At 46.3% G+C, this 144,179-nt stretch overlaps 1 protein-coding gene and 1 long non-coding RNA gene across 2 annotated transcripts; one reads left to right on the top strand and one right to left on the bottom strand.

The window, feature by feature from the left end:
- The first annotated feature begins 20,783 nt into the window (after nt 1-20,783).
- Nucleotides 20,784-21,440, top strand: LOC138667412 (uncharacterized). Its single transcript, XR_011318748.1, has 3 exons — nt 20,784-20,894; nt 21,148-21,234; nt 21,317-21,440. It is a non-coding gene; the product is annotated as an uncharacterized lncRNA (long non-coding RNA).
- Nucleotides 21,441-55,474: 34,034 nt separating this feature from the next.
- On the bottom strand, nt 55,475-96,896 carry LOC138663455 (oocyte zinc finger protein XlCOF22-like). The gene is made up of 7 exons (XM_069749665.1): nt 96,821-96,896; nt 91,680-91,829; nt 91,371-91,550; nt 91,167-91,290; nt 90,990-91,087; nt 74,145-74,235; nt 55,475-57,557 (listed from the first exon to the last, which is right to left on the bottom strand). The coding sequence occupies exons 1-7, from the start codon at nt 96,845-96,847 to the stop codon at nt 56,284-56,286; spliced, it is 1,944 nt and encodes a 647-aa protein (XP_069605766.1). The 5' UTR covers nt 96,848-96,896; the 3' UTR covers nt 55,475-56,283.
- Nucleotides 96,897-144,179: the final 47,283 nt, after the last annotated feature.

Raw genomic sequence — 144,179 nt, 5'->3', positions numbered from 1 at the left:
GTAGACTTGATCCTCTTGGTTTCTGTGAATGTAGAGTTCTTTTGAAAGGTTCATTCACTTCACTAGTGTTGGTTCCACGATGCAAATTATCTTCTGCATAGATCACAGTTGAAATAGTACATAGCAGCAGAAATGTGATTCCCATCAGATAGTAGCTTTTCCTGGGAAATGCTATCTTCTCCTGAAGGATTGGTGTTGATTCCCTTCCATCAAGGCCATGGTATTTCATATTCCAGCTCTTATTGGAATCCATTTCTTCCTAAAAGAAATGCAGTATCATTATTTTGCAATATACAGTTTGCATTGATCGACATGTACCCACACTCTCTGTTGTCTGCGGGTATTTTTAACCACATTAGATGCTCGTTGCATAAGAATCATAACTTGTCCCATGGTTTCAATAATCTCAAAGGGACCTTCCCAGTTACTTTCCCAAGGTCCATTCTTCCTGAAAGTTTTGATCATCACCTGAGCCCCTTTTTTGAATTTGGATTCATATGGTGGCTCCATTCTCTGCATTCTTGATGCAGCATGTGGAAGAATCATTTTTAAATTTTCCTGCAACAATTGCAACCATTTGGACCTTGCAACAGCATCTTTTTGAGGTGTGGACAAAAATGGTTCATGTGGAAAAACCAATGGCATTTTTCTTCCAGTCATTAGTTCAAAAGGAGTAAACTGAGTTGTGGAAGAAGTTGTTCCTCTCACACTCAACAATACAAAAGGTACGGCATCAACCCAAGTATTGCCTTTGTCCAATAGCATCTTGGCAATTCTGGATTTTATTGTTCTATTCATCCTTTCCACAATACCAGCAGACTGTGGATGGTAGGGTACATGGAACTGTTGTTGTACCCCTAGAATAGTACAAACGGCTTGCATGATTTTTCCTGTAAAGTGACTTACTCTATCGGAGGAGATCATCCTTGGGATCCCCCAAGTACAAAAGACATGGTTATCTAATGCTCTAGCTGTAGACAAAGCATCATCTTTTCTGACATGTAAAATTTCAACCCATTTAGAAAAAACATCTACTACCACCAATGCATACCTGTTATGAACTGGTGGTTTAGGAGCAACATAGGACAAGCTCTGAAGGAGGTGGTACCTGTACTGACCGCAGTTCCTAAGCTCAACACAACACCAGAAGTAGCCGTGGGATGTTCCTGTCACTCCCTAGACACCTCGTCACAGCCTGAGAACTAACTACCCCTAAAGATAGAAACAGGAAAGCTATCTTGCCTCAGAGAAAATCCCCAAAGGATAGATAGCCCCCCACAAGTAATGACGGTGAGTGGAGAGGGAAAAGACATACATAGAATGAAACCAAGATGTAGCATAGGAGGCCAGTCTAGCTAGATAGATAGGACAGGACGGAATACTGTGCGGTCAGTATTAAAAACTAAAAAAATCCACACAGAGTTTACAAAAATCTCCACACCTGACTAAAGGTGTGGAGGGTAAATCTGCTTCCCAGAGCTTCCAGCTTAATTGAATAAATCCATACTGACAAGCTGGACAAAACATAGAATGTACAGAAAAATAAAGTCCACAACATGTGGACCGAGAGAGCAAAGCAAGGACTTATCTTTGCTGAACTGGTCAGGATATCAGGGAAATCCAAGCTGAGATGTGAATCCAACCAGGAACCATTGACAAGTGGCAGTGGCTGAAGGGAAGAGCCAGGCATAAAAGCCGAGCAGAAAGACAATCAGTGGAAGCAGCTGCAGACTGCTAAATCCAAGGAGCAGCCATTCCACTTAAAACCACCGGAGGGTGCCCAAGAGCAGAACTCACAAAAGTGCCACTTACAACCACCGGAGGGAGCCCAAGAGCGGAATTCACAACAGTACCCCCCCTTGAGGAGGGGTCACCGAACCCTCACCAGAGCCCCCAGGCTGATCAGGACGAGCCAAGTGAAAAGCACGAACCAAATCGGCGGCATGGACATCGGAGGCAACAACCCAAGAGTTATCCTCCTGGCCATAACCCTTCCACTTGACAAGATACTGAAGCCTCCGCCTCGAAAAATGAGAATCCAAAATTTTCTCAACCTCATATTCCAACTCTCCTTCAGCCAACACCGGGGCAGGAGGATCAACCGAGGGAACAACGGGCACCACATATCTCCGCAACAAAGATCTATGGAAAACATTATGAATGGCAAAAGAGGCCGGAAGAGCCAAACGAAAAGACACCGAATTGATAATTTCAGAAATCTTATAAGGACCAATAAACCGAGGCTTAAACGTAGGGGAAGAAACCTTCATAGGAACATGACGAGAAGACAACCAAACCAAATCCCCCACACGAAGCCGGGGACCAACACACCGACGGCGGTTAGCAAAACGTTGAGCCTTTTCCTGAGACAACGTCAAATTGTCCACCACATGAGTCCAAATCTGCTGCAGCCTGTCCACCACAGAATCCACACCAGGACAATCAGAAGGCTCAACCTGCCCCAAAGAAAAACGAGGATGAAAACCAAAATTACAAAAGAAAGGTGAAACCAAAGTAGCCGAACTAGCCCTATTATTAAGGGCAAACTCAGCCAATGGCAAGAAAGCCACCCAATCATCCCGATCAGCAGACACAAAGCATCTCAAATAGGTTTCCAAGGTCTGATTAGTTCGCTCAGTTTGGCCATTTGTCTGAGGATGAAACGCCGAAGAAAAAAACAAATCAATGCCCATCCTAGCACAACAGGCCCGCCAAAACCTAGAGACAAACTGAGAACCTCTGTCAGACACAATATTCTCCGGAATGCCATGCAAACGAACCACATGCTGAAAAAACAATGGAACCAAATCTGAGGAGGAAGGCAACTTAGGCAAAGGTACCAGATGGACCATTTTAGAGAATCGGTCACAAACCACCCAGATAACAGACATCTTCTGGGAAACAGTTTCAAAACAAAAACCGACACTAAGGACGTAGCTAGAAGTGAAGAGATCCCTTCTATAGGACGTGCCCATTGCACTCCAGCAGGGATTAACAGGGGCAACACTCCCCAATACTATAAACCTACAAATTCAAGAGAGCATATTGCCCCATAGCAAATGAATATAATACACAAAATTACAATAAAAAATCAATAAGCTTTATTAGACAAAAAATTATATAACAAAAAAATACATATATGAGGATAAGGTGTATGATAAAAAACAGAACACACACATAGGAATGTGCACATACAGAAAAACAGGCGCAAAAATAAGCGCCGTATAGAATAATATATGCAAAGTGCAAATCTAGGGCTAAATAACACACACGTGTGTGCACCTATACTAGACAGTATTGTGAGGTAGCAGGGGAACCACAAAAGTGTGGCCCAATACAGAGGGGAGGCCCTGTAAATACAGATGCCTATCCACCATGCAAAACAGAATACATATATACACGTACTAAAAAAAGGTGCCAAGCAGCAGGGTAAATGTAACATAAATCCCTATCATGGGAATGAAACCCTAACCATATCGGCACCCATCTGTATTGCAACCTGCCCAGGTAAATGTACCGCAGTAAGAATGAACACGCAGTCTATCTAGTGCTTACCCATGTTGTGCAAATTCCCAATGTGGGGTGTCCTTCCGATAGCCCCGACGCGCGTTTCGCGTATTTGGTGCTTCCTCGGGGGCTGTGTGGTCACTACAGAGTTCCCGGTTTTTATATTGTTTGTGCAGCTGAAGCCGATTACCCGCAGCGATGTGCGGCGCATGTGGGCGGGTATAACAGCAAGCGCCACGCCACTTCCGGCTTTCCCAGCGGCGCCCAGAGCAGAGGGAAATCCCTCGTGACGTCAGTGTATCTCAGCGTCGCTGTACGGAAGCCTTCAGAAGCGCGGCGCTGCTAGAATTCCACCGCGCATGCGCACCACTGCGGTGGTCATTTTAGAAATGGCCAAAGCTCACTAGAACCAAGACGTTTACAGGTAACAAGCAGAAGATATCATAGTAGCAGATAACATACGGCATAACCTTACACCCAAACTGGGTGAAAGTATCGCTGTACCAATAACCGAACATTCGGAGGTTTAATGGAGTGTTCCAAATGCTGTTTTTTCAGCGTCCACATCTCATCATGTCGGGAGGTGTTATGTTAATGCAGTGCGCTCCATATCTTCCAGATGTTACATTCTGCAGGCCAATAACTCGGACAACAGCCACTTGTTCCAGACTCGTATAAATATAGGTGACAACAGTATGGACAAAATGTAAAAATAAAAAAACTGAAAAAAACAAAGAAAGAACAAAACAATTAAAAACAATCAGAATAAAAATATAGGAACAGAGGAAATAGCCCCTACGCCTATAGAAAAGGGACAAAGGACAACTGCTCGTTTAGACCATTAGGGACCATGGTACCCAGTGCAACAATCCAAAGGCATTCCATTTGTGCCAGGATACGTTTAAGGCCTCCTCCTCTACTCCCAGCGTGTACCCTATCGATCCCGCGCACCTTAAAAGATGCCGGGTTGCAAGCATGGTGAAGCCTGAAGTGCCTTGGAATGGTATTAAGTTCCGAGACCTCAGGCGCATCTTTTGCCGCTATAATGCCCCTCACATGTTCCCGGACCCTGACACGGGGCTCACGGGATGTAAGGCCAACATAAATTAAATTACACGCACAGGTAGCGTAATACACTACAAAAGTGGTGCTGCAGGATATATAGCTCGTAATGCGATAGTCCCTACCTCCCCCTGCCGCCGAAAAGCTCGTAGCTCTAATGATATTATTACAAGCCTTGCACGACCCACAAGGGTAGCAACCCCATCTCTGAGGTCCTGATCCGAAAATACCGGGAGTAACAGGGGCATAATGACTCCTTACCAACTGGTCTTTAAGGCTCTTCCCCCTTCTTGCAGTAAGGAGGGGGCGATCAGGCAAAATTTTATTCAGAGTTGGTTCCGTTTTTAATACCGACCAATGTCTCTGTAAGATCTCCCTAATATCCTCCCACCTATTGTTATAGGTGGAGATAAATCTCAACGGCTGAGTTCTTTTAGATAAGGTAGATCTAGACGGTCTGCAGAGCAGCTGATTCCTGGACGACCCTCTGGCCCTTAGATATCCCTTCTTGATGACTCTATTACTATAGCCCCGATCCTGGAACCGTCCGGCAAGGTCCCGAGCCTGCCTCTCGAAGATCTCATCCGCGGAACAGATCCTTTTCATTCTAAGGAACTGACCCACCGGTATAGCTCGTATAGTGGACCTTGTATGTGCCGAGGTAGAGTGTAGGAGAGCATTGACCGACGTCTCCTTTCGGAAAACGTCGGTCTGTATCTCCCCATCCTCACACCTCATGATTTTAACCCCTTCCCGACCTTTGACGCATACGCTGCGTCATGAAAGTCGGTGCCATTCCGACCCATGACGCAGCATATGCGTCATGGAAAGATCGCGTCCCTGCAGGCCGGGTGAAAGGGTTAACTCCCATTTCACCCGATCTGCAGGGACAGGGGGAGTGGTAGTTTAGCCCAGGGGGGGTGGCTTCACCCCCTCGTGGCTACGATCGCTCTGATTGGCTGTTGAAAGTGAAACTGCCAATCAGAGCGATTTGTAATATTTCACCTAAAAAACTGGTGAAATATTACAATCCAGCCATGGCCGATGCTGCAATATCATCGGCCATGGCTGGAAACACTTATGTGCACCCACCCCACCCCTCCGATCGCCCCCCCAGCCCCCCGATCTGTGGTCCGCTCCCCTCCGTCCTGTGCTCCGCTCCCCCGTCCTCCTGTCCGCTTCCCCGTGCACCAATCACACCCCCCGTGCTCCAATCAAACCCCCCCGCACTCCGATCCCCCCCCCGCACACAGCGACCCCCCCCGTGCTCCGATCCACCCCCCCGCACAGCGATCCCTCACCCCGTGCTCCAATCCTCCCCCGTGCTCCAATCCTCCCTCCCGTGTTCCGATCCACCCCCCCCATGCTCCGATCCACCCCCCAGTGCTCCGACGCCCCCCCGTGCCCTGATCTCCCCCCCCTTATACTTACCTGGCCGCCCGAGGTCCGTCCGTCTTCTTTCCTGGGCGCCGCCATCTTCCAAAATGGCGGGCGCATGTGCAGTGCGCCCGCCGAATCTGCCGGCCGGCAGATTCGTTCCAGAGTGAATTTTGATCACTGAGATATAACCTATCTCAGTGATCAAAATAAAAAAAATAGTAAATGACCCCCCCCCTTTGTCACCCCCATAGATAAGGCCAATAAAAAAAATAAAGAATTTTTTTTTTTCACTAAGGTTGGGGTAAGAACTAGGGTTAGGGTTAGGGGTAGGGTTAGGGTTAGGGGTAGGGTTAGGGTTAGGGGTAGGGTTAGGGGTAGGGTTAGGGCTAGGGTTAGGGCTAGGGTTAGGGCTAGGGTTAGGGGTAGGGGTAGGGTTAGGGCTAGGGTTAGGGCTAGGGTTAGGGGTAGGGTTAGGGGTAGGGTTAGGGCTAGGGTTAGGGTTTCGGTATGTGCACACGTATTCTGGTCCTATGCGGATTTTTCCCCAGCGGATTTGAAAAATCCACAGTGCTAAACCGCTGCCGATTTATCGTGGATTTACCGCGGTTTTTCTGCGCATTTCACTGCGGTTTTACAACTGCGATTTTCTATTGGAGCAGTTGTAAAACCGCTGCGGAATCCGCAGAAAGAAGTGACATGCTGCGGAATGTAAACCGCTGCGTTTCCGTGCAGTTTTTCCGCAGCATGTGTACAGCGATTTTTGGTTCCCATAGGTTCACATTGAACTGTAAACTCATGGGAAACTGCTGCGGATCCGCAGCATTTTCTGCAGCATGTGCACATACCTTTAGAATTAGGCTATGTGCACACGGTGCGGATTTGGCTGAGGATCCGCAGCAGTGTTCCATCAGGTTTACAGTACCATGTAAACATATGGAAAACCAAATCCGCTGTGCCCATGGTGCAGAAAATACCGCGCGGGAACGCTGCGTTGTATTTTCCGCAGCATGCCAATTCTTTGTGCGGATTCCGCAGCGTTTTACACTTGTTCCTCAATAGGAATCCACAGGTGAAATCCGCACAAAAAACACTGGAAATCCACGGTAAATCCACAGGTAAAACGCAGTGCCTTTTACCCGCGGATTTTTCAAAAATGGTGCTGAAAAATCTCATACGAATCCGCAACGTTGGCACATAGCCTTAGGGTTGGGTTGGAATTAGGGTTGTGGTTAGGGTTAGGGGTGTGTTGGGGTTAGGGTTGTGGTTAGGGGTGTGTTGGGGTTAGGGTTGTGATTAGGGTTACGGCTACAGTTGGGATAAGGGTTAGGGGTGTGTTGGAGGTAGAATTGAGGGGTTTCCACTGTTTAGGCACTTCAGGGGGTCTCCAAACGCAACATGGCGCCACCATTGATTCCAGCCAATCTTGTATTCAAAAATTCAAATGGTGCTCCCTCACTTCCGAACCCCGACGTGTGCCCAAACAGTGGTTTACCCCCACATATGGGGTACCAGCATACTCAGGACAAACTGCGCAACAATTACTGGGGTCCAATTTCTCCTGTTACCCTTGAGAAAATAAAAAATTGCTTGCTAAAACATCATTTTTGAGAAAAGAAAAATGATTTTTTATTTTCACGGCTCTGCGTTGTAAACGTCTGTGAAGCACTTGGGGGTTCAAAGTGCTCACCACATATCTAGATAAGTTCCTTGGGGGGTCTAGTTTCCAAAATGGGGTCACTTGTGGGGGGTTTCTACTGTTTAGGCACACCAGGGGCTCTGCAAACGCAACGTGACGCCCGCAGACCATTCCATCAAAGTCTGCATTTCAAAAGTCACTACTTCCCTTCTGAGCCCCCACGTGTGCCCAAACAGTGGTTTACCCCCACACATGGGGCATCAGCGTACTCAGGAGAAACTGGACAACAACTTTTGTGGTCAAATTTCTCCTGTAACCCTTGGGAAAATAAAAAATTCTGGGCTAAAAAATTATTTTTGAGGAAAGAAAACGTATTTATTATTTTCACTGCTCTGCGTTATAAACTTCTGTAAAGCACTTGGGGGTTGAAAGTGCTCACCACACATCTAGATAAGTTCCATTGGGGGTCTAGTTTCCAAAATGGGGTCACTTGTGGGGGGTTTCTACTGTTTAGGCACACCAGGGGCTCTGCAAACGCAATGTGACGCCCGCAGACCATTCCATCAAAGTCTGCATTTCAAAAGTCACTACTTCCCTTCTGAGCCCCCACGTGTGCCCAAACAGTGGTTTACCCCCACACATGGGGTATCAGCGTACTCAGGAGAAACTGGACAACAACTTTTGTGGTCCAATTTCTCCTGTAACCCTTGGGAAAATAAAAAATTCTGGGCTAAAAAATTATTTTTGAGGAAAGAAAACGTATTTATTATTTTCACTGCTCTGTGTTATGAACTTCTGTGAAGCACTTGGGGGTTCAAAGTGCTCACCTCACATCTAGATAAGTTCCTTTCGGGGTCTAGTTTCCAAAATGGGGTCACTTGTGGGGGGTTTCTACTGTTTAGCCACATCAGGGGCTCTGCAAACGCAACGTGACGCCCACAGAGCATTCCATCAAAGTCTGCATTTCAAAACGTCACTACTTCACTTCCGAGCCCCAGCATGTGCCTAAACAGTGGTTTACCCCCACATATGGGGTATCAGCGTACTCAGGAGAAACTGGACAACAACTTTTGGGGTCAAATTTCTCCTGTTACCCTTGGGAAAATAAAAAATTGCGGGCTAAAATTCATTTTTGAGAAAATAATTTTTTTTTTTTTTTCATGGCTCTGCGTTATAAACTTCTGTGAAGCACTTGAGGGTTCAAAGTGCTCACTACACATCTAGATTAGTTCCTTTGGGGGTCTAGTTTCCAAAATGGGGTAATTTGTGGGGGATCTCCAATGTTTAGGCACACAGGGGCTCTCCAAACGCGACATGGTGTCCGCTAATGATTGGAGATAATTTTCCATTTAAAAAGCCAAATGGCGTGCCTTCCCTTCTGAGCCCTGCCGTGCGCCCAAACAGTGGTTTACCCCCACATATGGGGTATCTGCATACTCAGGACAAACTGGACAACAACATTTGTGGTCCAATTTCTCCTATTACCATTGGCAAAATAGGAAATTCCAGGCTAAAAAATCATTTTTGAGAAAAGAAAAAATATTTTTTATTTTCATGGCTCTGCATTATAAACTTCTGTGAAGCACCTGGGGGTTTAAAGTGCTCAGTATGCATCTAGATAAGTTTCTTGGGGGGTCTAGTTTCCAAAATGGGGTCACTTGTGGGGGAGCTCCATTGCATAGGCACACAGCGGCTCTCCAAATGCGACATGGTGTCCGCTAACAATTGGAGCTAATTTTCCATTCAAAAAGTTAAAAGGCGCGCCTTCCCTTCCGAGCCCTGCCGTGTGCCCAAACAGTGGTTTACCCCCACATATGAGGTATCGGCGTACTCGGGAGAAATTGCTCAACAAATTTTAGGATCCATTTTATCCTATTGCCCATGTGAAAATGAAAAAATTGAGGCGAAAATAAATTTTTTGTGAAAAAAAAAGTACTTTTTCATTTTTACGGATCAATTTGTGAAGCACCTGAGGGTTTAAAGTGCTCACTAGGCATCTAGATAAGTTCCTTGGGGGGTCCAGTTTCCAAAATGGGGTCACTTGTGGGGGAGCTCCAATGTTTAAGCACACAGGGTCTCTCCAAACGCGACATGGTGTCCGCTAACGATGGAGATAATTTTTCATTCAAAAAGTCAAATGGCGCTCCTTCCCTTCCGAGCCTTACCATGTGCCCAAACAGTGGTTTACCCCCACATGTGAAGTATCGGTGTACTCAGGAGAAATTGCCAAACAAATTTTAGGATCCATTTTATCCTGTTGTCCATGTGAAAATGAAAAAATTGAGGCTAAAAGAATTTTTTTGTGAAAAAAAGTACTTTTTCATTTTTACGGATCAATTTGTGAAGCACCTGGGGGTTTAAAGGGCTCACTCTGCATCTAGATAAGTTCCTTGGGGCGTCTAGTTTCCAAAATGGGGTCACTTGTGGGGGAGCTCCAATTTTTAGGCACACGGGGGCTCTCCAAATGTGACATGGTGTCCGCTAAAGAGTGCAGCCAATTTTTCATTCAAAAAGTCAAATGGCGCTCCTTCCCTTCCAAGCCCTGCCTTGCGCCCAAACAGTGGTTTACCCCCACATATGAGGTATCAGCGTACTCAGGACAAATTGGACAACAACTTTCGTGGTTCAGTTTCTCCTTTTACCATTGGGAAAATAAAAAAATTGTTGCTGAAAAATCATTTTTGTGACTAAAAAGTTAAATGTTCATTTTTTCCTTCCATGTTGCTTCTGCTGCTGTGAAGCACCTGAAGGGTTAATAAACTTCTTGAATGTGGTTTTGTGCACCTTGAGGGGTGCAGTTTTTAGAATGGTGTCACTTTTGGGTATTTTCAGCCATATAGACCCCTCAAACTGACTTCAAATGTGAGGTGGTCCCTAAAAAAAATGGTTTTGTAAATTTCGTTGTAAAAATGAGAAATCGCTGGTCAAATTTTAACCCTTATAACTTCCTAGCAAAAAAAAATTTTGTTTCCAAAATTGTGCTGATGTAAAGTAGACGTCTGGGAAATGTTATTTATTAACTATTTTGTGTCACATAACTCTCTGGTTTAACAGAATAAAAATTCAAAATGTGAAAATTGCGAAATTTTCAAAATTTTCGCCAAATTTCCGTTTTTATCACAAATAAACACAGAATTTATTGACCTAAATTTACCACTAACATGAAGCCCAATATGTCACGAAAAAACAATCTCAGAACCGCTAGGATCCATTGAAGCGTTCCTGAGTTATTACCTCATGAAGGGACACTGGTCAGAATTGCAAAAAACGGCAAGGTCTTTAAGGTCAAAATAGGCTGGGTCATGAAGGGGTTAATGTCCAGGAAGTCAATAACACCTCTCGCTATCCTGTGGGTCAGCCTGATATTACGATTATTCTGATTAAGGCCGCGGATGAAATCCACGAGTGCCGCCTCGGGCTCTGCCAGATCATCAACACATCATCAATATAACGGTACCAGCACTGCACATGGGAAGCGGCGCACGCGCCCCCGCCAAAAACCTCCCTCTCCCACAATCCGAGAGAGAGGTTAGCGTACGAGGGCGCACACGCCGCGCCCATGGCAGTGCCGCGTTTCTGTAAAAAAAAACGATCTTTGAATAGAAAAAAATTATGTGTTAAAACAAACTGTAATAGTTCCAGGATCAGGGCTTGCATCGAGGGGTCCAGGTTGCTCATACCCAGAAATAATTCAGCTGCCTCCAGACCGTCTTCATGTTGGATGCTGGTGTAAAGAGACTCTACATCGATAGTGGCAAAAACCATATCTGGTTCCAAAATAAGGCCGTCCATTTTCCCCAGGACGTCCGTCGTGTCCCGGACATAGGAGGGGAGCGACTCCACCAAAGGTAGCAGATAGTATTCGATAAATTTACAGACAGGGTCGCACAATCCCCCTATGCCCGAGACAATCGGACGCCCCGGGGGTGTAACTGGATCTTTATGAACCTGCGGCAGGAGGTAGAAGGTAGGGACTATCGGATGTTCTACAAACAAACCCTCAAATACCTTTTTTGGTATGATACCCCATGTCAGGGCCCGGTCCAGAATCTCAAATAACTCACCCGAGAATCTGGATAATGGATTACACGACAAAGGGGAATAGGCTTCACGATCTCTCAGCTGACGAAAGGCCTCCCTTTCATACTTCGCCGTCGGCCAGATGACCACGTTCCCCCCCTTATCCGCTGGTTTTATAACTACATCATGCATAGCCTTCAGTTCTTTTATAGCCTTACATTGTGCGGGCGTTAAGTTGTTACCCCTCTTGTCACTTGAGACTTTCTTCAAGTCTTCTAATACCAATCTATTAAAGATGTCAATTTGGGGACAGAGTGAAAAGGGGGGAAACGTGGTACATCTACGTGTGACAGAAGCAGGAAAGGTACCTGTAACTGCTGGATCCGCCTCCTCCGCCAGTTCCTCAAGTGTGGTCAATGCCTCCTGTTCCAACGTTGTGTCAGGATTAAAGTCGTCCTGAGATTTAAAATGTAATTTCCGTAGGATGACCTTCCTGAGGAACAGTTGTGTGTCCTTCATGGCTGTGAAATAATTAAAACAATTAGTAGGGACGAAAGTCAGGAAAACAGGAAGATCCTAAATAAAATCCATGGAAATATGCATCCAGGGCCTCTCAGGGACCAGCAAAGGCAAAAGCAACCCACTAGCGCGGGAACAGCAAGGCTTGGCCCGGGCGCAAGTCCCACAGGACTGCACAAAAGCACGCACATCCCGCGACAAGGAAGGCCACCAAAAGGACCTAGCAACCAAAGCTCTGGTACCAAAAATCCCAGGATGACCAGCCAACACTGAACAATGAACCTCAGAAATTACCCTACTTGTCCATCTATCAGGAACAAACAGCTTCCCCACTGGACAGCGGTCAGGCTTATCAGCCTGAAATTCCTGAAGCACCCGTCGCAAATCAGGGGAGATGGCAGAATCGCCCCTTCCTTAAGAATGCCAACCGGCTCAAGGACTCCAGGAGAATCAGGCAAAAAACTCCTAGAGAGGGCATCAGCCTTAACATTCTTAGATCCCGGAAGATACGAGACCACAAAATCAAAACGGGAGAAAAACAGGGACCATCGAGCCTGTCTAGGGTTCAGCCGCTTGGCCGACTCGACGTAAATCAGATTCTTATGATCAGTCAAGACCACAATGCGGTGCTTGGCTCCCTCAAGCCAATGTCGCCACTCCTCAAATGCCCACTTCATAGCCAACAACTCACGATTGCCGACGTCATAAATGTGCTCCGCAGGCAAAAACTTTCTGGAAAAAAAAGCACACGGTTTTATCAAAGAACCATCAGAATTCTTCTGAGACAAAACGGCCCCTGCCCCAATCTCAGAAGCGTCAACCTCAACCTGAAAAGGAAGAGAAACATCCGGCTGACGCAACACAGGGGCAGAAGTAAATCGGCGTTTAAGGTCCCGAAAGGCTTCAACAGCCGCAGAGGAACAATTCGTCACATCAGCGCCTTTCTTCGTCAAATCAGTAAGGGGCTTAACCACACTGGAAAAGTTGGCAATGAAACGGCGATAGAAATTAGCAAAGCCCAAAAATTTCTGAAGGCTCTTCACAGATGTGGGTTGAATCCAGTCATGAATGGCTTGGACCTTAACAGGATCCATTTTCATAGACGAGGGAGAAAAAATAAAACCCAAAAAAGAGACCTTCTGAACTCCGAATAGGCACTTAGACCCGTTCACAAATAAAGCATTATCACGAAGGATCTGGAATACCATCCTGACCTGCTTCACATGAGACTCCCAATCATCGGAAAAAATCAAAATATCATCCAAATATACAACCATGAATTTATCAAGATAATTGCGGAAAATATCATGCATGAAAGATTGGAACACAGATGGAGCATTAGAGAGCCCGAATGGCATCACAAGGTATTCAAAATGGCCTTCGGACGTATTAAATGCAGTTTTCCATTCGTCACCCTGTTTAATAGGAACAAGATGATATGCCCCTCGAAGGTCAATCTTAGTAAACCAACTAGCCCCCTTAATCCGAGCAAATAAATCAGAAATCAAAGGCAAGGGGTATTGGAATTTGACCGTGATCTTATTAAGGGTCCCGTCACACAGTGCAATTTAGATCGCTACGACGGCACGATTTGTGACGTTACATCGTCGCTTAATTATCGCTCCAACATCGTAGACTGCGGTCACACTTCACGATGCACGGCGCTGGAGCGATAATTTCATGACGTATTTGCGATGAAGAAATCGTATAGGACAGTCGTACGGTCGTGTCACACAAGACGATTCAGATCAAATTTTGCATAATCTATGCGTGACGTTGTTCACTAGGGGCGTGTTGTGCTGCTAGCTAGTGTGCTGATAGGCCAAAGGTTCTGTGCACACAATTGGTTGGAAAATTTGTCACCTGAGCGCTATTGTTCCCAATGCCACCTCACTGCGTTCAAAATTTCCTTTCTTCACTTCGTACTTGGACACTTGGTGGACCTGGACATCGGATTTTTGTACTTCTCAGAATATACCACGCTTTGCACCGCAGCTTCGAGGTATGTAAACCGCTTGGGCGTGGTGGATGTAACGCTGTATGGTCAGCATGAGTGCTTCGTTTTGCCGCTGAAGCGTAGCGGATGGTACGCTGTTGTGACTGGAGGGCTACAGCGTGACAGATGGTACGCTGTATGGTCGGCAGGAGCACTTCGTTCCGCCGCTGAAGCGAAGCGGATGGTACGCTGTTGTGACTGGAGGGCTACAGCGTGGCAGATGGTACGCTGTATGGTCGACGGGAGCACTTCGTGGTACGCTGTTGTGACTGGTGGGCTAGAGCATGGCAAATGGAAAAATGCTTGGTCAGCATGAGCGCTTTGTGCTGCTGCTTGTATGTATGTGGTGGTTCGCTGTTGTGGGTTATGGTGGGCTAGAGCATGGCAAATGGAACAATGTGTGGTCAGCAAGAGCGCTTTGTGCAGCTGCTTGTATGTATGTGGTGGTTCGCTGTTGTGGGTTATGGTGGCCTAGGGCGTGGCAGATGGAACAATGTATGGTCGGCATGAGTGCTTTGTGTGACTGCTGTAGTGAAGCGGGTGGTGGCATAGGGCGTGGCATATGGGAAAATGAATGCTTTTTTTCAAAGTGGCGTTTGCACCACTGTGAGGTTTTTTTTATTTTTTGTCCACCTTTCGCTGTGGCTGTTTTAATGTACTATTTGTCAAACGCCTAACTTTATTTGTTGTTATTTTTACAGATGTCAAATCGTGTAGAATTTATACGCGAGTTCCTGGAGATCTACCAGTCTTTCCCATGCCTTTGGAAAATAAAATCGCCTGAGTATTCTAACAGGGAAAAGCGTAAGGCAGGATATTCCAAGCTCATCGAATTATACAATCTCCATGCACCGGAAGAGCAAGCCACAGAAACTGTAGTAAAGAAGAAAATTCAGGCGCTGCGCACGGTCTGGAGGAAGGAGCTCAATAAGGTCCTTCACAGTTCCAAGTCTGGCTCTTCAACAGAAGAGGTTTATGTCCCGAAGCTATGGTATTTTGATTACCTGAATTTTCTTCGGGACCAAGAGGTGCCACGGTCATCAACTTGTTTGCGGTTGTTGGCACCCGTGGAACCGACAGTACCTCTGAACCACGTCGAGCTGGACTCACAAGGGCAACCAGTAAGTACATCTTTGCAGCACTGTTTCACCAATGTGGCCTATAATTCGATATTATTTTTCAGCTTTTTCTCCATCTGATTATACCATGAATTCGAAGTTTTATCTTTTTTATGTACAGACCATAACTCTGTCGCAGAAAAGTATTAAATGGCGACATTCTTAACCCATACCATCTATATATACAGTTAGGGCCAGAAATATTTGGACAGTGACACAATTTTCGCGAGTTGAGCTCTGCATGCCACCACATTGGATTTGAAATGAAACCTCTACAACAGAATTCAAGTGCAGATTGTAACGTTTAATTTGAAGGGTTGAACAAAAATATCTGATAGAAAATGTAGGAATTGTACACATTTCTTTACAAACACTCCACATTTTAGGAGGTCAAAAGTAATTGGACAAATAAACATAACCCAAACAAAATATTTTTATTTTCAATGTTTTGTTGCAAATCCTTTGGAGGCAATCACTGCCTTAAGTCTGGAACCCATGGACATCACCAAACGCTGGGTTTCCTCCTTCTTAATGCTTTGCCAGGTCTTTACAGCCGCAGCCTTCAGGTCTTGCTTGTTTGTGGGTCTTTCCGTCTTAAGTCTGGATTTGAGCAAGTGAAATGCATGCTCAATTGGGTTTAGATCTGGAGATTGACTTGGTCATTGCAGAATGTTCCACTTTTTGGCACTCATGAACTCCTGGGTAGCTTTGGCTGTATGCTTGGGGTCATTGTCCATCTGTACTATGATGCGCCGTCCAATCAACTTTGCAGCATTTGGCTGAATCTGGGCTGAAAGTATATCCCGGTACACTTCAGAATTCATCCGGCTACTCTTGTCTGCTCTTATGTCATCAATAAACACAAGTGACCCAGTGCCATTGAAAGCCATGCATGCCCATGCCATCACGTTGCCTCCATCATGTTTTACAGAGGATGTGGTGTGCCTTGGATCATGTGCCGTTCCCTTTCTTCTCCAAACTTTTTTCTTCCCATCATTCTGGTACAGGTTGATCTTTGTCTCATCTGTCCATAGAATACTTTTCCAGAACTGAGCTGGCTTCTTGAGGTGTTTTTCTGCAAATTTAACTCTGGCCTGTCTATTTTTGGTATTGATGAATGGTTTGCATCTAGATGTGAACCCTTTGTATTTACTGTCATGGAGTCTTCTCTTTACTGTTGACTTAGAGACAGATACACCTACTTCACTGAGAGTGTTCTGGACTTCAGTTGATGTTGTGAACGGGTTCTTCTTCACCAAATTAAGTATGCGGCGATCATCCACCACTGTTGTCATCCGTGGACGCCCAGGCCTTTTTGAGTTCCCAAGCTCACCAGTCAATTCCTTTTTTCTCAGAATGTACCCAACTGTTGATTTTGCTACTCCAAGCATGTCTGCTATCTCTCTGATGGATTTTTTCTTTTTTTTCAGCCTCAGGATGTTCTGCTTCACCTCAATTGAGAGTTCCTTTGACCGCATGTTGTCTGCTCACAGCAACAGCTTCCAAATGAAAACCACACACCTGGAATCCACCCCTGACCTTTTAACTACTTCATTGATTACAGGTTAACGAGGGAGACGCCTTCAGAGTTAATTGCAGCCCTTAGAGTCCATTGTCCAATTACTTTTGGTCCCTTGAAAAAGAGGACGCTATGCATTACAGAGCTATGATTCCTAAACCCTTTCTCCGATTTGGATGTGGAAACTATCATATTGCAGCTGGGAGTGTGCACTTTCAGCCCATATTATATATATAATTGTATTTCGGAACATGTTTTTGTAAACAGCTAAAATAACAAAACTTGTGTCACTGTCCAAATATTTCTGGCCCTAACTGTAGCTACTTTTCACATGTATACGAATATATATTTTTTATGCGGTTAGGCTGGTGTACCTCGTTTCTTTTTTGTTTTTAATAATTTCCTTTTTTATTTTCTCCCTAGGAGGAGAGTGCACAGGACAGTGGACAGGACAGTGCACAAGACAATGCACAGGACTGCTCCACAAGTGAAATAGTGGAGGCTGCACCTGCACGGAGTCAATGGAGGCAGGGTTCGAGGAAGCGGAAAGCCACCTCGGACGTCTCCCATGAACTGTTGAGCATGGCCAAAAAGGTGTTGACGCGCAAAACCAGCCCTGCTTTGGAGGGTTTTGGACTGTACATCGCTGATAAACTTTCTACAATGGAAGCAAGGCAGCGAACTTTAACCGAGCGTCTTATTTTTGAGGCTGTTAGTAAGGGATTGGATGGCAGTTTGGATGAAAACACACGGTTGGTTTCTTCCCGTCCAATCGAGCGGCCAGAGTCCGCATATTGTCCACCCTATTGACCACAAACTCCAGTACGGCCCAATTTCCCCGTGTCCCACTTTGGCCCGTCACACCAAAACTCATACCCGACAATGCCGTCACACATTTCTTCGCCCATCAGGCACCTTCATGTTCGGAACGAAGATTCGGTGTATCACGATTTGTGATTTTATTTGTTTGGTTTTCTTACGGATTTTTAAATTGTAATGTTGTTAAGAATTGGTTCATAATAAAAACTTTTCATTTAACTTCACTCTCAACATCTTGATAGGTGGGATATATATATTTTTAAATTAACAAACTTTTTTTAGCTGTACAACACACAACAAAAAATGTTCAGACACTTGGCTTCTATTTTGGCCCCGCCATCAACTGTTGGCACATTTCCCGAAGCTTCTGCAGCTCCCCCATTGCCACATTCTGCTGCTCCTGAATCCGCGCCATAGTGTGGATAAGCCTTTCTATACCGGCTTCCAGATCCTCCTTGTTCACACCGACGTCAGCTGTGGGTCAAAAAACATAACATTAATAACACAGTATTCTCCCGATGTGTCTTTGCTTCTGTGAAGGAAAAAAACAAAACTGTCAGCATATATGGCAATACTGACTGCGGGGGGGGGGGGGGGGAGGCTGGGTTGGAGTGTTGGGGGTGAAAGAGGGGGCCTGCAACCAAATCAAAATCACTTTATTGTGGGAACCTACTAGGATGTTGAAGCACGGAGGGCACTTCGGGATCAGAGTCCGTGTCGAATGCCTCGTGCTGTCGGCGGCGGCGCTGTTTCTTTGCCTCTGTGAAAAAAAACAAAAAAAAACAAAGGTCTGTTAGCATATATGGCAACATTGGCTGCCGGGGGAGGGGGGGGAAGGGGACCTGCAACCAAATCCAAATCACATTATTGTGGGAACCTACTAGGATCAGTTGTCGTTGACCCGGAGGGCACTGGGACAGTTGACCCGGAGGGCACAGATCCAGAAGAAGCTGTGCGGGATGCCTCGTGGCGGCGGCGCTGTGTCTTTGCCTCTGTGAAGGCAAAAAAAAAAAAAAGGTCTGTTTGCATATATCACAACACTGGCTGCAGGGGGGGAGGGTACCTGCAACCAAATCCAAATCACATTATTGTGGGAACCTACTAGGATCAGTTGTCGTTGACCCGGAGGGCACTGGGACAGTTGACCCGGAGGGCACAGATCCAGAAGAGGCTGCGCGGGATGCCTCGTGGCGGCGGCGCTGTCTCTTTGCCTCTGTGAAGGAAAAAAAAACAAAAAACGGTCTGTTAGCATATATCGCAACGCTGGCTGCCGGGGGGGGGGGGAGGGGACCTGCAACCAAATCCAAATCACATTATTGTGGGAACCTACTAGTATCAGTTGTCGTTGACCCGGAGGGCACTGGGACAGTTGACCCGGAGGGCACAGAGCTGTGCCACATAGTACTTTTCACCGTTCATACTGTCCCATAGCTGTGGCACATAGTGGCTCTGCAACGTTCAAACTGCCCCATAGCTGTGCCACATAGTGGCTCTGCAACGTTCAAACTGCCCCATAGCTGTGCCACATAGTGGCTCTGCAACGTTCAAACTGCCCCATAGCTGTGCCACATAGTGGCTCTGCAACGTTCAAACTGTCCCATAGCTGTGCCACATAGTGGCTCTGCAACGTTCAAACTGCCCCATAGCTGTGCCACATAGTGGCTCTGCAACGTTCATACTGCCCCATAGCTGTGCCACATAGTGGCTCTGCAACGTTCAAACTGTCCCATAGCTGTGCCACATAGTGGCTCTGCAACGTTCAAACTGTCCCATAGCTGTGCCACATAGTGGCTCTGCAACGTTCAAACTGTCCCATAGCTGTGACACATAGTGGCTCTGCAACGTTCATACTGGCCCAAAGCCCTATGAAAATCCATGCAGCGTACCCCCCATTCCCATGAATCACCCAATTAACCCTTCTGCGTGCCATACTTTTGGGTACCTGCGTACTGACCTCTGAGAATCTCCTTGCGAAGCTCCTGCAGGCGCTCTGGGCTTTTGAACTTGAGATCGCCCCATTTTTTCACAATCTGGGCCTTACTGCGAGTTATCCCAAACCGCTTCCTGAGGCCCTCAGACACCACACGGACAACTTCCTCTTTGTGCTGGTTGCGGTGCAGCACCAGCCCAGTTGTCTCGTACTGCATCCGATCCATTGTTCCAATAAGAAACTTGAGCTCTGGGATGCCCAGAGGAGGATCACGGCGACTGGCAGCCATTATCAGGATGTCAGGGATCCAAAACAAGCTAGCGCAGGCACGCCGGAACGCTGTAACGTCATCACGCCGTCATAGACCACGAGCGTACATTACGTGACGCTCAGGCGTTATATAACCATCCTTCGAACGGCATTTACTATGTGCGTTCATTTCGTACCGCTCAGCCGTCACAAATGTGACGCTGTCCATAAACGGCAACGCTATTGCGATGCCGATCTGGCGGCAGGACGGCGGAGTCAAGCTCCTCCTCTGGGCGTTGCTGTTCAGGGTCATTCCATCTAAAATGGCGGCGAGAATGCGTTCTGCTCCTCTGGGGCAGCCAGAGCTCCTTTTTTTTATTGGTCAGATGGATGCCCTGGATTATGAGGGTCTGGAGAGCCGCCCTGCCCACCCACACATCCACAAGCGGGAAGTGCTTGGCCACATAGCCAGAATGATGGAGAGGAGGTTTGGCGTCTGCCGCAGTCAGCTTCAGCTGCATAAAAAATGGGCTGACCTCCGCTATAAAACGCCACAAATGTTTGCTGAGTTGCGTGCGGAGGCAAGGCGAGGCAAGTACTAGTATGGGGGGATTGGGAGATGCACGCTGTCAGGAGGGGGGGGGGTTTGGGAGGGAGGCTTGCGCTCATGGTTGCCAACGTGACCTCAAATGCATTAAAACACACGCCCTGTTTTTGTAAAATTTAGTTATTCTCCAAGCAGAATATGCGTTGTCCGTGAGAAAACTTGTCGGGTTCCCTAATCTCAACCACCATCTTGAAATTATTAAGATGTCTGTAATTTTTAGTTTCTCAATTTGCCAAAAATATTATCGGAGGAGGTTGGCCTACTGATGAAATGATACGTTTTCCAAAGACAGGAAGACCATTGAACACCAGAGCCCACAGACATGTCAGAATATCGCACCCCTGTAAAGTGTGATCTCTATTTTATGTTTGATTATATTGTAAGCTTTGATCTGGAGCACTCAACATTTGTGTGTAAACATTGTGATTCTTTACTTTAGGTGTAGAGAGACAGCGGCGGCAAGTGAGACCCACCATTGCCACCAGTACACCATCTTCAGACACCAGTGGGAGCCCACAGTCCGGGACATCACGTAAGTTCACAATCATTGATTGCATTTTTTTTAACATCACACGGGACATAACAGGGTAGCTGAAATATTTGAAGACATTACAGACGCAGTAATGACCCAGCGGCCTACCACGCCTCCACCATCTGTTGCGACCATGCACCCTCGCACCCCTGTGAAGTGTGATATAAATTTTATGTTTCAGTATATTGTTAGCTTTGATCTGCAGCACTCTACATGTTTTTTTAAAGATTGCGTTTGTTAACTTTATGTGTAGAGAGACAGCGGCGGCAACAGGTACCTGCCATTGCCAGCAGCACCACAGCATCCACCACCAGCGGGAGCCCACAGTCCGTGACGTCACGTAAGTTAACAATCATTGATTACAGTTTTTCAACTGCATACGGGACATAAGAGGGTAGCGGAAATATTTGAATACATTACAGACGCAGTAATGACCCAGCGGCCTACCACGCCTCCACCAGACAGCAGACGGCCTCGCACCCCTACACCACCCTCAACACCTCCCTTCCGACACTCCTCTTCCTCCCCCGGGTCGGCGGCATTCTCACCAGAAGATAACATACGTAAGTGACCAAAACAGCGAGCGCTTCCCAACGGCGTGTTCCATAGTTAACCTGATCTGTTATTATTTCCTTTTAGGTGCTGCAGTAGTGGCCAGATCGCTGGGGTGGGAAATTAGCAGCTCTGGTTCGGGCAATGAGGAACCGGCGTCCCTTCTCCGTAAGTATCAACATAATACGAGTGGTTTTCTGCTGGATGTCACAATAGACAACTAAAACTGTGAAATTTAATAAAATTAACATCGCCCTGTGGTGCCAGACCAAATAGAAATTTACAACACACAAAATTTGGTCCTGCCCCAGAGGTCGAGATGTATTTTCAGCGGAATCAACGTTGGTTCTCCAACCTCTTCTATCCACAGAACCGCCCACCGTAAGAGAGCTCCTGGCGAGACAATTGCGCCTGGAGCGGACAGCAGCGCTCCTGCAGCAGACAGCAGCGCTCCTCCAGACTCAAGTAGAGCAGCAGGGCGTGACGCTGCGACACCTCTTGGGCCGTGGAAGGAGATAATTTTTTTTTTTTTTTTTTTTTGGTTATGTTATATTTTGTTGTTAAATAATTTAAAACCAAGAAATTGTTACAAAAAAAACAAAAAATCTTCGCATTCTTTCTTTAATGTTTACCAAGCTATAAGGGTTAACAGCACCATTTTATAGGCATCACATTTAAAGTAATTTAGAGAGGTTTATATGACAGCAAAGCAAAAAAAAATATTTTTTTATACGGCGCGATCCTGCCAGGGTACAGCTCCAGAACCATTAAAGTACTGACAGTATTTTTCGCGACAGTCCCTTGCATCGTCTGCCTGTCTGCCAGATCCAAGTGCTTGAAGAGCTGTAAAATTATCCGGTTGTGTACGCCATTCCCCGGGCACAATATCTCCGGTTCTTGCGTCGACTGCATCAATAAACGAAGGAGGAGAATAGGAGCTCGTATCATGACGTCTCAGGAAATTATGGAGCACACAGCATGCCAAAACCACAAAGTCTATAGACGGCAGCTTCAAGTTGATAGCTGTGTGGAACACTCTAAACCGATTTGCCATAATCCCAAAGGCATTTTCAACCACACGACGGGCCCTCGACAACCGGTAATTAAAGATTCTGCGCTCCGGTGTGAGTGTTCTCTGTGCAAATGGCTTCAGCAAATGTGGATGAAGAGGGAAAGCTTCATCAGCGATGAAGACAAAATTTAGGTTTGCTTTTGTGTCTTCATTTAGTGGCAACAGCAGTTCATTGTTCCTCAAGCTTTCCCCAAATGAAGTGAGTTCAAAAACACCACCGTCGGAGACTCGACCATTCATGCCAACATCCACATCAACAAACTCATAGTTCGCATTGACAAGGGCCATGAGGATCACACTGAAATATCCTTTGTAGTTGAAAAAAAAGGATCCAGAGTTGGCTGGTTGCGTGATGCGCACATGCTTTCCATCTAATGCACCACCGCAGTTTGGAAACTGCCACAGCTCATCAAAATCGGAAGCAATCCTCTTCCAGTCATCCGCCGTCTTGGGAAACTGCAAGATGAGAAGGAAACATGTACAAATTAGGTCAAATATATTATGCACATACACTCTCATGTGGACATCCTACAGTGATTGAGGCGCAGTATGGATTAGTATAACAAAGTCAACAACCCTGAGTATGCAGGCAGCCATTTTTTCAGATGGCTTCGGTGACTCAGAGGGGGTGCACATATCAGAATGGAGCCGCAAAATGGGAGCAGCACATGTCAGAATGGAGGCGCAGGATCACAGCAGCACAAGTCAGAATGGGGGCGCAGGATGGGAGCAGCACATGATAGGATGTAGAACATATACCAATAGAAATGCGTGCAAACAGGGCGTAGAACGGGTTAAATAGCTAGTATAATATATCGACATAACACAGCAGCCAAAAAAATATAGTAGTACCTCCATATAATGCCTTAAGCTGTGCACAATGGCCTCGCATGTCTCCGGAATCACAACGCTCAGGAAAGGTCTGGAAACAGCTGCGGAAAACTGCAAATCCTGAAGAGACCTTCCTGTTGCCAGGAACCGCAGTGTCACTGCCAACCTTTCATCCACGGGCATGGCTGCACGCATCGGCGTATCACACCTTTGTATGAGTGGCGTAACAGCAGACAGTATTATTTTGAAGGATTCCTCAGACATCCGAAGGTAGTTTCGGAAATCATGAGGGTTATTGTCACGTAACTCTCTTATGAGACCCATGTGTGACAATGTGGATCTTTTCTGCAGCCAGCTCCGGGTCCACATGCGACGTTTTCGTTTAGGACGTCTCTCCTCTTGGAGATGTGCTGCCTCAAACACCAGGGCAGCAGCAACAACAGAACTCTCATCGGAAGTGAGCATAGTTCCTAAAAAGAAAACAAACGTACAATAAATACACGTGCTTACAAAACAATGTTCTGACCATTGATCTAATAACTATATATGTTACTACTGGTATTAAATGGGGCAGTCAACCATCTCGATCTGTAAAAGGATTAATTAATTGGGCCACGCTACAGCTGTGTACCTGAGGTTCTCAGGCCTACCCTACTCTCCATAAAGGAACAATCGACCACACTCCAGTGTTTATCCCCGTTGAAGCGCAACATATGCTACGCTGTAGCGTTATACATACCTTTTGCGGTTAAAGTCTAGTAGTTAGAAAAGTCCAGGGAATCCAGCGAATTTAGGAGTTCTGTTTACAGCACGTGCTACAGAGAGAAATGAATAGCGCGCTCGAGAGCTCCGGTTTTATCCGCTGGGAACAATAGTCCTTTGTCGAATGAGCGCACAGTATTGTACCGCCCAATCAGCACACGGGAGGTGGAGAATTCAGCGCTCCTACGTAGCCAGCTCCTCCGCCCTTTACATCGTATACAATATCGTGCACACCTTTGTTACACCATGCGATCATGCCGCCACAGCGGGACACTAGACGACGAAAGAAAGTTTCAAACGATGTGCTACGACGTACGATTCACAGCGGGGTCCCTGATCGCAGGAGCGTGTCACACACTGCGATATCGTACCTATATCGCTCGAACGTCACAAGTCGTGCCGTCGTAGCGATCAAAATTGCACTGTGTGACGGTACCCTTAGAAGACGATAATCAATACAGGGTCTCAAGGAGCCATCCTTCTTAGCAACAATAAAGAAACCCGCTCCCAATGGTGACGAAGATGGCCGAATATGCCCTTTCTCCAAAGACTCCTTAATGTAGCTCCGCATGGCGGCATGCTCTGGCACAGACAGATTGAAAAGTCGGCCCTTAGGGAACTTGCAGCCAGGAATCAAGTCAATAGCACAATCACAGTCCCTGTGCGGTGGAAGGGAACTGGATTTGGGCTCATCAAATACATCCTGGAAATCCGACAAAAATTCAGGGACCTCAGAAGAGGGGGAAGAGGAAATTGACATCAAAGGAACGTCACTATGTACCCCTTGACAACCCCAACTAGTCACAGACATAGTTTTCCAATCCAGCACCGGATTATGTTCCTGTAACCATGGAAAGCCCAGTAAAACATCATGCAGGTTATGCAACACCAGAAAACGGCAATCTTCCTGATGTGCTGGAGCCATGTACATGGTCATCTGCGTCCAGTACTGAGTATCCTTGGCCAATGGTGTAGCATCAATGCCCCTCAAAGGAATAAGGCTCTGCAAAGGCTGCAAGGAAAAACCACAGCGCCTGGCGAATTCTAAGTCCATTAAGTTCAGGGCAGCGCCTGAATCCACAAATGCCATGACAGAAAAGGACGACAATGAGCAAATCAGGGTCACAGACAAGAGAAATTTAGGCTGTACAGTACTGATGGTAACAGACCTAGCGACCCTCTTAGTACGCTTAGGGCAATCAGAAATAACATAAGCAGAATCACCACAGTAAAAACACAGCCTATTCTGACGTCTGAATTCCTGCCGTTCTGTTCTAGTCAAAACCCTATCACATTGCAAAGGCTCAGGACTCTGCTCAGAGGACACTGCCATATGGTGCACAGCTTTGCGCTCGCGCAGACGCCGATCAATCTGAATGGCTAGAGACATAGATTCGCTCAAACCAGCAGGTGTAAGGAAGCCCACCATAACATCTTTAAAGGGAACCTGTCACCCCGTTTTTTGAGATTGAGCTATAAATACTGTTAAATAGGGCCTGCGCTGTGTGTTCCTATAGTGTATGTAGTGTACCCCGATTCCCCATGTATGCTGAGAAATAACTTACCAAAGTCGCCGTTTTCGCCTGTCAATCAGGCTGGTCAGGTCGGGAGGGCGTGGTGACATCGCTGGTTCTTCCTCAGCTTTACGTTGGTGGCGTAGTGGCGTAGTGGTGAAGACACAGCGCACGATCTGCGCTGTCATCCCTTTCGTCGGTGGGGGCGGCCATCTTCCTGGGGCCGCGCGTGCGCAGATCGAGTGCTCTGCTGCACGGGGCTTCAGGAAAATGGCCGCGGGATGCCGCGCGTGCGCATTAGAGATCGCGGCGGCCATTTTCCCAAAGCCGAGTTTGCATCTCGGCTTTGGGAAAATGGCCGCCGCGATCTCTAATGCGCACGCGCGGCATCCCGCGGCCATTTTCCTGAAGCCCCGTGCAGCAGAGCACTCGATCTGCGCACGCGCGGCCCCAGGAAGATGGCCGCCCCCACCGACGAAAGGGATGACAGCGCAGATCGCGCGCTGTGTCTTCACCACTACGCCACTACGCCACCAACGTAAAGCTGAGGAAGAACCAGCGATGTCACCACGCCCTCCCGACCTGACCAGCCTGATTGACAGGCAAAAACGGCGACTTTGGTAAGTTATTTCTCAGCATACATGGGGAATCGGGGTACACTACATACACTATAGGAACACACAGCGCAGGCCCTATTTAACAGTATTTATAGCTCAATCTCAAAAAACGGGGTGACAGGTTCCCTTTAAGGGCTTCAGAAAGACCTTTTCTGAAAATTGCAGCCAGAGCAACCTCATTCCATTTAGTGAGCACAGACCATTTTCTAAATTTCTGGCAGTATAATTCTGCTGCTTCCTGACCTTGACACAGGGCCAACAGTTTTTTTTCTGCATGATCCACAGAATTAGGTTCGTCATACAATAATCCGAGTGCTTGAAAAAATGCGTCTACATTCAGCAATGCCGGATCCCCTGATTCAAGGGAGAATGCCCAGTCCTGAGGGTCACCACGCAGCAAGGATATGATGATTTTAACTTGCTGAATGGGATCACCAGAAGAAAGGGGTTTCAAAGCAAAAAACAATTTGCAGTTATTTTTAAAGTTCAAAAACTTAGATCTGTCCCCAAAAAACAAATCAGGAGTAGGAATTTTAGGCTCTAAAGCTGGAGTCTGGACAACATAATCTTGGATACTCTGTACTCTTGCAGCAAGTTGATCCACACGAGAAAACAAACCCTGAACATCCATGCCAGAGTCAAAATCCTGAACCACCCAGATATCAAGAGGAAAAAAAAGACAAAACAGAGCACGGAAAAAAAAAATGGCTCAGAATTTTTTTTCCTTCTTTTGAGATGCATTTAATTCATTTTTGGCCACTTGTACTGTTATGAACTGGTGGTTTAGGAGCAACATGGGACAAGCTCTGAAGGAGGTGGTACCTGTACTGACCGCAGTTCCTAAGCTCAACACAACACTAGAAGTAGCCGTGGGATGTTCCTGTCACTCCCTAGACACCTCGTCACAGCCTGAGAACTAACTACCCCTAAAGATAGAAACAGGAAAGCTATCTTGCCTCAGAGAAAATCCCCAAAGGATAGATAGCCCCCCACAAGTAATGATGGTGAGTGGAGAGGGAAAAGACATACATAGAATGAAACCAGGATGTAGCATAGGAGGCCAGTCTAGCTAGATAGATAGGACAGGACGGAATACTGTGCGGTCAGTATTAAAAACTAAAAAAATCCACACAGAGTTTACAAAAATCTCCACACCTGACTAAAGGTGTGAAGGGTAAATCTGCTTCCCAGAGCTTCCAGCTTAATTGAATAAATCCATACTGACAAGCTGGACAAAACATAGAATGTACAGAAAAATAAAGTCCACAACATGTGGACCGAGAGAGCAAAGCAAGGACTTATCTTTGCTGAACTGGTCAGGATATCAGGGAAATCCAAGCTGAGATGTGAATCCAACCAGGAACCATTGACAAGTGACACTGGCTGAAGGGAAGAGCCAGGCATAAAAGCCGAGCAGAAAGACAATCAGTGGAAGCAGCTGCAGACTGCTAAATCCAAGGAGCAGCCATTCCACTTAAAACCACCGGAGGGAGCCCAAGAGCGGAATTCACAACACATACCTGAGACCATTTTTACCTGATGGTAACGGACCAATGTAGTCAATTTGTAGTGTAGACCATGGACCATCTGCAGGTGCGGTTCGAAGTAGTGGCTGTTTCTGTCCTTTTGGTCTTGGATTGATTTGGGTACAAATGAGACATGATTGGACAACACTTTGTACTGTGTCTTCCATCTTTTCCCAGTAAAATTTCTCTCTTAGAATATCTAACAATTTCTGTTGGCCCAAATGACCAAAACTTTCATGATTATATTTTGTGAACTCAACCTGTAGAACTTTTGGTACAACAGGACGCAACTCCCCGTTTAAGTCATGACACAAAACCCTGTTTTCACAAAGGGAGGTTTTGGATCAACCCGGGAAGCAACAAGAGATGTGTGTTTTTCTTGTTCTTCCACAAAAGAAGGGATATGCCTGTCTGTTCTTTAAACTGCTAAAATCTCTAAAGTTTCAGGGTGAAACACTTCTTCTCCTGTCAGGGCTGCCTCTTTGGCTAACCTATCTGCAGTGGCATTTCCAACAGATAATTCATCAAATTTTTTATGGGCAGGGACTTTGACAATAGCAAAACCATTAGGGTTTTTGATGCCATCACAAAAATTGTTTTCAGTGTGTCACTATGTACAAGGGTCTTATTAGAAGAATCTACATAGCCTCTTTTTCCCCAAACTGGCAAATAATATGTCAGTGATCTCACAACATAGGAGCTATCACTGTAGATTACAATGGGACATTGATCATCAGCTTCGTTCAGCTGTAGTACCATTTTTATCACTTCTAGCTCTGCCCTTTGAGCTGAAAAATTACACAGTAATTTGTGTTTTACAACCTGTGATCCTTTGGGATAAATAATGGCATATCCTGAATAGTAGTGTCCATCTGCATAAAATCTGGAACCATCTACAAAAATTGGTTCATCTGTTGCCTCTGGGTTCCGTCTGAAAAGCGATGGACTAGGATCATGAAAAGACTGTAAACAATCATGAGTTTGCCCTTCATATTGCATCAACGGAGGAAGAACATATTTGGCTTTATAATCTACCTCAATTTGTTTTGGAGACAATGACAATAACCAATGAGCAAATCTCTGATGTGACACACCTGGGATATTATTCTCAAAGAGAAGTTTTAGTGTAGAATGAGGAGTTTGAAAAGTGATTTTGTTGAACCCAACAATTAGTTCAGGTGCTTTGACTGCTAAGTACACCTCTACCAAGTGTCTTGCACAGGTCTCAAAACCTCTTTCAACAGGTGAGAGCTTAGAAAAATAGCCCAAAATTCTCCACTCTTCTCCCTACAACTGTAGCAGCACAGCAGACACAGATGTCTCTGATGTGTGTACTTGCAAAGCAAATGGAGCCGGAGGATCTACTGTGGACAAAGCAGGTGACTTTTGTAAATTCATTTTCAATTGTTCAAATGAAGTTTGTTGTTCATCACCCCAAGGACCAAAGTAATCACTATTTTCACCTTTTAAAAGATCATACAAGGGTCTGGCCTTGTCTGCAAAATTGTCAATGAAGTCCCTTGAATAGTTCTAACCCTAAGACCCAAGAAATATCACAATGCCTTGTGTGATGTTGGAATTGGTAGAGAACCAATTGCCTCAATTCTTTCCTGTAGTAGCTGTCTTTTTCCTGGACTCAACAACACTCCCAAAAACCTGACCTTGGTTTGCATCAATTTGACCTTTTTGGTGTTCAATTTCAACCCTGCATCATGCAGCAGCTCAAACAATTCTGTCAGAAGAGAAACATGTGATTCTTTATCCTCAGAAGACAACAGAATATCATCAACATATTGCAAAATTCAATCTGGTCTAGAAAATCTAGATAATACCCTTTGCAACGCCTGATGGAAAACACTAGGTGACAAATGTGCTCCTTGAAGTAACCTACAAAACAGATATTGTTCATCCAAGAAAGTAAATGCAAACTTGTACTGACAACTCTTTTCAAGAGGTCAGTGCTCAGTCAGAAGGCTAATGAATACAGATTTCAAAAAACTGACCATCACATCCAAATATAGACTAAGTGTGAACAGGTGCTGAACCTAGAGTCACCAACTCATATACAGTCAAATAAATAAGGCAGCACACTGTAGCACTAAAACATGCAAACATGAAAATTGAACTGCATTACTGCACTAGAAATATGAAAAAATGAGAGCGTTTAGCGCATAAATTGGCCAATTCATGTGTACCTGGTAGCCACATTAGGGCATCTCTCCTATACCAGGTCCTAAACTTTTTTGAAATCTGTATTCATTATCCTTCTGACTGAGCACTCTGCCTCTTAGCCACAGGTGTTTTAATCACAGCAGGTACATTACTCTTCCACAGAGAAAAAGAAATTTAGTCTAAGAGGTTTCACAGGTACCCATTCAGATGAAGACGTTTATTCTCAGCGAGGAAAGGAAAGTTTAGGACCTGATATACGAGAGATGCCCTAATGTGGCTACCAGGTACCCATGAATTGGCCATTTTTATGCGCTAAACGCTCTCATTTTATCATATTTCTAGTGCAGTAATGCAGTTCAATTTTCATGTTTGCATGTTTTAGCGTTACAGTGTGCTGCCTTATTTATTTGATAGAATCAATTGATTCTGGAGGCAATTTATACTGACGTTGTGGTGGAAGATCTCGCCCTTCCACATTTACAACAACATCCTTCATTGTACCAACCTCATTCCTGAACAGAGCCCAAAGAAAAGGAAAAAGCTGTACAATTTCTGTCAATACCTCATCACCACCAGTTTCAGGCCACAAATGATCTGTTGACACAACATAATTTAAGCAAATACTTCCAACATGGCTATAATCACTAGGGTCAATGACTTCAGGTTTACAACCATTAGAATCTTTCCCAGATCACTTGATTTCCTAGATCGACTACCCAACCGAATTTCTGCACAAAATCTGTGCCAAGTATATTTTCAGAATCACGACCATAGCAAATGTCAATTCCTGTTTTGAAAGAACTAGGTATTTCCAACGTCACATTGGTAACCAAGGTTGCTGTAGTTCCACTTTCCACAAAAACCAACAATAGTACAAACTGGTGAATCTGGTTGTAGCTTCAAATCAAGATTTGTAACACGTAATTGAGCTCCTGTATCAATAAGAAATACAACATTCTGTCCTGCTAAATTTCAATTGATAAATGGTCTTCTACAGTCATCCAATGCAACGAGTCACAAATTCCAATGAATGGGGTGCAGGAGTAGTCTGTGATTGTCAGAAGATGGAGGAGATGGGAGAAGACCAATGTCCTTATTAAAAGCACTTGAAATTCTGTCCCTGGACTCAGTCTCCTTCACAGTCATCTCTCTGATCTGTGTGATTAATGGTGCATATGGTGACTGCTAGAGTTGAGCGACCTTGACCTTTTTAGAGTCGAGCCGGGTTTCGCGAAACCCGACTATCTCAAAAGTCGGGTCGAGTGAAATCGGCCGATTATGACGTAAAGTCGGGATCGACCGAAACACGAAACCCAATGCAAGTCAATGGGGCAGCATAGTCGGCAGTGAGTGGGGGCCAGGAAAACACCTAGAGTGCCCATTTTAATGTCAAAACCATCCATTCTTCTTAATGAAGCTTGTCAAGCGTAATTTACCTTATAATAATTGGAAGGCATTTGAAATTGGGGGTCATTTGGCTAAAGTTGTGGTGGGTAGGGCTGGTTCAAGTAATTAGTGGGCCCAGGAAATCTGGACCACGTCACGGCAGTGGAGCAGGGAGAGGTAAGTATTTCAACTTTGCAAGTGCTGTGAACCTGAGCAAGCAGGGGGGGCCCACTCGTTGGCATTGGCACTGGCACAGGGCCCCTCAAAGTACAGCGGTGTGTTTGCACGGCGGGGGCGCCTCCCACCGGCAGCAACACTTTTGCGTACCATGAGAGGCCCTGTGCCAGTGACATCGCCAACGAGTATTCCTCCCCCCACCTGATGAAGGAACCTGCACTTTCATCTGCACCTTCCTGTTTGTCCCCGTGTAAGGTGGTATGGTATGCGGGAAGGGGGACCTGACTTTCAGCAGGGTCACAATCTTGCAGTGTAGCGTGCACGGGAAATGTTGCGTTATGGGTCAATGTACCAGCAGACTCATCTATCACTGGCTGGGCAATGGGCAGGATGAGGAGGAAACACAGATATAGGCCCAAAGAATAAAGTGGGCTAAATGCAGTTCAAAATTGGTAACACAGGACTAATCAGGGGGCATTGCAGTGGAGGACAACTGGAATGAGAGGCTGACACAGAGAGTAGGCCCAAATCAGTAAGTAGTCGAAATGCAGTTCAAAATTGGCAACAGTAGTAAACAGGCGGCACAGCTTTGTTCAGTGGAGGAGAACAGCAAGGAGTGGCAGACACCGATAGTAGGCCCCAACCCAACTAGTAGGCCAAATGCAGTCTAACATTAACAACTACTTAACGAGCGCCTGAAAACGGAATTTCAGGACAGGAAACCAGGAGAACAGCAAGGAGCGGCAGACACCGATAGTAGGCCCCAAACCAACTAGTACGCCAAATGCAGTTGTTTCGTTTAACCACAATTTAATGAGAGCCTGAAGATAGAAGTTCAGGAAAGGCAACCTGGAGAACACCTTGGAGTGGAACACACCATCTCTCTACACCCCATACCCAATTTGTAGGCCTAATGCAGCGTAGTTTCCAACAACTACTAAACGAGAGCATGATGATCGAAGCATTGGCGAGGAAACCTGGAGAACACCTTGGAGTGGAACACACCATCTCTCTACAGTGGAACACACCATCTCTCTACACCCCATACCCAATTTGTAGGCCTAATGCAGCGTAGTTTCCAACAACTACTAAACGAGAGCATGATGATCGAAGCATTGGCGAGGAAACCTGGGGAACACCTTGGAGTGGAACACACCATCTCTCTACAGTGGAACACACCATCTCTCTACACCCCATACCCAATTTGTAGGCCCAATGCAGCGTAGTTTCCAACAACTACTAAACGAGAGCCGGAAAATCGAAGCTCAGGAAAGGCAACCTGGGGAACACCTTGGAGTGTAACAAACCCTCTCTCTACACCACGGAAGGGCTGATTCTTAGGAAGGAAGGCTGTCGGAAAGAAGCAGGGCGCGTCCGAGGGTGATTATATTCTTATTAGGTATATACTCACCCTCGGACGCGCCCTGCTTCTTTATTTGTAATGAATGTTTATTTGCAATGTGGTTTTGACTTACTCTATTTTTTTGGTAAATAATGATTTTATTATTTTCATTGTTTTGCATCTTCTTGGCAATAATATAAAGAAGACGCGACAGGACAACACTCGGTGGATGCCATATCTGTGTTTAAAATTGAAAAAACCTTTCAGTTAACTACTTGCAGGAGAAAGTTATTGTAGCTGGTGGCCATTTTTAGTACTGTACCAGATTTTTGTTGTATGTGTTTGTTTTTAATGTTAAAATGTCTGCATTTGATATCTCTCCAGTATTTTCTTTTTTATAAGCAAAATACTTATTTTTATATTTTCTGATGTTGGTTCCAGGGGTACACGGGCAGCAGTGGTGTGGTCAGTGGAGGCCTAGTGGAAGGAGTGACCGCAGACAGGCATCGAAGGCCTAAAATAATAACACATGGCTGTAGGCAATTTTAAATTGGTTACAGGGGTACACGGGCAGCAGTGGTGTGGTCAGTGGAGGCCTAGTGGAAGGAGTGACCGCAGACAGGCATCGAAGGCCTAAAATAATAACACATGGCTGTAGGCAATTTTAAATTGGTTCCAGGGGTACACGGGCAGCAGTGGTGTGGTCAGTGGAGGCCTAGTGGAAGGAGTGACCGCAGACAGGCATCGAAGGCCTAAAATAATAACACATGGCTGTAGGCAATTTTAAATTGGTTCCAGGGGTACACGGGCAGCAGTGGTGTGGTCAGTGGAGGCCTAGTGGAAGGAGTGACCGCAGACAGGCATCGAAGGCCTAAAATAATAACACATGGCTGTAGGCAATTTTAAATTGGTTACAGGGGTACACGGGCAGCAGTGGTGTGGTCAGTGGAGGCCTAGTGGAAGGAGTCACCGCAGACAGGCATCGAAGGCCTAAAATAATAACACATGGCTGTAGGCAATTTTAAATTGGTTCCAGGGGTACACGGGCAGCAGTGGTGTGGTCAGTGGAGGCCTAGTGGAAGGAGTCACCGCAGACAGGCATCGAAGGCCTAAAATAATAACACATGGCTGTAGGCAATTTTAAATTGGTTCCAGGGGTACACGGGCAGCAGTGGTGTGGTCAGTGGAGGCCTAGTGGAAGGAGTCACCGCAGACAGGCATCGAAGGCCTAAAATAATAACACATGGCTGTAGGCAATTTTAAATTGGTTACAGGGGTACACGGGCAGCAGTGGTGTGGTCAGTGGAGGCCTAGTGGAAGGAGTAACCGCAGACAGGCATCGAAGGCCTAAAATAATAACACATGGCTGTAGGCAATTTTAAATTGGTTCCAGGGGTACACGGGCAGCAGTGGTGTGGTCAGTGGAGGCCTAGTGGAAGGAGTGACCGCAGACAGGCATCGAAGGCCTAAAATAATAACACATGGCTGTAGGCAATTTTAAATTGGTTCCAGGGGTACACGGGCAGCAGTGGTGTGGTCAGTGGAGGCCTAGTGGAAGGAGTGACCGCAGACAGGCATCGAAGGCCTAAAATAATAACACATGGCTGTAGGCAATTTTAAATTGGTTCCAGGGGTACACGGGCAGCAGTGGTGTGGTCAGTGGAGGCCTAGTGGAAGGAGTGACCGCAGACAGGCATCGAAGGCCTAAAATAATAACACATGGCTGTAGGCAATTTTAAATTGGTTCCAGGGGTACACGGGCAGCAGTGGTGTGGTCAGTGGAGGCCTAGTGGAAGGAGTCACCGCACAGGCATCGAAGGCCTAAAATAATAACACATGGCTGTAGGCAATTTTAAATTGGTTACAGGGGTACACGGGCAGCAGTGGTGTGGTCAGTGGAGGCCTAGTGGAAGGAGTGACCGCAGACAGGCATCGAAGGCCTAAAATAATAACACATGGCTGTAGGCAATTTTAAATTGGTTCCAGGGGTACACGGGCAGCAGTGGTGTGGTCAGTGGAGGCCTAGTGGAAGGAGTCACCGCAGACAGGCATCGAAGGCCTAAAATAATAACACATGGCTGTAGGCAATTTTAAATTGGTTACAGGGGTACACGGGCAGCAGTGGTGTGGTCAGTGGAGGCCTAGTGGAAGGAGTGACCACAGACAGGCATCGAAGGCCTAACATAACAAAAATGTCAATACAATGGTATTGTCAGTGGCAGGCATTGAAGGATGTCAGCGCATAGACTAAACATTGGTGGAGCTGTGAGATAATTTTGCAAGTGGTAGAGCACTGTTTGAGCTGGGGTGGGGGGAAACTGTCTTGTGGCCGGCGGTACAGGCCCAGGGCCCCTCATATTACAACGGTGTGTCTGACGTTGGGTGCGCACCACCACCGCCAGAGACACTTTATTGTACTAGGAGGGACCCAGTGGCAGTGCCGTCGACCAAAAGCGGGCTCACCCACCTCTTCAGACAAACTGCACTCTCACGGGTGCTGTCGCCAAGTGTCGATACCATGGCCCCGTGTGGGGAGTTTGGCCATTTAGTGAGGTGTAAACATGTCGTATGCTCGACAATCAGGTGCAGAAAATTACGAGATTGGAAAAGGCATTCAGAATAGTCCACAGGCAAGACCTTTTCATAGGAAAGCTAGGTGTCAGCCGGGCAAGGTGGGGCAAAAGATTTCGAAATCCAGTTGTGGTTCATTTTAATGAAGGTTAGATCATCTACATTTTGGGTAGCCAGACGAGTCCTTTTTTCTGTTAGTATTGAACCTGCAGCACTGAATACTCTTTCTGATAGGACACTAGCTGCCGGGCAAGCAAGCTCCTGCAATGCATATTCTGCCAATTCTGGCCAGGTGTCTAATTTTGATGCCCAGTAATCAAATGGGAATGACGGTTGAGGGAGAACATCGATAAGGGATGAAAAATAGTTTGTAACCATACTGGACAAATGTTGTCTCCTGTCACTTTGAATTGATGCTGCAGTACCTGTCCTGTCTGCGGTCATAGCAAAATCACTTCACAACCTGGTCAGAAAACCCCTCTGGCCAACGCCACTTCTGATTTCTGCCCCTCTAACTCCTCTGGTCTGCTGGCCCCTGCAGCTCGTGTGAGAACGATCACGGGCGCTGTGTGCAGGGAATGCCAGAAGCAAACGGTCAACAAGAGTTGATTGTTTGGTTGCTAATATTAGTTCCAAGTTCTCATGTGGCATTATATTTTGCAATTTGCCTTTATAGCGAGGATCAAGGAGGCAGGCCAACCAGTAATCGTCATCATTCATCATTTTAGTTATGCGTGTGTCCCTTTTGAGGATACGTAAGGCATAATCCGCCATGTGGGCCAAAGTTCCAGTTCTCAAATCTGCGGTTGTGCTTGGTTGAGGGGCAGTTTCAGGCAAATCCACGTCACTTGTGTCCCTCAAAAAACCAGAACCCGGCCTTGCCGCGCCACCAATTTCCAGTGGCCCCGGAAAAGCTTCCTCATTAAAAATATAATCATCCCCATCATCCTCCTCATCCTCCTCCTCCTCTTCGCCCGCTACCTCGTCCTGTACACTGCCCTGGCCAGACAATGGCTGACTGTCATCAAGGCTTTCCTCTTCCTCAGCTGCAGACGCCTGATCCTTTATGTGCGTCAAACTTTGCATCAGCAGACGCATTAGGGGGATGCTCATGCTTATTATGGCGTTGTCTGCACTAACCAGCCGTGTGCATTCCTCAAAACACTGAAGGACTTGACACATGTCTTGAATCTTCGACCACTGCACACCTGACAACTCCATGTCTGCCATCCTACTGCCTGCCCGTGTATGCGTATCCTCCCACAAAAACATAACAGCCCGCCTCTGTTCACACAGTCTCTGAAGCATGTGCAGTGTTGAGTTCCACCTTTTTGCAACGTCTATGATTAGGCGATGCTGGGGAAGGTTCAAAGAACGCTGATAGGTCTGCATACGGCTGGAGTGTACGGGCGAACGGCGGATATGTGAGCAAAGTCCACGCACTTTGAGGAGCAGGTCGGATAACCCCGGATAACTTTTCAGGAAGCACTGCACCACCAGGTTTAAGGTGTGAGCCAGGCAAGGAATGTGTTTCAGTTGGGAAAGGGAGATGGCAGCCATGAAATTCCTTCCGTTATCACTCACTACCTTGCCTGCCTCAAGATCTACAGTGCCCAGCCACGACTGCGTTTCTTTCTGCAAGAACTCGGACAGAACTTCCGCGGTGTGTCTGTTGTCGCCCAAACACTTCATAGCCAATACAGCCTGCTGACGTTTGCCAGTAGCTGCCCCATAATGGGAGACCTGGTGTGCAACAGTGGCAGCTGCGGATGGAGTGGTTGTGCGACTGCGGTCTGTGGACGAGCTCTCGCTTCTGCAGGAGGACGAAGAGGAGGAGGAGGGGGTGCGAACGGCTACAGCCAATTGTTTCCTAGACCGTGGGCTAGGCAGAACTGTCCCAAACTTGCTGTCCCCTGTGGACCCTGCATCCACCACATTTACCCAGTGTGCCGTGATGGACACGTAACGTCCCTGGCCATGCCTACTGGTCCATGCATCTGTTGTCAGGTGCACCTTTGTGCTCACAGATTGCCTGAGTGCATGGACGATGCGCTCTTTAACATGCTGGTGGAGGGCTGGGATGGCTTTTCTGGAAAAAAAGTGTCGACTGGGTAGCTCGTAGCGTGGTAGAGCGTAGTCCATCAGGGCTTTGAAAGCTTCGCTTTCAACTAACCGGTAGGGCATCATCTCTAACGAGATTAGTCTAGCTATGTGTGCGTTCAAACCCTGTGTACGCGGATGCGAGGCTAAGTACTTCCTTTTTCTAACCATAGTCTCATGTAGGGTGAGCTGGACTGGAGAGCTGGAGATCGTGGAACTAGCGGGGGTGCCGGTGGACATGGCAGACTGAGAGACGGTGGGAGATGGTATTGTTGCCACCGGTGCCCTAGATGCAGTGTTTCCTACTACGAAACTGGTGATTCCCTGACCCTGACGGCTTTGGCCTGGCAAAGAAACCTGCACAGATACTGCAGGTGGTGCGGAAAATGGTGGCCCTACACTGCCGGAAGGGATGTTGCGTTGCTGACTAGCTTCATTGGCCGAGGGTGCTACAACCTTAAGGGACGTTTGGTAGTTAGTCCAGGCTTGCAAATGCATGGTGGTTAAATGTCTATGCATGCAACTTGTATTGAGACTTTTCAGATTCTGTCCTCTGCTTAAGGTAGTTGAACATTTTTGACAGATGACTTTGCGCTGATCAATTGGATGTTGTTTAAAAAAATGCCAGACTGCACTCTTTCTAGCATCGGATACCTTTTCAGGCATTGCAGACTGAGCTTTAACCGGATGGCCACACTGTCCTCCAACAGGTTTTAGCTTTGCCACGCGTTTTGGGCAAGATACGGGCCCGGCAGATGGAACCTGTTGCGATGTTGATGCCTGCTGCGGCCCCTCCTCCTCCGCTTCAGAACTGCTGCCGCCTGCACCCTGTTCCCCCAATGGCTGCCAATCGGGGTCAAGAACTGGGTCATCTATTACCTCTTCTTGTAGCTCGTGTGCAACTTCGTCTGTGTCACCGTGTCGGTCGGTGGTATAGCGTTCGTGATGGGGCAACATAGTCTCATCAGGGTCTGATTCTTGATCAGCACCCTGCGAGGGCAATGTTGTGGTCTGAGTCAAAGGACCAGCATAGTAGTCTGGCTGTGGCTGTGCATCAGTGCACTCCATGTCAGATTCAACTTGTAATGGGCATGGACTGTTAACTGCTTCACTTTCTAAGCCAGGGACGGTATGTGTAAAGAGCTCCATGGAGTAACCCGTTGTGTCGCCTGCTGCATTCTTCTCTGTTGTTGTTTTTGCTGAAGAGGACAAGGAAGCGACTTGTCCCTGACCGTGAACATCCACTAACGACGCGCTGCTTTGACATTTACCAGTTTCACGAGAGGAGGCAAAAGAGCTAGAGGCGGAGTCAGCAAGATAAGCCAAAACTTGCTCTTGCTGCTCCGGCTTTAAAAGCGGTTTTCCTACTCCCAGAAAAGGGAGCGTTCGAGGCCTTGTGTAGCCAGACGACGAACCTGGCTCCACAGCTCCAGACTTAGGTGCAATATTTTTTTTCCCACGACCAGCTGATGCTCCACCACTACCACTACCCTCATTACCAGCTGACAATGAACGCCCCCGGCCACGACCTCTTCCACCATACTTCCTCATTGTTTTAAAAACGTAAACAAACTAACGGTATTTGTTGCTGTCACACAAATTACACGGTGAGCTATAACTTCAGTATGATTTAGCTACCCCTTTACAGGTGAGTGAGACCACAACGAAAATCAGGCACAATGTTACACACTCTGTTGTTGGTGGCAACAAATGAGAGAGATGCCACACACGCAGGACTGTCACTGAAGCACAAATGTAAATATTAATCTCCCACTGATTTGATTTTTTTTTTTTTTTTCAGGGAGACTTTAGGGAAAAAAAAAAAATAGAATAAAATGATTTTTTCAGGAAGAATTTAGAAACCAAAGAAAATAAAATGATTTTTTCAGGGAGAATTTAGAAAACAAATAAAACAAAAAAAGGCTTTCTATGGCCCACTGAGTGAGAGATGACGCACACAGGAGTCAGGAGTGGCACACAAGCCCAGAGGCCAATATTTATCTCCCACTGATTGATGTAGTGATTTTTTCAGGTAGATTTTGGAACCCAAATCAAGCTAAAAAAATAATAGGCTTTCTATGGCCCACAATTGGAGAGAGAGAGAGAGATGGCACACCCAGGAGTCAAGACTGGCACACAAGCAGAAAGGGCAATATTAATCTCCCACTGATTTGTTTTTTTTTTTTTTTTTTCAGGGAGACTTTAGGGAAAAAAAAAATAGAATAAAATGATTTTTTCAGGAAGAATTTAGAAACCAAATAAAATAAAATGATTTTTTCAGGGAGAATTTAGAAAACAAATAAAACAAAAAAAGGCTTTCTATGGCCCACTGAGTGAGAGATGACGCACACAGGAGTCAGGAGTGGCACACAAGCCCAGAGGCCAATATTTATCTCCCACTTTTTTTTTTTTGTTCCAGGGAAAATTTATAAACCCAATAAAAAAAATAATAAATAGGCTTTCTATGGCCCACTATCTGAGAGACAGAGAGAGATGGCACGCTTAGGACTGGCACACAAGCCCAAAGGCCAATATTAATCTCCCTTTTTTTTTTAAGGGAGAATTTATAAAACCAAAAAAAAATAAATAAATAGGCTTTCTATGGCCCACTATTTGTGAGAGAGATGGCACGCTCAGGACTGGCACACAAGCCCAGAGGCCAATATTAATCTCCCACTTTTTTTTTTTTTCCAGGGAAAATTTATAAACCCAATAAAAAAAAAAAAAAAAAATAGGTTTTCTATCGCCCACTATTTGTGAGAGAGATGGCACGCTTAGGACTGGCACACAAGCCCGAAGGCCAATATTAATCTCCCACTGATTGATTTATTGATTTTTTCAGGTACAATTTAGAACCCAAATAAAGCAAAAAAAAAAAAAATGGCCTTTCTATGGCCCACTGAGTGAGTGATGATGCACACAGGAGTCAGGAGTGGCACACAAGCCCTGAGGCCAATATTTTTCTCCCACTGATTGATGTAGTGATTTTTTCAGGTAGATTTTAGAACCAAAATCAAGCAAAAAAATAAATAGGCTTTCTATGGCCCACTGAGTGAGTGATGATGCACACAGGAGTCAAGAGTGGCACACAAGCCCTGAGGCCAATATTTTTCTCCCACTGATTGATGTAGTGATTTTTTTCAGGTAGATTTTAGAACCAAAATCAAGCAAAAAAATAAATAGGCTTTCTATGGCCCACTGAGTGAGTGATGATGCACACAGGAGTCAAGAGTGGCACACAAGCCCTGAGGCCAATATTTTTCTCCCACTGATTGATGTAGTGATTTTTTCAGGTAGATTTTATAACCCAAATCAAGCAAAAAAATAAATAGGCTTTCTATGGCCCACTGAGTGAGAGATGACACAGACAGGGATGGCACTCTAGCAGAAATGTCAATCTTAATCTCCCACAAAAAAAAAAAAAAAAACAGGGAGTGTCCTTCAATTACTATCTCCCTGCAGTAATCTCAGCCAGGTATGGCAGGCAGCAATAAGGAGTGGACTGATGCACAAATTAAATAAAAAGTGTGTACAAACCAAAAAGATAGCTGTGCAGAAAGGAAGGAACAAGAGGATTTGTGCTTTGAAAAAAGCAGTTGGTTTGCACAGCGGCGTACACACAGCAATGCAGCTATCAGGGAGCCTTCTAGGGCAGCCCAATGAGCTACAGCGCTGAGGGGGAAAAAAAAAATGTAGCTTCCACTGTCCCTGCACACCGAAGGTGGTGTTGGGCAGTGGAAATCGCTACAGCACAAGCAGTTTGGTGGTTAATGGACCCTGCCTAACGCTATCCCTGCTTCTGACGAAGCGGCAGCAACCTCTCCCTAAGCTCAGATCAGCAGCAGTAACATGGCGGTCGGCGGGAACTCCCCTTTATAGCCCCTGTGACGCCGCAGACAGCAAGCCAATCACTGCAATGCCCTTCTCTAAGATGGTGGGGACCAGGACCTATGTCATCACGCTGCCCACACTCTGCGTTTACCTTCATTGGCTGAGAAATGGCGCTTTTCGCGTCATTGAAACGCGACTTTGGCGCGAAAGTCGCGTACCGCATGGCCGACCCCGCACAGGGGTCGGATCGGGTTTCATGAAACCCGACTTTGCCAAAAGTCGGCGACTTTTGAAAATGAACGACCCGTTTCGCTCAACCCTAGTGACTGCGTTTGTCTGTTGTCAGTCTGAGCGAGTGCAGAAGAATGTAATGGAGGTGCAGAAGGTTTGGTGGATGATTTTGGCATGAGTCCATTTTCCCTTCCAAGCTTACCTGTTCCTTGTGTACCTGTCTCTGAGTCTGCTCTCAAGAATTTTCTGCACTGCCATTTTAAGTGTCCAGGTATACCACAGAAATAACAATGGATATTGTTCCTTTGTGTAGTATTTTTACCTCTATGATCAATGTAATCTCTGTTCTTGGATGTTCCTGTGGGTCTAGGTTTCAGCTGACTTCTTTCTCATGAACTACAGCTATTTTAGTCAATAAAAACTGTTGCTTCTTGTAATGATGGCTGAGCACTAGCCAATTGCTCTGAGGCAGGATCTAAATTTTTGAACTTTTTTACAAAAAATCTGATCATGGACGTTGGCTCCGCATGAGGCCTAAGAGCCATCACCATCCTAAAGGCCTGTTCAAATTTTACCAAAAATGCAAATGGTTCATCATTAATATTAGTTCGTACATTTTCCAGAACATCAATTGTAGGAGTGGCTTCGCCGGTTGTAAACAATATTGATTGTTCTTCAAAAAGAACCTGAAGACCCACCTCTTCCGACAAGCCTACAACCTGCAGTAACCACCGATCGACCAAACCGCTTCATGACCAGCTCTATCCTCACCTACTGTATTCTCACCCATCCCTTGTAGATTGTGAGCCCTCGCGGGCAGGGTCCTCTCTCCTCCTGTACCAGTTATGACTTGTATTGTTTAAGATTATTGTACTTGTTTTTATCATGTATACCCCTCATCACATGTAAAGCGCCATGGAATGAATGGCGCTATAACAATAAATAATAATAACAATAATTGTCTAAGTCTGTCTTCTTTTCTGCTATGCGTCAATTGATCATCATTTAATCTGGGTGTGGTCTGTAACCTTTTTCCCATATGTGAGGGTAACCATACTTTGAATATCTTATATTTTTGTTCATCATTAAGATTGAACTTATCTGTGTTTGATTAAAAAATGTCCGCACTATAAAAGGCAGCCATCTTGTCATTGAAGTTTGGAATGTCTTTTACAATTTTCATTAACTGATCATGTATTTTCAGATTAATGCGTGCAGCTCTGTCATGGAATTTTTTCTGTTGTAGTTCATCTGCTTGTAAATCTTCTACTGAAACAGCTGGATTTTGTGTGTCTGGTACAAATGATGCAGCGACATTGTCTTCCTGTTTGTTTGATCGTGTAACAACAGAAGCCTTTTTTATCTTGGTGCAATTTGGACAATAATTCTGCTCGAGTATCAATTTGATCTTCCAATTGTTCATTATGCTCTGACAATATCAAACAATTTGGACAATCGAAGTAAACCCCGTCAGACTCTTGTGTGTTACCTTGTGTGTCAGTATGACCAATGTCTTGTGTGATAGTACATGCTTTATGTATTTGTGTTTCAGTTTTCTCAAAGACTAAATTATTGTACACTCGGACCATGTGCATTCCATTTTGAAGCTTTCTCTGTAACTTGTTTTACTGAGAAAAACCTCTCATCAATTTTAAGATTCTCTGCTTCACATTGGCTATACAAACTAGACCATAATTGTGCATCTGTATGGCTATGAACAAACTTAAACTCTATATTACTTTTCTTAGAATAATCATGAATAAAATCCATTTTCTCACCTATGGAATGATCCAACCGTCAATGGATGGTCCTCTGTGTCTTTACTGAAATACTCAGACCTCCGTCTGGATGGGACACATGTAGCTTTTTATGGTTGGGGACACAAATCTTCACTCCTCTGTAGGCTCTATCTGATCCTTGTGACGTGAAATAGTGGAATTCCTGCACCTTGAACAACAGGTGTTTAGCAGAGCTCTCCTACACCTGTGTGCAATCAAAAGGAATCCACCCAAAATAGCACAAAAATCAGATTTGGTTGGGCTCCCCAAAATGTTAGAAAAAATAACACTTTCTTACTTTTTTTTTTTTTTTTAAAGTAAGAGCACAGTGAGGATAGAAAGGAACACAATATTGAATTGTGTGGATTAGAGTTGAGCGACCTTGACCTTTTTAGAGTCGAGCCGGGTTTCGCGAAACCCGACTATCTCAAAAGTCGGGTCGAGTGAAATCGGCCGATTATGACGTAAAGTCGGGATCGACCGAAACACGAAACCCAATGCAAGTCAATGGGGCAGCATAGTCGGCAGTGAGTGGGGGCCAGGAAAACACCTAGAGTGCCCATTTTAATGTCAAAACCATCCATTCTTCTTAATGAAGCTTGTCAAGCGTAATTTACCTTATAATAATTGGAAGGCATTTGAAATTGGGGGTCATTTGGCTAAAGTTGTGGTGGGTAGGGCTGGTTCAAGTAATTAGTGGGCCCAGGAAATCTGGACCACGTCACGGCAGTGGAGCAGGGAGAGGTAAGTATTTCAACTTTGCAAGTGCTGTGATCCTGAGCAAGCAGGGGGGGCCCACTCGTTGGCATTGGCACTGGCACAGGGCCCCTCAAAGTACAGCGGTGTGTTTGCACGGCGGGGGCGCCTCCCACCGGCAGCAACACTTTTGCGTACTATGAGAGGCCCTGTGCCAGTGACGTCACCAACTAGTATTCCTCCCCCCACCTGATGAAGGAACCTGCACTTTCATCTGCACCTTCCTGTTTGTCCCCGTGTAAGGTGGTATGGTATGCGGGAAGAGCAACCTGACTTTCAGCAGGGTCACAATGTTGTTGTGTAGCGTGCACGGGGAATGTTGCGTTATGGGTCAATGTACCAGCAGACTCATCTATCACTGGCTGGGCAATGGGCAGGATGAGGAGAAAACACAGATATAGGCCCAAATAATAAAGTGGGCTAAATGCAGTTCAAAATTGGTAACACAGGAATAACCAGGGGGCATTGCAATGGAGGACAACTGGAATGAGAGGCTGACACAGAGAGTAGGCCCAAATCAGTAAGTAGTCGAAATGCAGTTCAAAATTGGCAACAGTAGTAAACAGGCGGCACAGCTTTGTTCAGTGGAGGAGAACAGCAAGGAGTGGCAGACACCGATAGTAGGCCCCAACCCAACTAGTAGGCCAAATGCAGTCTAACATTAACAACTACTTAACGAGCGCCTGAAAACGGAATTTCAGGACAGGAAACCAGGAGAACAGCAAGGAGCGGCAGACACCGATAGTAGGCCCCAAACCAACTAGTACGCTAAATGCAGTTGTTCCGTTTAACCACAATTTAATGAGAGCCTGAAGATAGAAGTTCAGGAAAGGCAACCTGGAGAACACCTTGGAGTGGAACACACCATCTCTCTACACCCCATACCCAATTTGTAGGTCTAATGCAGCGTAGTTTCCAACAACTACTAAACGAGAGCATGATGATCGAAGCATTGGCGAGGAAACCTGGGGAACACCTTGGAGTGGAACACACCATCTCTCTACAGTGGAACACACCATCTCTCTACACCCCATACCCAATTTGTAGGCCTAATGCAGCGTAGTTTCCAACAACTACTAAACGAGAGCCGGAAGATCGAAGCTCAGGAAAGGCAACCTGGAGAACACCTTGGAGTGGAACACACCATCTCTCTACACCCCATACCCAATTTGTAGGCCCAATGCAGCGTAGTTTCCAACAACTACTAAACGAGAGCCGGAAGATCGAAGCATTGGAGAGGAAACCTGGGGAACACCTTGGAGTGGAACACACCATCTCTCTACACCCCATACCCAATTTGTAGGCCTAATGCAGCGTAGTTTCCAACAACTACTAAACGAGAGCATGATGATCGAAGCATTGGCGAGGAAACCTGGGGAACACCTTGGAGTGGAACACACCATCTCTCTACAGTGGAACACACCATCTCTCTACACCCCATACCCAATTTGTAGGCCTAATGCAGCATAGTTTCCAACAACTACTAAACGAGAGCCGGAAGATCGAAGCTCAGGAAAGGCAACCTGGAGAACACCTTGGAGTGGAACACACCATCTCTCTACACCCCATACCCAATTTGTAGGCCTAATGCAGCGTAGTTTCCAACAACTACTAAACGAGAGCCGGAAGATCGAAGCTCAGGAAAGGCAACCTGGGGAACACCTTGGAGTGGAACACACCATCTCTCTACACCCCATACCCAATTTGTAGGCCCAATGCAGCATAGTTTCCAACAACTACTAAACGAGAGCATGATGATCGAAGCATTGGCGAGGAAACCTGGGGAACACCTTGGAGTAGAACACACCATCTCTCTACACCCCATACCCAATTTGTAGGCCTAATGCAGCGTAGTTTCCAACAACTACTAAACGAGAGCATGATGATCGAAGCATTGGCGAGGAAACCTGGGGAACACCTTGGAGTGGAACACACCATCTCTCTACAGTGGAACACACCATCTCTCTACACCCCATACCCAATTTGTAGGCCCAATGCAGCGTAGTTTCCAACAACTACTAAACGAGAGCATGATGATCGAAGCATTGGCGAGGAAACCTGGGGAACACCTTGGAGTGGAACACACCATCTCTCTACACCCCATACCCAATTTGTAGGTCTAATGCAGCGTAGTTTCCAACAACTACTAAACGAGAGCCGGAAGATCGAAGCTCAGGAAAGGCAACCTGGAGAACACCTTGGAGTGGATCACACCATCTCTCTATACCCCATACCCAATTTGTAGGCCTAATGCAGCGTAGTTTCCAACAACTACTAAACGAGAGCCGGAAGATCGAAGCTCAGGAAAGGCAACCTGGGGAACACCTTGGAGTGGAACACACCATCTCTCTACACCCCATACCCAATTTGTAGGCCCAATGCAGCGTAGTTTCCAACAACTACTAAACGAGAGCATGATGATCGAAGCATTGGCGAGGAAACCTGGGGAACACCTTGGAGTGGAACACCATCTCTCTACACCCCATACCCAATTTGTAGGCCTAATGCAGCGTAGTTTCCAACAACTACTAAACGAGAGCATGATGATCGAAGCATTGGCGAGGAAACCTGGGGAACACCTTGGAGTGGAACACACCATCTCTCTACACCCCATGCCCAATTTGTAGGCCTAATGCAGCGTAGTTTCCAACAACTACTAAACGAGAGCATGATGATCGAAGCATTGGCGAGGAAACCTGGGGAAAACCTTGGAGTGGAACACACCATCTCTCTACAGTGGAACACACCATCTCTCTACACCCCATACCCAATTTGTAGGCCCAATGCAGCGTAGTTTCCAACAACTACTAAACGAGAGCATGATGATCGAAGCATTGGCGAGGAAACCTGGGGAACACCTTGGAGTGGAACACACCATCTCTCTACACCCCATACCCAATTTGTAGGCCTAATGCAGCGTAGTTTCCAACAACTACTAAACGAGAGCATGATGATCGAAGCATTGGCGAGGAAACCTGGGGAACACCTTGGAGTGGAACACACCATCTCTCTACAGTGGAACACACCATCTCTCTACACCCCATACCCAATTTGTAGGCCCAATGCAGCGTAGTTTCCAACAACTACTAAACGAGAGCATGATGATCGAAGCATTGGCGAGGAAACCTGGGGAACACCTTGGAGTGGAACACACCATCTCTCTACACCCCATACCCAATTTGTAGGTCTAATGCAGCGTAGTTTCCAACAACTACTAAACGAGAGCCGGAAGATCGAAGCTCAGGAAAGGCAACCTGGAGAACACCTTGGAGTGGATCACACCATCTCTCTACACCCCATACCCAATTTGTAGGCCTAATGCAGCGTAGTTTCCAACAACTACTAAACGAGAGCCGGAAGATCGAAGCTCAGGAAAGGCAACCTGGGGAACACCTTGGAGTGGAACACACCATCTCTCTACACCCCATACCCAATTTGTAGGCCCAATGCAGCGTAGTTTCCAACAACTACTAAACGAGAGCATGATGATCGAAGCATTGGCGAGGAAACCTGGGGAACACCTTGGAGTGGAACACACCATCTCTCTACACCCCATACCCAATTTGTAGGCCTAATGCAGCGTAGTTTCCAACAACTACTAAACGAGAGCATGATGATCGAAGCATTGGCGAGGAAACCTGGGGAACACCTTGGAGTGGAACACACCATCTCTCTACAGTGGAACACACCATCTCTCTACACCCCATACCCAATTTGTAGGCCTAATGCAGCGTAGTTTCCAACAACTACTAAACGAGAGCCGGAAGATCGAAGCTCAGGAAAGGCAACCTGGAGAACACCTTGGAGTGGAACACACCATCTCTCTACACCCCATACCCAATTTGTAGGCCTAATGCAGCGTAGTTTCCAACAACTACTAAACGAGAGCCGGAAGATCGAAGCTCAGGAAAGGCAACCTGGGGAACACCTTGGAGTGTAACAAACCCTCTCTCTACACCACGGAAGGGCTGATTCTTAGGAAGGAAGGCTGTCGGAAAGAAGCAGGGCGCGTCCGAGGGTGATTATATTCTTATTAGGTATATACTCACCCTCGGACGCGCCCTGCTTCTTTATTTGTAATGAATGTTTATTTGCAATGTGGTTTTGACTTACTCTATTTTTTTGGTAAATAATGATTTTATTATTTTCATTGTTTTGCATCTTCTTGGCAATAATATAAAGAAGACGCGACAGGACAACACTCGGTGGATGCCATATCTGTGTTTAAAATTGAAAAAACCTTTCAGTTAACTACTTGCAGGAGAAAGTTATTGTAGCTGGTGGCCATTTTTAGTACTGTACCAGATTTTTGTTGTATGTGTGTTTTTAATGTTAAAATGTCTGCATTTGATATCTCTCCAGTATTTTCTTTTTTATAAGCAAAATACTTATTTTTATATTTTCTGATGTTGGTTCCAGGGGTACACGGGCAGCAGTGGTGTGGTCAGTGGAGGACTAGTGGAAGGAGTGACCGCAGACAGGCATCGAAGGCCTAAAATAATAACACATGGCTGTAGGCAATTTTAAATTGGTTCCAGGGGTACACGGGCAGCAGTGGTGTGGTCAGTGGAGGCCTAGTGGAAGGAGTGACCACAGACAGGCATCGAAGGCCTAAAATAATAACACATGGCTGTAGGCAATTTTAAATTGGTTCCAGGGGTACACGGGCAGCAGTGGTGTGGTCAGTGGAGGCCTAGTGGAAGGAGTGACCGCAGACAGGCATCGAAGGCCTAAAATAATAACACATGGCTGTAGGCAATTTTAAATTGGTTCCAGGGGTACACGGGCAGCAGTGGTGTGGTCAGTGGAGGCCTAGTGGAAGGAGTGACCGCAGACAGGCATCGAAGGCCTAAAATAATAACACATGGCTGTAGGCAATTTTAAATTGGTTCCAGGGGTACACGGGCAGCAGTGGTGTGGTAAGTGGAGGCCTAGTGGAAGGAGTGACCGCAGACAGGCATCGAAGGCCTAAAATAATAACACATGGCTGTAGGCAATTTTAAATTGGTTCCAGGGGTACACGGGCAGCAGTGGTGTGGTCAGTGGAGGCCTAGTGGAAGGAGTGACCGCAGACAGGCATCGAAGGCCTAACATAACAAAAATGTCAATACAATGGTATTGTCAGTGGCAGGCATTGAAGGATGTCAGCGCATAGACTAAACATTGGTGGAGCTGTGAGATAATTTTGCAAGTGGTAGAGCACTGTTTGAGCTGAGGGGGGGGGAAACTGTCTTGTGGCCGGCGGTACAGGCCCAGGGCCCCTCATATTACAACGGTGTGTCTGACGTTGGGTGCGCACCACCACCGCCAGAGACACTTTATTGTACTAGGAGGGACCCAGTGGCAGTGCCGTCGACCAAAAGCGGGCTCACCCACCTCTTCAGACAAACTGCACTCTCACGGGTGCTGTCGCCAAGTGTCGATACCACGGCCCCGTGTGGGGAGTTTGGCCATTTAGTGAGGTGTAAACATGTCGTATGCTGGACAATCAGGTGCAGAAAATTACGAGATTGGAAAAGGCATTCAGAATAGTCCACAGGCAAGACCTTTTCATAGGAAAGCTAGGTGTCAGCCGGGCAAGGTGGGGCAAAAGATTTCGAAATCCAGTTGTGGTTCATTTTAATGAAGGTTAGATCATCTACATTTTGGGTTGCCAGACGAGTCCTTTTTTCTGTTAGTATTGAACCTGCAGCACTGAATACTCTTTCTGATAGGACACTAGCTGCCGGGCAAGCAAGCTCCTGCAATGCATATTCTGCCAATTCTGGCCAGGTGTCTAATTTTGATGCCCAGTAATCAAATGGGAATGACGGTTGAGGGAGAACATCGATAAGGGATGAAAAATAGTTTGTAACCATACTGGACAAATGTTGTCTCCTGTCACTTTGAATTGATGCTGCAGTACCTGTCCTGTCTGCGGTCATAGCAAAATCACTCCACAACCTGGTCAGAAAACCCCTCTGGCCAACGCCACTTCTGATTTCTGCCCCTCTAACTCCTCTGGTCTGCTGGCCCCTGCAGCTCGTGTGAGAACGATCACGGGCGCTGTGTGCAGGGAATGCCAGAAGCAAACGGTCAACAAGAGTTGATTGTTTGGTTGCTAATATTAGTTCCAAGTTCTCATGTGGCATTATATTTTGCAATTTGCCTTTATAGCGAGGATCAAGGAGGCAGGCCAACCAGTAATCGTCATCATTCATCATTTTAGTTATGCGTGTGTCCCTTTTGAGGATACGTAAGGCATAATCCGCCATGTGGGCCAAAGTTCCAGTTCTCAAATCTGCGGTTGTGCTTGGTTGAGGGGCAGTTTCAGGCAAATCCACGTCACTTGTGTCCCTCAAAAAACCAGAACCCGGCCTTGCCGCACCACCAATTTCCAGTGGCCCCGGAAAAGCTTCCTCATTAAAAATATAATCATCCCCATCATCCTCCTCGTCCTCCTCCTCCTCTTCGCCCGCTACCTCGTCCTGTACACTGCCCTGGCCAGACAATGGCTGACTGTCATCAAGGCTTTCCTCTTCCTCAGTTGCAGACGCCTGATCCTTTATGTGCGTCAAACTTTGCATCAGCAGACGCATTAGGGGGATGCTCATGCTTATTATGGCGTTGTCTGCACTAACCAGCCGTGTGCATTCCTCAAAACACTGAAGGACTTGACACATGTCTTGAATCTTCGACCACTGCACACCTGACAACTCCATGTCTGCCATCCTACTGCCTGCCCGTGTATGTGTATCCTCCCACAAAAACATAACAGCCCGCCTCTGTTCACACAGTCTCTGAAGCATGTGCAGTGTTGAGTTCCACCTTGTTGCAACGTCTATGATTAGGCGATGCTGGGGAAGGTTCAAAGAACGCTGATAGGTCTGCATACGGCTGGAGTGTACGGGCGAACGGCGGATATGTGAGCAAAGTCCACGCACTTTGAGGAGCAGGTCGGATAACCCCGGATAACTTTTCAGGAAGCACTGCACCACCAGGTTTAAGGTGTGAGCCAGGCAAGGAATGTGTTTCAGTTGGGAAAGGGAGATGGCAGCCATGAAATTCCTTCCGTTATCACTCACTCCCTTGCCTGCCTCAAGATCTACAGTGCCCAGCCACGACTGCGTTTCTTTCTGCAAGAACTCGGACAGAACTTCCGCGGTGTGTCTGTTGTCGCCCAAACACTTCATAGCCAATACAGCCTGCTGACGTTTGCCAGTAGCTGCCCCATAATGGGAGACCTGGTGTGCAACAGTGGCAGCTGCGGATGGAGTGGTTGTGTGACTGCGGTCTGTGGACGAGCTCTCGCTTCTGCAGGAGGACGAAGAGGAGGAGGGGGTGCGAACGGCTACAGCCAATTGTTTCCTAGACCGTGGGCTAGGCAGAACTGTCCCAAACTTGCTGTCCCCTGTGGACCCTGCATCCACCACATTTACCCAGTGTGCCGTGATGGACACGTAACGTCCCTGGCCATGCCTACTGGTCCATGCATCTGTTGTCAGGTGCACCTTTGTGCTCACAGATTGCCTAAGTGCATGGACGATGCGCTCTTTAACATGCTGGTGGAGGGCTGGGATGACTTTTCTGGAAAAAAAGTGTCGACTGGGTAGCTCGTAGCGTGGTACAGCGTAGTCCATCAGGGCTTTGAAAGCTTCGCTTTCAACTAACCGGTAGGGCATCATCTCTAACGAGATTAGTCTAGCTATGTGTGCGTTCAAACCCTGTGTACGCGGATGCGAGGCTAAGTACTTCCTTTTTCTAACCATAGTCTCATGTAGGGTGAGCTGGACTGGAGAGCTGGAGATCGTGGAACTAGCGGGGGTGCCGGTGGACATGGCAGACTGAGAGACGGTGGGAAATGGTATTGTTGCCGCCGGTGCCCTAGATGCAGTGTTTCCTACTACGAAACTGGTGATTCCCTGACCCTGACTGCTTTGGCCTGGCAAAGAAACCTGCACAGATACTGCAGGTGGTGCGGAAAATGGTGGCCCTACACTGCCGGAAGGGATGTTGCGTTGCTGACTAGCTTCATTGGCCGAGGGTGCTACAACCTTAAGGGACGTTTGGTAGTTAGTCCAGGCTTGCAAATGCATGGTGGTTAAATGTCTATGCATGCAACTTGTATTGAGACTTTTCAGATTCTGTCCTCTGCTTAAGGTAGTTGAACATTTTTGACAGATGACTTCGCGCTGATCAATTGGATGTTGTTTAAAAAAATGCCAGACTGCACTCTTTCTAGCATCGGATACCTTTTCAGGCATTGCAGACTGAGCTTTAACCGGATGGCCACGCTGTCCTCCAACAGGTTTTGGCTTTGCCACGCGTTTTGGGCAAGATACGGGCCCGGCAGATGGAACCTGTTGCGATGTTGATGCCTGCTGCGGCCCCTCCTCCTCCGCTTCAGAACTGCTGCCGCCTGCACCCTGTTCCCCCAATGGCTGCCAATCGGGGTCAAGAACTGGGTCATCTATTACCTCTTCTTGTAGCTCGTGTGCAACTTCGTCTGTGTCACCGTGTCGGTCGGTGGTATAGCGTTCGTGATGGGGCAACATAGTCTCATCAGGGTCTGATTCTTGATCAGCACCCTGCGAGGGCAATGTTGTGGTCTGAGTCAAAGGACCAGCATAGTAGTCTGGCTGTGGCTGTGCATCAGTGCACTCCATGTCAGATTCAACTTGTAATGGGCATGGACTGTTAACTGCTTCACTTTCTAAGCCAGGGACGGTATGTGTAAAGAGCTCCATGGAGTAACCCGTTGTGTCGCCTGCTGCATTCTTCTCTGTTGTTGTTTTTGCTGAAGAGGACAAGGAAGCGACTTGTCCCTGACCGTGAACATCCACTAACGACGCGCTGCTTTGACATTTACCAGTTTCACGAGAGGAGGCAAAAGAGCTAGAGGCTGAGTCAGCAAGATAAGCCAAAACTTGCTCTTGCTGCTCCGGCTTTAAAAGCGGTTTTCCTACTCCCAGAAAAGGGAGCGTTCGAGGCCTTGTGTAGCCTGACGACGAACCTGGCTCCACAGCTCCAGACTTAGGTGCAATATTTTTTTTCCCACGACCAGCTGATGCTCCACCACTACCACTACCCTCATTACCAGCTGACAATGAACGCCCCCGGCCACAACCTCTTCCACCATACTTCCTCAGTGTTTTAAAAACGTAAACAAACTAACGGTATTTGTTGCTGTCACACAAATTACACGGTGAGCTATAACTTCAGTATGATTTAGCTACCCCTTTACAGGTGAGTGAGACCACAACGAAAATCAGGCACAATGTTACACACTCTGTTGTTGGTGGCAACAAATGAGAGAGATGCCACACACGCAGGACTGTCACTGAAGCACAAATGTAAATATTTATCTCCCACTGATTGATGTAGCGATTTTTTCAGGTAGATTTTGGAACCCAAATCAAGCTAAAAAAATTATAGGCTTTCTATGGCCCACAATTGGAGAGAGAGAGAGAGATGGCACACCCAGGAGTCAAGACTGGCACACAAGCAGAAAGGGCAATATTAATCTCCCACTGATTTTTTTTTTTTTTTCAGGGAGACTTTAGGAAAAAAAAATAATAGAATAAAATGATTTTTTCAGGAAGAATTTAGAAACCAAATAAAATAAAATGATTTTTTTCAGGGAGAATTTAGAAAACAAATAAAACAAAAAAAGGCTTTCTATGGCCCACTGAGTGAGAGATGAAGCACACAGGAGTCAGGAGTGGCACACAAGCCCAGAGGCCAATATTTATCTCCCACTGATTGATTTATTGATTTTTTTCAGGTAGAATTTAGAACCCAAATCAACCAAAAAAATAAATAGGCTTTCTATGGCCCACTATGTGTGAGAGAGATGGCACGCTCAGGACTGGCACACAAGCCCAGAGGCCAATATTAATCTCCCACTTTTTTTTTTTTTTTCCAGGGAAAATTTATAAACCCAATAAAAAAAATAATAAATAGGCTTTCTATGGCCCACTATCTGAGAGAGAGAGATGGCACGCTTAGGACTGGCACACAAGCCCAAAGGCCAATATTAATCTCCCACTGATTGATTTATTGATTTTTTCAGGTAGAATTTAGAACCCAAATCAACCAAAAAAATAAATAGGCTTTCTATGGCCCACTATTTGTGAGAGAGATGGCACGCTCAGGACTGGCACACAAGCCCAGAGGCCAATATTAATCTCCCACTTTTTTTTTTTTTTTTCCAGGGAAAATTTATAAACCCAATAAAAAAAATAATAAATAGGCTTTCTATGGCCCACTATCTGAGAGAGAGAGATGGCACGCTTAGGACTGGCACACAAGCCCAAAGGCCAATATTAATCTCCCAATGATTGATTTATTGATTTTTTCAGGTAGATTTTGGAACCCAAATCAAGCAAAAAAATAAATAGGCTTTCTATGGCCCACTGAGAGATGGCACACACAGGAGTAAGGAGTGGCACACAAGCCCTGAGGCCAATATTTTTCTCCCACTGATTGATGTAGTGATTTTTTCAGGTAGATTTTAGAACCCAAATCAAGCAAAAAAATAAATAGGCTTTCTATGGCCCACTGAGTGAGAGATGACACAGACAGGGATGGCACTCTAGCAGAAATGCCAATCTTAATCTCCCACAAAAAAAAAAAAAAAAAAGGAACTGTCCTTCAATTACTATCTCCCTGCAGTAATCTCAGCCAGGTATGGCAGGCAGCAATAAGGAGTGGACTGATGCACAAATTAAATAAAAAGTGTGTACAAACCAAAAAGATAGCTGTGCAGAAAGGAAGGAACAAGAGGATTTGTGCTTTGAAAAAAGCAGTTGGTTTGCACAGCGGCGTACACACAGCAATGCAGCTATCAGGGAGCCTTCTAGGGCAGCCCAATGAGCTACAGCGCTGAGGGAAAAAAAAAAAAAATGTAGCTTCCACTGTCCCTGCACACCGAAGGTGGTGTTGGGCAGTGGAAATCGCTACAGCACAAGCGGTTTGGTGGTTAATGGACCCTGCCTAACGCTATCCCTGCTTCTGACGAAGCGGCAGCAACCTCTCCCTAGTCTCAGATCAGCAGCAGTAACATGGCGGTCGGCGGGAACGCCCCTTTATAGCCCCTGTGACGCCGCGGACAGCAAGCCAATCACTGCAATGCCCTTCTCTAAGATGGTGGGGACCAGGACCTATGTCATCACGCTGCCCACACTCTGCGTTTACCTTCATTGGCTGAGAAATGGAGCTTTTCGCGTCATTGAAACGCGACTTTGGCGCGAAAGTCGCGTACCGCATGGCTGACCCCGCACAGGGGTCGGATCGGGTTTCATGAAACCCGACTTTGTCAAAAGTTGGTGACTTTTGAAAATGTTCGACCCGTTTCGCTCAACCCTAGTGTGGATAAAACAAATCTTGTGTAATGTTTATTCAAAAAGTGATTACAAAAATGAAGAAAAGTAAGTTCATAGCATCCAAAAATAAGTATTAGATTATAAAAGAAAAAACAAGCATTCAGTGGTTCTTGCATATGGTCTTGAAGTTGATGTGGTCCGGGTTGGAGTTTCTTAAAGTATGAGAGATCTCCTGAACAAGAGTTAGGTCGGCTTATATACTATTTTGACCCATAGACTTACATTGGTTTCTATTTTTCCTGTCTCATAACAACATAAGATGATCTGCCGCTATGTTCATAGCCTCTACCATATTAGAAGAACACTAGTAACTTGCGGACTATGCATATTAGTTATTTGTACATTACCTCATTTTGAAATGCTTAAGCATATAGCTTGTGACCTTTATGAACCATTTACTATCACCAAATAGCCAGATATTGACAGTTCTGAAAAAAGCCCTATAGTTCTGACAAACAGAGAACAGACGTATCGGCCAAAATCCTCAGAATAACTCAGTCCCTCAATATACAGAGTATCTATTTGCTAGTTAGAACCTGCATATGTTAAGTAATCTATATTTTTTATTATTGAATTACTAATATTTTACAGTGTCTTCTCCTCCTTCTGGAGTGTGTCAATGACTGCCTTCTGGGTTTTCATTGGCTATAGGATATAGTCATCAACAGAAATAAACGCTTGAGATAGATCACTCTGTAATGACTAATATAAGAGTTTAATTTTTTGCATTGAAGAACTGAAATAAATTAACTTTTTGATAATATTCCAATTTAGTTAGAAGCACTTGTATGTGACTATGTAAAAACAATTAAGAACGTAAATAAAGCTTCTCCCCTGTGTGAATTCTTTGGTGGATAGAAAGAGATAGTTTCTTCACAAAACATTTCCCACATTCTGAACAGGAAAAAGGCTTCTCCCCTGTGTGGGTTTTCTGATGTCTAACAAGATTCGATTTCTGGTTAAAACATTTCCCACATTCTGAACAGGAAAAAGGCTTCTCCCCTGTGTGGGTTTTCAGATGGCTAACAAGTTTCGCTTTCTTGTTAAAACATTTCCCACATTCTGAACATGAAAAAGGCTTCTCCCCTGTGTGGGTTTTCTGGTGGATAGAAAGAGATGGTTTCTTCACAAAACATTTCCCACATTCTGAACAGGAAATAGGCTTCTCCCCTGTGTGGGTTTTCTGATGTCTAACAAGATTCGATTTCTGGTTAAAACATTTCCCACATTCTGAACAGGAAAAAGGCTTCTCCCCTGTGTGGGTTTTCTGGTGGCTAACAAGATTCGTTTTGTGGTTAAAACATTTCCCACATTCGGGACAGGAAAAAGGCTTCTCCCCTGTGTGGGTTTTCTGGTGGCTAACAAGATGCGATTTCTGGTTAAAACATTTCCCACATTCTGAACATGAAAAAGGCTTCTCCCCTGTGTGGGTTTTCTGGTGGCTAACAAGATTCGCTTTCTTGTTAAAACATTTCCCACATTCTGAACATGAAAAAGGCTTCTCCCCTGTGTGGGTTTTCTGGTGGATAACAAGATTCGATTTCCTGGTAAAACATTTCCCACATTCTGAACAGGAAAACGGCTTCTCCCCTGTGTGAGATCTATGATGTCTGACAAGAAGTGATTTAGCTAGAAAATATTTCCCACATTCTGAACAGGAAAAAGGCTTTTTCCCTGTGTGAATTCTCTGGTGACTGACAAAATCTGATTTCTGGTTAAAACATCTCCCACACTTGGAACAAGAAAATCTATTGTCTGCTTTGTGAAGTTTTTGTTGCTTGAGAAATGACTTTTCTAGGGGAAAACTATTTCCATATTCTGAAAATGAAAATGTCTTCATTGCTTTAGGAGTAGTTCGTTTTTTAATGCTTATTTTGTGACTTTGATTTTCCTTAGTAGTCGGTAATGAATCAGAAGACAGGATCTGTTCCTCAGGATCAGATGACGGATCTTTGCTGTGAAGGGATGATGGTATATTTGGAGTAATGGCATTCACTTCAATTGTATCCTGTGCGATCTCAAGATTATCTGATTTAAACATTGAAGATGTCAGCTGTCCTGCTGATTTCCTGCTATGGTCATCTGCCAAGAATAAAACCAATTATTATTTTATAATAAAACATCCTTGAATTCTATATTCTTGAACATTTCTACTTAAACGGTCTGTAAAAATGGCAAGTTATGCAAAATTATTGAATTATTCACAAAGACAATGACAGTTTACTAGACTGTGCTCAAAACCACATTAAGCATCCATGCTTTTGGCATTACTATAGTGAGAAGAAACCACTTATTTTACGGCATGTGTATCTCCTGAAGCACAATCTGGGCATTATGTGTTGGGTAATAACTTGGGATATTTGCAATTTTCACTTTCCAACATCTGGAAACTGCAGTGCAGTCAAAATAGTCACTATTTCTATAGATTAATTTATTGAGGGTTATAATTTACAAAATGGAGTCACTTTATAGGGATTTCATCAGATCTGGTTTTCTGCAATTTAGTCATGTTAGAGATTCTGCAAATGGTGTGCCCCATCTCCTCTGCGATCTGCTCCTGCAATGTCTGCTTCGGACACCAGACGCGGCTTACTAATTCTGCAGGCGATGCTAGTAACAGAGGTGGGGTTGGAACCAGAAGCTCTTAGCGGTGCAGGCTCTTCCCAGCCACTAAGATTAGGGTGCCTGGTATCTGTAGTACCATCCAGTCTGGCAGTATAGGTGTGTGTGTATTCAGCTGCAGTAATCTCTTCCCTGTTTTAGCCAATTGGAAAGCACCAAACATTTTTTAATCAGATAAATTTGTATTAACGATAACAAGAAAATATGCGGCACTCACCCCAAATTCTGCAGTGGAAAGCGTGAATTTTAATGGAAAACTTCAACAGATAGATATCCGTTACAACATAAGGTAAGCAGGAGGGTGCGGTGTTGGAGCTTGGACATACACTACTATACTATATACTGGTATAACATTAATCCTATCCAACCACGGCTGCCATAATTTATGGAAGAAATTCAGCTTGTCCCTCCTGGTGTAAATGCTTTTCTCAAGCTCAGTTATGTGGTTCGTTTGAGCAATGAATTCGCGTCTGGACGGAGGCTCCTCTCTAACCCAATATTTTGCAATCAGTTTACTTGCAGCAAACGATAATCTTGCAATTACAATTTTAGTCGTATTGTCAGTTAATATTTACCCTAATATACATATCAATGGATCCCTAGGGATAACGCACCCATACACCACTCCAATGCAGTTCAACACTACAATCCAATAGGACAATCTGGGACAATGCCAAAGCATAAGCAATATGTCCGTCTGAAATTGCCAACACCTTGGACAATCAGAGTTGGATTTCAAAAGCACCACACCTTACTACAGCTTGAAGCATATTGCCGGTATCTGCCAGATACAGCCTTGATCTCCTCTAGTTCAGTCCTCTGTGCTCAGCTCCTGGCTTGTGTATTTGTTTCCTGTTGTGACCCCGGCCCGTTTACGGACTACTCCTATGTCTCCTGAGTTAGTATTTTCTCTGGCCTCTTGGTTCTGGCACGGTTATCTGTCTATTCTTCTTCCCATCTTACTCCACAGAACAGCAGGTAACACTGGGCTTCAAGCCTAGGGGTCTCTGTGCAAGTCCAAATCTGTCATGAACCCCACAGAGATTCCTGACCACTGCCACCAATGTCACGGATTCACACCCTGACCGTCACCCCTACGTCACGGATCGGGGTGACTTTAGGCCAACAGACAGCTATCACATGTGCAGGGGGCTTACCTTAGCTATCCCTCCACTGCTACAATGCGATGAAAAAAAAACACACACACAAGGCTATTGACCTCTTAGTTTACAGCAGGGGCTTATTTTAGGTATCCCACTGCTCTTCAATATACCACGAACTGCAGGGATTTATGTGTATCCCGCTTACAGTTCCACTTACACCTTGCAGCTCTCTGGCGCCCCCCCTTTCTGTCAGGTCAGATTAGGTACTGCATCTAGGGTGATTAGTCGCCAGAAAGGCTGCCTGCTATGTACTGGCTATTGGGCACGCTGCAGCGATGCGATAAACTACTCCCGCTCAGGCAGGAACAATAATTATCAACGCCGCAGTCGCTACATTGACACCCAAAGGCCTGCACACGGTATTGCTGCCACCAGCTTCGATTAAACGGGTCCGAAGCTAACCCAAAACAGTAGCGTAATTCCCTTCAGGAGACAGGGGTACGTTTTAGAACAGGAAGAACGAACTAGTATTAAATATACTCCGTAAAATTTAGGCAGTGTTTATAGAAAAATATTACAAGGATCTTACAAAAGGAGACAATTGCAAATATGTACAAGGTAATTATAAAAAAACAGGGAATAACATGAGAAATCAACACTTACATGTGTTCAGAGCATTGCAGGCAACCAGGCTAGTGGAGTTCCCATACGTCCCAGTGCATTAGGACATGCAGTCAGGGCTCTTCAGGTAAAAAACTGACTGCTGGAAGCCTGCCAGAAACTTATAACCTGCAGCCTGTGACATCACAGAAAGGGCTGAGTTAAGATCGCCCTCCTCTTTCTTCAGTCTTGGTAACTCTAACACAAGTTACTCTAATGGCTGTATCTCCGCTACAGAACATGTCATAATCATAACAAACCCAGCATTCATCTCGTGTTAACGTGGGCATTCTAATGAGATCAAATATGTCCTATTTGTGATGCATAATTACAGAGAAATCCAAACTTTTTTACCTGATGGAGTTAGAAGCTCATGTTTACAGCGGTTGACAGATCCACCGAGGGAGATTCCAAATATGTATTTATTATTCTCCTATCTTAAATCGTTTGCCTAATATCTTACAATAACAGAACAAAGGACCCTCATGGATTCTAGAGTCTTCTAATCCAGTTCTAGCTGGCAAAGCTTTCCAATGCAGCTTTGCCGGTCGTAAATTCCTCTCTTCAATAAAACTCCCCCACATACATTGGCAAGGCAAGGTCTTGCCTGAGTGAAAGGGAAGGGGTTTTTTTTAGCCCACATCCTGGGCTGACAAGAGAAACTAAACTTATATGATATTTCAACAAAAAGAAAATGGAAGTGGCACTCACCCCGATGCTGCTGTCAAATGTAGTCCTTTATTCAAATATATACATGAACAGACAAGAATTGAGAGGACGGCTGGTAGTGAGCAGGGTGCGGGAGGGAGACAGGGGGACGACGGCCGTTTCGCGCGTGTGCGCTTCTACGGGTCCATCGTCCCCCTGTCTCCCTCCCGCACCCTGCTCACTACCAGCCGTCCTCTCAATTCTTGTCTGTTCATGTATATATTTGAATAAAGGACTACATTTGACAGCAGCATCGGGGTGAGTGCCACTTCCATTTTCTTTTTGTTGGAATCAAGACGATATCTCTTATAGTTGAGCACCACCCACTAAGCTGCGATCTTGGATTATATGCCGTAGCGATCCTATATTAAATCTTACGGCTTAAGAAGCTGAGAAGTGCCTTATGAATGTCTAGTTGCCTTCCCACCTTCTCTTTTTGCATATATGATATTTCACACAATATTGTGACACCTCCCCCTTTTGGTGTGCGCTACGGAGGCAGAAGCCTACGGTATGCCTCCATGCGCACCTCAGTAGGTTCACCCTGGGGGGACAGTCCATCTGCATTTTCATGTTCCCTGCCCGTTTTGTGTTCAATGGTGAAGTCAAGTTGCTGAAGGGCAAGGCTCCAGCGTAGCAACCTGCCATTGTTTCCTCACATGGCGTTTAGCCAGCGCAGAGGGTTGTGGTCGGTCACCACGGTGAAGGTGCGACTGTACAAGTAGGGCTGCAAGCGCTGCAGGGCCCAGACTATGGCCAGGCACTCCTTCTCGATGGTGGAGTTGGCCACTTCCCTCGGCAAAAGTTTCCGGCTCAGGTACAACACGGGGTGCTCTTGGTCCTACGAGTCAAACTGGCTGAGCACAGCACCGAGACCAAACTCGCTGGCGTCAGTCTGTACCAAGAACTGTCGACTGCTTTCAACACAGGGGCGTTGCACAGTGCGGTTTTCAATGCCTGGAAGGCCCCCTCACAGCCATCTGTCCAGTTGACGATGTGGGGTAACTTCTTCCTGGTGAGGTCCGTCAAAGGTTTTGCCAGGCTACTATAGTGCTGTACGAAGCGCCTATAGTACCCTGCAGTGACCAGGAAAGACATCACCTGTTTCTTGATCCCAGGAGTGGGCCAGTTCACGATAGCGCCCACTTTCTCAGGCTCTGTCTTTAGGGTGCCTCCGCCTACCCGGTGACCCAGGTAGTGGACCTCCCTCATGCCCATCTGGCACTTTCCGGGCTTGATAGTCAGTTTTGCTTGGTGAATTCGCCTGAGCACCTCCTCGAGATGCTGCAGGTGTTCCTTCCAGGAGGGACTGAAAATGGCAATGTCATCCAAGTACGCCACTGCATACTTCTCCAGTCCCTGAAGCAGGAGGTTGACCATCCGCTGGAAAGTGGCAGGGGCATTCTTCATGCCGAAGGGCATGACCGTGGACTCGTACAGTCCAAAGGGTGTGATAAAGGCGGACTTCTCCTGCGCCTCGGGGCTCAGGGGAATCTGCCAGTATCCTCGACTCAGATCCATTATTGTCAGGTATTTTGCACCAGCTAACTTCTCAAGCAGCTCCTCGATGCGCGGCATTGGGTGCGCATCAGAGGCTGTAATGGCGTTGAGCCCCCTGTAGTCCACGCAGAACCGGGTGGTCCGGTCCTTCTTTGGCACGAGAACTACAGGTGAGGCCCACGCGCTCTTTGACCGTCGAAGCACTCCCAGCTGTAACATCTCATCGATCTCCTGGCGCATAATCTGCTGCACCTGGTCAGAGATTCGATAGGGTGTTCGCCGTAGTGGGGTGTGATTCCCGGTGTCCACCTCGTGGACTGCTAACTCAGTCCTCCCAGGTCGGTTGGACAACACGATCTGGAAGGGTTCCAGTGTTGTATTGCAACTGCAACCGCTGTGGTTCAGTTAGCGAGGCGCTTACCTCCACGTCCTCAATGGACCCACGGGCCTTGGCTTGGGCCAGCATGTCCAGGAGGGTGTCTTCCTCCCCGTGTTTGGGTAAGCTGCAGACCGGTAGGACGAAAGGTTCACATTCGTGATGAGCCTTCATCATGTTGACGTGAAAGGCCTTTCGCCTACCCTGAGCATGGTCAAACGTGACCACGTAGGTGACCGGGTTGAGCTGTTGGTGTACGACGTACGGGCCCTCCCAGGCTGCCTGAAGCTTATCCATTGGTACGGGGACCAGCACCCACACCTTTTGACCCACGTGGTAGGTTCGCTCCCGGGCGTTCTGGTCGTACCAGTGCTTCTGATCAGCCTGAGCCTGTTGTCATGCACCAACTGCGTCAAAGTCTGCATCTTGTCACGGAAGTGCATGACATACTCCACTATGGACACTTCAGAAGGGTTCGGCTCCTCTTCCCAGGATTCTCTTACCAACCCAAGGGGTCCCCGGACTCGCCTGCCGTACAGGAGCTCGAAGGGGGAGAACCCCGTCGAGGCCTGCGGAATCTCTCGGTAAGCGAATAGCAGGTGTGGGAGGTACCGCTCCCAGTTGCGCCCTTGTGTCTCAACCAGCATGCGTAGCATCTGTTTGAGGGTACCATTGAAGCGTTCACATGAGCCATTGGTATGTGGGTGATACGCACTCGATACCAGGTGCTTCACCTGCATTCTCTTACAGAGAGCCTCCATTAGGCGAGACATGAATTGGGTCCCTTGATCAGTGAGCATCCCTCTGGGAAATCCTACACGTGCAAAGATAGCCAACAGGGCATCCGCCACCTTATCTGCCCTAGTTGACGACAGAGCTACTGCCTCTGGGTACCGGGTAGCGTAGTCTACCACAGTAAGGATGTATCGCTTTCCAGAGCTGCTGGGGACGGCCAGCAGGCCCTCAATGTCCACCGCGATCCTCTGGAAAGGCTCCTCTATCACTGGCAAAGGGATCAGGGGAGCCTTAAGAGCAGGCCCTGCCTTCCCCACTCTTTGACAGGTGACACAGGAGCGGCAGTAGTTTGACACATCTGTCCCCATCTTAGGCCAATAGAAGTGTTGAGACAGCCCGGCCTTTGTTTTGATGATCCCCAAGTGTCCAGCTAGCGGGATCTCATGGGCAATCCGTTAAAACTCACCCCGGAATTGCTGTGGGAAGACCAGCTGTCTTTCCCTCAACCACTCCTCTTGCGATTTTCCGGGTACTGTCTCCCGGTACAACCTTCCTTGTTCCCAGAACACCTTCTCCTTATCAGTCTCGGAGGTGCGCGTCTCGGCGAGTTGTCGCAAACTCTCTAGGCTCGCATCTGTATGCAGAGCGGCCTGAAACTCCTGGCTAGGGGAAGCCAGAAGCGATGTCAGGGTCCCTTCCCCACGGGAACCCTCTTGGACCTGTTCTGGGTCCACCTCTGGTTCAGTCACACTGATGACTGAGGAGGGTCCGGAAGGCAGACAGTTATCTGCGTTCTGGGCACTCTGAAGGCGGGTGACAGCAGCTACGTAGGCTGTCTCCCCGGGGATTTCTACAGACCCATCAGCCGACGCTGCTATGGGCTCTACCTCCCCATCCACCCCCATTATCTCAGGAGCATTGCTACTTATGGGCCAGTTACCTTCCTCGGTGGCACTGGTCACTTCCATGGCATCACCTTTCTCACGGTTCCTATGCTGCTCCCCATTTCCTGTAGCACCGACACTTGCCCCTGCTAGGGGTTCCTCAGCCGTCTCACTCCGCAGAGCGACATGGCTGAGCACTCCTGTACCTATGGACACATCAACTTTCACAGAAAAATCATTATCAGGTTCAGTCGGCGCAGGTACAACATTTTCACCATCAATCCTAGGGATAAAATGGTTATCAGATGCATCATTACAAGGTAAAGCATGGTCAGGTAACACATGCGATTTCCCATCATCATCATCATCATGGTTAACGCTACCCTTATTAGCAGATCGGGGAGGGGTGTCAGGGACGTAGTATGCAACCATCCTCCCCAAATCAGTCCCCAACAAAACATCAGTGGGCAAATTATCAGACAGCCCAACTTCCTTCACCCCGCTCCCAGCACCCCAATCAATATAAACCCGGGCCATCGGTAAGGGACAGCTGATGTCCCCAATCCCAGTGACAGTTAGGGTTTTCCCCGGAATGATTTCTTCAGGGGCCGCCAGTTCGGGTCAGATGAGGGTTCGTTCAGCCTCGGTGTCCTTGAGGCCTGTAGCAATATGGCCTCCCACGGTGACGTGCTGTACGTTGTCACACCCCCTCCCAGCCACACCCCCCACCAATAGAACTGCTGCATTAGGCCCTGGGGCCTTGGATGAGGGGTTCTTCTGCTTGTCTGGACAGTAGGGACTGATATGACCAGGCCGCTTGCAGAGGTAACACTGGTTCGGTTCGGTGGTAGGTCTGATGCTGTTGGCTACGGGGACAGGACCTCTGGTGTGTTGGCTGGCAGGGGTACTGGCGTTGGATGCAGGCTTACCCCCTCTCCAGCTGGTGGTGACTGGCTTCCGCACTTCTGATCTACGGTTGGCCTCATAGGCATTGGCAATCTGCGCTGCTTTCGTCACGTCTTTGGGCTCTCTGTCCATCACGAACTGTCGCACCTCAGCTGGGCAAAGATGGAAGAACTGGTCTTTGATCATCAGGTCTCGCAGCTGTGCAAAGGTGGTCACTGACAGTTCTTGGGTCCACTGGTCAAAGTGGGTCCCCAGTCCATGCACCACATCACTGTAACTGTCGTGTGGGCCACGTTGGAGGGTCCGGAACATTCTACGGTACACCTCGGGTGTAAGCTGGTACTTGGCTATCAGAGCCTGCTTGATGGCCTCATAGTCACCATCTTGTTCTTGAGGGAGGGCAGCAAACACCTCCAGAGCTTTGCCTCTCAGCCCTGGTGTCAGGTATCGTGCCCATTCTTGTGTAGGCAGCTGGTACTGTCTGCAGGCTTTCTCAAAGGCCTGCAGAAAAGTGTCCAAGTCCCCGTCCTTTTCCATAACAGGGAAGTGATCGGGCCGGGGCTTCGGTGTCTGAGCGCTGCTGGGCTCACGGCTGGACTGGGACAACCCCTGCATTTGCAGTCGGGCCATCTGCAGCTGGTACTCCCGCTCCGCTTGGGCCTTTCGCTCGGCTTTCTGGGCCTGGGCCTCTCCCTCGGCTCGCTGGGCCTGGGCCTCTCGCTCGGCTCGCTCCTGGTATTGCTGGATCAGCTGCCGACGTCCCTCATGGTCGTCAGTGGGGAATTCTTTCAAGGCCACCTGCAGGTGGGGGTCCAACTCACCCGGATTGCTAACAGAGCCAGCATTCAGTGGTTGGACCTCTGCTGCAGCACCATGTTCGCTTGTGCTGGCTTCTGCGGCCACTGGGCTCTGAGAGTGGTCTAGAGCAGCTTCCCATTGCACCAGAACTGCGACCAGTTGGCTTTTGTTTTTGCCTGCATAGTCAATGTGCTGTGACTTGCATAGGGCAATAAGGGTGTCTCTGGTCTGCTGCTCATAAAAGGTTTCTCCCAGCACAACCATGGTTGCCAAATAAAAGATAGGACAGAAAAACGAAGAGAAAGGGAAGGGATAATTACCAGTACACAGAATTGTCTCAAGACTGAGTTCGTTTTCCAAACTTATTTGCGCAGAGTCCTCGCAAGAACTTTCTGCAAGTTTTTAGTGAGAGGAATGATTGCTCAAACCAAATCACTAATGCTGTAATATCCCACCGCCTTGCCACCAATTTGTCATGAACCCCACAGAGATTCCTGATCGCTGCCACCAATATGTCACGGATTCACACCGTGACCGTCACCCCTACGTCACGGATTGGGGTGGCTTATCTTAGCTATCCCTCCACTGCTACAATGCGATGAAAAAAAAACCCACACACAAGGCTATTGACCTCTTAGTTTACAGCAGGGGCTTATTTTAGGTATCCCACTGCTCTTCAATATACCACGAACTGCAGGGATATATGTGTATCCCGCTTACAGTTCCACTTACACCTTGCAGCTCTCTGGTGCCCCCCTTTCTGTCAGGTCAGATTAGGTACTGCACCTAGGGTGATTAGTCGCCAGAAAGGCTGCCTGCTATGTACTGGCTATTGGGCACGCTGCAGCGACGCGATAACTACTCCCACTCAGGCAGGAACAATAATTATCAACGCCGCAGTCGCTACATTAACACAAAAAGGCCTGCACACGGTATTGCTGCCACCAGCTTCGATTAAACGGGTCCGAAGCTAACCCAAAACAGTAGCGTAATTCCCTTCAGGAGACAGGGGTACGTTTTAGAACAGGAAGAACGAACTAGTATTAAATATTATACTCCGTAAAGTTTAGGCAGTGTTTATAGAAAAATATTACAAGGATCTTACAAAAAGAGACAATTGCAAATATGTACAAGGTAATTATAAAAAAACAGGGAATAATATGAGAAATCAACACTTACATGTGTTCAGAGCATTGCAGGCAACCAGGCTAGTGGAGTTCCCATACGTCCCAGTGCATTAGGACTTGCAGTCAGGGCTCTTCAGGTAAAAAACTGACTGCTGGAAGCCTGCCAGAAACTTATAACCTGCAGCCTGTGACATCACAGAAAGGGCTGAGTTAAGATCGCCCTCCTCTTTCTTCAGTCTTGGTAACTCTAACACAAGTTACTCTAATGGCTGTATCTCCGCTACAGAACATGTCATAATCATAACAAACCCAGCATTCATCTCGTATTAACGTGGGCATTCTAATGAGATCAAATATGTCCTATTTGTGATGCATAATTACAGAGAAATCCAAACTTTTTTACCTGATGGAGTTAGAAGCTCATGTTTACAGCGTTTGACAGATCCACCGAGGGAGATTCCAAATATGTATTTATTATTCTCCTATCTTAAATCGTTTGCCTAATATCTTACAATAACAGAACAAAGGACCCTCATGGATTCTAGAGTCTTCTAATCCAGTTCTAGCTGGCAAAGCTTTCCAATGCAGCTATGCCGGTCGTAAATTCCTCTCTTCAATAAAACTCCCCCACATACATTGGCAAGGCAAGGTCTTGCCTGAGTGAAAGGGAAGGGGGTTTTTTTAGCCCACATCCTGGGCTGACTAGAGAAACTAAACTTATATGATATTTCATACAATATCGTGACAAAATCCATGTAGAGGGGTTAAAGAAGTTAAAGGGACACTGTCACCTGAATTTGGAGGGAACAATCTTCAGCCATGGAGGCGGGGTTTTTGATTCACCCTTTCCTTACCCGCTTGCTGCATGCATTGCCTTGTGCAGGCATGTACTACGGAGGACAGAGAATGAACTTCAATCCAATATTGCAGCCAGCATGCAGCCAGCGGGTAAGGAAAGGGTGAATCAAAAACCCAAAAACCCCGCCTCCATGGCTGAAGATTGTTCCCTCCAAATTCAGGCGACAGTGTCCCTTTAAAGGGTAATGGGCAAAACTGTGGCTATAGACAATTACACATCTACTGAAATGATCAAGCTGAACAATCATCCTCAGGAAAAAAAAATGAGTAGTATAATGCTCCATACAGTTCATGATGGGCCCCATAAGATGCTCCATACAAAATACACCCCATAAAATGCTCCATACAGTTCATGATGGGCCCCATAAGATGCTCCATACAAAATACACCCCATATAATACTGCACAAATGCTGATTATGGCCCCATAAGATGCTCCATATAGACATTTGCCCCATATAATGCTCCACAAATGCTGATTATGGCCCCATAAGATGCTCCATAAAGTCATTTGCCCCATGTAATGCTCCATAAATGCTGATTATGGCCCCATAAGATGCTCCATAAAGTCATTTGCCCCATGTAATGCTCCATAAATGCTGACTATGGCCCCATAAGATGCTCCATAAAGTCATTTGCCCCATATGCTGTTACTGCGATAAAAAAATAAAAAAAATCACATACTCACCTCTCGTCGCTCAGGCCCCCGGCACTTACTATATTCACCTGCTCCGCGTTCCACCGCTGCCAGCCGCCGCTACGTTCCACTCTGCTCAGGCAGAGGGCGGCGCGCACTAATAGCGTCACCGCGCCCTCTGACCTGAGCATCAGTGCAGTGGACGGGGAACGTAGCGGCGGCTGGCGACGGTGGAACGGGGAGCAGGAGAATATCGCGCACTGCTTATACTCACCTGCTCCTGGCGCGGTACCTGCACGTCTGTTTCCCTGCGCCGGCAGCTTCTTCCTGTAGTGAGCGGTCACATGGTACTGCCACTCCACCTCCCCTACCGACCCCTGGGTATGACTCGAGTATAAGCTGAGAGGAGCAATTTCAGCCTAAAAAAATGGGCTGAAATTGTCGGCTTATACTCGAGTATATACGGTATTTAGGATTGAAAACAAAATGTAATTTATGACGTGGAGTGAATCCATGAAACCAGGGCTCGAGCCAACACATTTCCTGCAGGCGTGAATAAATGTACAGTGGGTACAGAAAGTATTCAGACCCCTTTAAATTTTTCACTCTTTGTTTCATTGCAGCTATTCCATTGCATTACACCCCATCTTGACTGAAAACAAAACAGAAATGTAGAAATTTTTGCAAATTTAATATAAAAGAAAAACTGAAATATCACATGGTCATAAGTATGCAGACCCTTTGCTCAGACACTCATATTTAAGTCACATGCTGTCCATTTCCTTGTGATCCTCCTTGAGATGATTCTATTCCTTCATTGGAGGCCAGCTGTGTTTAATTAACCCCTGAAGCCTTTTTCAGTTTAGCGTTTTCGTTTTTCACTCCCCTTCTTCTCAGAGAGATAACTTTTTTATTTTTCCATCAATATGGCCATGTGAGGACTTGTTTTTGCGGGACGAGTTGTACTTTTGAATGCCACCATTGATTTTACCATATCACCCAAAAGGCCCCCAAGAATGTTATTCAGGGCCCAGAATGTTTTAGTTCAAAAATATAAATTTTTATTGATCCATAAGAAACAACTTTATAAAAAAACACATAAAATATAACAATTTGTACATGTACCTCCAATCCAAAAGAACAACAATTGACATGTGCTTAATAATAATACCTGACATGCATATTTCTCTTTGGTTGAATACCTTATTTTAAGTCAATTATTATATGACAATGCTATGCAGGCTCTAAGTTATTATTACTGCAAGGTGACTGCCTTAAAAATCACTAAAGTGCCAATGTGCTTATTTGTATGCCAGAATTTGGCGGCCAAAATCCACTATGGAAGTGCTAATATATATAAAGGTAAAATAAATAGACTGTTTCTTTGGCTCAACCTCACTGGAAGGTCCCTTAGTGGTCACCTTAATAGTCCTGCACATACACAGTTAGAATGTTACGATGGTAAGTATAAATTGTAAAAGCATATTCACCTTGCTGAAGCACACGCAATGGAAAACCCCTACGCGCGTTTCGATAGTATCTTCATCCGGGGGCGTGTACAATGGAGGGTAAGTTGGGTCTATTTACATCCACCTCTAGCCAATCGCTGCCTTACTACTAACATCCAATAGCTATTCCCGTACTGAAAATTACTCCCCACTTCCGATGTATGACCTCCGTATCTGCAGCAGATATTCCTACTCCTAAGTATGATGTTGTGCTGTAACTACCGACAAGCCTGTGTCTTGTCACCGCGCAACACTCTTTGTTGTGACCGAGGTAAAAAACCATATATATCGCATAGTGATTTGGTCAGACACAAGTGTTGCTTAGCAACATAATATATGTCACTGCGCAACTGCGGAAGTCAGCGGAAAAGGGGAAACTGTACTACGTTCCCACAGTACAGCGCTGATCGACAGCCACTGTGTATACACTGTGTGTGACATATATTATGTTGCTAAGCAACACTTGTGTCTGACCAAATCACTATGCGATATATATGGTTTTTTACCTCGGTCACAACAAAGAGTGTTGCGCGGTGACAAGACACAGGCTTGTCGGTAGTTACAGCACAACATCATACTTAGGAGTAGGAATATCTGCTGCAGATACGGAGGTCATACATCGGAAGTGGGGAGTAATTTTCAGTACGGGAATAGCTATTGGATGTTAGTAGTAAGGCAGCGATTGGCTAGAGGTGGATGTAAATAGACCCAACTTACCCTCCATTGTACACGCCCCCGGATGAAGATACTATCGAAACGCGCGTAGGGGTTTTCCATTGCGTGTGCTTCAGCAAGGTGAATATGCTTTTACATTTTATACTTACCATCGTAACATTCTAACTGTGTATGTGCAGGACTATTAAGGTGACCACTAAGGGACCTTCCAGTGAGGTTGAGCCAAAGAAACAGTCTATTTACTTTACCTTTATATATATTAGCACTTCCATAGTGGATTTTGGCCGCCAAATTCTGGCATACAAATAAGCACATTGGCACTTTAGTGATTTTTAAGGCAGTCACCTTGCAGTAATAATAACTTAGAGCCTGCATAGCATTGTCATATAATAATTGACTTAAAATAAGGTATTCAACCAAAGAGAAATATGCATGTCAGGTATTATTATTAAGCACATGTCAATTGTTGTTCTTTTGGATTGGAGGTACATGTACAAATTGTTATATTTTATGTGTTTTTTTATAAAGTTGTTTCTTATGGATCAATAAAAATTTATATTTTTGAACTAAAACATTCTGGGCCCTGAATAACATTCTTGGGGGCCTTTTGGGTGATATCAGATTTTTGAATGTGTTCCAGCAATAATTATATGGACTAATATGTATAAAAAATTGATTTTACCATGTTGTGTACTAGAAAACGGGAAAAAATTCCAAGTGCGGTGAAATTTAAAAAATAAAAGTGCAATCTCACACTTGTCATTTGTTTGGCTTTTTTGCTACGTTCACTAAACTGACCTGCCATTATGATTCTCCAGGTCATTACGAGTTCATACGCAACAAACATGTCTAGGTTCTTTTTTATGTGGTGAAAAAAAACAAACAAAAAGACTTTGCTAAAAAATAAAATTTGCGCCATTTTCTGATACCCGTAGTGTCTCATTTTTCGTGATCTCGGGTTGGGTGAGGGCTTATTTTTTTGCGCGCTGAGCTGACGTTTTTAATGACACCATGTTGGTGCAGATACGATCTTTTGATCGCCCATTGTTGCATTTTAATGCAATGTCGCGGCGACCAAAAAAAACACAATTCTGGCGTTTTGACTTTTTTTTTTCTCGCTATGTCATTTAGCAATCAGATTAATCCTTTTTTTATAGATCAGGCGATTCTGAACGCAGCAGCGCCAAATATGTGTATGTTTGATTTTATTTTTATTGTTTTATTTTGAATGGGCGAAAGGGGCTGATTTGAATTTTTATATTTTTAAAACCTTTTTTTTGTTTTACTTTTGGCATGCTTCAATAGTCTCCATAGAAGACTATTGCTAAAAAACACATGAAGGACTCCCAGACTATGAGAAATAAGAGTCTGATGAGACAAAGATGGACCTTTTTAGTGATAATTCTAAGCGGTATGTGTGGAGAAAACCAGGCACTGCTCATCACCTGCCCAATACAATCCCAACAGTGAAGCATGGTGGTGGCAGCATCATGTTATGGGGGTGTATTTCAGCTGCAGGGACAGGACGACTGGATGTCATTGAAGGAAACATGAATGCGGCCAAGTACAGATATCCTGGATGAAAACCTCTTCCAGAGTGCTCTGGACCTCAGACTTGGCCGAAGATTCACCTTCCAACACAATGACAATGACCCTAAGCACACAGCTAAAATAACAAAGGAGCGGCTTCAGAACAACTCTGTGACCATTCTTGACCGGCCCAGCTAGAGCCCTGACCTAATCCAAATTGAGCATCTCTGGAAAGACCTGAAAATGGCGTCCACCAACGTTCACCATCCCACCTGACCATACTGGAGAGGATCTGCAAGGAAGAATGGCCGAGGATCCCCAAATCCAGGGGTGAAAAACTTGTTGCATCATTCCCAAGAAGACTCATGGCTGTACTAGCTCAAAAGGGGCTTCTCCTCAATACCGAGCAAAGGGGCTGAAGACTTATGACCATGTGATAGTTCAGTTTTTCTTTTTTAATAAATTTGCAAAAATTACTACATTCCTGTTTTTTTCAGTCAAGATGGGGTGCAGGGTGCACATTAATGAGAAAAAAATGAACTTTTTTGAATTTACCAAATGGCTGCAATGAAACAGAGTGAAAAATGTAAAGGGTCTGAATACTTTCTGTACCCACTGTACATTTATTCCCGCCTGCAGGAGATGTGTTGGTTCCAGCCCTGGTTTCATGGATTCACTCCACCTCATAAATTACATTGTTTTCAATCCTAAGGTATTCAGATTGTGCAGTAATCTCTCCTGAAATGGGGCGCTAATACTTTCTCTACGCTACTTTCCGTGCCCACTGTATATTACAGCCATCAGCCACGCACAACTTAGAGATATATCATGGCGCAGATGTACTAATTATTATGTAGTTTATCACAATCCTGTCTGAAGTTAGTCGGTTTTATAAGAAATTGTAAAATCAGGATAAAAGGAAACTCTGCTGTTATTGTCCAGAAATTCACACTTGGCCTCACTGCACATTTAATGTTGTCGCTCATAAAAGTGAAGTTTGGCCAGAAAGACGGGACATGGTCTTGTAGGGACCATATGAGCACATTCAGCAGCACAGAAGGGAGATTCATCCGATATCCGGGATCTAAAAACGACCCAAGCGATCCATAATAGGATGACCAGCCACAGACATAATATTAGGAAAGGTGTAATCTGTCAGTCTGTTTAGACATTTTGTTTTAGAATATGAACGAGATCCCACCAGTTTAAGACTCAATATATCAGAACAAATATCAGAACATGTGTCTAATCGGTCCCAAAGACTTGTGAATAGAGAATCCTATTGGATTTTTACACTATCCACACTTAAACCGGAGGATTTTCCATGTACGTATATTGTTCGTTATATGGATTTTATTGTGCATCCAATATGCATTTTACATCTATTTGTATAGTTTTGTATACAAAGAAAGGATTCTATACAAAAAACTGCACCATAGGCGCGGATTAATTAATGAATTAAGGAACTGGATCAGTGACGCCGTTTTGGAGGATATAAAACATCCACAATGTATCATTTTTATATGCCTGAGGAAGGAGCTGGTTCACATCGGAAATGGGTAGAATGTTAAAATGAAAAGTTTTTTTTTTTTTTTTTTAACGTTCATTTGTTTTGATACCCAACTTTCTGGCTCAGCACTTGGCAGCGCTTTTCAAAGCCCTGATTTTTTCCTTCTTCCCACATCAGGGATTTTGGAAGCCAACAGCATCATTACCCTCCGTTTTCTCATCATAATATTTTTCTCACTTGTCAGCACATTCTACGTACGCTGTCATCTGGCTTTGTAGTTCACAGATCTGGGCAGGTAACGGTCAGTGTCTTCTAATCTCAGGGGGTAGGTGTATCCTCCAGGTTGTAAGTTCTATAGAAAAGGGCTTTCAATGCCCAAACTCAATTGGACAGTTTTGGGTGGAGGAGAATGTTGTGGTCTAGAGGTAAAATGGTGACCATGGTAATACGGCCGGACTACACCACCGATAAAGCAGCCACAGCCGGTGATGAGAAGAATCTGTGACTTCTCTGCATTTAATGGTCACTACTCACCTGGGTAGTCATATGTAGGAATCTCCTCTTTACACCACTCATCCCCCCTCACATATGTCTCTGTAGTATTAATATGGGTCAGATCTTCACCCTGAAACAAATATTATAAAAGTCACCGACAGATGGAGAAGTCCCATCTATGATCAGCTCTAATCCTTCCATCTCCACCGTTCTCATTACACAACTATAAAACATATAATACTGGTGGATAAAACAAGACTTAACACAAGACCTTCACCGGCGTCTACACAATGTGACAGGGTAACTGGTAAGGTGATAGAGGGGAGATATGTGTCACTGCGCTTAACGGCGTCAGTGATGTGAAACCAGAGCATTTTTCTCCAGCACACTACGTGCTGTGAGGGTTAAGTTGCATAAACAGGGCTGGTTTTATGTGGACCTTCACAGAGCGGGTGGGAGAAAGTCCACTTTATCTCCCCTGGCAGACCTGCCAGGACCTGCATGAGGACATGATCATGTGATCAATCACATGATGGGGAAGTTACAGGCTTGGGTTGACATAACCAAGCTCTACGGGCAGTCTGGGTTCAGCTAGCCTGGAGAGAGGAGTCCAGAGGCTTTGTGGCTCATCAAGTACAGACTGAACCTGTCCTGCTCCAGAGCGGGGTGCCACCAGCAACATATGGACTGTGCTGCTCCAGAGCGGGGTGCCACCCACAACATATGGACTGTGCTGCTCCAGAGCGGGGTGCCACCCACATCATATGGACTGTGCTGCTCCAGAGCGGGGTGCCACCCACATCATATGGACTGTCCTGCAGAATTTTTTTTTCTTTTATCGTTTTGTTTTAGCCAAGAAGGCTGAGTTTGTTTTCCCCACAAGTTGGTTTATGCTGCCTTACAATACATCAACGATGATTTAAATAGACGGTGTTCCCATTTTTCCTACCTCAGTGTGCCACCACGTGAGTGAACTACAACAACATCATAAAACCTCTTTCACACGTTCATGTCTCCGGTATGTGAGGTGACAGTTTTCACACGTACCGGAGACAGGTACACATGTACACCCATTCAAATCAATGGGTCTGTGCACGTCAGTGTGTTTCCATGGACCGTGTGTCCCGCACGTAGTCATGTCCGTTTTTTACCATCAGCACGGACGGCAAAACGTACTGCACACGTGCAGATGGAGAGCACACATTGATGTCCTCCGTGGGACACGCATCAGCACCGCGGAAGAAGAGCTACAGTAAGAGCCGTTTCTCGTCGGCAGGTGCTGAAGACGGCTCTCATTATTCTCCCCTGCTCTACCGGCGGTCAGCGCTGCTAATAATAGTGACAACAGGAGCGGATTATCAGGGTATTCATCACCCGCCGCCTGCAATATATCGAAATAAATGAAAACCCCGGTGTGGGTTCCCCCCTATTTTCTTGAACCAACCAGGAAAACCTCACAGCTGGGGGCTGCAACCCTCAGCTGTTAGCTTCAGCAAGGCTGGCTATCAAGAATAGAGGGGTACCCACGCTATTTTTTAAAATTATTTAAATATGTAATTTTAAAAATGGTGTGGGGTCCCCCCCATTTTTGACAACCAGCCTTGCTAAAGCTCACAGCTTGGGGCTGGTTTTCTCAGGCTAGTAAGGGGTCATGGATATTGACCCCCCAGCCTAAAAACAGCAGCCTGCAGCTGCCTAGAAAAGTTGCATCTATTAGATGTGTCAATTTTGGCGCTTTGCCCGACTCTTCCCACTTGCCCTGTAGCAGTGGCAAGTGGGGTTAATATTTGAGGGGTTGATTTCATCTTTGCATTGTCAGGTGACATCAAGCCCAAAGCATAGTAATTGAGAAGTGTCTAAGACATCTCTCCATTACTAATCCTATAGTTATATGGTAAATAAAGACACAGCCAGAATAAAGTCCTTTAATTAAAAAAATGACTGACTCCTTTAATATTCTTAATTAAACCATACTTACAACCTCGCCTAATTCCACTGAAGTCCTCGATCTCCTGTAATAAAAATAAAATAACAAAACAACAATATTCCATACCTGTCTGTAATTCTGTCCTATGCATGCGTAATCCGTGTCTGGGGGATAATTAGTTTTTAACCTGGACCGTACCAAGATGTGACCGTCCAGGCTGAGAACCACTGGTGAATGAGCTGATGAAAGCGCAGCATCATTTACCATCGGTGACATCATCGAGGCCGGGCTGAACGGCGGTGACCTCAGTGCCGTGGGAAAATGCTAGTGATGATGTCACCGCTTGTCACTGAGGCTGCGCTCGCAGCAGCTCATTCACCAGTGGTTTTCAGCCTGGACGGTCGCATCTTGGCACCCTTCAGGCTGAAAACTATTTAGCCCCCAGACATGGATTACAGCGTGGGACAGAACGAGGGACAGGTATGGTATACTGTTGTTTTTTTATTTCACTTTTATTATAGACCGAGGGCTTCGGTGGAATTAGACGATGCAGTAACTATGGTTTAATTGAGATTAATAAAGGAGGGGGACGTGTCCTAGCTGGCCATGTGAGCGGACGCATAGAAGAGCGCTCCCGCTGCTAAAGGGCTAATTATTCTGTGCAGACGCTGCTGACCGGACTTTTCTGCCACATACCTGCTGGCTGAGGGTCAGGGGAGCGGTGGACCCGGCTTTGGAGGCAATGACCAGGCGGCGGCAGAAGGATGCGGGTGCTGGCGATGCAGGAGCCAGCCAAGATGGCGCTGATGCCAGAGAAGACGCTGACAAGGAGAACGCCGCATGTCAGAGGCGTATGGAGGTGGCGGCGAAGCTTCAGCAGTATGCCAGAGTGGATGCTGCGGAGGAGGCAGAACAAGGAACCAGAGCTGGAGCGGGTATGGAGGAGGAGGATGCGGTCCTGGCTGCAAAGCATGAGGTACAGAAGGGGAAAGAGAAAAGCAGCATGGCGGGGGCAAAAGGGGGACCTGAAGATTTGATACAGGAAGAGGAGCCGACCCTCAGGGATGTTTTTGCGTTGGTCTCCTCATGCAAGCAGTCCCTAAATACTCTGACCCTTCAGATGCAGGAGGTAAAAGGGGAAACAGCACAGATAAATGCAGCCCTGCAAAAGATGGACAGACGCATGGGGGTGGTGGAGGAGAGGGTGAACACGGCAGAAGACCATTTAGTAAAACTGCAAAAAGTGGAGAAAAAGTTCGCCCAAGCAATGTCAGAGCTCGCTGCCAAAAATGAGGATCTGGAAAACAGATCCAGAAGGAATAAAACTGAGAGGAGAAACCCCACGGAGTTTATTGAAAGCTGGCTGCTGGAGAAAATTGGGGGCACAGTGCTGACAAAAGTTTTTGCTGTTGAGAGAGCTCATAGGGCCCCGCCGCAGCCCCCTGCCCCAGGAGCGAATCCTCGTACCATGCTTGCCAAAATACTGAATTACAGGGACAGAGACATTATCCTCAGGAAGGCTAGAGAAATGGAGGATTTGACGGCTGGAGGTCAAAAGATTGCTATTTACCCGGATTATTCTGCTGGGGTTCAGAAACAGAGGATAAAGTTCACTGGGGTCAAGAGACAACTGAGGGAGCTGGGAGTGCAATACTCTATGCTGTTTCCTGCAAAGTTGAGAGAGGTGGCTTTTGATAAAACCCATTTTTTCCTGACTCCAGAGGACGCTACCCAGTGGATTGATACTAATGCTAAAAAACTTAAGGAAAAAGGCGATTGACATGTCGGGGAGATCTGGATGGGAGTTATTTCTCTGTCGCTGGAGAAGGGATCTGCGTTTAATAGCATAATTGCCAAAGGGATGAGCAACTGTTGAGGGCTGAGCTGGGCCATAGTGAGTGATTGGCCGGAGGGGGCAGTAACGGTTAATAAGTATAGGGGAGGAGGGTTATGCAGGGTACTGCAAGTTTGTTTTGTAGTTTCTCTACATGTTTATATAAGTTGGAATGTTCTGTTGTGTTTTTTTTTTTTTTCAAACGTGTGGGAAATTCTGATCGTCACGGCAGAGGGAGGCGAGTGGAGAGGGCAAAGCAAGGGAGAGTGTTCGCAATGGGCGGTGGAGCCCCACTCTTGATGAGAGGTAGAATTTGTTGTATTGGGTGGGTTAGGGGGGCAAGTTGGGAGTTGGGAGGGATTAGACAGCTCATACTTGGGAATGAGGATACTATGAAGGATGATGGGGGGCCGCATTAAAATATTGAGTTGGAATGCGAGAGGCCTTGCGGATAAGTCTCGGCGGGCGGCGAGTCTGCAGTATGTTCGAGAACAGAGAGTCTCAATGATATGTCTGCTGGAGACGCACTTAGTGAGGGAGAAGGTGGATGTATTAAATAGGCGCTGGATCCAAAAGGCATACCATTCTACCTTCTCTACGTATTCTAGGGGTATGTCGGTGTTGGTACCTGTGGGAGTGCAGTATGAAGAGGTGATGGTACAGGTGGATGTGGATGGTCAGTATGTGGTGGTGCAATGTAAAATAAATGGAGTGTTGAGGTGTATAGCGGCAATGTATATTCCGCCCCCATACTCAAGTAAGAAAATTAGAGAGGTGTTGGAACGGGTGGAACGTTGGTTCCCGATACCATTTCTAATCATTGGTGATCTTAATAATATATGTGATGACTTTTGGGATAAAAATAAAAACTCCCAGAATAGGACAGTGGGACACATTACTACGTTTGGGACTTATATTCGCGAAGTTGGTATGACTGACCTATGGAGAGTTAGACATGTTGGGGAAAGGGGGTATTCATGTTATTCACCGGCTCATAGTACTCTATCCAGAATTGAGCTGGCACTAGGCAATCGTCTGTTGGACACGATGGTGGGGGATGAGAGATATTTACCTAGGGCCCTCTCGGACCATAGTCCAAATGAGGTGGAGTTCCGACTGATGGGGACACAGGCTGCGAACAGGAGAGAGTGGAAAATTCACCCTAAGGGTACCGTCACACTATAACATTTCGATCGCTACGACGGTACGATTCGTGACGTTCCAGCGATATCGTTACGATATCGCTGTGTCTGACACGCAGCAGCGATCAGGGATCCTGCTGAGAATCGTACGTCGTAGCAGATCGTTTAGAACTTTCTTTCATCGCTGGATCTCCCGCTGTCATCGCTAGATCGGTGTGTGTGACACCGATCTAGCGATGCGATCCAGCGATGCGTTCGCTTGTAACCAGGGTAAACATCGGGTAACTAAGCTCAGGACCGCGCTTAGTTACCCGATGTTTACCCTGGTTACAAGCGTTAAACTAAAAAAAAACAAACAGCACATACTTACATTCTGGTGTCCGTCAGGTCCCTTGCCGTCTGCTTCCCGCACTGTGACTGCCGGCCGTAAAGTGAAAGCAGAGCACAGCGGCTGTGCTTTCACTTTCACTTTACGGCCGGCAGTCACAGTGCGGGAAGCAGAGACGGCAAGGGACGTGACGGACACCAGATGTAAGTATGTGCTGTTTGTTTGTTTTTTAGTTTAACGCTTGTAACCGGGGTAAACATCGGGTAACTAAGCGCGGTCCTGCGCTTAGTTACCCGATGTTTACCCTGGTTACCCAGGGACCTCGGGATCGTTGGTCGCTGGAGAGCTGTCTGTGTGACAGCTCCCCAGCGACCACACTACGATTTACCTACGATCACGGCCAGGTCATATCGCTGGTCGTGATCGTAGGTAAATCGTATAGTGTGACGGTACCCTAACTGGCTGCACAGTATAGATTTAGATAAGATAAAACAGGAGTTGTAGGAATTTTTTGTGCTGAATGATGGGAGTGTAGATGCTTTACTGTATGGGAAGTCATGAAGGCGTACTTAGGAGGGCTGTTAAGAGATATTAATAGATGTCAGCGGAAGACGAGAGAGGCAGAGAAGGCAGCGATTGATGGGCTAAGGGCAGCGGAAGATGAGATGGTAATAATGGGTACTCCTGAAGCTGGGAACAGATTAAAGGCGTGAGGGGTCGTCCAGTGCGGTACAGCAACTGATGGAAAAGGTGACAAAAAGAAGGCAGTGTCTGGGGGATGAATCCCTGGGGGCTTTGGGGAAATTGTATCCAAATATAATATTGATATGTAAGCTGTGGGGTAGACAAACATATACGTGGGATTACGGGGCTGACCAGATTCTCCCCGTTATGGCATAATAATAATTTACCGGAGTTTGTGGCACTGGGGGTGTTACCAGAATGGCAGGCCAAGGTGATTCACTACGTGTATCAGATAATTGAGAAGAGGGCGTTGAAATCCTTTTCCCAATTGCAGGTGGAGTTCGGTATTGGGCCTGCAGGGGAATATCAGTATTTGCGGATGAGACACGCATTTGGAGCTCAGAATAGGGACGGAGGCATCAGAATTCAAAGGGATATAGTGTTGGAGTATGTGTGTGGTGAAGGGACTACTGGGGGGGGGTTATTTCCACTCTTTATAAAGACTTGCTGCATACTTACTGTAGTGAAACCTCCACCAGGGGGAGCTGGTGAGGGAAGAGAGGTTAAACACTCCTCGCAGACATTGTGCTGCTTTGCGTCAAAGATTGGGTGCATTTTGAGCCTGGTGCCGTCTATATTCTTTGTTTTGTCAATTTTATATGCTCTACCAGTGTTGAGACTGAGCACAGGCTGTGATAATTTGCACGAAAGGTGTTTTTTTTTTTTTTCCCCGTCTTTTTTTCCCTTTTTTACTGCAATGAACATCAATCAAGAGGATGTTATGGATTCAGAGGCAAGCACTTCAGAGGAGTGTGGTTTATTGGCTGGACGGGAGGGTGCGGAGGAGTTCTTTATGGACTGTAACCATAAGGAAGATTTGTTATTAATAAGCACGAAATTACTGGAAACTAAAATTTATTCTCTGGCAGAGAGAGAAATTAGGATGTATTGGACAATTAAATCTCTAAATTCCTATACAGAGTGCGGAAGAGTTCCAAGAGGACTACGTGTTTTTAAAGAAATTTCCCAATTCGCTGAAGATTCGGCATTTCAGCAAGCATGGGATGAAATACACTTGCAATGCTCTCGAAATTTATTAGCATTGGTCATCGCACAAAATGAGAAGGAATATATTATTCTTTGCGAACAATTAGACAAAGCCAAGCAGGAACTAAAATCTCGTTTGACGGATAATCTGTATAAACTGTTCCTTAAAAAACTGGAGAAGAAATTAGTACTAATCCAAACTGAGACAAAACAACAAAAGAAAGATAAATTTTTGAGGGATAAGAAGGACTTCGAAACTGGCCAAGTTTTTACTTGGAATAAAAACAAAAGAAGGAATTTTCAAAGACAGCGTCATCCTAAAAAATTCAATAAACGCAAGCCATACAAAGACGGGTGGATTACGGACTCGGATTCTAGTGGTGTCGAAGATCACGTAAATGAGATTACCCCCGTCACTACATCGGTGGGAGCGAAGGGCCCTTTAGAAAAAAGATCAGACGGGGTGGCAGAAAAAAATGCGCAGAAAAAGCGCAAGCAGGTTTCATGGAGGAAATAACGTCTAATGAACTCCAGATAATAAACTTGTCTAATAAGATTCTATCTCCCACACAGAAGACTGTGCTATCTTTAGGCCTTAATTTTTGCATTCCGGACGAATTTAATCTAACTAACTTTAAAATCGATCTTTTTAAGGCTACACGAAAATTACATTTACAAAAATATTTCGCTGGCTCTAAAAACCGGAGCAATAAGCCGCATACCACTTCAACAGAAAATCCGGCCACTATTGGAACTTTGGGCTTCATTGCGTTTCCTCCCGCTGATCCACAGGACCTTGAAGACGCATGGATGTTGGCCAATCTTGACGAATCTTCGCAGAACAGCATTGGACCTACAGCTGCTGAGGACATAGATTTAGGTGTTGAGCCTTTTAAAGGTGGCCTACAGTCCACATTTATGCCCCCCGTTTCTCCGGGCAATATGATTGATTTGTTCCAGGACCTAGTAATCAAAGATGTCGAGGCCATTTTATATCGTAAACCAATAAAGAACCTGTCACATATGGAGGAATCCGCAATACGGGAAATGCAGCAGTGGGAGGATGTCATTATTAGAAAAGCGGACAAGGGGGGCAACATAGTCCTGCTTGACAAAAGTTATTATGTCAATGAAGCTTTGTCCCAACTAAACGACAAAAACACCTATATTTCTTTGGACCACAATCCAACAGAGAAGTACAAAGAAAAATTAAGATGTTTATTAAATAAATATGTGTCTAAGGGCACTTTGTTAAAAAGCAGAGCTGAAAAATTATTTCCCATCCATCCCTCTATACCGCATTGGTATAGTCTGCCTAAAGTGCACAAGAACGCTACTCATCCTCCAGGTCGCCCGATAATCTCCGGGATTGGGTCACTGACGGAACCCTTGTCCCAATTTCTCGACTGGCTCCTTAAACCATTGCTGCATAAAATCCCCTCGTTTGTAAAGGATTCAGGGGACTTTTTGGTGGCTCTGCAATCTATTAACTGGCAACCATCTTATGTATTAACCTCTATTGACATTGTTAGCCTTTATACGAGGATTCCGCAGGAGAAAGGCATTGCGGCTATTGAAACCATTCTTTCAAATACGAACAAGGATCAGGATTTCGTTGCGTTTATTGTTGAAAGCTTACGGTTCATCTTGTCCCATAATGCTTTTAAATTTGGCGAAAAGTGGTTCCTACAACGCACCGGTACCGCAATGGGTACGCCCGTGGCTTGCGTTTTTGCCAACTTATTTTTGGCTGCGTTTGAAGAAAATTATATTACTTCTATCACGAACCCTTTTTTGAAATTTATTCGTTTATTTCTTAGATTCGCAGACGATATTTTTATCGTCTGGGATGGGTCTCATAATGATTTTGACTTGTTCGTTGAGTATCTGAATGAAGTGAATAATGAGAACATGCAATTCACAGCCTGTTACGGCGGTAATACCCTTGAATTCCTGGACGTTAAACTTAATATTACAGATGGGAGATTGAATACGCAAGTCCATAAAAAATCAACTGCAACAAACAGTTTGTTGCATTTTTCTAGTGCGCACCCGCAACACACTAAAAATAGTCTCCCATATAGTCAAATGGTACGTTACAGGAAAATTAATAACAACGAGACAAGCTTCGAACACCAGCTAATGGAATTAAAAAATGACTTCTTAAAAAGAAATTATCCTCCCCAGATTTTAGCAACAGCAGAACAACGCGTTAAACAGCTCACCCAAAATGAATTACTAAAAACCCGTAAACGCAAAAAACAGGTCCCTCGCAAAGTCGACGAGCAACAAAAAAGATTTACGTTTACTTTTACGCATAGCCCTATCGATAAAAATATTTATGCAGCCATAAATAAAAATTGGCATATTTTGCAAAACGACCGGGATTTGGCAGCAATAGCCATGAGTCGTCCAAGATTCGGTTATAAGCGGACGAGAAATTTGGGGGATTTGCTAGTCAACAATAGATTATCTTCGACGGGTAATAATTGGCTTACGCGGTCACAACCAACAGGTAACCACAGATGCGGCAACTGTAAGTTTTGTCACTTAAGACTCCTAGACAATCCAATTCGTGTAGGTCCTGTTTGTCATTCTGTTCGGCATTTAATTACATGCAAAACCCAATATGTTGTCTATTTAATTCTCTGCCCATGTCTTTTTTACTACATCGGCAAAACAATACGGCCGATGGTCACTAGATTCAAAGAGCATTATAATTCAGTGTTATCCGGCAAAGGGTGCCCTCGGTTCATTAAACATATGCAGGATTATCATAATGCGAACCCTAATGTGTTACGGTTCGCTGGCTTAGAAATAGTTAAATGTCCCGTGCAAGGCGGAGATCGCAATAAAATCTTACTGCAGCGGGAGGCAAAGTGGATAATGGATACTAATGCTCAGGGCCCCATCGGCCTTAATGATAAATTAGACATGTCGATTTTTTTGTAAGGTTAGACATGATTTTTTTGTAAAGTTAGACATGATTTTTTCATATATGTCTTATAATGTTGTAATTTACATGTGCTTGTTAATAGTGTTTTGCACTTAACCCTATGTGTTTTTATCTCACACACCTGTTAATGACACGTCAGCTGGTCCTCTATATAGGATATGACGTTTTTAATTGTGCACCTGGACCCGTTGAAGCGCATTTGCGCGAAACGATCGTCGTCCACCTCTCCTCCTCCCAGCACCATCTCCCGATCCCAGCCGCCTCTCCAAAAGTGTTCCGTTTTATCGCAGCATGAATAAAGGACTTTAATTCAGCAGCTTTTCTGGGTGAGTGCCACATATTCTTCTTTTTTACTTACTGTAGTGAAACCTCCACCAGGGGGAGCTGGTGAGGGAAGAGAGGTTAAACACTAAGCGAAGTAACACAGTTCAGGCACAGGTGTCACAGGTAATGAGAGAAGTCAGACATGCCAAAATCATACACAGATATCAGAACTGTACACAGGGGCAGTCAGGAGAATAGTCAGGGACACGCAAGTAATCAGAGCCTACCGGGAACGTGGTAACCAAAGCGTGAGACTTAAGACAAAGTCGGGGTACAAGCCAAAGTCAGAACCAGGAGGGGAGCGTGGTATCAGAGACAGAAAACAAGAGCCGAAGTCCAGGGAACAGATCGAGTCATACACGGGTACGGGCAGTCAGAGACACAAGGATCACCAAAATCAGGATACAGGTCAGGGGTTCAAGCTGAGAAACATGAACTATCACTAACAGCGGTAGGCAGGGTGTGAGGGCCTGAAATAGCCCAGCTAGCTCAAGAAGGAGGCTGAGGAGATTAACCCCCGCATGACCAGTCTCAAAAGAGGAAAGATGAAAATAAACTCCGGACTGGACCATGACACTTACCTTTTGGGGTTTCCGATAACGGCGAGAGCTAAGTAGGAGAGGGATTTGGGCCCAATGGAGAATGAAACTTGGGAGTCGGTGCTGGAGTGGGTTCCACGGCTGTCGCTGAGCGAACCGTATAGGCTGTCACAGCTTTATGTAATACACAGAGTATATAGGAGGTGTTATATAAGGCAGGACTGCGTGCTGATTCTGAGTGCCCGAGGTGTGGGTCTGCAGATGCTGGTATATTTTATATCATATGGACGTGTCCGAGACTGGCTGCTTTTTGCTTGGTGGTTTTGAGTCGTGTGGAAGGAGCGTACAGATGCACGGTGCCAAGGGACCCAATGGTGTGCTTGCTGGGATACATGGATGAGATTGGAGTGGATAACAACCTAAAGACAGCTATTGCCAGATTGTTGTATATGGCCCGAAAGGTAATAGTGCGAAATTGGATTAAGGATGAACCGCCTCCAAGAAGAGAATTCCTCCAATATGTGAAGCAGGGCCTGATATTGGAAAAGGGGTTTTATAAGAAAAGAGGGAAAATAGAAACGTTTGATAAATTGTGGTCTTCGTGGCTTGCCATGGGATAGGTTCGCTATAGAGGACGGGTGAGTCACGGTCCTGAATTGGTGAAAACAAAACATGAGGCCTGCAGTCCTAAATGAGATGATAGTCATTCTATAGTTTTGATGGTCGAGCTATTAAAAGAGGTGGGCTGTCTTATAGGGAGGGGGCGGGATAAGTTGGGAAGGGGGGTTTTGTTTTGGGGGAAAACTTTGTATTGAAAACAAGAATGTAACATGTATATTGTAATGTTGTTCTTAATAAAAATTTATTTGAGTAAAAAAAAAAAAAAAAAAGAGATTAATAAAGGAATCTGTGTCATTTTTTCAATTAAAGGATTTTATTCTTGCCGTGTCTTTATTTATATACTGTACCGTATAGGATTAGTAATGGATAGGTGTCTAATAGACACTTCTCCATTACTAAGCCATGGGCTTGATGTTACCTGACAATATAAAGGTGACATCAACCCCACAAATATTAACCCCAATTGCCACCGCTACAGGGCAAGTGGGAAGACTCGGGCAAAGCACCAGAATTGGCGCATCTAATAGATGCGCCTTTTCTGGGCAGTGGTGGCCTGCTGTTTTTAGGCTGGAAGGGGGCCAAAAGCAATGACCCCTTACCAGTATAAGAATACCAGCCCCCAGCTGTGAGCTTTAGCGAGGTAGGTTGCCAAAAATGCGGGGGACCCCATGACATTTTTTTACAATTATTTATTAAAGTATTTAAAAACAAACATAGCATGGAAACCCCAGTGTGAGGATATGGCCGCTTACTAAAGACTATAGGCCAAATGGACGTGGAGTGGAGTCCACAGCTCTAAGGGTGTGTGCACACGTCAGGATTTCTTGCAGAAATTTCCTGAAGAAAACCGGAAATTTTTGCAAGAAATCCGCATGCTTCTTTTCGCGTTTTTTCCCGCGTTTTTTTTTAAGCATTTTGCAAGCGTAATTAGCTTGCAGAATGCTAAAGTTTTCCAAGCGATCTGTAGCATCGCTTGGAAAACTGATTGACAGGTTGGTCACACTTGTCAAACATAGTGTTTGACAAGTGTGACCAACTTTTTACTATAGATACTGCCTGTGCTGCATCAATAGTAAAAAGATATAATGTTAAAAATTATTTAAAAAAAATAAATAAAAAAGGTTATACTCACCCTCTGATGGCCCCCGATCTCCTCAGCGGTTGCTTTGTGTGTAGGACCTGCGATGACGTCACGGTCACATGACTGCGATGACGTCACGGTCACATGATCGTGACGTCATCGAAGGTCCTTCACACAGAGCATCTATAGGAACGGAAGCAGCCACATGCACCGCTGAGAGACGGGAAGACTCCGGGGGTGAGTATATCACGATTTTTTATTTTAATTCTTTTTTTTTAACAATTATATGGTGCCCAGTCCGTGGAGGAGAGTCTCCTCTCCTCCACCCTGGGTACCAACCGCACATGATCTGCTTACTTCCCGCATGGTGGGCAGATCAATGCATTCCTAGGTGTGCGGAATCCCCGCGATTCTGCAAATTAATAAAGATGTTGCTTTTTTTCTGCGATGCGATTTTTTTCGCGGAAAAAAATGCAACATTTGCACAAGATATACGGAATACACTGAAAATAATGGGAGGCATATGTAAGCGTTTTTTTTGCGTTTTTTTTGCGAAGAAACGTGAAAAAAAACGCAAAAAATCCTGAACGTGTGCACCCTAAATTCCTAAATAATGAAAAAAAAAAAAAAACTATTATTCCCATAAATTCATTTCTTTATCTAAATAAAAAAGACAAACAATAAAAGTACACATATTTAGTATCGCCGCGTCCGTAACGACCCGACCTATAAAACGATATCACTAGTTAACCCCTTCAGTAAACACTGTAAGAAAAAAAAAAAAATGAGGCAAAAAACAACGCTTTATTATCATACCGCCGAACAAAAAGTGGAATAACACGTGATCAAAAAGACAGATATAAATAACCATGGTACCGCTGAAAGCGTCATCTTGTCCCGCAAAAACGAGCCACCATACTGCATCATCAGCAAAAAAATAAAAAAAGTTAGTCCTCAGAATAAAGCGATGCAAAAATAATTAATTTTTCTATAAAATAGTTTTTATCGTATAAAAGCGCCAAAACATAAAAAAATGATATAATTGAGGTGACAATGTAATCGTACTGACCCGAAGAATAAAACTGCTTTATCCATTTTACCAAATGTGGAACGGTATAAACGCCTCCCCTAAAAGAAATTCATGAATAGCTGGTTTTTGGTCATTCTGCCTCACAAAAATCGGAATAAAATGCGATCAAAAAATGTCACGTGCCCGAAAATGTTACCAATAAAAACGTCAACTCGTCCCGCAAAAAACAAGACCTCACATGACACTGTGGACCAAAATATGGAAAAATTATAGCTCTCAAAATGTGGTAACGCAAAAAATATTTTTTGCAATAAAAAGCGTCTTTTAGTGTGTGACGGCTGCCAATCGTAAAAATCCGCTAAAAAACCCGCTATAAAAGTAAATCAAACCCCCCTTCATCACCCCCTTAGTTAGGGAAAAATTAAAAAAATGTATTTATTTCCATTCTCCCATTAGGGCTAGGGTTAGGGCTAGGGTTAGGGCTAGGGTTAGGGGTAGGGTTACGGGTAGGGCTAGGGTTGGGGCTAGGGTTAAGGCTACAGTTAGGGTTGGGGCTAAAGTTAGGGTTAGGGTTTGGATTACATTTACGGTTGGGAATAGGGTTGGGATTAGGGTTAGGGGTGTGTCTGGGTTAGAGGTGTGGTTAGGGTTACCATTGGGATTAGGGATACGGGTGTGTTTGGATTAGGGTTTGTTATAATTGGGGGGTTTCCATTGTTTAGGCACATTAGGGGCTCTTTAAATGCGACATGGCGTCCGATCTCAATTCCAGCCAATTCTGCGTTGAAAAAGTAAAACAGTGCTCCTTCCCTTCAGAGCCCTTCCATGCGCCCAAACAGGGGTTTACCCCAACATATGGGGTATCAGCGTACTCAGGACAAACTGGACAACAACTTTTGGGGTCCAATTTCTCCTGTTACCCTTGGGTAAATACAAAACTGGGGGCTAAAAAATAATTTTTGTGGGAAAAAAAAGGATTTTTTATTTTCACGGCTCTGCGATATAAACTGTAGTGAAACACTTGGGGGCTCAAAGTTCTCAGAACACATCTAGATAAGTTCCTTGGGGGGTCTAGTTTCCAATATGGGGTCACTTGTGGGGGGTTTCTACTGTTTAGGTACATATGGGGCTCTGCAAACGCAATGTGACGCCTGCAGACCAATCCATCTAAGTCTGCATTCCAAATGATGCTCCTTCCCTTCCGAGCTCTGCCATGCGCTCAAACGGTGGTTCCCCCCCACATATCGGGTATCAGCGTACTCTGGACAAATTGGACAACAATATTTAGGGTCCAATTGCTCCTGTTTCCCTTGGAAAATAACAAAACTGGGGGCTAAAAAGTAATTTTTGTGGAAAAAAAAATATTTTTTATTTGCACGGCTCTGCGTTATAAACTGTAGTGAAACACTTGGGGGTTCAAAGCTCTCACATATCTAGATGAGTTCCTTAGGGGGTCTACTTTCCAAAATGGTGTCAATTGTGGGGGTTTTAAATGTTTAGGCACATCAGTGGCTCTCCAAACACAACATGGTGTCCCATCTCAATTCCTGTCAATTTTGCATTGAAAAGTCAAACGGCGATCCTTCCCTTCCGAGCTCTCCCATGTGCCCAAACAGTGGTTTACTCCCACATATGGGGTATCAGCGTACTCAGGACAAATTGTACAACAACTTTTGGGGTCTAATTTCTTCTCTTACACTTGGGAAAATAAAAGATTGGGGGCGAAAAGATAATTTTTGTGAAAAAAACGATTTTTTATTTTTACGGTTCTGCATTATAAACTTCTGTGAAGCACTTGGTGGGTCAAAGTGCTCACCACACCTCTAGATAAGTTCCTTAGGGGGTCTACTTTCCAAAATGGTGTCACTTGTGGGGGGTTTCAATGTTTAGGCACATCAGTGGCTCTCCAAACGCAACATGGCGCCCCATCTCAATTCCAGTCAATTTTGCATTGAAAAGTCAAATGGCGCTCCTTCGCTTCCGAGCTCTGTCATGCGCCCAGTGGTTTACCCCCACATGTCAGGTATCGGCGTACTCAGGACAAATTGTACAACAACGTTTGGGGTCCATTTTCTCCTGTTACCCTTGGTAAAATAAAACAAATTGGAGCTGAAGTAAATTTTTTGTGAAAAAAAGTTAAATGTTCATTTTTATTTAAACATTCCAAAAATTCCTGTGAAACACCTGCAGGGTTAATAAAATTCTTGAATGTGGTTTTGAGCACCTTGAGGGGTGCAGTTTTTAGAATGGTGTCACACTTGGGTCTTTTCTATCATATAGACCCCTCAAAATGACTTCAAATGAGATGTGGTCCCTAAAAAAAAAAAATGGTGTTGTAAAAATGAGAAATTGCTGGTCAACTTTTAACCCTTATAACTCCCTAACAAAAAAAGTTTTTGGTTCCAAAATTGTGCTGATGTAAAGTAGACATGTGGGAAATGTTACTTATTAAGTATTTTGTGTGACATATCTCTGATTTAATTGCATAAAAATTAAAATTGCGAAATTTTCAAAATTTTTGCCAAATTTCCGTTTTTTTCACAAATAAACGCAGGTAATATCAAAGAAATTTTACCACTATCATGAAGTACAATATGTCCCGAGAAAACAATGTCAGAATCACTGGGATCTGTTGAAGCGTTCCAGAGTTATAACCTCATAAAGGGACAGTGGTCAGAATTGTAAAAATTGGCCTGGTCCATAACGTGCAAACCACCCTTGGGGGTAAAGGGGTTAAACAACCATGGATGTATGGAATAAAAAAATTAGTTGCATCGTTAACCTAGCTAGATGATTTTTAGAACCCACAACCTCAGATCTTCACACCATCTATTCTTGGTAACCAGCCTTGCTGAAGCTGACAGCTGAGGGTTGCAGCCCCCAGGTGTGAGTTTTGCCTGATTCATTCAAGAAAATAGGGGGGGAACCTACACCGGGTTTTTCATTAATTTATTTAATTATATCGCAAGTGGCGGCTGAGGAATACCCCGATCATCCGCTCCTGCTGTCACTGTTATTAGCGGCAGCAAGTGACAGATGATGGGAGTAGAAATCTCAAAAGCCCCCACCTGCTGTCATCGTTCAGACTTAATTATAACTCATCATTCTCTTCTGCTCCTGACGATCGCCGGCAGAGCAGGGGAGAACGATGAGAGCCGTCTTCAGCACCCGACACCTGGGAACAGCGCTTACAATAGCGCTTCTTCCCCGGCGGCAGTCTGTGTGGTACTGAGGCGGTACACGGTTGCCACACGTGTGCCGCAAGTATTACAGACACAGATATCTCCGGTATTGGTTTTTCCGGGATCGGAAATAAACGGAAGTGTGAAATTGGCCTAAGGGAGATCTCATGACACCTTCTCTCCATCTACCTGATCCTGAGGAACATTGGGATCTTCTTGGTTACAGTCCTGTGGAAGAAGAAGAGGACGGGGACATCTCTCTGGTGTTGTCCTCTTACTGGATAGATCTGGAGGAAACACATACAGGGAGTGAATTCATTCTTTACATACAGATCATTATAAGCCGTGTGTATTTAGTCCTATTACCTGGAGATGTGAGGGGCTGGGGAACCTCCATTATGACGTCCTTGTACAGATCTCTGTGTCCTTCTAAATACTCCCACTCCTCCATGGAGAAATAGACAGCGACATCCTGACACCTTATAGGAACCTGACACACAATGATACCGTCATCCCCCGATCCCTTCATAGTGTTACTGTATAATGTCCCAGCATTCCCAGCAGTGTCACCTCTCCAGTCAGCAGCTCAATCATCTTGTAGATGAGTTCTAGGATCTTCTGGTCATCGATGTCCTCATGGATCAGGGGGTGAGGTGGAGGCCCCGTGATTGGGCTCAGGGGTCTTCCCCATCCCTCAGACACAGGGTCCTGACAGCGATCACTAGAGGTCTTCTTCACCACTGTGTAATCCTGGTAATGGAGAGACGCATTAATAAATCTCACTACAGACATTTCCAGAGTCCTCACCTCTCCAGTTCTGTCCATCTGTTATTCCCATAGATAAGAATGATGTAATGTGACGTCATCAGAATCTCTCACCTCTCCAGTAAGCCGGAAGAGAATCTCTAGGGTGAGGTGTAATATCCTCTCCGCCATCTTGTCTCTGTCCATATCCATCTGTGTTGGGTAAATCAGGAAAGTTTTCTTCTGTAGAAGATCTTCACTGAGAGAATCAGATATTGTAGAGACCTGAATGAGAAGATGAGCCGATGTAACATCATAAGAATCCTGTGTAATAATACAATTACTGGAGATAATAAGGGAAACATATGAGGAGATTTATTATTTTACAGTATTCAGTTTTCTTCTTTACATCTACTAATAAAACCTATATATTTAGGCCACAGACAACAAGCAGTTTCTCCCTCGGAGTCGGCAGCTGAATACGTTTCTCATAGACTCATCTTCCATAACGCTAATTCTCGTCTCATTTACCGACCCTGGAATCGGCATCAGCAATACTGCAGGAGATATTCATTACACGTGACAGGAGAAATAACTACTTCATGGTGAGGACGACATCTTCATCTTCTACTACGACTCTAGAAACATATTTGGCCAGAGTCGGTCACTGACTCCATCACCACCGGCTGTCTATATGAAGGTTTCCCATTTTCCCCGCACTGTAATCTTCTATCACATTAGATATCAGGTCTGATTCACACACAGAAGTTTGTTTATAGCCTAGGAAGGGGGTAATACCGATGGAGCTTTCCAGGCTAGTAATATCAGCTGATAACTGTATACTTAGCCTTTAGTGGCTATTAAAATGGGGGACCCCCCAAAATAGTGATGTAGGGTCCCCCTATAATTAATAACCAGCAAAGGTTATGCAGACAGTTGCGGGTTGATATTAATAGCCTAGGAAGGGGCCATGGATACGGTGGCCCCAGGCTTAAAAAAAAAATCAGCTCTCAGCCACCCAGAAAAGGCACATCTCTAAGATGCTCCAATTCTGGCACGTAGCATCTCTCTTCCCACTTGACCTTTAGTGGATATCGCTGAAATTGTGATGATGGGAAGGAGAGGGTGACCAATACCACACCCCACTGAGCCCTGTCAATTCATAGCCATCATAGCAACCGAGTGGGCTACCGTTTTGGATGATGCACTCCTGCCTATCCAACTATCGTATGGTAAATATCTCATAGATCCTGGGTTCATTAGTATTTGCACCAAGAATGAGGCTGAGTATTTATTAATTGTCGGTCGTCGGAGGTAGTCAGTGAAGTGGATGGTACCATATTGTGCATGTAGGGGGCAGTACTGTGGGAACATTAAAAAGTGGGGGGATGGCAGTACTGTGGGGACATTATAGTGTGTCTGAGGGGGATGCCAGTCCTGTGGAAACATTTTCCGGTGTCTGTGGGAAGCCACTATTGTAGGAGCAAAATACTGTGTGTGCTGGGATGATGGTACTGTGGGAACTTTATACTGTGTGGGGGGTATAGCGGTACAGTGAGAACTTTATACTGTGTGTGGTGGGGGTATGGCCTTACTATGAGAAGATTATACTGTATGTGGTGGGATGGAGGTACTGTAAGAACACTACATTGTGTGTGGGGTTATGGCGGTACTATGAGATTATTATACTGTGTGTGGGGGGATGGAGGTACTGTAGGAACATTACATTGTGTGTGGGGGTATGGCGGTACTATGAGAAGATTATACTGTGTGTGGTGGGATGGCGGTACTGTACGAACATTATACTGTGTGTGGGGGGTATGGTGGTACTGTGAGAACTGTTGTGAATTCTGCTTTTGGGCTCCCTCCGGTGGTTGTAGGTGGTAATGCAGTTGTCCCTGGCCTGCAGTCCTGGACAGGTGTATCTGCTGATTGCAATTCTGACTGGGGTATTTAGGTTTGCAGGACTCATTAGTCCTTGCCAGTTGTCAATGTTTCTAGGGAAGTGTTGGATCTCTGGCTTCTCCTGCTTAGCTGCCAATTCAGCAAAGATAAGTGTCCGTTTCTTTTTCTTTGGCACACAAGCTGTGTGCTTGTTTTTTTATTGTATTCCTGCTCTGTGTGTAGGAGTCTCTGGAGTTGCAGATATACGTTCCACGTCTTTAGTTAGATGGAGGAATTTTTGTATAATCTGCTGTGGATATTTTTGGAAGGGTTTTAATACTGACCGCACAGGACTCTGTTCTATCCTTTCCAATTTTAGCTAGAGTGGCCTCTTGTGCTAAATCCTGTTTTCTGCCTGTGTTTGTCTTTCCTCTCCTACTCACAGCCAATATTTGTGGGGGACTGCCTATCCTTTGGGGTTCTGCTCTGAGGCAAGGTAGTATTCTTATTTCCATCTATAGGGGTATCTAGTCCTCCAGCTGTGACGAGGTGTCTAGGGTTTGTTTGGTACACCCCACGGCTACTTCTAGTTGCGGTGTTAAGATCAGGATTTGCGGTCAGTATAGTTACCACCTACTCCAGTGAAAGTTTTCATGCTGCTCCAAGGTCACCGGATCATAACAGAGAACATTATACTGTGTGTGGTGGGATGGAAGTACTGTAGGAACATTATACTGTGTGTGGGTGGTATGGTGGTACTGTGAGAACATTATACTGTGTGTGGTGGGATGGAGGTACTGTAGGAACATTATACTGTGTGTGGGGGTATGGTGGTACTGTGAGAAAATTATACTGTGTGGTGGGATGGAGGTACTATGAGAAGATTATACTGTATGTGGGTGGGATGGAGGTACTGTAGGAACATTATACTGTGTGTGGTAGGATGGTGGTACTATGAGAAGATTATACTGTGTGGGGGTATGGCGGTACTATAAGAACATTATACTGTGGGGGTATGATGGTACTGTAGGAACATTATACTGTGTGTGGTGGGATGGAGGTACTGTAGGAACATTATACTGTGTGGGGGGGATGGAGGTACTATGGGAATATTATACTGTGTTTGGTGAGATGGAGGTACTATGAAAACATTATACTGTGTGTGGGTGGGATGGAGGTACTGTAGGAACATTATTCTGTGTGTGGGGGTATGGCGGTACTATGAGAAGATTATACTGTGTGTGGGGGTATGGAGGTACTGTAAGAACATTATACTGTGTGTGGGGGTATGGCGGTACTATGAGAAGATTATACTGTGTGTGGGGGTATGGCGATACTATAAGAACATTATACTGTGTGTGGTGGGATGGAGGTACAGTAGGAACATTATACTGTGTGTGGTAGGATGGTGGTACTATGAGAAGATTATACTGTGTGGGGGTATGGCGGTACTATGAGAAGATTATACTGTGTGTGGGGGTATGGCGGTACTATGAGAACATTATACTGTGTGTGGGGGTATGGTGGTACTGTAGGAACATTATACTGTGTGTGGTGGGATTGAGGTACTGTAGGAACATCATACTGTGTGGGGGAGGATGGAGGTACTATGGGAATATTATACTGTGTGTGGGTGGGATGGAGGTACTGTAGGAACATTATACTGTATGTGTGGGTATGGAGGTACTGTAGGAACATTATACTGTGTGTGGGGGTATGGCGGTACTATGAGAACATTATACTGTGTGTGGTGGGATGGAGGTACTGTAGGAACATTATAGTGTCTGGCGGTATGGCGGTACAATGAGAACATTATACTGTGTGTGGGTGGGATGGAGGTACTGTAGGAACATTATACTGTATGTGGGGGTATGGCAGTACTGTAGGAATATTATACTGTGTGTGGGGCTATGGCGGTACTATGAGAACATTATACTGTGTGTGGTGGGATGGAGGTACTGTAGGAATATTATACTGTGTGTGAGGGTATGGCGGTACTATGAGAACATTATACTGTGTGTGGTGGGATGGAGGTACTGTAGGAATATTATACTGTGTGTGGGGGTATGGAGGTACAATGAGAACATTATACTGTGTGTGGGTGGGATGGAGGTACTGTAGGAACAATATACTGTATGTCGGGGTATGGCAGTACTGTAGGAATATTATACTGTGTGTGGGGGTATGGCGGTACTATGAGAACATTATACTGTGTGTGGTGGGATGGAGGTACTGTAGGAATATTATACTGTGTGTGGGGGTATGGCGGTACTATGAGAACATTATACTGTGTGTGGTGGGATGGAGGTACTGTAGGAATATTATACACAGTATAATATTCCTACAGTACCTCCATCCCACCACACACAGTATAATGTTCTCATAGTACCGCCATACCCCCACACACAGTATAATATTCCTACAGTACTGCCATACCCCGACATACAGTATAATGTTCCTACAGTACCTCCATCCCACCCACACACAGTATAATGGTGGTACTATGAGAACATTATACTGTGTGGGGGTATGGCGGTACTGTGAGAACATTATACTGTTTGGGGGTATGGCGGTACTATGAGAACATTATACTGTGTGTGGGGGTATGGCGGTACTGTGAGAACATTATACTGTGTGTGGGGGTATGGCGGTACTATGAGAACATTATACTGTTTGGGGGTATGGCGGTACTATGAGAAGATTATACTGTGTGTGGGGGTATGGCGGTACTGTACGAACTTTATACTGTGTGTGAAGGTATGGCGGTAGTGTGAAAATACCTTTTTTACGAGAGATACCAGTACTGTGGAAACATTATACTGTGAGCGGCATCATATATATTACATAAGGGGTGTAAAAAGGAGGGTCATAAAAAAGACTCCTCAGGGCTGTGCTGCATTTGTACAAATACTGCTATCTGCCGTCCAGACGGGACCATGTGACATCAATGGGAAGAGGGAGGTTTCAGGGAGGAAGAGTCTAGATGGTACACCTGGTCAGGAGACCTTGATGACGCAGGTTACTGATATTATAAAGGCCAGAGCCCCAAAGGCAGAACAGATTTGGCGCCAACAAAGGAAAGGGGTGCGGGGAAGAATCTGAGGTACCAGCTCATGGTAAAGTGCCCGAGGCAGCTGGTTGTGGGGCAGAACCCTACTTACAGGGGCATAATGGGGGCATTACACTGTGTGGGGCCAAGAAAGGGGCCCTGTACTAGGAGAACAACCCGTTCCCTCACTTCCTGTCTTCCATAGTTGGGTCGTGTGTATCTATTACAGGAAACAGAACAACAACGTTATGATTCTTATAAAGTGGCAACAACAACCCCAAAAGAGTCTCAGAGCAGAAGGGGTTAATGTCCCCGCGCTCAGTAATGAGGAATCTCCACCTACCTCCACCCGCAGAGCCGCACTCCACATATATGGCTGCTCTGTGTGCACAGGACCTGTGATGAGGTCACAGGAGGGAGGAGTCAGGGGTCACGTGATCAGGGGCCTCAGGGAATGAGAGCCTCAGTGAAGACGCTACATGGAAAACAAATAAATACTCACCTCTCTTCCTCCTTGCTCCACCAGTGCTCCAACCTCCCTCCGCTCATCTTCTGACAGCGGGTGCCGGGTGGTGAGTATATACGATATATATATTTTGATATGAATATCGGTCACAGCTTACCATAATTTATATATCATTATTAGTGATGAGAGAATATACTCAAGATTTCTCGAGCACGCTCGGGGGTCCTCAGAGTATTTTTTAGTGCTCGGAGTTTTAGTTTTCTTTGTCGCAGCTGGATGATTGACATCTGTTAGCCAGCATAAGTACATCTGGGGGTTGCCTGGTTCCTATGGAATCTCCACATGTACTAATGCTGGCTATAAGATGTAAATCATTCAGCTGTGGCACTAAAAAATACTCGGAGGACCCACGAGCGTGCTCGAGAAATCTCGAGTAATGAGTATATTCGCTAATCACTAGTGTTGAGCATTCCGATACCGCAAGTATCGGGTATCGGCCGATATTTGCGGTATCGGAATTCCGATACCGAGTTCCGATATTTTTGTGATATCGGGAATCGGTATCGGGAGTAAGAATTATGTGTAAAATAAAGAATAAAAATAAAAAATATTGAAATACTCACCCTCGGACACGCCCTGGTTGTCACCGCTGCAACCGCCATGCTTTCCTTGGTAGAATGAGCGCGTTAATGACCTTCGATGACGTCGCGGCTTGTGATTGGTCACGTGAGCGGTCACATGACGCTACCGCGACCAATCACAAGCCGCGACGTCATCGAAGGTCATTAACGCGCTCATTCTACCAAGGAAAGCATGGTGGTTGCAGCGGTGACAACCAGGGCGCGTCCGAGGGTAACTATTTCAATATTTTTTATTTTTATTCTTTATTTTACACATGAATATGGATCCCAGGGCCTGAAGGAGAGTTTCCTCTCCTTCAGACCCTGGGATCCATTACAGGATACCTTCCGATATTTGTGTCCCATTGACTTGTATTGGTATCGGATATCGGCGATATCCGATATTTTTCGGATATCGGCCGATACCATCTGATATCGATACTTTCAAATATTGGACGGTATCGCTCAACACTACTCATCACTAATCATTTTGTTACTGAGTACGTATAACAATATTATTATTATGGACATTAAATTATTTTGCCAAAGAAAGATCTTATTATCAATATATCTTTACTTTGAGGGTTCCAGTCAATGCCTCACCCTCAAAAGGGTGACAAGTGTGGGATTGCACTTTTTTTGCAATTTCACAGGACTTGGAATTTTTTTTCCTGTTTTCTAGTACAAGACATGGTAACACCAATGATGTCGTTCAAAAGTACAACTCGTCCCGCAAAAAATAAGCCCTCACATGGCCATATTGACGGAAAAATAAAAAGTTATGGCTCTGGGAAGGAGGAGAGTGAAAAACGAAAACGCAAAAACGAAAAAGGGCTGCGGCGGGAAGGGGTTAACAACTGAATTCTGTAGTGAGCACATTGCCTCTTGCTGACATTGCACATGTGCTATTCCTGTATATGTAGCTCACCATATAGAGAGAGCACGTGCTCTATGGGACATATATAATCACGGCTCGGGGAGAGCGGGCACTGTGGGGGACATCTATATATATCCACGGCTCGGGGTGAGCGGGCACTGTGGGGGACATCTATATATATCCACGGCTCGGGGTGAGCGGGCACTGTGGGGGACATCTATATATATCCACGGCTCGGGGGGAGCGGGCACTGTGGGGGACATCTATATATATCCACGGCTCGGGGGGAGCGGGCACTGTGGGGGACATCTATATATATCCACAGCTCGGGGGGAGCGGGCACTGCAGCCGCCTCCTGCTGTCACAGTCACTCTACAGACAGACGGAATGGACAGCTGGTCGCTGGGCTTATGGAGACTTCTACCATCCTCCATCACAGGGACAGACGCCATTTACCATTCAGAATCTCAGGAAAGTTTGGGAACAAACGTTGATATGAACAAGTGGACAATCTGTTCGGAACTAATTCACCTACCGTATTTTATATTTTGCTGCAATGTGGGGTTCCTGTGGACAATCCAATAAACCACTACTTTTCTAATGAAGATATGATGACATTTTTCTTTAAGGCTACGTGCACACGTCAGGAATGTTTTTCTAGCGGTTTTTGCAGATTTCAAATTTTTTTCCGGATTTTCCCCAATTGAATAATATAGAGGGAAAAACACGAAGAATCCACACAGCGTCCCCCCCCCCGCACACACACAGAGCGTCCCCCCTGTGCACGCGCGCACACACACACCGTCCCCCACGCGCGCGCGCACGCACACACACACACACACACACACACACACACACACACACACACACACACACACACACACACACACACACACACACACACACACACACAGCGTCCCACACACACACACACAGCGTCCCGCACGCACACACACACACACACACAGCGTCCCCCGCACGCACACACACACACAGCGTCCCTTCCCGCACACACAGCGTCCCCCCCCGCACACACAGCGTCCCCCCCGCACACACACACACACACACAGCGTCCCACTTGCACACACAGCGTCCCACCCGCACACGCACACACAGCGTCCCACCCGCACACACACACACAGCATTCCCCCCGTACACACACACACAGCGTCCCCCCCGCACACACAGCGTCCCCCCGTACACACACACACAGCGTGCCCCCCGCACACACACAGCGTCCCCCCGTACACACACACACACAGCGTCCCCCCGCACACACAGCGTCCCCCCCCGCACGCACACACCCAGCGTCCCCCCCGCACACACACACAGCTTCCCCCCGCGCACACAGCGTCCCCCGCGCGCGCGCACATACACACACAGCGTCCCGCGCGCGCACACACACACACACACAGCGTCCCCCCCGCACACACACACACAGCGTCCCCCCCGCACACACACACACACAGCGTCCCCCCCGCACACACACACACAGCGTCCCACCCGCACACACACACACACAGCGTCCCACCCGCACACACGTCCCCCCAGCACACGCACAGCGTCCCCCCGCACACACAGCGTCCCCACGCACGCACACACACACACAGCGTCCCCCCCCGCACGCGCGCACAAACACACAGCGTCCCCTCCCCCGCACACACACAGCGTCCCCCCCCCCGCACACACACAGAGCGTCCCCCCTGTGCACGCGCGCGCGCACACACACACCGTCCCCCACGCGCGCGCACACACACACACAGCGTCCCGCACGCACACACACACACACACACACACAGCGTCCCCCGCACGCACACACACACACAGCGTCCCTTCCCGCACACACAGCGTCCCCCCCGCACACACAGCGTCCCCCCCGCACACACACACACACACACACAGCGTCCCACTTGCACACACAGCGTCCCACCCGCACACGCACACACAGCGTCCCACCCGCACACACACACACAGCATTCCCCCCGTACACACACACACAGCGTCCCCCCCGCACACACAGCGTCCCCCCGTACACACACACACAGCGTCCCCCCCGCACACACAGCGTCCCCCCGTACACACACACACACACAGCGTCCCCCCGTACACACACACCCAGCGTCCCCCCCGCACACACACACAGCTTCCCCCCGCGCACACAGCGTCCCCCGCGCGCGCGCACATACACACACAGCGTCCCGCGCGCGCGCACACACACACACAGCGTCCCCCCGCACACACACACACACAGCGTCCCACACACACACACACACAGCGTCCCACCCGCACACACACACACACACAGCGTCCCACCCGCACACACACACACACACACACACAGCGTCCCACCCGCACACACACACACACACAGCGTCCCACCCGCACACACACAGCGTCCCCCCAGCACACGCACAGCGTCCCCCCGCACACACACAGCGTCCCCACGCACGCGCACACACACACACAGCGTCCCCCCCCACGCGCGCACACACACACAGCGTCCCCTCCCCCCGCACACACACACAGCGTCCCACCCACACACACAGCGTCCCCCCGCGCACACACACACACACACACACACACACAGCGTCCCCCTGCGCACACCCGGCGTCCCCCGCACGGTCACTCACCAGCTCAGCTGCCGCTGATGGGTAGTTCGTGAGTGAGTAGTTCAAAATGAACTAATCTTCAGAGTGAACTAGTTCATCTAGTTCACCATCCTGACAGAGATTAGTTCATTATGAACTAAACAGCAAGTGGGAGGAGACAGAGAGTGATCCCTCACACAGCTCCTCACACTGAAGATCCCTGCTCTCACACTTGCTCTTTATAGCTCCTGATGCTGGAAAAGAAGTTAGTAAAACACTATACCACACATCAAATAGTAAATACAAATATAATAGTAATAATAAAAACTGAAATTGTACAGTAGACAGACACAGCTCATGTGTGTATGAGAGAGAGTGTTTCTGTGGTGGTTCATGCCCCTCACCAGTCTTTGTGATAAGATCCGCCTCCTGGAGAGGATCAGCCTCAATACAGAACATCTAGTTCAGTAGTTCATATAGTTCATTTAGTTCACAGGTCACAGGACATGATGCATTCCCTATCAGCTCCTCCCAGGATAGGGTGGAGAATTATCAGGCTGTCTAATAGGAAGATTTTCTTTGCCCCATAGCAACCAATCACAGGTCAGCTTTGTGATACTGCAGTAGTGCAGTGCTCTGCCAAGTGAAATCTGAGCTGTGATTGGTTGCTATGGGCAGCAAAAGATCCATTTACTGTGCGGCAGCTTGGTAAATCTGTAGTTCTGCGTTGTTTCACCACATCTCTTCCTTTTGCCACCTATTGCCGTGGTGTGAAATGAATACTGTCTGACTGCTCAGTGCTCAATACCAGAGACTGCAAGTGACCATAATGTGTGCAGATAATACACTGACGAGAAACAGAAGCCAGGTATGGAATCATTTCACACTTAGGCTACGTTCACATTTGCGTTGTGCGCCGCTGCATTTTGCGACGCATGCGTCCTTTTTTGCCGAAATTTGGACGCAAGAAAAATGCAACTTGTTGCGTTTTTACGCCCAACGCTTGTGGCAAAAAAACCACATGCGTCGCACAACGCATGTCCATGCGTCCCCCATGTTAAATATAGGGGCGCATGACGCATGTGTCGCCGCTGCGTCGCCCGACGCAAACACGCAAAACACTAATGTGAACATAGCCTTAGTGGAGATCAGAAGAAAGCAAAATGTTCCTACTGCTCCAATGTGATAAGTGTAGCTTGCGGGTCTGTGGGTAATCTGTCACGCCATTTAAATAATATTAATAATAATAAATATTTCACAAAGAAAAAAAGAAATTACTAACTTGAATAAATAACTTTTGAATTTTTTTTTCTCCAGACTGAGTACCCCTTTAACAAGAGTTTGTTATGTAATGATCAGATGTATTAACTATTTCTGATCATTTTAACAAAACTATAACTCATCCTAGGAGCCCCAGCGTCTGTGTAACGAGCTAGAACTGATCCATCTCTTCTCAGCAGAATCCAGAGAAATACTGAACTAAATGAACTAATCTTTTGAACTAATCTTTTCAGTGAACTAGTTCATGGTGAACTAATCACCAAAATGAACTAGATTTCCCATCACTACGCTCAGTGACAGGAGGGTAGAGGCTAAATCCGAGTCGGCTAAAGGACCTCTGCTCTGCTGACGTCGTGCCCATGTGATCGGAAGGGGCGGCGCTTCTTCCTCCATAGAGCAGACAGGAGGTAGCTGTGGATGTCAGGGCGGATTTGAAGTGTTTTGGGGTCGATCTCCATAGTCACAGATCAGGTAAGGGGGGGTCTGCCTGGAGAGAAGGGGGTGATACTTGCATGGGGCTGCATGTGCATGCTGGAAGGGGGGGTCTGCCTGGAGAGAAGGGGGTGATGTTGCATGGGGCTGCATGTGCATGCTGGAGGGGGGGGTCTGCCTGTGGAGAAAGCGGTGATGTTGCTTGCATGGGGCTGCATGTGCATGCTGGGGAGAAAGAGTGATGCTTGCATGGGGCTGCATGTGCATGGGGCTTCATGTGCAAGCTGGAGGGGGGTCTGCCTGGGGAGAAGGGGTGGTGATGCTTGCACGGGGCTGCATGTGCATGCTGGAAGGGGGGGTCTGCCGGGGGAGATGTTTCTTGCATGGGACTTTGTGTTGGTGGTCTGCCTGGGGAAGCTGGTGATGCTTGCATGGCACTGCGTGCTGGTGGTCTGCCTGGAGAAGGGGGAGACGTTGCTAGCGTGGGACTGCGTGCTGGGGGCGCTACCTAGGGAAGTCTGCCTGGGGAAGGGGGTGATGCTTGCGTGAGACTGCGTGCTGGGGGTCTGCCTGGGCAAAGGGGTGATGCTTGCATGGGACTGCATGCTGGAGGGGCCTGCCTGGGGAAGGGGGTGACGTTGCTTGCCTGGGACTGCGTGCTGGAGGGGCCTGCCTGGGGAAGGGTGACTGCATGCTGGGGGTCTCTGTGGGAAGGGGGTCATGTTGCATGCGTGGGGGATCTGTGTGCAGGGGGGTCTACCTGCAGAGTGGGGCTGGGCTGATGTTATTCGCATGGGTCTGCATGGTGTGGGGGGGCTGTTGTCACGTGCTGTGCAGGTCAGTGTGTGATGTCACTTGCGGTGGGGGGGTGTAGGGAAGTATAGTGCTACGTGTGTGGGGGCGAACAGGGGAGGGGATGAATGATGATGGAGATCTGAGGGATTGATATTACTTAGCATGAGAATCTCTGCCTGATGGTGAGTCCGTCCTGTTGTGTTTTTTTTGTTTGTTTTTTTACATAAAACTTTCTCATTAATATTATTGGGCACACATGACGTCAGGTTGATGACTGACCTATGGGAAAAAGAAGTGTAAGCACTACCCTGTGAATGTGCCCGGGTAGGATCCCACACCATATATCAATATAAAATAAACCCGGCACTCAACTTAGGGTGAATCTCTTGGGATTTATTAACAAGAGAGAAGATAAACGTTTCGGCCAATATTGGCCTTCCTCAGTAACGTACTGCCAATAGGAGCGGTGAAAGGTGAGGCAGTGAAATTCTGCCAGTGCTGTGAGTTCAGGAAGTAGATAGAAGCAGGCTCACAGGGTCCGACCAAAACAGGGTCTGGAATAGCGTGGGTGGCCTGAGAGGAGCTGTGGAACAGATTAGTCCATGCGACGCGGTGTCCACCGCTTGTCTGACACCGCGTCGCATGGACTAATCTGTTCCACAGCTGGTCGGACCCTGTGAGCCTGCTTCTATCTACTTCCTGAACTCACAGCACTGGCAGAATTTCACTGCCTCGCCTTTCACCGCTCCTATTGGCAGTACGTTACTGAGGAAGGCCAATATTGGCTGAAACGTTTATCTTCTCTCTTGTTAATAAATCCCAAGAGATTCACCATAAGTTGAGTGCCGGGTTTATTTTATATTGATATATGGCGTGGGATCCTCCCAAGAGATTCACCATAAGTTGAGTGCCGGGTTTATTTTATAATGATGACTGACCTATGACCTCTGGGAGCGAAACTGTGTGATAATAATGTCTCCAGATCCCGGGCTTTATTCTCCCCTAGCACGCTGTTCTGGTCAGTATTAGCCCGGTGGCCACTGGTGTCGGCCATTACTTGTATCCAGTTTTCTGCATGATTTTTTCTCTTTTATTCTCGGTATTGTGGCTTTTCTCCATCCTGTGCCCCCCGGAGCAGTGACCTCCCTGCAGATGTCATTTCATCACTGGACTTCTCTTCACCAAGTGGAATGCTTGTGCCCCCACAATCCATGTGAGGACCCAAAGGGATGACAATGTGGGCGTCTGATAATGTCAGATAGATGAGTATATTTCCTACAAAAAAAAACAAAAAAGCAAAACGTCCCCCTGTCTCGCAGGCCCCGTCGGGTTCCCCCCGTCTCCCCGGCCCCGTCGGGTCTCCCCTGCGGGTCCCCCTGTCTCCCCTGCGGGCCCCCCTGTCTCCCCTGCGGGTCCCCCTGTCTCCCCGGCCCCGGCGGGTCCCCCTGACTCCCCGGCCCCGGCGGGTCCCCTTGTCTGTATTCAGTGAGAGAGGAATTATGTGTTAAAGGGAACCTGTCACCCCCAAAATTCAAGTTGAGCTAAGCCCACCTGCATCAGAGGCTTATCTACAGCCTTCTGTAATGCTGTTGCTGTAGATAAGCCCCCGATGTATCCTAAAAGATGAGAAAGAGGTTATATTATACTCACGCAGGCAGTCCGATCTGATGGGCGTCGCGGTCCGGTCCTGGGCCTCCCATCTTGATATGATGACGTCCTCTTCTTGTCTTCAGGCTGCGGTGCGCAGGCGCCGGGAAAGGTCAGAAAGGCCTGGGGCCTGCGCACTGCAGTACTTTGTGCTGGAGCCACAGTGTGAAGACAAGAATAGGACGTCATCTGATAGGAGGCACCGGACCGCGACGCCCATCGGACAGGACCGGGACTGTCCCTGTGTGAGTATAATATAACCTCTTTCTCATTTGTTTAGGATACATCGGGGGCTTATCTACAGCATTACAGAATGCATTACAGAATGCTGGAGATAAGCCCCTGATGCTGGTGGGCTTAGTTCACCCTCGATTTTGGGGGTGACAGGTTCCTTTTAAGCACCACAATACAATTTTTGCAGCTAAAGCACAGGGGATTTTGGTACAAAATGTGTTTTGCTTTTTTGTCGTTAATCTGTCTTTAATATTTAATTTATTGTTTTGATTTCTTAATCTCTTTATTATTCATTTGTATGTATGCATATATTTATATATCTCTCTTTTTTATTTCTAACTATTTGACTTGTAATAAACTTGTTTGACAGCTGTGAGTTGAATTTTCATTTCTATAATTCTTAAGCGCGGGGTGATATTAGTGGAGGGTAACGCAGTTGGATCTGTATCAGGCTGAGTTCACACATTACAATTAAACGTGCGTCGGGGCAGAGGGACGCCGAGGAGAGACCACACCACATACTGCGGGTAATGTGTACTTGCTTTCTTTATGCTAATTTTTGCACTTACCACTTTAGTTATTGGGGCTTCCTATAAAATGTACCATATGCGTCACTGAAACCAAGAAGGTCCAACCACATAACCAATGGTACTTCCTCATATACATGTATACCACAAGATGGCAGAAAATCCCTGTCGTGGGAGGACGCACTGTTCGAAAACCTACAGTGGTAATTATTTGTGACCCCTTCTATTCTGTACCATACACTGGCATTACCTTTTTGGAACAGGTCTATTTATGTATACAGCTATAAGGGTATGTTAGACTGCCGCTATTGTGATTTTCTAGCAATAGGATGCCTGTGTGCACCTATACCTATGGGGACTATATAGGCAGTTTTTCATTATAGATATTTCTGTTAGGTTATTCTTGACTAGTGCTCCTCGCCGCTCTCCCATGGGGTATGACCAGGAAGATATCGCGTAGCTTTTTATATGTTTTGTTTATTTATCTGTATTTGTTTCTGTAACAATAAATTGGTTCATTTTTATTTATATGTATGGTTGGCTTCTTGATAGATGACAGGGATTTTCTGCCATCTTGTGGTATACATATGCGTCACTGTCATAGTACAGGACAGTCTAAATTTTAGACAGGACTATACTACATATTATATGGTTCACATTGGCTACGGTACTTTTTCCATTAGACCCAATTGGGCGCCTATATGTGGGGAATTAAGCCTCTCTTTATTTAGCTTCACCACAGTACCATAAGGTTTGGTGGCTCTCCTATGGTTATGTCCCTCTTTTTATTGGATTCTGCACTTTTTTTGTTATTTTTTTTTTTTGTTAATTTTTGTCATTGAATGTCTATGTATGTTTTATTTTTGTGTAATAAACAATATTTTACCTAGAAAGTACCTCTTGTTTTGGGATTTACTGTGTAGTATAATCACCAAAAATATGTGATTTATGAGTTCACACATTGCAGGTTATTGGGGAAACTATCTGCAGGGACGTCCTCACCAGTAGACCGGACCCGCACTTCCATGTGGCCCTTACAGCCGGACTAGCTGTATGTTTTTTTTTTGTTTTTTTTTAAATCCATAATTTTTTCTTTAAAAGACATAAGCTGGTTTTCTCTGAGGGTTTCACTGCTGCTGCCACCACTGATGGGACAGGCTGTGACATATTTTCCAGAGGAATAATGTATCTCTGTAATGTTGGGTAATATTCACAGTTTTATTTTTTTGTACTAATGGTTTACAAAATTCTGTCGACATGTGCCACAGCTGGAATGAATGTGTCGCATGTATTTGTCTTGCTCCATCAATGAAGGAATGTTCCCCTCAGACCTCCTGGATCAGACCTAAATCACAGGACAATAAAACCTCACCCTCCTTCTCTATGAGCTACCCCAATATTTCTGGCCACAACTGTTTCCCCCTCCCACATTGATAGTTCTGCGTCACTTGTCTTATTTACGGCCAGTTCTCTATAATATGTGACTCTTCACATTTTATCTCGCTTTTGTTAGCATAAAAATGAGATGAGGGCAATCCTGTAAATGTCGGCTGCCCTCGGAGCAATGTTCTTCTATCAGGCCGGGCAGATCTGTATTCAGCTGCAATCTGAGATCAGATGGGTGTGAGCAGAAAACATTGGACGCCATACGGCCATCAGTGCGACATTTATAAAGATACAATTCTCTATCCCCATGATGGCACCACGGAGAGAGGGGTCCGCCCCCAGGGACAGGAAACCTACAGATGAAAAAGGGCGTACCTCTCTCCCACATCAGTTGGTTTCCTGTCCCTGACGGGGAACCTACAGCACGTACCTGAAGGATTCTTCGTGGGATTCCAGGGAGCTGGCCGGTCGGTTCCTGACAGGGGGCGCCCTGTCACGGCTGGTTACAGCGGGTTTTCTCCCCCCTTTTCTTCCGACCCTGAAGCACCACCGCTGGGGTCGGCGGGCCCTATGGGTGAGTGTGCCAGGGGGAGGCAGTGAAAGGATTCAGCCTGACTTCCCCATAAGAAAAAAAAAAAAAAGGGGGGAGGAAGGAGGCAGGTGACGGCGGTCACCGATTCAGCCTCAGTACCGCTAGTCGGTACATGGAGGTAGCGGTGGCTACCTTTCCATGGCGGGCGCAGGAGCGCTAGAGCAGCAAAAGCGCCCCACATCACCGCCGCCCAAACCGGAAGTGCGGGGGCAGGCGGAACGATAGAACGCGCGCACAGGCGTCCCCAATAATATCTTCCCTATAGGGCGTCTGTGTCGCGAACCGGAAGTGACGCGCGCCTGCGCAGATGGTCGCTTCTGCCGGCGGCAGATTCAAAAACAGCGTTCCCTAAGGAGTAAGCGTGGTAAATCCCCCCTTTGCTAAAAAATTGCAGAGTGGAGCCACTATGAGTGGTAGAGCGGAGCAAGAGGCACAGGAGTGTGCACAACTGTCACCTGAGCAAGTACAGGTACAGCGGCACCCGCGCTCACAGCATCAGCGGAAGGGAAATGCTTCGTCCCAGCAGCGCAGCAGCAGTGGTCGCTCAGGGTCAAAACGCAGCCAAGTCTCTGGGAAATCTACGCGACCGGCGACGAACCCAGTGGATGTAGTCCCGAGGCCAGAGACGGTATCTCTCATTCACAAGGGGTGAGTGATCTACGTGAAAGTAATAATGTAATACGAGATTACTCATTCTTGTAGGGAAGGAAATGTACAACCAAATCAAAGCACAAAGTGTGTGCGATATGTTCGGAAGAACTACCTTCCTCCTGGGAAAAAAAGCTATGCGGGTCTTGCATAGAAAAAACCATTCAGGAGGAGTCCCCGGCGTTCGCATCAGACCTGAAAACATTAATAAAAAATCAGGTGGAGAGTGCCCTCAAAGGCATTAAAATTCCGAAGGAAAAACGTAGATCAGGTCATAAGTCTCCTGAATCCAGCATAAACGAATCAGAAAGTGAAACATCTGACTCTAACGATTCATCAACATCCGAGACCTCTTCGCTATCGTCAGAGGGGGGACGCAGTTGCTTCCCCATAGAAGAGACAGACGCACTGGTAAAGGCCATTAGAACAACCATGGGTCTGGTAGATGAACATCCTAAAAGAACAGCACAGGACATAATGTTCAGCGGATTAGAACAGAAGAAAAGAAGGGTATTCCCGATAAATGAGAAGATTCATTCTTTAATCAAGAAAGAATGGAAAAAAACGGATAAAAAAGTTCTCTTGACTCCCAAGAGAAAATACCCGTTCGACGACCCAGCCTGCTCATCCTGGAGCAAGGCACCCAAACTGGATGTGGCCATAGCAAAGGCCTCCAAAAAATTTGCCCTGCCCTTCGAGGACATGGGCACTCTAAAAGAGCCGATGGACAAAAAAGCAGACATTTTCTTAAAACACTCATGGGAAGCAGCAGGAGGTGGTCTAAAACCAGCCATCGCAGCCACTTGCATGGCCCGTGCCCTAATGGTATGGCTTGAACACTTGGATTCCCAGCTAAAGGGAAAAGTCTCAAGAGACACAATACAAAAGTCAGTGTCCATGATGAAAGGGGCAGCAGCCTTTTTGGCGGACGCTTCGGTGGACTCAGTGAGATTAGCAGCCAGGTCGGCCTCTTTTTCCAACGCAGCAAGACGTGCCCTGTGGCTAAAGTGCTGGCCGGGGGACTTGCAAACGAAGACCAAGTTATGCTCAATACCTTGCGAAGGGGAATTCCTGTTTGGATCAACATTGGATGACATCCTCGACAAAGCGGGGGATAAAAAGAAATCTTTCCCCGGGTTCCCTAACCAGTCATATAGACGTTCCTTTCGGAACAGAAAGTTTATGCGGAGAAAACCCCCAAAAGGAAATAAGGATGGATGGGAAGACAGAAGAAATAAAAACAGGGGATTCTTGTTCAACAACCCCCCCCCTCCTGATAATAAAAAATCCCAATGAAGGTATTCCCCGGGTCGGAGGGAGACTAGCCGAGTTTCTTCCAGCCTGGGAAAGAATTTCAAACAGCCCCTGGATCTTAGGCATTATACGAGAAGGCCTCAAATTCAAATTTCGTATCCCTCCCGGCAACTTCTTCATGATAACGCCTCAAAAACAATCACACGAACAGTCAGCTCTCCAGAAGGAAATTCTGAACCTAGTCCAGAAAGGGGTATTGCAAGAAGTCCCATACCAGGAAAGATGCACAGGTTTCTATTCTCCTCTCTTCCTCCGCAAGAAGCCGGACGGATCGTACAGAACGATCATCAATCTAATAAAATTAAACAGTTTCCTAGAGATACAACATTTCAAAATGGAGACAATAAAATCTTGCGTAAGAATACTCTTTCCCTTGTGTTTCATGACGGTTCTAGATTTACGAGACGCATATTACCATGTGCCCATCCACAGAGATTATCAAAAATATCTCAGACTGGCAGTGAATATCCAGGGGGAGGTAAAACACTTCCAATTCCGGGCTCTCCCCTTCGGGATAGCTGTTGCTCCTCGGGTATTCACGAAAATAATGTCAGAACTAATGGCCCACATACGGGAGCAGAACATCCTAATAGTTCCCTATCTGGACGACCTCCTTGTAGTAGGGAACTCATTCCAACATTGCGAACAACATTTGAATCGGGTCATGACTTCACTGTCGAGTCTAGGGTGGCTGCTAAACATAACCAAGTCCAAGATGGTGCCATCCCAGGTACAGGAGTACTTAGGGATAGTCCTAGACTCGATCACCCAGAAATGCTTTCTTCCTCAGGAGAAGATTCAGAAAATGACACAGGCAGTGTTGCAGCTGACGGTATCCCCAGTCACTACCCTGAGGAAAGCAATGTCCCTGTTGGGTTCCATGACTGCCTGTATCCCGGCCGTACAGTGGGCACAATGTCATTCCCGGGATCTACAATGGGAGACTTTAGATTCAGGCATATCTCTGCACGGGAATTTAGACGAGCAGTTAAGTATATCACCAAACACGATACACTCCCTAGTATGGTGGGCGGACCCAGGGAATCTAACCAAAGGGGTTCCTTGGGCTCTACCGACAGAAAAAATTCTAACGACAGATGCAAGCCCCTGGGGTTGGGGAGCACACATAGACGATCAAGTGGCACAGGGGAATTGGAACAGAAGTCAAGAGCTAGACTCTTCCAACATGAAAGAACTGTTAGCGGTAAAGCTGGCCCTAACACATTTTCTATATCTCCTTCACGGGCATCATGTAAAAGTCTTCTCGGACAACCAAGTAGTGGTCGCATATCTAAACCACCAAGGGGGCACCAGGTGTCGAGCACTGATGGAGGTAACCCAATCCATCTTCCACATAGCGGAACACAGTCTAAAGTCCTTGACAGCTCTCCACTTAAAGGGCTCAGAAAACCAGACCGGAGACTTCCTGAGCAGAACATGCTTAAAGCAGGGAGAGTGGGAGCTAAATCAGTTGGTCTTCGATCAAATCGTGAATCTCTGGGGCCTACCAGAAATAGACCTATTCGCGAACAGCCAAAACCGCAAAGTAAAAACATTCTGCTCAATCGATCCCCGGGGGAACCCTGTAGCTCTAGACGCATTGACAATTCCTTGGAACTATCACCTTGCCTATGCGTTCACTCCAATGTCGCTCATCCCCTTAGTGTTGAGGAAAATTCGGGAGGAGGGAGCTACAGTGATACTAATAGCGCCATTCTGGCCCCGCAGAATATGGTTTCCTTGGCTAAGAAAAATGTCCATATCAAGTCCATGGGTTCTACCAGACACTCCGAAACTTCTGTCCCAGGGTCCAGTATTTCACCCCAATGTAAAAAATTTACACATGACAGCATGGCTTTTGAAAGGAGGTTGCTAAGGGACAAAGGGTTCTCTCCTAACTTGGTGTCCACTCTTTTACAGAGTAGGAAACCCGTAACCACTAAAATATATGGGAAAGTTTGGAAAAAATTTATGTCAGTATCAGGGGCAGACCCGTCCGGGGAAATTCCTATAGGGAAAATCCTTGAGTTTTTACAGAAAGGTCTGGAAAGAGGTTTGGCTACAAGCACTCTAAAGGTTCAGGTAGCAGCCTTGGGAGCACTGTATAATTATGATTTGGCCAGAAATTGGTGGGTCATGCGATTTATTAAAGCCTCATCTAGGTCCAGACCCATTCCCCTGCACAACTCTCCTCCATGGGATCTAAACCTCGTACTAAACGCTCTAACCAAACCTCCCTTTGAGCCCCTGACAGAAGTTCCTTTAAAGATCTTATCTCTAAAAACCACACTCCTGGTGGCCCTAACCTCAGCTCGTCGTGTCAGCGATATACAAGCATTATCTTCATGCCCGCCCTTTACTCAGATACTTGATGACAGAGTCATTCTAAAAACTCACCCGGCTTACCTCCCTAAAATAGCGTCACAGTTTCATAGAACGCAAGAAATCTCTTTGCCCTCCTTTTGTCCCAACCCTAAAAATGAGGGGGAAAAAACACTGCATACCCTGGACGTAAAACGATGTCTGATCCAATATCTGTCAGCCACTAGGGAGTGCAGGAAGGATAGGGCTTTGTTTGTCTGCTTCCAGGGTCCACGGAAGGGACAAAAAGCATCGAAAGCCACGTTAGCAAGGTGGATAAGAGACGCCATCGCCCTATCCTACTCATCCTGCGGGACAGCCATCCCAGAGAACATAAAAGCTCATTCGACCAGAGCAGTGGCATCATCCTGGGCAGAGAGAGCTGGCGCTTCGATACAACAGATATGTAGAGCGGCCACTTGGTCTTCCCAGTCTACATTTTTCAAGCATTACCGCTTAGACTTGACCTCCTCTGATACTACCTTTGGGCGAAGGGTTCTAGAGGCAGTGGTCCCTCCCTAATAGCTCTATCTATTCAAATCTCTCCGTGGTGCCATCATGGGGATAGAGAAAATGGTAGTTACCTGCCGATAACGGTATTTCTCTGATCCCATGATGGCACCCGTATATTCCCTCCCTTTTCACACACAGGTGTGCACTTGGTAATGTACTAGTAATTAGTTATAGTCACGGTGCCTCTGTTAAGTTAAATTGGTTAAGTTTAATTTGTACAAATATTGAGTTGCAGCTGAAGTTCTGTATAAGGCTCTGTAATCCAACTGATGTGGGAGAGAGGTACGCCCTTTTTCATCTGTAGGTTTCCTGTCCCTGGGGGCGGACCCCTCTCTCCGTGGTGCCATCATGGGATCAGAGAAATACCGTTATTGGCAGTTAACTACCATTTTCTGTAATATGGAAAACTGGAAATGAAGAAAAACTGGGCGAGCACAGCAATGAGAAGCGAGAACAAATCACCCATTCTCCTGGATGAGCGTGGGAGCGCTTTCTGTAACCACTGCTGTAAAGGTACCGTCACACTAAGCGTCGCTGCAGCGATACCGACAACGATGTCGATCGCTGCAGCGTCGCTGGAGAGCTGTCACACAGACAGCGACCAACGATGCCAAAGTCCCCGGGTAACCAGGGTAAACATCGGGTTACTAAGCGCAGGGCCACGCTTAGTAACCCGATGTTTACCCTGGTTACCGTTGTAAATGTAAAAAAACAAACTACATACTTACATACCCGGTGTCTGGTCAGGTCCCTCGCCTTCAGCTTCCAGCACTGACTGAGCGCCGGCCGGAAAGTACGGCGGTGACGTCACCGCTGTGCTGTGCTTTATGGCTGGCCGGCGCTCACCAGTCAGTGCGGGAAGCTGAAGGCGAGGGACCTGACCAGATACCGGGAATGTAAGTATGTAGTGTTTGTTTTTTTTAATTTACAACGGTAACCAGGGTAAACATCGGGTTACTAAGCGCGGCCCTGTGCTTAGTAACCCGATGTTTACCCTGGTTACCAGTAACGACATCGCTGAATCGGCGTCACACACGCCGATTCAGCGATGTCTGCGGGAGATCCAGCGACAAAATAAAGTGCTGGACTTTCCCCAGCGACCAACGATCTCCAAGCAGGGGCCTGATCGTTGGTCGCTGTCACACATAACGATTTAGTTAACGATATCGTTGCTACGTCACAAAAAGCAACGATATCGTTAACAATATCGTTATGTGTGACGGTACCCTAAGCCTCCTCCTATACTGATATGCAAAGACTAGTCTACACTGTACAACACCCTCAGAGGAAACATACCATCAGCTATGGAGGGTTACCATTGTTAAAACTTAACCTTTAATGGGGATAGCCTAAAATATAAGAACCCAACAAACAAACAGATATACATATACAAAGTGCTCAAAATAACCAGTGCTCAAAAAATATAAAAGAATGGAACGGTCTCACCACTCGGGATGGACACTTGGATCTTCTTCAGCCAGTGGGGCTATGATGAGTAACGGTCCAGGGAAAAAAGCAGCGGGCTGGGGCACAAAATTCCTGTCTACCCTGTAATCCCTGTGTAGCTCCTGTCCTTACAAGGACAGGCCCTAAGTGGACCCTGCTATGGACAACCACCAGATGAATGGATGCAAGTAAACAGATTTCCTCATCTCCCTACGCGTTTCATGACCAGTGTAGGAGACTCATCAGGGGAGTTTGAACAGATATATGTGCTACAAGGCACAAAAGTCCAAGCAAAAGAATATACAAGGATAGAAAAAAAAGAGTCCGTATTTCAATGTGGGTCCCACAGTGGCTGAGTACCCATCAGCAAGGTATGGCTGTCTGTGTTTGCAGTCAAAATGTGTCCTCACTTGCACCCCCACAAGAATAACCTTTTATTTTAATGCTGGTCACCGCCCATCATTTGTCAATGCCCTGTTATTGGCTAGTGTAACCCAGATAAGAATTAGTCATACTCACCCAGCATGTGTACACATCGTGCAGCGGTGTGTGTACCGAAAGTGCGGCCGCCATGTTGTGCGCGTCACTTCCGCACATGCGCAGGAGAGGTGCGTTCCAAAAGTGGAACGCACAATCACCATATTGTGGGCGTCACTGAAAGTATGCTACAGCGGCGCCAAGTAGGTATGCGCTAAGATAGTCAACCAGGGGTGTCAAACTGCATTCCTCAAGGGCTGCAAACAGGTCATGTTTTCAGGATTTCCTTGTACTGCACAGGTGATAATTTAATCACACACATAATGATTACAGCACCTTGTGCAAAGCTAAGGAAATCTTGAAAACACGCATGGTTTGCGACCCTCGAGGAATGCAGTTTGACACCCCTGGTATCAACCACTGATGATTCTCATTTTAAAATTTAATTTATTTTTTTTTAATAGAAAAACACCGGATTACGTACCGGTATTGCTCTTTTATAGAGCCACGACAGCACCCACTGAGAGAGGGGATCCGCCCCTAGGAACAGGAAACCCTACGGAGAGATAAAAGGGGCGGTCCCCCTCGCTCCCACAGTTTGGGTTACAGAGATTGCGAGGAACCACCCACCAGTTTTAGTAGGTAATTCTATATCATCATTTATTCTAACATAACTACGTATAATTACAAGAATCCACCACCCTTAACAGTGCTCATATGTACACTAATATATATAAATGGAAGGGAAGAGAAGGGGTGCTGTCGTGGCTCTATAAAAGAGCATTACCGGTACGTAATCCGGTGTTTTCTCTTCGCCACGACAGCACCCATTGAGAGACTTTCAGAGATAGTTATTTGGGAAGGGGGGGGATTATCGTATTAAGGACTGATCTACCGAAACACAAGTCAGTGGAGGCAGATAGATCTAATCTATAGTGACTATAGAAGGTAGACGGAGAAGACCAGGTTGTGGCCTTACATATGAGTTCTATAGGAACCTCTACTCGCTCAGCCCAGGATGATGCTATCGCCCAGGTGGAATGTGCCTTCACAGCCTCAGGTGGATTCTCCCCTTTAGACGAATAGGCCAGGTATATCGCCTCCCGAATCCATCGGGATAATGTGCCTTTTGTAACACCAGATCCTTTTCTTTGACCCTGGAAGGAAACAAAGAGAGCCCTGCTCTTCCTCCAGGCGCTAGTCCTGTCTAGATAAGCTATTATAGCCCTTCTCACATCTAAAGTATGGTACTTTTCTTCCCCCTGATTTGTTGGGTTATTGTAGGAAGAAGGATTTCTTGGGACCTATGAAATTTAGTACACATTTTAGGTAGGTAGGAAGGGTCTGTTTTCAGGACAATTCTATCTGGAAATATTGACATAAAGGGAGGATCTACTGATAGTGCCTGTATGTCACTCACCCTTCTTACCGACACCAGAGCAACAAGGAGAGCAGTCTTGAGGCAAATACATTTAATGTGAGCTGAGTCTAGAGGCTCAAACGGGTGACCTGTCAAGGCTTCCAGGACTAAATTAATATCCCAAGGAGGTATTTGGGGAATCTGAACTGGCTCTGATCTCTGGCAAGCTGAAATAAATCTGGCTATCCATCTATTACCCGCAATATTGTGACTATACAAGGCCCCTAGAGCAGAAACTTGTACTTTTAGAGTACTAACTGAAAGGCCTAAATCACGTCCTTTCTGAAGAAACTCTAGAATAGTAGAGAAAGGAATTTTATTAGATAAGGCCGATGGATAGAGATTTAGAAATTTCTTCCACACTCTCACATATATGGCAGTAGTGGATTTCTTTCTACTTGCCAATAAGGTATTACATTATCAGAGAAGCCTCTTAGTTTTAACAGCTGCTTCTCAAATTCCAGGCTGTCAACCGTAGACCCTTCACATGAGGGTGGTTGAAGGGCCCCTGGAAAAGAAGATCCTGATCTTCCGGGAGAATCCACGGATCTGAGATGGACATGGCTCTGAGCAGGGAAAACCATGGTCTCTTTGGCCAAAATGGGGCAATCAGGATTACATTTGCCCGGTCCTCCCTTATCTTCCTGATTACTGTTGGAAGAAGAATCAGAGGAGGAAAAGCGTATGCTTTCTGAAATGTCCAAGGAATCTGAAGGGCATCGATAATATCAGGATTGTCGGCCCGGAACATTGGAGCGAATCTTTTTAACTGCCTGTTGTGTCTTGTAGCGAAGAGATCTATATCGGGAACACCCCATTTCATAGTTATCATTTTGAAAATTCGATGATTTAGAACCCACTCCCCTTGGTGGAGGGTATGACGACTGAGGAAGTCTGCTCTTGAGTTGTCCACTCCTCTGACATGTAGCGCTGGCAGGGAGAGAAGATGTTCTTCGGCTATAGTTAGAATGTCTTCGGCTATAGACATAAGTGTTCCTGATCTTGTTCCTCCTTGATGATTGATATAAGCCACTGATGTCATGATGTCTGACAGAATTCTGGTATGTGTCCCGTATAGCTGCGGAAGGAATTCACATAGAGCATGATAGATAGCTTTTAGCTCTCTTATATTAGAAGAGTCGTCTGACTCCGTGACTGACCACAGTCCTTGGACTAGGTGGTCTTCTAAATGTGCTCCCCAGCCAGTAGGACTGGCATCCGTATATATTATGTTTGAGGGTTTAACTACCCAGGGGACCCCACTAACCAAGTTTCTTGGTTCTAGCCACCAGTTCAGAGATTGGACTACTTCCTCAGAAAGGGAAATCTTAACATATAAACGACCATGTGATTTTTCTTCTTCATGTAAAATTGCATACAGTAAATGCCTCGAATGGAATTGGGCTCATGGAACCGTTGGAATACATGACGTGAAGGAGCCAAGAAGGGACATGCCTTCTCTCAAAGAAATTAGGGGTTTATCTATTACCGACTGAACCTTATTTCTAACCGTTATTTGTTTAGTTTCCGGAAGGAAACCTCTCTGGCTTGTAGAATCTAATATAATCCCCAGAAATATTTGTCGAGTTGTTGGGAATAGCCTAGATTTTTCCCAGTTTATTATCCAACCTAATCCTTGCAGAGATGCTATCATATCACACAATCATTGTTGACATTGTGAAGGAGATTTTCCTACTACCAAGATGTCATCTAGGTATGGAATTACGAGGGTGTCTTTTACCCTTAGGTATGACATTACCTCCGCCATTAATTTAGTGAACACTCTTGGAGCTATAGATAGTCCAAAAGGCATAGCTGTATACTGAAAGTGCCGGATACACCCATTCAATACAATCGCCACACGGAGATATTGTTGATGCTCTCTATATAAATTGGTAGATGGTAATACGCATCTTTAAGGTCAAGAACCGTCATAAAGCAATGGGGAGACAGGAGTTTAATGGCGGACCGGATAGACTCCATTTTAAAGGTTTGATTTTCTAAGTAGATGTTCAACTTTTTAAGGTTTATAATGGTTCTGAATGTTCCATCCGGTTTTGGAATCAAAAATAACGGGGAATAGAATCCCTTTCCCTCCTGAAGGAATGGAACCTCCACCAAGACTCCCTTGCCTCCTGTTGCAATTGAGACTTTAATGAAGTCAATAGAAATGAGTCCGGAGGGACTCGGAAAAATTTTAATCTTAACCCGGAGGTGATAAGGTTATTTGCCCAAACATTAGATGTTATCGCCCGCCACTGATTTGAGAAGGAGGACAATCTGCCTCCCACAGGCAGATCTGTCCTAACGGGGTTTGTCTTCAACCTTGAAAGGGCGCTTCCCAAAGAATGCACCTCTTTGTTTTGTGTCTCTTGTGGCCCAGCGATCTTGGTTCTTAAAATCCTTCCTTTTATTAAACGCGGGCTTTCGGAACGCTCTCCTATAGAACGGAAGGTAATTATTATTATTAGGGAAGCCCTTCTTTCTTTCTCCCGCTTTGGTTAGAATCTCGTCCAGTTTTGTACCAAACAGGTACTCACCCTGACATGGGAGGCCACACAATTTGGATTTTGTTTGGGGATCACCCTACCAGCCCTTAAGCCACAGGGCCCTACGTGCTGCATTCGTCAGTCCTGCCGACTTGGCTGCCAGGCGTATGGAATCAGCAGATGAGTCCGCCAGAAAGGCTGTGGCACCTCTAATTAGGGGTATAGAGGACAACAACTTCTCCCGAGAGAGACCTCCTTTCAGCCCTTCCTCCAAGTCACTTAGCCAGACTAGCATGGACCTCGCGGTGCATGTAGCTGATGTAGCCGGTCTAAAAGCCCCTGCAGAAGTCTCCCATGCTCTTTTTAAAAGCGAGTCGGCTTTACGGTCTAGAGGATCTTGTAATGAGCCCGAATTCTCCACAGGCAGTAAGGATTTTTTTGATGTGGACGCCACTGCTGCGTCTACTTTTGGGGCTTTTGACCATGTTGAAAATTCTTCATCATTAACCCCTCTGTGACCTTAGACGTACTATCCCGTCGAGGTGCCCTGGGCTTATCTGACCCTGGACGGGATAGTATGTCATAGCCGATCGGCCGCGCTCACGGGGGGAGCGCGGCCGATCGCGGCCGGGTGTCAGCTTCTTATCGCAGCTGACATCCGGCACTATGTGCCAGGAGCGGTCACGGACCGCCCCCGGCACATTAACCCCTGGCACACCGCGATCAAAGATGATCGCGATGTGCCGGCGGTGCAGGGAAGCACCGCGCAGGGAGGGGGCTCCCTGCGGGCTTCCCTGAGCCCCCCGCAGCAACGCGATGTGATCGCGTTGCTGCGAGGGTCTCACCTCCCTCCCTGCTCCCTCCAGCCCCGGATCCAAGATGGCCGCGGATCCGGGTCCTGCAGGGAGGGAGGTGGCTTCACAGAGCCTGCTCAGAGCAGGCACTGTGAAGCCTGCACTGCTCTAAGTGAGATCAGTGATCTGACAGAGTGCTGTGCAAACTGTCAGATCACTGATCTGTGATGTCCCCCCCTGGGACAAAGTAAAAAAGTAAAAAAAAAATTTTCCAAATGTGTAAAAAAAATAAAAAAAAATATTCCAAAATAATGAAAAAAAAAAAAAAATATTATTCTCATAAATACATTTCTTCATCTAAATTAAAAAAAAAACCAATAAAAGTACACATATTTAGTATCGCCGCGTCCGTAACGACCCGACCTATAAAACTGTCCCACTAGTTAACCCCTTCAGTAAACACCGTAAGAAAAAAAAAAAAAAAACGAGGCAAAAAACAACGCTTTATTATCATACCGCCGAACAAAAAGTGGAATAACACGCGATCAAAAGGACAGATATAAATAACCATGGTACCGCTGAAAGCGTCATATTGTCCCGCAAAAAAAGAGCCACCATACAGCATCATCAGCAAAAAAATAAAAAAGTTATAGTCCTGAGAATAAAGCGATGCAAAAATAATTATTTTTTCTGTAAAATAGTTTTTATCGTATAAAAGCGCCAAACCATAAAAAAATGATATAAATGAGGTATCGCTGTAATCGTACTGACCCGAAGAATAAAACTGATTTATCAATTTTACCAAACGCGGAACGGTATAAACGCCTCCCCCAATAGAAATTCATGAATAGCTGGCTTTTGGTCTTTCTTCCTCACAAAAATCGGAATAAAAAGCGATCAAAAAATGTCACGTGCCCAAACATGTTTTCAATAAAAACGTCAACTCGTCCCGCAAAAAACAAGACCTCACATGACTCTGTGGACCAAAATATGGAAAAATTATAGCTCTCAAAATGTGGTATTGCAAAAAATATTTTTTGCAATAAAAAGGGTCTTTCAGTGTGTGACGGCTGCCAATCATAAAAATCCGCTAAAAAACTCGCTATAAAAGTAAATCAAACCCCCCTTCATCACCCCCTTAGTTAGGGAAAAATAAAAAAAAATGTATTTATTTCCATTTTCGGGTTAGGGCTAGGGTTAGGGCTAGGGCTAGGGTTAGGGCTAGGGTTAGGGCTAGGGTTAGGGCTAGGGCTAGGGTTAGGGCTAGGGTTAGGGCTAGGGTTAGGGTTAGGGCTAGGGTTAGGGCTAGGGTTAGGGCTAGGGTTAGGGCTAGGGCTAGGGTTAGGGCTAGGGTTAGGGCTAGGGTTAGGGCTAGGGTTAGGGTTAGGGCTAGGGTTAGGGCTAGGGTTAGGGCTAGGGTTAGGGTTAGGGTTGGGGCTACAGTTAGGGTTGGGGCTAAAGTTAGGGTTAGGGTTTAGATTACATTTACAGTTGGGAATAGGGTTGGGATTAGGGTTAGGGGTGTGTCAGGGTTAGAGGTGTGGTTAGGGTTACCGTTGGAATTAGGGTTAGGGGTGTGTTTAGATTAGGGTTTCAGTTATAATTGGGGGGTTTCCACTGTTTCGGCACATCAGGGGCTCTCCAAACACGACATGGCGTCCGATCTCAATTCCAGCCAATTCTGCGTTGAAAAAGTAAAACAGTGCTCCTTCCCTTCCGAGCTCTCCTGTGTGCCCAAACAGGGGTTTACCTCAACATATGGGGTATCAGCGTACTCAGGACAAATTGGACAACAACTTTTGTGGACCAATTTCTCCTGTTACCCTTGGGAAAATACAAAACTGGGGGCTAAAAAATAATTTTTGTGGGAAAACAAAAAGATTTTTTATTTTCACGGCTCTGCGTTATAAACTGTAGTGAAACACTTGGGGGTTCAAAGTTCTCACAACACATCTAGATAAGTTCATTGAGGGGTCTAGTTTCCAATATGGGGTCACTTGTGGGGGGTTTCTACTGTTTAGGTACATTAGGGGCTCTGCAAACGCAATGTGACGCCTGCAGACCAATCCATCTAAGTCTGCATTCCAAATGATGCTCCTTCCCTTCCGAGCCCTCCCATGCGCCCAAACGGTGGTTCCCCCCCACATATCGGGTATCAGCGTACTCAGGACAAATTGGACAACAACATTTAGGGTCCAATTTCTCCTGCTAACCTTGGAAAAATACAAAACTGGGGGCTAAAATATAATTTTTGTGGAAAAAAAAATATTTTTTATTTGCATGGCTCTGCGTTATAAACTGTAGTGAAATACTTGGGGGTTCAAAGCTCTCACAACACATCAAGATGAGTTCCTTAGGGGGTCTACTTTCCAAAATGGTGTCACTTGTGGGGGGTTTCTACTGTTTAGGTACATTAGGGGCTCTGCAAACGCAATGTGACGCCTGCAGACCATTCCATCTAAGTCTGCATTCCAAATGGCGCTCCTTCCCTTCCGAGCCCTCCCATGCGCCCAAACGGTGGTTCCCCCCCACATATGGGGTATCAGTGTACTCAGGACAAATTGGACAACAACTTTTGGGGTCCAATTTCTCCTGTTACCCTAGGGAAAATACAAAACTGGGGGCTAAAAAATAATTTTTGTGGGAAAAAAATTTTGTTTTATTTTTATGGCTCTGCATTATAAACTTCTGTGAAGCCTTTGGTGGGTCAAAGTGCTCACCACACATCCAGATAAGTTCCTTAGGGGGTCTACTTTCCAAAATGGTGTCACTTGTGGGGGGTTTCAATGTTTAGGCACATCAGTGGCTCTCCAAACGCAACATGGCGTCCCATCTCAATTCCTGTCAATTTTGCATTGAAAAGTCAAACGGCGCTCCTTCCCTTCCGAGCTCTCCCATGCGCCCAAACAGTGGTTTACTGCCACATATGGGGTATCAGTGTACTCGGGACAAATTGGACAACAACTTTTGAGGTCCAATTTCTTCTCTTACCCTTGGAAAAATAAAAAATTGGGGGCAAAAATATAATTTTTGTGAAAAAATATGATTTTTTATTTTTACGGTTCTGCATTATAAACTTCTGTGAAGCACTTGGTGGGTCAAAGTGCTCACCACACCTCTAGATAAGTTCCTTAGGGGGTCTACTTTCCAAAATGGTGTCACTTGTGGGGGGTTTCAATGTTTAGGCACATCAGTGGCTCTCCAAACGCAACATGGCGTCCCATCTCAATTTCTGTCAATTTTGCATTGAAAAGTCAAACTGCGCTCCTTCCCTTCCGAGCTCTCCCATGAGCCCAAACAGTGGTTTACTGCCACATATGGGGTATCAGCGTACTCAGGACAAATTGGACAGCAACTTTTGAGGTCCAATTTCTTCTCTTACCCTTGGAAAAATAAAAAATTGGGGGCAAAAATATAATTTTTGTGAAAAAATATGATTTTTTATTTTTACGGTTCTGCATTATAAACTTCTGTGAAGCACTTGGTGGGTCAAAGTGCTCACCACACATCCAGATAAGTTCCTTAGGGGGTCTACTTTCCAAAATGGTGTCACTTGTGGGGGGTTTCAATGTTTAGGCACATCAGTGGCTCTCCAAACGCAACATGGCGTCCCATCTCAATTCCTGTCAATTTTGCATTGAAAAGTCAAATAGCGCTCCTTCCCTTCCGAGCTCTCCCATGCGCCCAAACAGTGGTTTGCTGCCACATATGGGGTATCAGCGTACTCAGGACAAATTGGACAACAACTTTTTGGGTCCAATTTCTCCTGTTACCCTTGGTAAAATAAAACAAATTGGAGCTGAAGTAAATTTTTTGTGTAAAAAAGTTAAATGTTCATTTTTATTTAAACATTCCAAAAATTCCTATTAAACACCTGAAGGGTTAATAAACTTCTTGAATGTGGTTTTGAGCACCTTGAGGGGTGCAGTTTTTAGAATGGTGTCACACTTGGGCATTTTCTATCATATAGACCCCTCAAAATGACTTCAAATGAGACGTGGTCCCTAAAAAAAAATGGTGTTGTAAAAATGAGAAATTGCTGGTCAACTTTTAACCCTTATAACTCCCTAACAAAAAAAAAAAATTGGTTCCAAAATTATGCTGATGTAAAGGAGACATGTGGGAAATGTTACTTATTAAGTATTTTGTGTGACATATCTCTGTGATTTAATTGCATAAAAATTCAAAGTTTGAAAATTGCGAAATTTTCAAAATTTTCGCCAAATTTCCGTTTTTTTCACAAATAAACGCAGGTACTATCAAAGAAATTTTACCACTATCATGAAGTACAATATGTCACGAGAAAACAATGTCAGAATCACCAGGATCCGTTGAAGCGTTTCGGAGTTATAACCTCATAAAGGGACAGTGGTCAGAATTGTAAAAATTGGCCTGGTCATTGACGTGCAAACCACCCTTGGGGGTAAAGGGGTTAAAGGGATAACGCCTTTTTGAAGACGGTGGTAAACCCCTCTGCCCCTGGCTTTCCCACTCTTTTTTTATTACATTTTTCACTGCCGCTATTACCGGAAAGGAGGGTCTTTTCTTTTCGGATAGACCAGCAAACATTATGTCTTGCTGTGTTCTAGGGACCTTAGAATCCTCTATGCCCATGGTGTTACAAACGGATTTCACCAGGTTATCAATACTGTCCGTGGGGAAGCATGTATCCTGATCCTCATCTGAGGAAACATTCTCTTGTGATTTATCCGAGTCTGCATCCTCTATATCAGAAGACTGGTCAGATATAGGGGAAACGTATCCCCTTTTTTCCTTAGTACGCGGCTCCTTGTCAGAACTATGCAGGGCTCGTAATTCTTCCCTAATCATGACTCTGATGTCTTCTGATTTAACTGAGGCTTCCTCCCGTAACGTAGTATCAATACATGAATTACATAGCCTTTTAGTGTAACTATCCGGAACGGGCTGGAGACATAACGCACACTGTTTGTGTTTCGCTTTTTCTGTTCTTTTTGCCTAAGGTGTATAGAGGGAGAGGGACAATAATCAGCTTAGTGGGGTAGATGCACACTCACCCAGTGAAGCTGTCTGTCAAGGTACCGAATGAGGAGGAGACTGAGGTATAGGTGGAGGTCGATCCGATTTCTTCCTAGACGATCCGCTCTGTCTAGAGCGGCTGCTGCTGGTACGGCTGCGTGGGGTGTCAGCGGTAACTTCCACAGAAGGTATCGCAGGCTCCCTCGTAGAATCCATCTTGGACGCCGGATTGTCAGCGCCGGCGTCCTTTTCACATGGGGGCCGCCATCTTCTTCCTGTCGAACCCGGAAGTGCTAACCACTTCCGGGTCGCGGCCATGCTGTATGCGCCTGCGCTGTCACCGTCACCCTCCTCCGGCACCCCGGAAGCTTACCTGCACTTCCAGGGGCACTCACGGGGCTCCACGCTGCTCTAGCGTCCGCCGGGGATGGCGCAACGCTCCTTACCGGCGCTCGCCCTGCAGACCGCCGGATGACTCCTCCGTGAGCCAGTAACTGCCCGTCCTGGCCTCACGGCGTCTGCCAGCAGAGGGGGGAAACTGAACTAGCACCCCCGACACTGCATCCAGCCCTGGAGCCCTTGCCGTCCTCACAGGTAAACTGCGCAAGCGGCATCCAGGCTGGGTATCCTCTTCACTCCGTGGATTTTCCCGTAGGAACAGGAAACCAAACTGTGGGAGCGAGGGGGACCGCCCCTTTTATCTCTCCGTAGGGTCTCCTGTTCCTAGGGGCGGATCCCCTCTATCAGTGGGTGCTGTCGTGGCGAAGAGAAAATTTAGACAATTACCATATACTGTTTATTTACCACCCTTGTGCAGCATGCCGTAACAACCTGATGCACGCTGCCAGTAATGAAGCATGGTTCAGTGTGCCCTAATTCAGCCTCTTCTCTACTGGGAATTATTGTTGGGGGAGTGACATGAGGAGAGCATCAAATAAAGGTCGTGGTGGAGATGACATAGTTGATCTGGCCCGTTACGTGTCCACATGAAACAATTTCCTCTGGTGCATGCAGTCCACGGGATGTTGTGCACCATATCCTAGGCACGAGCACCGCTGGATGGATAATGAGGCAAGAACATGTGCAGACGGTGCTAGATTGGATGGCTGATAGCGCCTCCAGTTCCTTCCACTGGATCCACTGCTGAAAGCGCAGAGTTTTCACCTGAGGACCGTGGGCATCTTTCTACCACCTCACCCCCTTGCAAATCGGCCAAGCAGTATCAGCCCAAAGTCATGAAGCAGTCTCTTCTGATTATTTATTTATTTTTTTTAACATTTTCTTAACCTGAGCACCACCTGCATCTGAGTTCTAAGTCCGAGCTGCAGTAGAGTAGACACCTTAAAAAACATGACAGATGTGAGCTTTCCTCCTGCTCCCTCTTCTGCTGCGGTCTTGACCTCTTCATCCAGCTCACGAACAACAGCCTACCTGCAAAGACAGGATGTGACCGCACCACCACCAGCAGTGTCACCAAGCATCTCCATCCTGTCCCATGGAAGTGTTCATCTCTCCATCACCCAAACCCCATAGAGAAAGAGGAAATACCCCACTACCCGCCCACAGGCCCTGGTCCTGAATAACAGCATTTACCAATTCCTGGCCTTTGAAACACTGCCATTCCAGCTGATGGAGAAAAACCATTTTAAAAAAATGGTGGTGGCTGTTGCGAAGTACGTGGTTCTCATCCACCACTAATGTTTCAAGTTGGCCATCCCTGTCCAGCACACAGATGTTGCAACCAAAATCAGGTGTGCATTGTGCAACGCCATCAGTGGCAAGGTCCAGATAACTACCGATACGTAGACCAGTAAGCACGGGCAGGGACGTTACATCTCCCTATCTGCACACTGGGTAAATGTGGCAGCTGGGACAGAGGAGGAAGGCGTTCTAGCGCATGTCCTACATCTATTGTTGGACATTGCTCTGCCCATGTGGCCTACTCCGCTTACTCCATCACCTAGCAGTAAGACTTGCACCAGCAACTTCAACACAGCCAGGGGGAAAAGACAGTAGGCTGTTCTGAAACTCATCATTTTGGGGGGACAAGTTCCATACTGCGCCAGAGCTGTGGACAAGGAATAAACGAGACTGATGTGTGGTTGGTGCTGCTGGACCTAAATCCAGGCCTGGTGGTGTGCAATAACGGGCGAAACCTGGTAGCAGCTCTAGGCCTAGCTGGTTTGACCACATGCCTTGCCTGGCACATGTGTTAAGCTCAGTGGTGCAAATCTTTCTTAAAAATTACCCATATGTGAGAGGTCGTCTTCACAATTATGGCGTTCACACCCTGCAGCTGCTCGACGATCTGCACTGCAGCGTCACTTCTGCCTTCTCGCTCAGCGCCTCATATGTGACATATCAACAAGGTGGAACTCAAAAGTTGAATGCGCTGTAGAGGCTGTGCGAGCAGAAGCAACACTGGAGTTTCAGCTGCAGCATGCACGGGCGAGTAGCTCTGTGGAACAACACTTCACCATGTCGTGAACACAACAGGGTGGCACTCAAAGTAGCTCACGGGCATCACTGGAGCATGGCAGGGAGGACATAGACCATACACCTCCCACAGAGGACAGTTTGTCTTTGCGTCTGGGCAGCCTGGCATGAATTATTATTTATATAGCATCATTAATTCCATGGTGCTGTACATGAGAAAGGGGTTACATACCGGGTTATAGATATCATTTACAGTGAACAAATTTACAGTGACAGGTACAGAGGGGAGAGGACCCTGTCCTTGCGGATTTACATTATATGGGATAATGGGGAAGAGACAGAAGGTCGGGGGTGCAGCAGCTCTGGTGGTGGTGAGGCGGCAGAATGGTTATTGCAGGCTGTAGGCTTTCCTGAAGAGATGGGTTTTCAGGTTCCGTCTGAAGGATCCGAGGGTGGTGGATAATCGGATGTGTTGAGGCGTGGAATTCCAGAGGATGGGGGATATTCGGGAGAAATCTTGGAGGCGGTTGTGTGAGGAATGAATAAGTGTGGAGGAGAGTAGGAGCTCTTGGGAGGATCGAAGATTACGTGTGGGAAGATATTGGGAGATTAGTTCAGAGATATAGGGAGGGGACAGGTTGTGGATGGCTTTGTAGATTAGTGTTAGTAGTTTGAACTGGATTCGTTGGGGAATTGGGAGCCAGTGGAGGGATTTGCAGAGGGGAGGAGAGGTGGATTAGCCGGGCAGCAGAGTTGAGGACAGACTGGAGTGGTGCAAGAGAGTTAGCGGGGAGGCCACAGAGGAGGATGTTGCAGTAGTCGAGGCGAGAGATGATGAGGGCATGCACAAGCGTTTTAGTAGATTGAGGGCAGAGGAAGGGACGGATTCTGGCAATGTTTGAGTTGGAGGCGACAGGAGTTGACAAGAGTTTGGACGTGTGGTTTGATGGACAGGGAAGACTCGAGAGTTACCACGAGGCAGCGGATTTCAGGTGTAGGAGAGAGCGTGATGCCGCTTACCAAAATAGATAGATCAGGTAGGGGGGATACGCGAGATGGAGGAAAGATGATGAGTTCGGTATTGTCTACATTGAGTTTTAAGAAGCGAGAGGTGAAGAAGGAGGATATGGCTGATAGACTCTTCGGGATTCTGGACAGCAGAGAGGTGACATCTGGGCGAGAGAGGTAGATCTGAGTGTCATCAGCACACAGGTGATACTGGAAGCCATGGGACTTTGAGTTGTCCTAGGCCAAGGGTATAGATGGAAAAAAGTAGGGGCCCCAGGACAGAGCCTTGAGGGACTCCAACAGAGAGAGGGCAGGATGAGCCAATACAGTCTGCTGTGCCTGCGCAACGACCACAGGGTTGCCCAGATCATACCCCTACTGATTACTGGGTGGCTACCCTGCTGCAAAGACAAAGTACCATTATTACTTCCGTCACTGTGGTGGGATGGCAAAATGTGTAAATACAAGCACATGCTGGTAAGGGCACTACTGACGGCATTCCCACCTGACAGAAGAAACGCAAGGCAGAGGAGGAGGAAGTCGCCAAAGCAGCTGGGGCACCACCTCGGAAGGGAAGGTTAGGTTGGCTAAAATGTGAAAAAAAATTCATCAGCATGACACAGCATCCAGCACCACCATCTGATACGGTCTATACAACCAGGTGCCAGCGTTATAACAACATGGTGGAAGAGTCCATGTTCATTCGTCTGCATGTACTAAGTGATGGCTCTGCCCATTTAACTTCTTGGTTTCCAAACTGGACACATGGCCTAGGCTTGTACTTTTTGACTTGGAAGTGCTGGCATGCCCCGTGGCAAGTGTAATGTTGGAATGTGTGTTTATCACTGCAGGAGATATAATCACACATAGGCGCATCCACCTGTCCAAAGCCAACATGGGCACTCTCACATTCATTAACCCCTTCATGACCCAGCCTATTTTGACCTTAAAGACCTGGCCGTTCTTTGTAATTCTGACCAGTGTCCCTTTATGAGGTAATAACTCAGGAACGCTTCAACGAATCCTAGCGGCTCTGAGATTGTTTTTTCGTGACATATTGGGCTCCATGCTAGTGGTAAATTTAGGTCGATAATTTTTGCGTTTATTTGTGAAAAAAATGGAAATTTGGCTAAAATTTTGAAAATTTAGCAATTTTCAAATTTTGAATTTTTATTCTGTTAAACGAGAGAGTTATGTGACACAAAATAGTTAATAAATAACATTACCCACATGTCTACTTTACATCAGCACAATTTTGGAACCAAAATTCTTTTTTGCTAGGAAGTTATAAGGGTTAAAATTTGACCAGCGATTTCTCATTTTTACAGCAAAATTTACAAAACCATTTTTTTTAGGGACCACCTGACATTTGAAGTCAGTTTGAGGGGTCTATATGGCTGAAAATACCCAAAAGTGACACCATTCTAAAAACTGCAGCCCTCAAGGTGCTCAAAACCACATTCAAGAAGTTTATTAACCCTTCAGGTGCTTCACAGCAGCAGAAGCAACATGAAAGGAAAAAATGAACATTTAACTTTTTAGTCACAAAAATGATGTTTTAGCAACAATTTTTTTTATTTTCCCATGGGTAAAAAGAGAAACTGGACACTAAAAGTTATTGTACAATTTGTCCTGAGTACACCGATACCCCATATATGAGGGGGAACTACTGTTTGGGCGCACGACAGGGCTCGTAAGGGAAGGAGCTCCATTTGACTTTTTCAATTAAAAATTGGCTCCAATCTTTAGCGGACACCATGTCGCATTTGGAGAGCCCCTGTGTGCCTAAACATTAGAGCTCCCCCACAAGTACTTTTTTTTCACAAAAAAAATTCTTTTAGCCTCAATTTTTTCGTTTTCACATGGGTAACCGGATAAAATGGATCCTAAAATGTGTTGTGCAATTTCTCCTGAGTATACCGATACCTCATATGTGGTCACAAACCACTGTTTGTGCACACGGCAAGGCTCGGAAGGGAAGGAGCACCATTTGACTTTTGAATGAAAAATTAGCTCCAATCATTAGCGGACACCATGTCGCGTTTGGAGAGCCCCTGTGTGCCTAAACATTGGATCTTCCCCACATGTGACCCCATTTTGGAAACTAGACCCCCCAAGGAACTTATCTAGATGCATAGTGAGCACTTTGAACCCCCAGGTGCTTTACAAATTGATCTGTAAAAATGAAAAAGTACTTTTTTTTCACAAAAATTTTTTTAGCCTCAATTTGTTCATTTCCACATGGGCAACAGGATAAAATGGATCCTAAAATGTATTGGGCAATTTCTCCTGAGTACACTGGTACCTCACATGTGAGGGTAAACCACTGTTTGGGCACACAGTAGGGCTCAGAAGGGAAGGAGCGCCATTTGACTTTTTGAATGAAAAATTAGCTCCAATCGTTTGCTGACACCATGTCGCGTTTGGAGAGCCCCTGTGTGCCTAAACATTGAAGCTTCCCCACATGTGACCCCATTTTGGAAACTAGACCTCCCAAGGAACTAATCTAGATGTGTGGTGACCACTTTAAACCCTCAAGTGCTTCACGCAGAGCCGTGAAAATAAAAAATCATTTTTCTTTCCTCAAAAATTATTTTTTAGCCCTCAATTTTTTATTTTCACAAGAGTAACAGGAGAAATTGAAAGTTGTTGTCCAGTTTGTCCTGAGTATGCTGATACCCCATATGTGGGGGGGAACCACTGTTTGGGCACACGTCGGGGCTTGGAAGGGAAGTAGTGACTTTTGAAATGCAGACTTTGATGGAATGGTTTGCGGGCGTCACGTTGCATTTGCAGAGCCCCTGATGTGCCTAAACAGAAGAAACCCCTCACAAGTGACCCCTCTTTGGAAACTAGACCCCCCAAGGAACTTATCTAGATATGTGGTGAGCACTTTGAAGCCCCAAGTGCTTCACAGAAGTTTACAACGCACAGCCGTGAAAATAAAAAATCATGTTTCTTTTCTCAAAAATGATGCTTTAGCAAGCAATTTTTTATTTTCACAAGGGTAACAGAAGAAATTGGACCCCAATAGTTGTTGCTGAGTTTTTCCTGAGTACACTGATATCCAATATGTGGGGGTAAACCACTGTTTGGGCACATGTCGGGGCTCGGAAGGGAAGTAGTGACTTTTGAAATGCAGACTTTGATGGAATGGTTTGCGGGCGTCACGTTGCATTTGCAGAGCCCCTGATGTGCCTAAACAGTAGAAACCCCCCACAAGTGACCACATTTTGGAAACTAGACCCCCCAGGGAACTTATCTAGTTATGTGGTGAGCACTTTGAACCCCCAAGTGCTTCACAGAAGTTTACAACGCAGAGCCGTGAAAATAAAAAAATATTTTTCTTTCCTCAAGAATTATGTTTTAGCAAGCAATTTTTTATTTTCACAAGGGTAACAGGAGAAATTGGACCCCAATAATTGTTGCCCAGTTTGTCCTGAGTATGCTGGTACCCCATATGTGGGGGTAAACCACTGTTTGGGTGCACGTCGGGGCTCGGAAGGGAGGGAGCACCATTTGACTTTTTGAATACAAGATTGACTGGAATCAATGGTGGCGCCATGTTGTGTTTGGAGACCCCTGATGTGCCTAAACAGTGGAAACCCCTCAATTCTAACTCCAACACTAACCCCAACACACCCCTAACCCTAATCCCAACTGTAGCCATAACCCTAATCAGAACCCTAACCCCAACACACCCCTAACCACAACCCTAACCCCAACACACCCCTAACCCTAATCTCAACTCTAGCCATAACCCTATCACAACCCTAACCCCAACACACCCCTAACCACAGCCTCAACCCCAACACACCCCTAACCCTAATCCCAACCCTAACCCCAACACACCCCTAACCATAACCCTAACCACAGCCTAATCTTAACCCTATTTCCAACCCTAGCCCTAATTCCAACCCTAACCCTAAGGCTATGTGCCCACGTTGCAGATTCGTGTGAGATTTTTCCGCACCATTTTTGAAAAATCCGCAGGTAAAAGGCACTGCATTTTACCTGCGGATTTACCGCGGATTTCCAGTGTTTTTTGTGCGGATTTCACCTGTGGATTCCTATTGAGGAACAGGTGTAAATCCGCACAAAGAATTGACATGCTGCGGAAAATACAACACAGCGTTTCCGCGCTGTATTTTCCGCACCATGGACACAGCGGATTTGGTTTTCCATAGGTCTACATGGTACTGTAAGCCTGATGGAAAACTGCTACGAATCCGCAGCGGCCAATCCGCTGCGGATCCGCAGCCAAATCCGCACCGTGTGCACAAAGCCTAATTCTAACCCTAACCCTAGTTCTAACCCTAATTCTAGCCGTAACCCAAACCCTAACCCTAAGGCCAGGTTCACATTGCGCTAGCAGCAGCCTGTTCAGCACATACGCTAACGGGCTGCTGCTAGCGCAAGTGCTGACGTTTGCATCGCGCTAGCGCAGATAGAGCATCTGCTAGCTCTATCTGTGCTAGCAGTGACGGACCCGGAAATGCTGCAGCCCGCGTCTCCGGGTCCGTCATTCAATGACGGCACATCCCTAGCGTACACCCACTGTAGGCGTGCGCTAGTGATGCGTCCGACATTGCTGTCAATGGCGGCCGTAACGGACTACGTTACACCGCGTTTATGCCGTGGTGTAACGTAGTCCGTCTAACGGACTGCTTAGACGCAGTGTGAACTAACCCTAACCCTAGTGGGGCAAAGAAAAAAAATTCTTTATTTTATTTTTGTCTTTACCTATGGGGGTGATAAAGGGGGGGTTTATTTATTATTTTTTTTATTTTGATCGCTGTGATAAAACCTATTACAGCGATCAAAATGTACTAGTAACGAATATGACGGCCGGCAGATTCCTCGGGCGCACTGCGCATGCGCCCGCCATTTTCCAAGATGGCGGCGCCCATGCAGCAGCCAGATGGACACCGGGAGGCACACGGGAGGTTGGTAAGTATGATGGGGGGGATCGGACAGTGGGGGGGACCAGACAGCGGGGGGAGCGGACAGGAGGACGGAGGGGAGCGGAGGACCGGAGGGGGGGCGATCTGTGGTGGTGGGGGGGTCAGATCACAATCTCCAGCCATGGCTGATGCTATTGCAGCATCGGCCATGGCTGGATTGTAATATTTCACCAATTTTCATTGGTGAAATATTACTATCGCTCTGATTGAAAGTGAAAGTGAAATGTCACTTTCAATAGCCAATCAGAGCGATCGTAGCCACGGGGAGGGGGGTGAAGCCACCCCCCCTGGGCTAAAGTACAACTCTTCCTGTCCCTGCAGGCCGGGTGAAATTACAGTTAACCCTTTCACCCGGCCTGCAGGAGCCCAATCCGGCCATGACGCATATGCTGCGTCACAGGTTGGAATGGCACAGGTTTTCATGACGCATGCGCTGCGTCAATGGTCGGGAAGGGGTTAAAAGAAACCAGGACTGGAGTCCACAGGACTTGTCTGTACCTTTGGCTGACCAGATAAATGTACCATCTGCACCCAGACATTGATATATTTTATTTGCCATTTATTTTACTTTGGGACCTTACCAATAAGGAAGAGAAATAAAATCCACAAAAATAATGTTGGATACCATCAGCCCTGCCTCTTCCACCTACACTGCAATGTCCACCTCCTGCTAGTCCACCTACACCACCTCCTCCTTCACTAGGACATCCGACTACTGTATCTACGTTGTTCTTATTTATTTTATACTATGTTCTTTTAAGTGCTGTCCCTAAAAAAATTAATAAGAACCACCGCCCCCCAAAAAAACCTGTTGGATACCTCATCCCCTGCCTCTACCACCTTCATCGCCACATTCGCCTCAAGCTCATCCACCTACTACACCTCCTCCTACGTTTGGACCTATGCCTCTTTTTTCAAGATTATTATTATTGCTTTTTATTCTCTGTTATTTTAATTGATCTTACTATCCACATTTGTTTTCAGGGCTATTTTCCTGCTTACCCCCTTTTTGTTACTACCCCCATTTTACAGCATGAAAGTTCGAGACCACATTGGCTGTGAGCTGGTCTCATTATGCTGGGAAGGGTACAATAAAGATTAATCAGTGAACAGCTGTCTGCTTTTTCTTTGCTGGTTATTAAAAAATGGGTGGACTCACCCAAAAAATTAATTGGGGCCCCCTCCATTTTTAATAACCAGCTAAGGCAAAACAGACAGCTAAGGGCTGATATTAAAAAGCTGTGAAGGTCCATGGAAATTGGCTCCTACCAACACTAATAAGACTAGTCCTCAGTTGCACGAGAAATGGAGCATCTATTAGAGCGCTAATTCTTGAACATCGACTCTTGCTGATTGCTTTTGTGCAGTGGCAATTGGGTGTAATATATACAGCTCTGGCAAAAATTAAGAAACCACCACATCAAAACCCTGTCATGGGCAGCCCACTCTCCAGACCTTAACCCCATTGGAAAACCTCTGGAATGTAATCAAGAGGATGATGGATAGTCACAAGCCATCAAACAAATAAGAACTGCTTACATCTTTGTCAAGGTACATCATTTGCAGGTTAGTGACTTGCCTGTGAGGCCAAATATTTAACCCCAGACCGAAAATTTCCTCCTCCACTTAGGCTTAGTTCAGACGCAGCGTTTTTGAAGCGTTTTTCAACTTTAACATTGCTTTCAACCACTACAAATGCATTCACTGGGAAATGTCATTGTAACATGTAACAACCCTAGCTGGCCATGTGGTGTGTGACACATCATCAGACCCATCTTGTTTCATTTATGAAGGAGGGACTCTTAAAGTCACAGAGCCTATTTTTACTGGTGCATCAGGTGGCATTAATCTTCTTAAAGGGCCATTGTGAAACAGTGGGTCTCCTAAGCTGTTGTAGCCTATGCTGTGAGTGGATGGGCTGCCAAGAATTACGACGCACCACTATACCCCTGTCATAAGATGTCCAGGGGGGACTCCTGAAAAAGTGTTACATTGAATTCAAGGCCTGCCCTGCTACCAATTCATATGCACCCCAATAAGCCTTAGACCCCACATACCGGATGGGCCTAGGGAAATCCACTTCACAATATGCATTTTCTGCTCCGTACTCCTTTGTTTTACACATTGGCGGCAAGGCCAGCCCTGCTGCATAGTCAGTCATATGCACCCCATTAGGCCTTGGAACCCACATACTGGATGGGCCCATGAAAATCCACTTGTATTTTTTATGGTATGATGGTTCCCTCTTTGCAGAATTATTTACAGGAGAATTTGGCAATTGTGTTTGCCATGTTTTTAACACTAAGGTTCAGATATGGCTTTAAAAAAGTCTAATCCTTGCAATACCAAGCAATTTCATTGCAAACTACAAAATTCAAGGAATATTAAGATTGAATAGTGTGAGTGCGTACATTTTTGTATATGTTAACAATAACATACAAAGGTTAATAATTACACGTAAGGATTACATAAATATACTGATTATGTATATATGAAGATTAACTTCATACAGTCTACTTAGATCATCACCAAGAGGCTTTTAAATATCATCCGTCTGGAATATCCGAGAAGCAACACCAAAACAGAGAACCCCTGGGAGATTACCTACACTGCATGGGCCTCCCCAATTATGCAGGTATGAGCACACTATACATGTACAGGTACCCCAGTTTTGGCATCTGTCTTAGTCATGTTTCCTTGGTCTTACATAGTGATTTACACTATGTAGTAACTCTAGTTTCACCCAGACCTTCAAGTAGCCAGCTTTCAAGGTTGGATGAAACTGAGATATCATGGAGTCATCAGACGAGGGGCCATAAACCACTAGAAAACAAAAGCCACAAGGATTTAGATCAAACCACCAGAGGCAGAAGTTCAGTAAACCTTAATGTTTTACAATGACAAACAGCAAACATATAGAGGCTTCAAACTGTTTCTGAAGTGAGAAAACAAACATTTATCAAGATTGTGTCACTATGAGCATTGTTTGTCACATCTGTAAGGGTACTGTCTCACAGTGGCACTTTGGTCGCTACGACGGCACGATCTGTGACGTTGCAGCGTCGCTTGATTATCGTTCCAGCGTCGTAGACTGCGGTCACACTTTGCAATACACGGCGCTGGAGCGATAATTTCATGACGTATTTGCGATGTACAAGTCGTACGGGACAGTCGTACGGGCATGTCACACAGGAGGTGCTCTTTACAATTCAGAGCACATTTGCATAATCTATGCGTGACGTTGTTAACGAGGGGCGTGTTGTGCTGCTAGCTAACTATACCTGAAGTGTGCTGATTGGTCATTGGTTACTGTGCACACATTGGTTGGGAAAATTGTCACCTGAGCGCTATTGTTCCCGACGACACCTCAGCTTTGAATTACTTTCTTCACTTTGTACTTGGACACTTGGTGGACCTGGACGTCTCATTTTGTATTTCCCAGACTATTCCACGATTTGCACCGCTGCTTCGAGGTATGTAAAAACGCTTGGGCGTGGTGGATGGAAGGATGTATGGTCGCATGAGCGCTTCGTGACGCCGCTGTAGCGAAACGGATGGTACGCTGTTTTGGGTTCTGATGGGCTGGGGCGTGGTGGATGGAACAATGTATGGTCGGCATGAGCGCTTTGTGCGGCTGCTGTAGTGAAGCGGGTGGTACGCTGTTTAGGGTTATGGTGGGCTAGGGCACGGTGGATGGGATTTGCACCGCTGCTTGTATGTATGTGGTGGTACGCTGTTTTGGGTTATGATGGCCTAAGGCGTGGCAGATGGAACAATGTATGGTCGGCATGAGCGCTTTGTGCGGCTGCTGTAGTGAAGCGGGTGGTACGCTGTTTTGGGTTATGGTGGCCTAGGGCGTGGCAGATGGAACAATGTATGGTCGGCATGAGCGCTTTGTGCGGCTGCTGTAGTGAAGCGGGTGGTACGCTGTTTTGGGTTATGGTGGCCTAGGGCGTGGCAGATGGAACAATGTATGGTTGGCATGAGCACTTTGTGCGGCTGCTGTAGTGAAGCGGGTGGTACGCTGTTTAGGGTTATGGTGGGCTAGGGCGTGGTGGATGGGATTTGCACCGCTGCTTGTATGTATGTGGTGGTACGCTGTTTTGGGTTATGATGGCCTAGGGCGTGGCAGATGGAACAATGTATGGTCGGCATGAGCGCTTTGTGCGGCTGCTGTAGTGAAGCGGGTGGTATGCTGTTTTGGGTTATGGTGACCTAGGGCGTGGCAGATGGAACAATGTATGGTCGGCATGAGCGCTTTGTGCGGCTGCTGTAGTGAAGCGGGTGGTATGCTGTTTTGGGTTATGGTGGCCTAGGGCGTGGCAGATGGAACAATGTATGGTCGGCATGAGCGCTTTGTGCGGCTGCTGTAGTGAAGCGGGTGGTACGCTGTTTTGGGTTATGGTGGCCTAGGGCGTGGCAGATGGAACAATGTATGGTCGGCATGAGCGCTTTGTGCGGCTGCTGTAGTGAAGCGGGTGGTACGCTGTTTAGGGTTATGGTGGGCTAGGGCATGGTGGATGGGATTTGCACCGCTGCTTGCATGTATGTGGTGGTACGCTGTTTTGGGTTATGATGGCCTAGGGCGTGGCAGATGGAACAATGTATGGTCGGCATGAGCGCTTTGTGCGGCTGCTGTAGTGAAGCGGGTGGTACGCTGTTTTGGGTTATGGTGGCCTAGGGCGTGGCAGATGGAACAATGTATGGTCGGCATGAGCGCTTTGTACGGCTGCTGTAGTGAAGCGGGTGGTACGCTGTTTTGGGTTATGGTGGCCTAGGGCGTGGCAGATGGAACAATGTATGGTCGGCATGAGCGCTTTGTGCGGCTGCTGTAGTGAAGCTGGTGGTACGCTGTTTAGGGTTATGGTGAGCTGGGCGTGGTGGATGGGATTTGCACCGCTGCTTGTATGTATGTGGTGGTACGCTGTTTTGGGTTATGATGGCCTAGGGCGTGGCAGATGGAACAATGTATGGTCGGCATGAGCGCTTTGTGCGGCTGCTGTAGTGAAGCGGGTGGTATGCTGTTTTGGGTTATGGTGGCCTAGGGCGTGGCAGATGGAACAATGTATGGTCGGCATGAGCACTTTGTGCTGCTGCTGTAGTGAAGCAGGTGGTACACTGTTTTGGGTTATGGTGGCCTAGGGCGTGGCAGATGGAACAATGTATGGTCGGCATGAGCGCTTTGTGCGGCTGCTGTAGTGAAGCGGGTGGTACGCTGTTTTGGGTTATGGTGCCCTAGGGCGTGGCAGATGGAACAATGTATGGTCGGCATGAGCGCTTTGTGCGGCTGCTGTAGTGAAGCGGGTGGTACGCTGTTTAGGGTTATGGTGGGCTAGGGCGTGGTGGATGGGATTTGCACCGCTGCTTGTATGTATGTGGTGGTACGCTGTTTTGGGTTATGATGGCCTAGGGCGTGGCAGATGGAACAATGTATGGTCGGCATGAGCGCTTTGTGCGGCTGCAGTAGTGAAGCGGGTGGTACGCTGTTTTGGGTTATGGTGGCCTAGGGCGTGGCAGATGGAACAATGTATGGTCGGCATGAGCGCTTTGTGCGGCTGCTGTAGTGAAGCGGGTGGTACGCTGTTTTGGGTTATGGTGGCCTAGGACGTGGCAGATGGAACAATGTATGGTCGGCATGAGCGCTTTGTGCGGCTGCTGTAGTGAAGCGGGTGGTACGCTGTTTAGGGTTATGGTGGGCTAGGGCACGGTGGATGGGATTTGCACCGCTGCTTGTATGTATGTGGTGGTACGCTGTTTTGGGTTATGATGGCCTAAGGCGTGGCAGATGGAACAATGTATGGTCGGCATGAGCGCTTTGTGCGGCTGCTGTAGTGAAGCGGGTGGTACGCTGTTTTGGGTTATGGTGGCCTAGGGCGTGGCAGATGGAACAATGTATGGTCGGCATGAGCGCTTTGTGCGGCTGCTGTAGTGAAGCGGGTGGTACGCTGTTTTGGGTTATGGTGGCCTAGGGCGTGGCAGATGGAACAATGTATGGTTGGCATGAGCACTTTGTGCGGCTGCTGTAGTGAAGCGGGTGGTACGCTGTTTAGGGTTATGGTGGGCTAGGGCGTGGTGGATGGGATTTGCACCGCTGCTTGTATGTATGTGGTGGTACGCTGTTTTGGGTTATGATGGCCTAGGGCGTGGCAGATGGAACAATGTATGGTCGGCATGAGCGCTTTGTGCGGCTGCTGTAGTGAAGCGGGTGGTATGCTGTTTTGGGTTATGGTGACCTAGGGCGTGGCAGATGGAACAATGTATGGTCGGCATGAGCGCTTTGTGCGGCTGCTGTAGTGAAGCGGGTGGTATGCTGTTTTGGGTTATGGTGGCCTAGGGCGTGGCAGATGGAACAATGTATGGTCGGCATGAGCGCTTTGTGCGGCTGCTGTAGTGAAGCGGGTGGTACGCTGTTTTGGGTTATGGTGGCCTAGGGCGTGGCAGATGGAACAATGTATGGTCGGCATGAGCGCTTTGTGCGGCTGCTGTAGTGAAGCGGGTGGTACGCTGTTTAGGGTTATGGTGGGCTAGGGCATGGTGGATGGGATTTGCACCGCTGCTTGCATGTATGTGGTGGTACGCTGTTTTGGGTTATGATGGCCTAGGGCGTGGCAGATGGAACAATGTATGGTCGGCATGAGCGCTTTGTGCGGCTGCTGTAGTGAAGCGGGTGGTACGCTGTTTTGGGTTATGGTGGCCTAGGGCGTGGCAGATGGAACAATGTATGGTCGGCATGAGCGCTTTGTACGGCTGCTGTAGTGAAGCGGGTGGTACGCTGTTTTGGGTTATGGTGGCCTAGGGCGTGGCAGATGGAACAATGTATGGTCGGCATGAGCGCTTTGTGCGGCTGCTGTAGTGAAGCTGGTGGTACGCTGTTTAGGGTTATGGTGAGCTGGGCGTGGTGGATGGGATTTGCACCGCTGCTTGTATGTATGTGGTGGTACGCTGTTTTGGGTTATGATGGCCTAGGGCGTGGCAGATGGAACAATGTATGGTCGGCATGAGCGCTTTGTGCGGCTGCTGTAGTGAAGCGGGTGGTATGCTGTTTTGGGTTATGGTGGCCTAGGGCGTGGCAGATGGAACAATGTATGGTCGGCATGAGCACTTTGTGCTGCTGCTGTAGTGAAGCAGGTGGTACACTGTTTTGGGTTATGGTGGCCTAGGGCGTGGCAGATGGAACAATGTATGGTCGGCATGAGCGCTTTGTGCGGCTGCTGTAGTGAAGCGGGTGGTACGCTGTTTTGGGTTATGGTGCCCTAGGGCGTGGCAGATGGAACAATGTATGGTCGGCATGAGCGCTTTGTGCGGCTGCTGTAGTGAAGCGGGTGGTACGCTGTTTAGGGTTATGGTGGGCTAGGGCGTGGTGGATGGGATTTGCACCGCTGCTTGTATGTATGTGGTGGTACGCTGTTTTGGGTTATGATGGCCTAGGGCGTGGCAGATGGAACAATGTATGGTCGGCATGAGCGCTTTGTGCGGCTGCAGTAGTGAAGCGGGTGGTACGCTGTTTTGGGTTATGGTGGCCTAGGGCGTGGCAGATGGAACAATGTATGGTCGGCATGAGCGCTTTGTGCGGCTGCTGTAGTGAAGCGGGTGGTACGCTGTTTTGGGTTATGGTGGCCTAGGACGTGGCAGATGGAACAATGTATGGTCGGCATGAGCGTTTTGTGCGGCTGCTGTAGTGAAGCGGGTGGTACGCTGTTTTGGGTTATGGTGGCCTAGGGCGTGGCAGATGGAACAATGTATGGTCGGCATGAGTGCTTTGTGCGGCTGCTGTAGTGAAGCGGGTGGTACGCTGTTTTGGGTTATGGTGGCCTAGGGCGTGGCAGATGGAACAATGTATGGTCGGCATGAGCGCTTTGTGCGGCTGCTGTAGTGAAGCGGGTGGTACGCTGTTTTGGGTTATGGTGGCCTAGGGCGTGGCAGATGGAACAATGTATGGTCGGCATGAGCGCTTTGTGCGGCTGCTGTAGTGAAGCGGGTGGTACGCTGTTTAGGGTTATGGTGGGCTAGGGCGTGGTGGATGGGATTTGCACCACTGCTTGTATGTATGTGTTGGTACGCTGTTTTGGGTTATGATGGCCTAGGGCGTGGCAGATGGAACAATGTATGGTCGGCATGAGCGCTTTGTGCGGCTGCTGTAGTGAAGCGGGTGGTACGCTGTTTTGGGTTATGGTGGCCTAGGGCGTGGCAGATGGGAAAATGACTGCTGTTTTTTAAAGTGGCGTTTGCACCTCTGTGAACCTTTTTTTTTGTCCCCCCTTTCGCTGTTGCTGTTTTAATGTACTATTTGTCAAACGCCTAACTTTAATTTTTTTTATTTTTACAGATGTCTAATCGTATTGACTTTATCCGTGAGTTCCTTGAGATATACCAGTCTTTTCCCTGCCTTTGGAAGATAAAATCGCCATAGTATTCCAACAGGGAAAAGCGTAAGGCCGGATATTCGAAGCTAATAGAATTTTACAATCTCCTTGCACCTGAAGAGCAAGCCACCGAAGCAGTAGTTAAGAAGAAAATTCAGGCGCTGCGCACGGTGTGGAGGAAGGAGCTCAATAAGGTCCTGCACACTTCCAAGTCCGGGGCTTCAACTGAAGAGGTGTACGTGCCGAAGCTCTGGTACTTTGAGCATCTTAATTTTCTTCGGGACCAAGAGGTGCCACAGTCATCTACGTGTTTGCGCTCATTGGCACCTGTGGAACCTACAGTATCTCAGAACCACGTCGAGCTGGACTCACAAGGGCAACAAGTAAGTACCTCTTTGCACCACTGGTTCACCAATGTGGCCTATAATTATATATAATTTATCTGCATTTTCTGTTTTATCCATCTGATTATACCATCAATTAGAAGTTTTAACATTTTTCTGTACAGATAAGTAACCCTGTCGCAGAAAAGTATTACATGGCGACCTTCATAACCCATACCATCTAAACTTATTGAAAATAGTATCGGTTTCAGCTAGAGATAAGTATTCTTGCTGTAACTATTCCGACTCAAAATTGGTAATCAGGTTGCCCTACTAGTCTGAACAGTGGAGTGCAAAGTTATAAATAAATGTGAATGATAAATATTACTAATAAAATAATATATAGCAACTTTTTCGCATGTATACGAATATATATTTTTAATGCGGTTAGGGTGGTGTACATCGTTTTCTTTTTTTTTAATAACTTCCTTTTTTATTTTCCCCAGGAGGACAGTGCACAGGACAGTGGACAGGACAGTGCCCAGGACAGTGCACAGGACTGCTCCATGAGTCAAATAGTGGAGGCTGCACCTGCCTGGACTCAATGGAGGCGAGGTTCAAGGAAGCGTAAAGCCACCAAAAAGGTGTTGACGAACAATGCCAGCCCAGCGTTGGAGGGGTTTGGACACTACATTGTCGACAAACTTTCTAAAATGGACGAGAGGCAAAGAACTCTAACGAAGCGTCTTATTATTGAGGCTGTTAATAAGGGTTCGGATGGCACTTTGGATGAACACACACGCTTGGTTTGTTCCCGGCCAATAGAGCGGCCAGAGTCCGCATATTGTCCACATTATTGGCCACAAACACCAGTACGCCCCAATTTCCCCATGTCCCACTTTGGCCCGTCACCCCAAAACTCCTACCCGACCATGCCGTCTCACATGACTTCGCCCATCAGGCACCTTCATGTTCGCAATGAAGATTCGGTGTATCACGATTTGTGATAGTTTGGTTTCTTAAGGATTTTTATATTGTAATTTTGTTAATAATTTGTTTTTAATAAAAAAAATTTATTGAACTTCAATCTCGACAGCTTTATTGGTGGGTCTCGATCACAGAGACAAAATGGGTCTACAGCACAGTATGACGGCAGAAATGAACTTTACAAAGAAATGTACTTTTAACAAAACAAAAAATAGAGAATGGAATAAAAGTCTATATATATATATCTATATTTTTTAATTAACAACCTAAACTGTACAAACAGACACTGGTTTTTATTTTGGCCCCGCCTCCAACAGTTGGCACATGTCCCGAAGCTTCTGCAGCTCCCCCATTGCCACATTCTGCTGCTCCTGAATCCGCACCATAGTGTCTATCAGCCTTTCAATTCCGGCTTCTAGATCCTCCATGCTCACACTGCCGGCATCTGTGGGTCAAAAAACATAACATTAATAACACAGTAGTCTCCCGATAGTGGGCTGGGATCACATCCCCATAATAGCGTTTAGGATGAATGAAACATCTCTGAGGCGGCGGAAGGCTCTGAAACTGCCCTTGCTGTCCAGGGTTACATAGAGAGAGGCAGTGAGTGACAATCTTAAGCGTGTTTAAAAAACTTACGTGGCAAGACCTCGTCTGGGGATATATTCTCTGAAGGAGAGAAGACCGGAAGTGAATGAGGGGGCCAGTACTGCGCGGACTCAGGGGTGGTTCCACAGGGACTTCCATCATGCCTCCGTCTGAGACTATGTGCAGCTATAACATGACGATTAAAAAAAATTATGAATATTATTATTTCATATGTAAATCTTGACTTTGGCAATGTTGGTAAAAAAATAAACTTATCAGGAACAATACAATTAACATGGCAAACATACTAGAATGTTGAGGTGTTGACTCTGATGGCACAGCTAGATCAGAGGCGGTGTGGGATGCCTCGTGGTGGCGGCGCTGTGTCTTTGCCTCTGTGAATGAAAAAACAAAGGTGCTGTCAGCATACCTGGCAACAGTGGCTGCGGGGGGGGGGGCATACCTGCAACCAAATCCCAATCACATTATTGTGGAAACCTACTAGAATGTGGAGGCGTTGACCCGGAGGGCACAGCTGGATCAGCCCCTCTTGGGCCAAAAAAGAGTTTTTTTTAACCGTTATGTTGTGTGCTGTGTTAATTAAATAGTGGAGCAGGCCTGGGACAGCCAAGCCAAGGCCGACACTGAAGAGTAGGTTAAACTTTACATGTAGTGTGCACACAAAATGGCAGCCATAGCAACAGAGTTTGCAAACCGCATCCTAAAGTGCCTCCATTTTGTGCGTCCGCTTGGCAGATGCACAAGATGGCAGCCAGAGATGTTTTATACATCATTTTACCTAGTGCATAGATAAGCATTGCTGCATAGCCATACACTATATACAAAATAAACAAACAACAACTTAAACATGTCATACCGTTCATGAGCTACAAAACGGGAACGCCGAAGGTGCATTTCAGGAGCCGACGGCACAACCGCGACGCTGTGCATACCGGCGTCACAACCACGACGCTGCGCATAAACGGAGACACTATATCGATGCGGATCGCGCGGGAACACGGCAGAGTCAAGGACCTCTTCTGGGCGTTGCAGGCGGTGCTGTATAGCGTCTTTCCTCCTAAAATGGCGGCAAGACAAAGATGTGCTCCTCTGGGGCAGACCGAGCTC

This window comes from Ranitomeya imitator, chromosome 2, assembly GCF_032444005.1.
Source record: "Ranitomeya imitator isolate aRanImi1 chromosome 2, aRanImi1.pri, whole genome shotgun sequence".
Classification (NCBI taxonomy): Eukaryota; Metazoa; Chordata; class Amphibia; order Anura; family Dendrobatidae; genus Ranitomeya; species Ranitomeya imitator.
The sequence above is the reverse complement of the archived record's forward strand: the minus strand, read 5'-3'. Positions and strand labels throughout refer to the sequence as shown.

Excerpts from the sequence above, each read along its gene's own strand:
- LOC138663455 (XM_069749665.1), bottom strand. The coding sequence starts at position 96,847 with ATGTGGAGTGCGGCTCTGCGGGTGGAG. Across the intron at positions 91,551-91,679 it reads TCTTCCGGCTTACTGGAGAG|GATTACACAGTGGTGAAGAA; the intron begins GTGAGAGATTCT and ends CTCCATTACCAG. Across the intron at positions 74,236-90,989 it reads CCAATGTTCCTCAGGATCAG|GGTGAAGATCTGACCCATAT; the intron begins GTAGATGGAGAG and ends TATTTGTTTCAG.